General features: G+C 37.2%; 2 protein-coding genes across 2 annotated transcripts; one reads left to right on the top strand and one right to left on the bottom strand.

The window, feature by feature from the left end:
• The first annotated feature begins 54,394 nt into the window (after positions 1-54,394).
• Positions 54,395-143,093, top strand: Cd96 (CD96 molecule). Its single transcript, XM_021720654.3, has 14 exons — positions 54,395-54,557; positions 56,849-57,205; positions 74,966-75,090; positions 85,203-85,407; positions 88,877-88,932; positions 102,395-102,485; positions 104,713-104,901; positions 110,303-110,398; positions 125,972-126,040; positions 126,755-126,826; positions 136,560-136,625; positions 137,395-137,490; positions 138,781-138,904; positions 140,748-143,093. Exons 1-14 carry the CDS (start codon positions 54,497-54,499, stop codon positions 140,854-140,856), a joined length of 1,716 nt encoding a protein of 571 aa, XP_021576329.2. The 5' UTR covers positions 54,395-54,496; the 3' UTR covers positions 140,857-143,093.
• On the bottom strand, positions 94,739-96,072 carry Zbed2 (zinc finger BED-type containing 2). The gene is given in 5 exon segments (XM_005340987.3): positions 94,739-94,770; positions 94,773-94,809; positions 95,039-95,132; positions 95,478-95,925; positions 95,928-96,072. Coding segments are annotated over 5 exon segments (741 nt in total). The 5' UTR covers positions 96,058-96,072.
• Positions 143,094-144,179: the final 1,086 nt, after the last annotated feature.

The raw sequence follows: 144,179 nt of genomic DNA, 5'->3' as shown, positions 1-144,179 counted from the left end.
TGACAAAATACCTGGAATAATGAACTTAAAAAAGAGGAAAATTTTATTTTGTATCATTGTTTTGGAGGCTTCAGTCAATGGTCAGTTGGCCAAGTTACTTTGGGCCTATAGAGGTACCACATCATAATGGAGGCATATGGTGGAGGAAGCTCTCACCTCATAGCACCTGGGAAGCAAAAAGACAGGATAAAGCCAGGATTCTAATGTCCCCTTAAAGGAAAATACCCAATTACCTAACTTCCTCCCACAAAACCCCACCTCTTAACGTATCCACCATTACCCAACAGCATCATGAGTTAGGGACCTTTGTGGGACATTCCAGATCCAAACTAAAGATACTAAAACTCTTCAGAGACTCTAGGAGTTAATCATCTACTTAAAGGGTCACCCCATGCACCAAAATGAATGATGAATATGTTAGTTAATGTATATGTAATTAATTCAACTGAGCCATTCCATAATGTGTATATATTTCAAATATTATACAAATTAATATATACAAGTTCATCAATTAGAAAGTTAAATTTAAAGAGTCACTCAATGAAGGTTACCATTCATCAATTAACAGAAAAAAAAATGAGGGTGTTTCCAAGTTATAGTTAACAACAACAGAATTAGAATGTTGATATTCTACATCTTAAGGGTATTAAGGGGACCTGGATTGGTCACTTTATTATAATACATCAGACAAAATATGTTCCTCTATCTTCAGTGTTATTTAAAGATAAATTAATGACCATAAATATATTTCTAAATGTTAAGATTCTAAATGAATATATGAAGATATAGACAGAATTCAGCCCACCTACAAAGTAATGATATCTAATAACACAGCCAAAACAGGACTTAGAACTTAAATGTATTTCTTTAATTTTAATTCAATATACTTACTTATACCTTATGTTGTATCCTTTATCCTCCTCAACAAAAGACTAAAAACAGGCAGTGAAAAACAGCATGACAAATAAGTCTAGATGGTCTTTAGTCATACTGCAATATGTTAATGTTTATCTGAGTGATAGGAAAACCTTTAATTTTTTCAAAAAAATATTGTCTATGCACTTTTTCTAAACTTCTTAACAATGAACACATCCCAACTCTATGATATAAATTATCCACACGAAAAGGTTCAATGAGAGGAGCAAAAACTTAAAATGAAGTCAAAATGAAAATAATGTGTTATACATGTTTTGAACATATATACACTTTCCAAAAAGAAAAACACCTCAATTCAATAATTCAAAAGACGTATAAGTTTAAAAACTCTTCCTTAGAGGACACAGAGACTAATCCACAAAATTACAATTATCTTATATTAGACAAAGGCGCCAAAAACATGCATTGGAGAAAAGATAGCCTCTTCAAATGGTGCTGGGAAAATTGGAAATCCATATGCAACAAAATGAAATTAAACCCCTCTCTCTCACCATGCACAAAACTCAACTCAAAATGGATCAAGGACTTAGGAATACAACCATAAACCCTGCATCTAATAGTAGAAAAAGTAAGCCCTAATCTCTATCATGTAGGATTAGGTCCCAACTTCCTTAATAAGACTCTTATAGCATAAGAAGTAAAACCAAGAATCAATAAATAGGATGGTCTCAAACTAAAAAGTTTATTCTCAGCAAAAGAAACAATCTGGGAGGTGAATAGAGAGCCTACATCTTGGAAGCAAATTTTTATCCTCACACATCAGATAGAGCATTAGTCTCTAGAGAATATAAAGAACTCAAAAAGTTAAACACCAAAAAAAGCCAAATAACCCAATCTATAAGTGGGCCAAGAACATGAACAGACACTTCTCAGAAGAGGATATTCAATCAATCAACAAATATATGAAAAACATGTTCATCATGTCTAGCAATTAGAGAAATGCAAATCAAAATCACTCTTAAGATTTCATCCCACTCCTGTCAGAATGGCATCTATTATGAAGACAAACAATAATAAGTGTTGGCGAGCATGTGGGGGCAAGGCACACTCATACATTGCTGGTTGAACTGCAAATTGGTACAGCCAATATGGAAAGCAGTATGGAGATTCCTTGGAAAACTTGGAATGGAACCACCATTTGACCCAGCTATCCTACTCCTCGGTCTATATACAAAGGACTTAAAAACAGCATACTATAGAGATACAGCCACATCTATGTTTATAGTAGCACAATTCACAATAGCTAAACTGTGGAACCAACCTAGATGCCCTTTAGTAGATGAATGGATTAAAACAATGTGGCATATATACACAATGGGATATTACTCAGCAATAAAAGAGAATAAAATCATGTCATTTGCAGGTAAACGGATGGAGTTAGAGAAGATAATGCTAAGTTAGCCAATCACACAGAAACAAATGGTGAATGTTTTCTCTGATATAAGGTGATTGACTCATAGTTGGGTAGGGAGAGGGAGTATGGGAGGAATTGATGAAATCTAGACAGGGCAGAAGGGTGGGAGAAGAAGGGAGGGGGCAAGGGGTTAGCAATGATGAAAGAATGTGATGGACATCATTATCCAAAGTTCATGTATGAAGACATGAATTGGTGTGAACATACTTTATATATAAACAGAGATATGAAAAATTGTTCTATACATGTGATGTACTCCACTGTCATGTATTTAAAAAATAAAACCAATAAAAAGAAAAAAAACTCTTCTTTTTCTCAAGAGAGACACATTTAATCCAATTATTAATATTTGATAAATATTCCACACAATTGCATTGTGAAATCTGAAAAATAATAACTCTAGTAACATTCCTCTGGATAGCACAGTGATGAATTTCTGAGAGTGGGTTATGTATCTCTTAATTTACTCTAGTTGCATTTTGTTAAATAATGCACTATAATGCAATTGTCTAGGAGATTATTTCAGTGTTCATAATACATTTGATAAGTGTGATGACCTGGATCAATCCAGACCTAAATTTTAGAATGTCTGGAGGAATGTACAACCTGAGTGTCTTTCAAACAATTATCCATAAATATTGTTTCTTTCATCTAAATTTTTAATGAATCAGCAATAATGAATTTATTATTATTCTTCCTGGCAGAATGTAACAATCTGATGACTTTAGTTAATACATAGACATGTTTTCTTTAATCAATTAAGTAGTGAAATATTAAACATCCTTTTATAAACACTTAAAAATATTAACAAGAACAGATGCATGAATAAAATGCCATTCTACCTCTCAGAGGGCATCAGAAGGAACATCTATGGGAAAAACAAAAGCAATTCCCTCCTTACAAAGTGAGCTTAGATTTATTTTGACAGTCTCACATTGATGGTTGGCTTTATTTTGAATGGGCAGACTTAAAAACTGTGTTTAAATATAGTTTTTTTCTTAGTTCAAGTCAATACAATATCTTCATCTATCTTCCCCTAATATTAAAATTTTATATAACCTTGATATATGTCAAAACTAAGAAATTGCCCTTGTTACAATACTGTAATTAAACTACTTTATTTGCATCTCACCAGTTTTCCCATTATGTTCTTTTTCTATGAAAGAAAGTAATAAAAGATGCCACATTTCTTTCACTCACCATGTCATCTTTGTCTCCTTCACTCTGAGACAATATCTTGTTCTTTCCTTAACTTTTATGTATTGAAAGTTTGAAGAATACCAGTCAGATGTTTTGTAGAACGTTGCTCAATTGGGGCTGATCTGATGTTCTATGGTTAGACAAAGTTACAGGTTGTGGGGAAACCACAGGCAGGAGAAATGCCTTTTTCATTGTATCATATCATCTGGGGACATGTTATCAACATGATTTACTACTTGATGATGTTAAGTCTGATCACTTGATTAAGGTGGCGTCCCGTCTTGTCTCTTCACTGTTAAGTTACTATTTGACCTTTTCCTAAGTTATTCTCAGGGAGAGTCTGTTGAGCCCCAATGCACTCAAGGGAGTGGGGAATTAAACTTTACTTCCTATAAAATGGTGCATCTACATATAATACTTTGAATTCTTAGGTATAAATAATTTTCTCTTTCTCATATTCCTTATTCAGTCATTGATTTATATTAGTTTGGACTTGGGTTTGATTTTGGGTGTTTCTGGGTTTTTTTTTTTTTTTGGTTGTTTGATACATAGGATTTTAATCCTACTGTTGTTATTTACTTTGTTGGTCATTTTTTTTTCCATCTTTGACCACTGAAAGCTCTAACAGCTCTTGTATCCTTTTGATATCTTTTTAAAGGCTTTTTCTCTTGTTCTGGTATGTGCCAGGATCATCTTACATCTTCCCTACTCCAGCCCCCAAATCAGCCATATTTCCAAGGAGCTCTTTTAACTCGCTAATTTTAAATTCATGAACTCTGAATCTGAAGATGAGATTTATTTTCACTTAAGTGTTTGAAGGCTAGTGCAAATTTGCAGATGGTCCATTTTATATATAAAGATGTCTCTTACTCTTTTAAGTGTCAGAAATCATGTCTGACAAGCAACTGAAGAACTTTTCAGTTATTGGAAAGCTTATTGTTATCATCTTAACCAGATGGATTCCATCTATACAAGATCCGAAATGGTGAATATTCTTCCTACTTAATCAGAATTTTGGTGACCAAGAATTATTTAATTCAGCCCTGCCCTAAGAAATGGTGCAATGGCAATTTATGTCTTTGAGTCTAGTGGAGATTAGTAAAAATTTCTTAGCTTGTACTTTCTAAATATATTTCTTAGTTTATCTGCTCTGAAATATGTTGCCAACATTGTTGAGCTCTGGACAGCTGGCCAGAGCTAAATGCAAGCTATTTTTCCCTGAGCACCATATGCTCTGGGAATCACTCTGCTGATAGATTTATAACCCTTTGCTGTGATCAGGAGGAAAGTAGGTGTGTCTCTAAAATATACTACAGATAATCCAGGCATAACTAGAGAAAGCAATAATTTATTGCCACTTCTTTGGTCTTATGAATACCAAATGGACAGAAAGTAGTTTGTCAAGTTGGAAAAAGATAAACTAGAGTGGTGTTCTAAAAGACCACATTTTCCCTAAAATGTTCCTTTGTTGAATCCATTTCTTTCTTTAAAATATTATTACAACCTTTCTCAATGACTTATGTGAATTGGCTTCTCTAACACCCACACCAAAATATTACACAGTAAAACATTCTAATATTGAAAAATTAGGAAAAATATTTTTCTTAATAACCTTGTTGTCTCTGTGATGCAATGTGTATCTGATTTAGTGCTGCAATATGTTCTCTTTAATGATAAGTTACTTTGGAAATGCTCAAAAATCAGTAATTTCCTTGTCATGTTTCTTGATCTTAATGAACTGTATACTACTAGGAGACATAAACTGGACACATATAACAGTAAAAATGTGTTGGGGAAAGAGCTAATTCATGCTTATGTTTGAGCATGGAGAACCAGTCTGGCCTTAAAAATGTAATTCATCAAAACTTTTGTTTCAACATTTCTACTTTTGCATTATTTAAGGAAATTTCTGATAACCTCATTTCCTGTAACTACACAGACTACTGAATGGGCCACATGGGTCAAATTTCCATTATACCTCATCAATCACGATGTCATTAGCTCCATGGAAATGAACAAGATGGAAAAGGGATAAAGGAGAGTCTCAGGAATAATTGAGATAATATCACCGGTAGGTACACTATGGCTAAATGCCTTATTATGCTCCAGATACCATTTTTTTACAATTTTTAATTTGTTAATTTGTTCTTATTAGTTATACATGACAGTAAGAATTCATTTTGAAACATTCTATACAAATGGAGCACAACTTCTCCTTCCTCTGGCTAAACATGGTGCAGAGTCACTCTGGTAACATAATCACAGATGTATATAAGGTAATAATGTCTGTCCTAATTCCACTGTCCTTCCCATTCCCACATCTTCTCCCCTCCCCTGTGCACAATCCAAAATCCCTTCATTCTCCACACACACACACACACACGCACACACACACACACACACACACACACTCACATTATGGATCAACATCTGTGGGGACAAATGCATGGAGTACTACTTATATGGAATATGTTAAGGACATCTGAGTGGCAAACCACTCCCTCCTGCTAGGTGTGTAATAGACACATCGCTTACCTCATAGACTTAGTCCTGGGCATGAGGCCACTTGTTGCAGTCCCTGTGCTTGCTCCTTGGCCCACTCCTCGATGGGTCGTTGCAAGGACAGTGTCACTGTAGTATACTGATTTTAAGTCCTTTGGGTATAGACCAAAGAGTGGGATAGCTGGGTCAAATGGTAGTTCCATTCCAAGTTTTCTGAGAAATCTCCATACTGCTTTCCATTAGTGATTGCAACAATTTACAGTCCCATCAGCAATCTATGAGTGTACTGTTTTCCTCAATTCCTTGTCAACACTTATGGCACCTCTTTTCATACTCCTGTCAAATTCTTCCAGACACTGACTCAGGAAGAACTTGGTTGTCATTTAAAACACTTAAGTGCTTTCATTAACAACAGCACCAGAGTAGCAAGTAAGGGTGGATCTTCAGTCTTGCTTACACATCTTAGCCATCTGAGGTTTGAGGGAAGATAGCTTTCCCTTGATCTCCATAAAGTGCATTTAGTCAGAAGTACTGGAAAATTAAAGGTGCACAAATACAAAGAGGAAATTGATGGGATGGCAGCGACTGCCTTGAAGAACTGAGAATTAAGAGTGCCCTAAATATAAGGATAAAAAAAATCCTATAACTAGAATTATTTCCAGTTTTATTAATTAGCTGCAAATCCCAAGGAGATATAGTTTAGATAGAGTGGTCAAGATCACCTAAATTCCCACATTCCAACAACATCAATTTCAGTCATACTTAGTATGTCATTTTTAGAATGGGAGAAATATCAGTTTTCCAACTTAGTAGTTCAGAGATTTCTCCAACTTACAAATCATAAAACAAGTTTGGGCATTAATAACTTGACCCAGCTCATTCAGACAGCCTGCCCTTCCTTCTTTTAAAGACTCCACACTGACCCTTTTCTCTGTCACCCTTGCATAATTTCTCGTCATCATGATAGTTCACCTAATGTCCAGCTCAAATCACTCATACTGTAGTTTATGTCCGTCTCTTGAGAAATACTATACACACATGCACATACGCAGACACACACACATGCTGATAGATAAATAGATAGAGATTAAAATTAGGTATATTTCATATTCTTATTTGTATATCTTCCTATGTCAAGGGAACATTCTTGAACTCAACAAAATGTACTATGGGAAAATATGGTTTTGGAATTGAAAGAAAATATCTTATTCACATCTCATTAGCCCTTGTATTGTAAGGAGGTCTTTTTTCCAATCCTTCACTGAGGCTGAAGTATGGCTTCCTACAAATAAACTGTTCTACAACAATATCATTGATTTTAAGTGTTAAACATGAATCACTCTTTGTTCATGCAAATTTTTGATAATCATGTCTATACTGATGTTTCAAAAAAGACATTTAATTTTTTTTCACAGCTTCACCAATTATTGCTAAAATAATTGCCAACATTAATGTCAAAGAGCAATGAAAATTCAGATTCTATGAGGAAAGAATATTTTTAGAAGTTCTCCTTCAAACCACATCGCACTGAGAATGCTTGGCAAAAATTTATCTGTGGATAACAATGTAATAGAATTGCTATACAAAATTGGAGTTGTGTGAGTTAAATTTATCAGGAAAATATAAACTAATGAATCCAGATATTAGTTTGCAATTTGGCCATCTGTTATTTAGAATGGAAGTAAGATGTTTTTCATTCCAAATTCTGCAAAGTTGTAAAATATGTTTTGTAAAAATTAGATATTTGCTAAGCATGGCATAGAGTTCAGGGAGAACCTGCCTTGAGCACCTGCATGTAGTAGATACCCACTGAAATGTGTTCCTCTAGTTGACATGGAATTAGAGGAATCAAATAGCTCATAGTGACCAAATTATTAAATTATCCAAAGTAGCCAGATACTGTCTTTGATGCCTTTTTTTGTTGTTGTTATCCCAACTTATGGCTATTGAGACAACATTTTTTTTTTGGCTCAAAGAATGTCCTTGGAGCATTGTATTATTATCCTCTTTGTCATGTCCCTTCAGGTAAAAGTTTAGCATATGGAATTATGTAGCTGATGCTAATTTAGCACTCAAAATGACATATTGAGCTTTTGGGGGCAACTTTGATAATGAGCTACCTTCTGTAGGTGCTGCTATGGTTTCATTCTGCTGAAGTTGCAGAAGTCTTTGCATCTTATTCAGATTCATCAGCCCTTTTCTCATATAAAAAACTCAGTAGCGATGGACTGAGTTACTGACTCAAAACACCCAACTTGTTAATGGTGGAGTGTCAAACAAAATGCAGAACTTTTGACTCTTATTCTTGGGATGACTCTAAGAAGGAGGTGGGGGAACTACTAGTTCAAAGTCATAGTTGCATCATGTGAAACTCAATGTGCTGCACCCACAACACTGAAGGGGTGGAGTAGGACCTGAGTCCTGGAATGAACAAGTGGAAAAGCACCAGGACACAGCCTGGCAGATCCCACAGAGACGGGGCAGGAGAAAAATAGAACAAGCTCCAGTCTTGAAGAATTTGTGTACTTCTCCTTTTTTAAAAACAAATCTGGTTTCTTTATATTGGAAGTTAATAAATCCTCAAATAAGGTCATAAGTGTTTAAATTTCAGTACCTTGAACAACAGTAAAACCCTATGATTGAGTGTTTATATGTCAGAAACTACATTGAACTCTTTAATTGCCTTGTTGGATTGAACATCACAAAATTTCCATTTGGAATGTGTCATCTTGGCTGTTAGACCCAGGCTGTACCTCCAACCTTCATTCTGGAGTTGGCCTTCCCAGAGTCTCATATCTAGTTTTTGCCTCGTGGTTCAGCAGCTACACTGTGTTTGGCTCTTCACTCAGACTGCAAAATGGAAAACTGGAGTAGAGACAAATATCTCCAATTCTGTCTACCCCTCAAACTCTGGAAATGCTTCTCTAGTCTGGCTTCCAGACTAAACTGAAAGTTGGAGGTACATCCTGGAAATAGTAGCTGCTGGCCTTGGAATCAGAGGCTCTCCGGTGAATCTCCTCCTTCCTGGCAGCTAGAAAACACATTTCCTCCACTGGCCTCTTGTATAGGTGTGTTGCAATTTCAGTTCAGTTCTTAAACTACTAAATTCTCTGGCTATTCAAAATTAGTGATGGGATGTGATTTCACTGCAGATTTTATTAGCCTAGGAGCTGTCATTCTGAGGTTAGTTCCCTTGAATCAAAACAGCTATTTTACTAAAGTTCACATAATACTCCATGCTACTGTGACTTTGCATCTACTATTTTTTCTCTTTAGAATACTTTTCCCCACTTTATTTTTCTGGAAACATTCATTCTACTCATCCTGCATGCCTCACTTTGAACTTCTGCTTTGTTACAACTTCTTCAATCACTGTTTCTTTCTACTGCTGCAAAGTTTTATTTGTAAGGGAAGAAAATAATTGTGAAAATATAGAGTTCTAAAGTTTAGGAACAGTAGAGATCAATTACTCAAAAACAGATTAAGGGATTCAAGAAATACAGGAGCAGTAAGATGACCAATGAATAAAGACTTTTGGATGCAGAATAAAAATGAGGATCAATTTCCTTGGCTCAGATCTAATGCTGTCTTCATCAACCTGATTGTGGCTATATTAAGTTATGAGTTTAACAACCTATGCAGAAGAGATGCAACAACCACTTGTGATTACAGTGCATACAGAAATAACTGCTTTTGAAGACAAAGTTTAAATGAACATTTCATTCTGTGTTTCTGAACTGAGGCATATTACAGAGTAGATTGAATGCTGGATTAATAACATCAAAAAGGACCAGTGTAACTTGCTTGCCTAAGAAATGTGCAGCTTCAAGGAATGAGGGAAAAGAAGAAAGGGCCAATGAGGACCAAGATCATTGCATAAGGAAACAATGACACTATGATCTTTTGAATTAAGACAGAAAGGAAGGATCTTTAGCACACCAGTTCCTCTATCACTGGCAATTGAGAGTTACCTGTTGGTAGAAAACTATACAGTGAACAGTAAAGTGACCAGTAGTATTTGAGAAAATGAAAAGCTATTAAAAAGGAATAAGAGCATCAAACCAGCAGTAAGAAGTTCAGAGAACTCATCAACAAAAGGAAAGCAAGCAACTCCATGAAGAGAGCCCATTCTAAATGTAGCTCTTTGTATCCAGAGGGCAAAAATTGAAAAAAAAACTCCAACAATTGAATTTATGGTAATGGAATGTAAGCACACCAGCACACCAGGACAAAGCACTCAACAAATAGGAGAGCAGAAAAAAAAAGTAATGTGCCCTTCAGAAATACATTTTTTAACTTTAGGTAGCAGAAGTTGAGAGATTTCTTGATGAAAAATGCCTGAAGTCCTGCTATTGCATTAGCCTTTATGGTTGGGAATTGAAGGATTCACTAAAAGCACCCAGAGATCAAAGCAGAAGGTGAATGCCCTGAGTTTGATAGAATGTCAGACATATGAAGAGAAGCAAAGGCAAGTTTTCTGTGAATGCCAAGTGCATGTTCCTCTGTGTAAGGGAAGGACAGCTGTTGGGTCATTCCCTGATGGGGTTATCTTGATAAAGTTTTTTTTTTTTTTGCAGTTGTTTCATCTCATCTTTACTGCACTATAAGATAAAAATAGTAATATCTGTTAGGGCTTTACAGTGTTCTAAATGCTTCAGATTACATAGCTTTTAATAGCCTACACTCACCATCACCCTATATGAGTTAATGCATTTTTATCACCTGAGCTGATCTGCAGCAAGTCACAATCACTACCACTTTGTCCCCAGCCATCCTTTGCTTCCATGTGATCCTGACCCTGTACCCTCCCGACAGCTAAGGCCTGGCTTAGTATCTGACCCTTGCCTCTAACTTCCATTTTCTGATCTGCCTCTGCTCTTGGAACTTTTTAAAATGCTCGTGAGTATACAGACACTCCACTTCCTCCAAGGACTTCAAGTCAGCTATCTAGTTCTTTATACTTTTCACACTCTTATCCTGGAAAATTCTCTTTAACCCTTCTCTTGGCTTGGAAATAAACCTTACTATTTCCCTAATTTTCTATCTGGGCTCATATTTTAGATAAAGAAACTGAAGGTGAGAAAAGTTTCATTGGGCAAGATACATCATAAATGGTTGAATTGCAATACAAATTTAGGCTATTGCCAATCTTAAATGGGCTATCAATTAACCACTTTTTAAAACCCAACCATTACTTATCACTCAATAACAAATGCAATTTCAATGTGAACTGACTATCTATCATCTAAGGTTTCTAGAACTAGAAATGCCATATACTGGGTTATTCTGTAGGTTCAGGGAGATAGGGCCATGGGCTAGGTTATTTTAGTTTGGTATAAGCAATGCAAAAATCCAGATAAGATTACATAATAATACCATAAACATAGTGTAACTATACTCTGAGTTTGGACAAATTCTCCAAAATGATTCCAGAGAACCAACTACAAACCTGGCTCTTAATGTCTTCCACATACACTTAGGAGAACATACTGCAATGGAGATTTCATCAATGACAATTAAATGTAATGCTAAGAATAGATACAGTCAATATTGTTTAAATTAGGCATGACTGACCCTCTGAAAATCTTGAGTGTTGTTGAAAACCTGGGTCCATGCTGTAGTCTATAAGATACACTAAATTCATCTCTTTGAATTTTATCTTATTAATACACATTAACTATATGTTAATGGAGTCCAGTGTGATATTTCAATATGTGCATTCAGTGTGCACATATTCCATACTGTTCTTCATAAGAGCTGTACTATTTTACATTCCCATCAACAGTGCATAAGAGTTCCTTTTTCTCCACAACCTTTCCAGCATTTATTATTTTAAAATGTTTTATAGTAACCATTCTAACCGGAGTGAGATGGAACCTCTGTACAGTTTTGATTTGCAGTTTCATGATGGATAATAATACTAAGCATTTTTCATATATTTGTTGGTCATTTGCATTTTTTTGTAAAGTGTCTATTCAGATTATGTGTCCATTTTTAAATAGGATTACTTTTTTGTTAAGTTTTTTTTAGTTCCTATGTGTTACATATATTAATCCTTTGTCCAATGAAGACTCAGCAAGTATTTTCTCCCATTCTGTAGGTTGTTGCTTCACTATGTTGATTTTTCTGTTGGTGTTAAGAAGGTTTTTTTTACGTTGATCTAATTCCATTCATCTATTTCTATTTTTGCTTTTGTTTCCTGTGCTTTTATGCTCATATAAAAAAGTACCTATATCAATTTCTTGAAGTTTTATTCCTATATTTTCTTCTGGTAGTTTCATAGTTTCAAGTCTTACACTTGAGTCTTTTATCCATACTAGCATAAGAAGACATAAAGACCAAAGGAACAAAATAGATACCCTAGCCAACTGATTTTTTTTTTTTGTACTGGGGATTGAACCCAAGGACACTTAGCCACTGAGTCACTTCCCAAGCCCTTTTTATTTTTTATTTATTTTGAAACAGGGTCTTACTAAATTACTTAGGGTCTTGCTAAATTGCTGAGTACTGGCTTTGAACTCACAATCCTCCTGCCTCAGCCTTCTGAGCTTATGGGATTTCAGGCATGTACCACCATGACCAGTTACAACCAACTGATTCTTGACAGATATAACAAAAACATGCACTGAAAAAAGGACTGCCTTTTCAATAAATGATACTTGGAAAGCTGGAATCCATATGCAGAAGACTGAAACTTGACCCCACCTCTCAGCCTGCATAAAAATCAACTTAAAATGGATCACAGACTTAAATGGATTCAATTTTTATTTCACTTTCCTTTTTTATTAGGTACTTGTATAAGCTACTTTTTCTATTAAATACTTTTTTCAGTACTGACAAAATTCTAAATGTATTTGATTTTAGAATCAGTTCCCTGCTCTCATCTGCCTTTGTCCCAGTTCCCTAGGTGGTCATCTTCCTCATGCAGTCAAATCTGCAATGGGCCTTCTTGGTGACACTCATTTAACTTGGGCAGTATTCCAAATGCTGGATTTATCACTCCTCACCCAAAAATCAGAAAGAAATTTTCTATTGTCCTATTTTCTTTGGCTGTCTACTAGGTGACGTTAAACTGATTGATTCATTTAAGGGTCTTAAGTTCATCATAGATATATGTGATATCTTTTGTAGGGAATAAGCATTTCAAGAGAAATTTATAAAGTATGAGATCTTGAATAAAATAGCTTAATCTCTAGTGACTGGAATTTCAAACATTAAGGCAGATGGTTAGAGCAATGGGACTTTCTCTTGCCCCAGATGTGAACACTCTGCCTAATCATGAGACTAAACATGATTTTGATCAACACATCTGTTACTGGTGCTCCATGCAATGTGGGGATTTTCAGTGATGGTGTGTGTACTGATTTACATTTTATTCCTGTAAAAAAAAATTCTTTAGAAATTAGAGGCTTTTTATCTTCCATAGGAATAAGTGATATTCAATTATTTCTTCTACATTATGTATACATGTGTGTACTTATGTGTATATGATTGTGTATGTAAAACTGTACCTTTGTAGAATAGCAAATATGGAGAGAGAGAGAGAGAGAGAGAGAGAGAGAGAGAGAGAGAGAGAGAGAGAGAGAGAGAGATCATTGTCAATTTAATTGCAATCCTGGACTTATGTTCTTTAAATATAACGGAAATGGTCACCAAGGCATGTTACCACTCCACATTAATGGTAATCTGTCTACTGACTTTGTTAACCAAAATCAATCTAATCATTGGAATGCTGTCTGTATCAGTCCTTGAACTTTACCCTCAGTCCATTACCAGCTCTAAAGTTTTAAATGTTCACTTCTTAAATTTTAACCACTGACCATCTCTTCACACACGCCCCTCCAGGATACCCATGTTTGCTTCTCTTTGACTTCACAGAGTGATAAACTTCTGGGCCAGGGAAAAGATTGATGTTCTTCTTTATTAGAAAGTATTCTCTTTGGAAATTTAGAAACAACTGCAGAGCTATTGAAAGAAAGGCAATGATTTTCTTAACTTAAAGTTCCTTACCTATAATTGCTACAGGTTCTGATTTTACTATTTTTTTTTCTATTCTCACTCCATCTTATGGATCAGAGGATGTTTGAGGACTCGTTACTGACTTTACTTAGTCCCTCTTCATTAATGAATAAGTTGACTGATTCATTCATTTACAGATACTGAATGTTTCCCACAGCCCAGATACTGTGCTAGATTTCATGATACAGGAAGAAAATTGAATGGCTCTACCCCAATAAGGATTTCGACCTTGGTGGAGGATACAGATGAGTAAATCAATAACTATAAGCAGGATGATGAGTGTTATGATGGAGATAATAGAGTAGTAAGGTAGCACAGGGGGGGGCCACACTTTGCAAGTGGCACTGGAACAGATTGTGAATAAAGGGAAAAAGGCTATTTTGGACAGTAGAAATGGCCTGGCAAAGGTACAGAGCAAGGCAAAACAAAATATTCCTGAGGAACTGCAATTTGGTATGTGCTTGTGCAAACATGGGTATCTTGGAGGGGTGTGTGTGAAGGGATGGTCAGTGGTTAAAATTTAAGAAGTGAGCAGTTCTTCTGGTCATGATGGGTGTGTATAACATATTAAGGAATATAGATTTTATCTTAAAGACTAGAATGGGTGTCAGAGTGACCCAAGGGAGAGAGTTGTGGAATTGCAGTTAGCTTACATGATGGTTATGACTTCACCCTTCCACTTTCTCCCATACACTCTCAACACTCTCAACATGGACAAATAAAGGTCAACATCTTGAGGAGCTTATCAAACCAGAAGCCATGCCAAAAGGATCATCTTTCATTAAACAAATGAAAACCAGCATCTATGTTTTAATCTTCATGAAAATTTATAAATTTTATACAAGACCAAGATTAAATTAAATTATATGCCAAAAAATATTTCAAATCAGATATAAGCTCCAGGGTTATTGAACCATTTTCCATCTCATTTTAGAACATAATTGAAGAAAGTGCATTCTGTATGGTTCACCATTTGATTTCTATTAATAATTGTAGCCTTTCGTAGATGTCCTTGGCTGACTTAGCATTGTCTCCTGAAAGCAGAGAGATAAATAACAAGTAGATTGTTCATCAAGTGACATTGCTTTTGTCTGGAAACATATCCCATTGCTGTTGGAGGTTTTTAAAAGTTAAAAGTCTTGAATTGCCTGAGTTGCAGTTTTCTCAGATGAATATATAATAAATCATCCTCAAAGCCTGACTGTATAAACAAATAGTTTCTGCTCTAAAAAGGGCTTGCTCTGAGTCGCAGCAGAGAATCAAAACAACTTTCAGAGAATCTAAAAGAATATTATCAGGTTTTATAAATTATCTCTTGGATTGTACAAAAACAATACTTACACCCAAGCTGTGGCATTTACAGTGGTTTGTTCTTCTTATCTATAGGTGCTGTGGTGACACAGAAGGCAAAATAATCAGCATTCTGTGTAACCAAAGAGAGATGGGTAATTCCTAGGTGCTGTCCAAGTCCACAAACACAGGCAGCTGACCCTCGTACCTAAGGGCTGTGGAAACTGCCTTCATATATAATTGATCAGGAAGCCCCTCATAGATATTTCAAGAGCTGCATCTTGGTCTGGTATTGTGGCTTAGTGGTTGAGCATTTGCTTAGCATGTGTGAGGCACTGGTGTTCAATTCCCAGCACCATATATAAATAAATAAAATAAAGATCCATTGACAACTAAAAAATAAGATTTTTTTAAATGAGCTGCATCTTCATATGAAACCTGAATAATAGAGTTTGATGTGTATTTTAGAAACAAAGGTACCTTTGAATAAGTAATACACTGTGTTGGAGTGTTAAAGAATCCAGCACTGAAAATGCTAGGCTCTCATTTACTGCAACATCTCCATCACTGCATCGATGAATAGCACGATGAATACAGGTTCACACCCTGTGCTTCTCTCAGACAGGCTTCTAATATAATAACCCTTAACACCTATGTTTTCTGAACCAGGGTTCAGCATTTATTTATATTCGTGACTCAGGTGCATGAAGAAAGGACAGGAAAAGAAGGCCCTGTTGGTAGCTCTGGATTCTGTACTCAGCAAAACAGAGCTGGATTTAGTTTGTTTGACCTCCTTAGAACAGTTTAGCTACCACCTGTTGATATTTGAGCATGTCCTTTGATGGTCTGTCTCTCTACTCTACGTGGCTTATCAAAATACTGCTTCCAAACACAACAGACCCCTTTCCCATCTCTCCCTATAGAGAAAAAATAAACTTTCTATTTTCTATGTGACATTTTAGTGCTCTGGTCAACTGCCCAGTTGATCTAGCTTTTGTGATAGACGGATATTATCTATCTGAAGAACAGCTGTACACAGTTAATGAAGCTTACTGCTTTACACTATATTTATGTTTACCAAATTTACTCAAAAAGTCTATTCAGTTTACACCTTCTGAGCATAAGAGAAAAGGTAAGTGCATGTAAAGTCAAACAGCTCATAAAGGTTAGAGGTAAGAACTCAAGTTAAGGTCCTCTGAATCTAAAGTCCACATTATATCCATTAAAGCATGCTTCTAGGCTGAGATTTACAGTGATCCTTTGTGCCCAGTAGTCACTGTGAAAGGAGATAAGAAAAAAAAAAGATAGCTCTTACCTTAAGGTAGTTATGGAGGAGGATTTACAACTGGGATAGGCATGACATCTTCGATGAGGTTACAGAATGTCTCTGACAGTCTACTGTAGACCCTGAAATATTGTCACTTAACAATAGACAGATATGATACCGGTAAGTAAATTAAATATTAAGAGTAAAATAGCAAAGACTGATGAATAAAGTAAATAATTTCTGGAATACATTATATGAGTTGGGGGTTCTATTAACCCCTGCTCTTGGTAGTGTTGGGCACATTAAAATTAATTTGCTATGTAGTAATATGACCAAGATGAATATTTCACCATATGTTCTGAATAATAGGTTATATTGAACTAAAAGGATACAATCTATAGTGAACAGGATTACAACTTCCTTGAGTTTCAACTAGGGTAAGATTTGTATAAGTGAAAAAATATAAAATATAAAAGAAGTAACATGTACATGCTAATTTTATCACTTAATGTACTTATTGTATGAAAAACTAAGCTAATATAAGGTTCATAATTAGCAAATTAAGGTAAAAATTTTAAAAGTTTGACTTTTATTTTGTTTCATTGTGAATAACAAAAATGCTTATTAAAAACTTAGTAGACGCCCTGGAGCCAACATATGAGTCCTTACTCTTGAGGCTTAAGGTGTGACTTCACTGGGTGAATATGAAAGTTAATACGACAGCAGGCTTGACATGTTTATGGTAGTTCTCCCAACTTCTTATTAAAATATTCTTAAAAATTAAGAAAAGTCCTTTTTAAAAATCTGGCAATAAGACTGTAACCCAAGATAAGGGAGGACCATATGCCAAACCTGGGTGGAATTTCAACTAATTTCATTCATTAGCTGTAAGGACAAATTCAAGAAGTACATTCTTGAACTGCAAAAGACATGCTCTAATCTCTGAACCAGAACAAGATAGATGAACCCAGTAAAGTTGAAAAAGACTTTAAGTCACCTTATCCATAAGTGGTTAACTCTAAAACAGCAAAAATGAACTAGAAAAATAAGTGGCTATTATCCAACTCATGAAGAAATAATTTTATAGCCAAACAGATCCAAAGTCTTTTTCCCTCTAAGTTGTCCTTATTAAACTCCTTTTATTGCAATCATTTAAAAATGGTAATTCATAGAACATGGCACAGAGCAAAGTACATAAGCATCAGAACACCCTCATTCATATGTAGGATATCTTGTCCCCTAAACTTATGCAGAGATGAGAGTATTAGAAATGCAGATTGGTAACTGTAATTTTTCAAGTAATTCCATTTTTTAAAAATTCTAAAGTTGAATGATACTCCCTTGTTTAGTGGGAGAATCTGACAGAACAAGAAAAATCAAACAGGGCCTCCTTACAATAATCAATTATGATAAGGACTAAACATATATATTTACAAAAAATAATTTTCCAGATTTTGAGGGGTTGCTGGTGGAGAACTAGAACATTCCACCAGTCTTTTTTAAGGGGAAATTCTAAAATTCAATTAATCTCTCCCCTGTCAGCAGGCAGATAAAAAGAGCAACATCAGACCCATACAAATGTGGGAATAAAGAGTATTGTGAAAATTCACAAGGAAGAAGCTCTCGATATGATTTTCTATAATAAACTAATGAAAAAAATCAAGAAGCCTCTGCTTTCAATTTTCAAAATTCTCATTTCCATTTCTCAATAGTATGCAAAACCCAAATAAAATGAGTAACAAGAATACTATCTTCATTTTTCAAAAGAAAGAGCTACAGAATAAAGGTCTAACAGTTTTACAGAAGAAATGTAGAACATATGCTTGTGTCTATAAATGTCAGTCAGACAAACCTATCAGAGCCTAGATCTCCAAACTAAATGGTACCCCTAACTAATGATTTCTGGTTTGGATTAATGGGAATGAGAGTATTGTCTAGTAGCAGTTAGTTCTCTGGACTCATTTTGCCTCAATATCTTGAGCAACAAAAAATCAAGGATACATAAGAAATAGCACAGAGAAATCACACTTGCTGGAAGATGCTTTTCAATGATGCAAAGAATGGGTTGGGGGTTGTAACTCAGTGGTAGAGCCCTTGCCTAGCATGTGTGAGGCCCTGGGTTCAATCCTCAGCACCACATATAAATGGATAAAATAAAGGTATTGTGCCCACCTACAACTAAGAAAATATTTTTAAAAATAATAATAATGCAAAGAATGAGAGACTGCACATTGGGAACCACACTGCCAAGGTTCTCTGTTGTTAGGGAAAATAACAATTTTTTTGTTATTATTTTGTTAGGGCAAAAATAACACACACACACATACACACACACACACACACACACACATAATGCTTGGTCATAAGGAGAATTTTCATAAGCTTGAAACATAGTATTTGTTCTTAATCCATAGAAAACTTTAAATTAAATCAAAGTTCCAGGAAATCCTAACATTACTCAAATATGAATAGTAATAAATAAAAAGTATTAACCCAGGATGATTACAAAGGTGCTAAACATTATCAAAAGAAAGAAACATGAACAGAATTGACAGAGAAAATATACTCATTCTAAAAGTTTTTGAGTGAGCAAGTAGAACTTATAGGTAAATATTCTCCCCAAACCTTAATTGACATCAGATAATTGTTCTCCAAAATAGGAGAGAAGACATGATAAGGCAAAAAAGAGGATAGTATTTCAATTTTTACTCAGTAAATCAAAACTAATTAAAACAGTAAAGAATATATTAGAAATAGAATTTAAAATTTTAACAAAGGACATAAGTTATAGACTTGAGGGAAAGGAGCAAAATGAAATAAACACAAATAAAATATATTAGGAAAAATGTTATCTGTATGGAAAACAAAGAAAATTCAACATAAGTATAATTGATGTTCATCCTGTGTCACTTTCCTCTGACAAAAATATATATAAAATAACAGGACAGAAAATAAATATATGTGTGATTTTGCCAATTTTGAAACAATCTTCCAATCTATAGACTATAAAGGGACAATACTGCTATAGAAAAAACATTTACACACTTATCAACACTAAGGAAATATATTCTGGTAAAATTATCATCTTCAAAAATACAAGAAAACTTTGAACATTTAAAGTCCATTATCTTTTAGGAAAGAAAGTTATTCCATACTTTCTCTCAGCAACTATTAACTCCAACAGTTGTTGGATCCTTACAGGAAGAAAATTTGAGCCAAGGATCTTATTCCTAGCTAATCTGTCACTGAAATATAAGGGCAACAAATACTTTTGAACTTTCAAGGTCTGAGATCTCTTGAGCCTTTTTTTGAGAATTCTTGAAGACATAAAGAAACGTTTGGCTAACCAAGATGTAAATTCAGATTCTACAGCAGAAGATCTAGCAATGAGTATTTAATTCATTTGTTCTATAAATCTAAACCTAAAGGAAATGCAGGAGAAATAGTTACAAAACTGAATACAGAGCATAAACCTTGGCAGTGTAGAAATTAAGAATATAATCAACAAATTAGTAATAGTCATTGCTAAAATATTTTTAAAAAGCAAAAAACTAATCTCAAGTAAGGAACAAGAAGAGCATGAATTAGAAATAAGAAAGTGGTGAAATAAACTCAAGAGTTGATCCTCTGATAATAACAAAAATAGCAATAACATAATAAATAAATTAATTAAGAAAATTTGAAACTGGAGACATTTTTAAAATAATTATAATAACTGCAAGCATGATTTTAGGACCTAGATGAAATTAATTATTTTCTAGTAAATTTTAAATAGCCAACACTGATCTAAATAAGAGAAAATAAAGAGCCAATCTTTTTAAAAAAATGCACCAGTCCCCAGGTTATATCATAGAGAAATTCTACTAAAGCTCTAAGACTTCATTATTGTTTTAAATGTTCATGAAGAGAGAATAAAAAGGAAATATACTAAATGATTTTAAACAAAGTGAGTATGACATTGATATTTAAAGGTAAGGCAACAAAACTAAAACAAATATCAAATTATTTATAAAAGAAAATAACCAAACAAAATTTAAACTTCTTTGACACTGAACACCTTACAAATAGAAAATAGTAAATAATGTTGTGATCCAAAATTTTGAGTCAGAAAATGTTTTCATTTATTTGTGAAGGCAACAGAAAAAAATCTTTTAGATTTGAAAAGGTTTACAAAATATATGACCTATTCACTGTGCCTGAGAAATCTATTTAAAGATATCTTTAGTAAGCAAAATATAAAATAAAGAATTAAGGAATGAGAAAAATTACGGTATAAGGAGATTATCATTACCATCAAAACCAATATGTAAGTGGTAAATGTGTGTGTGTGTGTGTGTGTGTGTGTGATGCATAGCATACATAACATTTTGATCATCATGTCATGGTACAACCCATCTTATTCCTGTGTTTTGGTGATGCTGGTGTGAAGAAACTTACTGTATTGCCAGTTATATCACAGTATATGTGATTATGTGCAGCACATAATATTTGAAAATACTATTCTATACTTTCATTGTTATTTATACTCAAGAAAAAGTTTACAGTAAAACAGCTTCCTGTGTTATGCCAGCAGTTACCTCATATATGTTATCAAATTTACGGTGTCTCTTGATTGCATTAAGAAGCCACCATGAGTGATCAACCTACATATCATCTGGGATTATGTAAATATACAGTCGAAGAGGTTCACATGGTGATGAAATCGCTCACTGACACAATACTTAGAATACAGTTCTCCATCATTTATCGGACATGACTATTAGGAAATCTATTAATACCACTTACTAATATCTAAGGAGAAATGATATATTTCTATAGATCTAAAAAGGCTTGTGACAAAATTTAACACACATTCCTATTAAAAAATATACACTTAAAAAGATTTGTTAATAGTGAATATTTATAACTCAGACAAAAATAGTTGTAGAACCATAGGAAAACTAGAGATAGTCCAATTGAAGTTGTAAATAAATTAAAGATCCAGGTGTGGTGGCACATGCCTGTAATCCCAGCATCTTGGGAGGCTGAGGCAGGAGGATTGCAAGTAAAAAGCCAGCCCTAGCAACTTAGCAAGGCCCTAAGCAACTTAGTGAGACCCTGTCTCAAAATGAAGTATTAAAAAACGGTACCAAAAGAAAAAAAAGGAAAAAGATACCCATTATCCCTTTTCTTACATAACAACATGTTATAGATATTAGTACAATTAGGCAAGAAAAATTATGAGACATGAAAATTTAAAAAAGAAGCAAAACAACATATTTTCAGTTATTAAATAACTATATAGCTCAAAGGAACCAATGATAAAAATTAAAATAAATAAAATAATAAGGAAAATACAAAGTTAATGTGCAAATAAAGATCCTTCAGATATAGAAGTAATTATAAAACACAAATATAATGAGAGATAAACTTATTTCATATTAACAACTTAAACATGAAAATATTTATAATTTAATACTATAAATAAAAATTCCTTTCTCTTCTTCATTGCATGTTTTTTAAAATTTTTTATATATTTACTTTGTAATTTATTCTGTCTACATTTTTGTAATTGCTAAATAATTATTGGAAATTCTATTTCATTTCTTCTCATCCTTTTTTCTTTGTGCTTTTCCATTTGACATATTTTAAATTTCATATTTTTTCTCCACTTTGTTCATCCTCTAATGAGCAGATCAAGTCTTTTTGCTATTAGTGTTTTTATTTTTAGCATTTCCTTTTGCTTCTTTCTTATACTTTCCACATATCTATTTCCATTACCTGTGTGTTCTTGCATGTTTTTACTTTTTCCGTTAAGCTCTACAAATATCATAGGTATTTTAGTTTTCTAGTCTGATAATTCTAAAATCTCTGCCATATTTGAGCCTTATTCTGAAATTCGTTTTGTGTCTCTAGACTCTATTTTGTCTTTTAGCATTCCTTGTAAAACTTTTTTTAAAGCTGGATATGATGCATAGGAGAGAGTAACTGCTAGTAATAGTATGAAGATCTATGTTTGTTTCAGAAGTTAAGACTGTGTTTACTGTCTGTTGTAATCATAGGTGCCAGTAACTAAAATTTTTTCTGCTGTCTTCATTTTTTGTCTTTTCTTTTCTTGAACTTTTCTAGACTCTTTATCAGATAAGATGTGAGGTTTGCATCTCTTTGAGCTGTAATTTCATTATTATGTAGGAGCCCTTGTGATACAATGTATTATATGAGGAAGATGAAGCATTCTATAATCTCATAATTAGGTCTAAACTTTGGTAAGTTTTGCCCATGGTCTAGGCCTTCACAAGGGCTTCTCAGAACTCCACTTTCTCCCTGTAAGATGAGACCATAAAGTGATAGGAAACTTGTTATGCTTTACATCTAAAAATGACCTCTAGGAATTCATGTATAAAACAATGTAACAATGTTTAGAGGTGAAAATATATAATTATGAGAGCCCTAACCTCATCAATGGATTAATCCATATTATGGATTAATAATTTCAATGAACTACCGGATGGTAACTGTAAGCAGATGGAGCATGGCTGGAGAAAGTACATCTCTGTGGGTGTGGTCTTGGACTATATCTTGTCCCTGGCTCCTTTTTCTCTTACTTTGATTTCCAGCTGCAATACCTCTCAACCATGATGTCTTGCCTCACCTCAGGCCCAGAGCAATGGAGTCAGTTGATTATGGAGTAAGATCTTTTTTTTTTTATTGTTGGTTGTTCAAAATATTACATAGTTCTTGATATATCATATTTCACATTTTGATTCAAGTGGGTTATACATGGAGTAAGATCTTTAAAACCTGAGCCTAAAATAAGCTTTTCTTCCTCTAAGTTGTTCTTATCAGGTATTATTGTCACAGCAACTGAGAAGCTGACTAACACAAGGCAGGAATTGTGTATTTCTTGTCCCCAGGTCATTTGAGCTTTGTGGGAAACCCGATGACTTTAGGCTCTGATAAAATAGTTTTCCTTGAGGGCAGACCATTGTTCAAAAGAGATCACTGTAAGGAGTGAAAAGGAGGCTATCAAATAAGCATTGAAAAGATCATAACATGAAATTGATGAATATCCTTAAATATGAACTTCCCAAAGTTGGTACAATAAGAAAGCTTGAAAAGCCCTATATGTAATTTTAAAAATTAAATGTATTTAAAAAAACATTTACAGAATTGAAATTATTTGATAATGGTAACTTATCTTCTTCTTTTGCCAGTAGCATGAGGGAACTTTTCTCTAAACTTTATGTTGAGGACCTGATATTTTGTACCCTCTGAAATTTTTGTCTTTCATGCTACTTCCATGCAGTGTCCAGAAGTTAATCAAGTATCATTTAATTGATTCTAACAGGGTCAAGCAATGACCTCAGATTCCAGTAAATTGTGATTATCTATCTATTCTTCCATTTGGCCTTCCACTTTTTAGGGACATGGTTCATTTTGTGACTTTATATCTACAAGGAATCTATGAAAAATTATTGATTTTTAGTTTGTTTGTTTCTTCCTTATTCTGAGAATTAAGTAGTGGCTTCCAAATTTTAACATGTTAGATCAGAAACCAGAAGTTTCCCATATTTCCTTTTTTTAAATTAATCTATCAGTTTTTATCTGAGGTATATATTGATTCTTAACTGTTTATCATTTACATTTTAGCTTTATTTTGAGGCTTTAATAATAGTTTTATGTAATTAAATTCATAAACTTGAATCTTATTGTATCTCATATTTAGTTTTTCAATCATTGAGAAAATTTTAATCACACCCAAATTTAAAAGTAACTCATAAATCTACTATATTAAAAATTTAAATGGTTTATTTCAGAGATGTGAAACATTTGAGGCTTATCTTGGTGTGTGATTTGAGATATGGAGTCATTTTTTTATCTGTTTTCAAAAGAGCTGTTCAGTTGTTCTCACAGTTTATTAAATAGTTCATCTTTAAGTGAATTGAGATGCCACCTATTCCTATACTGTTTTCAGATGTGTTTGAATCTATTTCTGGATTCTGTATTCTGTTCCAATAGTCTGGTTGGCTAGCCATATGTGAGTGCCATCTGTTTTAATTACAGAGGATTTGGGGATATGCTTTAATTTCTGATAGGGCTAGTCATGCCTTATTGCTTTGTTTAGTGTTCTCTTACTATTTCTCATTTATTGTTACACATAAATTTAGAAGTTCTGCAAAACTTGTATGAGATTCATGTTGTTTCTTTCTTGAAGATTTTGAAAGACTCATTAATAAAACTGCTTGGGTCTGAAATTTTCAATCTGTAAATGTTTTTTAAATACATTTAATTTTTAAAATTACATATAGGGCTTTTCAAACTTTCTTATTGTACCAACTTTGGGAAGTTCATATTTAAGGATATTTATCAATTTCATGTTATGATCTTTTCAGTGCTGATTTGATAAGCTCCTTTTCACTCATTACAATGATTATTCATGTATTTTCTTTTTTTGTTTGTTTTTGTTCTTCATTGTTCTAGTTAGAAGTTTGTCAATTTTCTTGTCCTATTTCCAGGAATCAGCAAACTTTCTGCAGAAGGCCAAATGTTAAATGTTAAGCTCTGTAGATGATGTGTTCTTTATTACAACTACTCAAGTATTCCATTGTAGAATGAAAGCAACCACAGGCAAAACTTAAACAAATTAGTCTTGTTGTGTTCCAATAAAACTTTGTTTACAGATTCAAGTACTGGATCACAAAGAGGTAATACTTTACAAACAGAGCATGACTCTAATTAAAAAAAAGGCATAAATAAACAAATGTTGGCATTTATGTGGGATAATGGAAACCCTCATACATTGCTGATAATCTGAAGTGTTAAAGAATCTTTGGGAAATAATTGGTAGTTTCTTAAAAATTTAAACATAAACTTACCATATATCCCAGGAGTTTCACTGCTAAATATCAACCAAATGGAAATAGAAACACATCTACCTTGTGAATATTCATAATAGCCTCAAAGAAAGAAACACCCTACATGTCCACCAACTGATTAATGAATAAGCAAATGTGTATATGCATATGTTAGAATATTATTGGGCAGTTAAAATCAATGAAAAATATATACACTCTATAACATGGATGAACATTGAAAATATTATGCTAAATGAAAAAAGTCAGCCACAAGAGACCAAATATTATTTGATTCATTTATATAAATATCAAGAATAGACAAATATATAGAGACAAAAATTATACTAGTGATTTGCCTGAAAGTATGGATGTGAATGGGTTCAACTTCAAACGAGCATGGAAGGTCCTTATGAGGAGTTAAAAATGTTCTGAAACAATTGTGCTGGAGATTATACAACTCAATTAATTACTCAAATATAATTTAATTATACACTTAAAATGCATGAGTTTTATAGCATGCAAATTGTACCTCAATAAGACTGTTGTTGATGATGATGTTTTATGAAACAATTCATTGTCTACAGGAAAACAAAACAACAACAAAAAATAGGCATCAGGACAGATAATTCTCATGCAAAGTATGAAACTGTTTTCTTGATTTATTTCTCATAAAATTTGTTATTGGATTTCAGGAAAGGTATTAACTTTTATATCTTGATCTTGTATCTTGCAACTTTGCTAATTTTTTTTTAAGATTTATAAATTCCCAAGTGGGATATTTGGGCCTTTAAGTAAAGGATCAATTCATCAAAAAACATATAGTTGGCTTCTTTCCCTATTTGTATCCCTTTAATTCCTTTCTCTTGTCTAATGGTTTTGGCTAGAGTCTCAAGAACTATTATGAATAAGAGTAATAAGAGTGTTATGTTTTTTGAGTTCTTCCTATATACTGGAGATTAGTTCTCTATCTGATAATGTATGTAGCAAAAATTTGCTCCCAAAATGTAGGCTCTCTATTCACCTCATTGATCATTTTATTTACTGAGAAGAAGCTTTTTGAGTCCATCCCATTTATTAATTCTTTATTTTATTTCATCCTCTTTAGGAGTCCATTCTGCTGTCATATATATCTAATTAAAATAATAATAATAGTGTATGGCTCTAAAAACAAAAGAGTAATAAGAGTGGACATTCTGGTCTTCCTTCTGATGACTGAGGAAATGCTTTCAGTTTTTCTCCATTCAATATGATGTTGGCTTTGGGTTTGTCATCAATAGCCTTTACAATGTCAATGTAAATTTCTTTAATCTCTAGTTTCCAGCATTTTAATATGAAAAGGTGTTGTATTTTGTCAAAAGCATTTTTGTTCATCTATTTAAATGATCATATGTTTTATGTGCTGAATTCTATATGGTGAATTTATTGATTTGCATATGTTGAAACAATCTTGTGTCCCTGTGATGAAACACATTTAAACATGATACATGATCTTCCTAATGTTTTGAATGTGGCTTTCTACTATTTTATAAAATATGTTTTGTATCTGTGTTTATCAGGGATTTTGGTCTGTAATTTTCCTGATGTGTCTTTTTCAAAAGGTTTAGCATTAGACTGACACTGGTTTCTTTTTTTAAAAATTGCTTTTATTTTTTAAATACATGATAGTGGAATGCATAACAATTTTTACTACACATATAGAATACAGTTTTTCATATCTATATATGAAGTATGTTCACACCAATTTGTGTCTTCATACATGTACTTTGGATAATGATGACCATCACATTCCAACATCATTGCTAATGCCCTGCCACCTCCCTTCTTCTCCCACCCCTTTGCCCTATCTAGAGTTTGTCAATTCCTCCCATGCTTCCTCTCCCTACCCAGCTATGAGTCAGTCACCTTATATCAGAGAAAACATTCACCATTTGTTTTTGTGGGATTGGCTAAGTTCACTTAGCATTATCTTCTCCAACTGCATCTATTTACCTGCAAATGCTATGTTTTTATTCTCTTTTATTGCTGAGTAATATTCCATTGTGTATATATGCCACATTGTTTTAATCCATTCATCTACTGAAGGGCATCTAGGTTGGTTCCACAGTTTAGCTATTGTGAATTGTGCTGCTATAAACATTGATATGGCTGTGTCCCTGTAGTGTGCTGTTTTTAAGTCCTTTGGGTATAGACCAAGGAAAGGGATTGCTGGGTCAAATGGTGGTTCCATTCCAAGTTTTCCAAGAAATCTCCATACTGCTTTCCATACTGGCTGAAGCAATTTGCAGTCCCACCAGCAGTGTATAATTGTACCTTTATATCCACATCCTCGCCAACACTTATTATTGTTTGTCTTCATAATAGCTGCCATTCTGACTGGAGTTAGATGGCATCTTAGAGTAGTTTTTATTTGCATTTCTCTAATTGCTAGAGATGATGACTATTTTTTTCATATATTTGTTGATTGATTGTATATCCTCTTCTGAGAAGTTTCTGTTCATGTCCTTGGCCCATTTATTGATTGGGTTATTATTATTATTATTATTTGGTTTTAGCTTTTTGAGTTCTTTATATACCTTGGAGATTAGTGCTCTATCTGATGTGTGAGGGTTAAAAATTTGCTCCCAAGATGTAAGCTCTCTATTCACCTCACAGATTGTTTCTTTTGCTGATAAAAAACTTTTTAGTTTGACTCCATCCCATTTATTGATTCTTAGTTTTAATTCTTGTGCTATAGGAGTCATATTAAAAAAGTTGGGGCCTAATCTCACACGATGAAGATTAGGGCCTACTTTTTCTTCTCTTAGACAGAGAGTCTCTGGTTTAATTCCTAGGTCCTTGATCCACTTTAAGTTGAGTTTTGTGCATGGTGAGAGATAGGGGTTTAATTTCATTTCCAATTTTCCCAGCACCATTTGTTGAAGAGGCTATCTTTCTCCAGGGCTTGTTCTTGACACCTTTGTCTAATATAAGATAATTGTTATTTTCTGGGTTAGTCTCTGTGTCCTCTATTCTGTACCATTGGTCTACCAGTCTGTTTGGTGCCAATACCATGCTGTTTTTGTTACTATTGCTCTGTAGTATAGTTTAAGGTCTGGTATAGTGATGCTACCTGTTTCACTCTTCCTGCTAAGGATTGCTTTAGCTATTCTGGGTCTTTTATTTCTCCAGATGAATTTCATGATTGCTTTTTCTATTTCTATGAAGAATGCCATTGGGATTTTGATCAGAATTGCATTGACTCTATATACTGCTTTTGGTAGTATTGTCATTTTGATAATATTAATTTTGCCTAGCCAAGAGAAAGGTAGACCTTTCCATCTTCTAAGGTCTTCTTTGACTTCTTTCTTTAGGGTTCTATAGTTTTCATTGTATAGATCTTTCATCTCTTTTGTTGATTCCCAAGTTAAACAAATGCCATGCCTTCTATGACATCTACAACACTAATGGTCACAAAAAGAGAAGTTTCAGGGTCAGAAATTAACAACAGCAACATTAAACTGCTTCAAACTAGATCTGGCATCAAAGTCAAGAGCAGGTATCAATGATGCCATCCACAATACTAATATCCACCACTAATAACATGAATGGAGTAGGAAGAGATTTATAACTAAATAATACCAAAAGATAATATGCTTACAGTTCATTAAGGAAAAAGAAAACAGGGAAGGATGGTAAAAGAAAGTTAAAGATATTCAAAATGTAGACAGGCAGAAAGCAGCAAGTGAGGAGGAAAAAAATAACTGAAAAAGGCAAATGAAATAAAGAGAGAACAAGAGAATTTGGCTATTATAGAGGGGGAAAGGAGGAAAAAGAGAAACAGAATTAAAAGGAAAAACAGACAAAATATCCAACCCAAACAAATAACCCTAACTCTCTAAAGACAAAACAAGGCAAAATAACAAACAGGTGAAAATTAAAATGTGTCTTTCTCTCTACATAGATAGTTACAAAGAAAGTCATGAATGAACCAGCTCAACAAGAACACAACCACCAACAAACACCCATACACACACACACACACACAGGTACCATGAGTTCACTCCTTCACTGGCACCCCATGCTCCCCTGTGTATTCCCAAGATGAATTATCCGGGGCACTATCTTCTGCACCATTACCATCATGCCCCACCAGGGACTCTCTAGGGCCCAGGGCAAGTGTTTTCAGGCAGTCTGGCACTACTTTCAAGATACCCCAGTCTCCTGCAGCAGAAAGCTGCAATATGGCCCTTCAAAATGACTTCCTGCCTCAACTGTCTATTCACCAGCCAGGAAACATGCAGGATTCAAACACCAGCTCACAGCATAACCTCTGGCTCAGTTAGGATCAGACCACCTCTCTGTTCCACAGATTCTTCTGTGCCATATGTGTTTGCTGTGTTTCTCTTTCTGTCTGTGTCACCCACCTCTCTCTGGTAAAATGAAGCTGCTTATGCCACCAGCCTGGCTCCAAAGTCCTCTTTCTTGTCCAGTGTTCAAATACATCACTTTCTTTGCTCTACGATTGTCTTATTGTCTAATAATGAACTTCTGTGAATTTCCTCTGTTCCCCCCTGTGACTGGAAGGCTGTGCTCTTACCTCCCAAATCCTATGCCATAGGGTGGCTGGAAAAGGCCTCTCTTCTGCCATCTTTCCTCCTAATTCCCATATTACATAATTTGTTTTATTTCACATTGCAGGTTGAGATCTTATACAACTTTAGGTCAAGAGAAAAAAGACTGGTGAGCTGTTTGTATTCAAATTGCTATTTGTGTCTGCTATTATTATGACAAGAGAAACTCTGTTCTGCTACAATAGAATTTCATCTCCAATTCAGATGAGCTAGGAGTGAATGGGGGAGCATGAAGATAAGTATCTGAGCTAAAATAGGAAAATAAGAATTAGCTGATTTTTTTTTCTCCCTGTATTCCTGCTTATAAGTCCCTAACTAAAAATCTCGATTTGACTTTTAGTTTCCTGTTAAGAACAAGTTGATTTAGAAACTTCTCTATCTATACTCATGCTGTGATTTTAATGTCTTACTCATGTTTTCTCTCTAGCATTTAACAGTGCTTAGGAAAGAGGAAACTCATAAACTCTTAATAAATCAGAAGAATTGATTTGGGATGAACAAACAAAAATGTTATTCACAGAAATCTTTGAGTTTTTATTTTTCACTAAGGAGAAATTTTTATTTGAAATATAAATTAATACAGCCTGATCGTGTTGAAGGGAAGATAGGTTAAACTAAAGATAGTTAAGGAATAAATGGATGGTAACTCATTTGCAGGAAATGAAATCACCCTAGAGAAGTGGAGCTTTTTAAATGTTCTTTGTCTTTTGCTTTCAATGTCCCTTTCAACAAGTTTCCCTGAACAGCCCTTGATAAAACAGCCTTGAGCTGCGCTAAATAAAAGAATAATTATAAATTTCATGGTGAAGGTCTCTCTGACATACCTCTTGTGGGGAGGTATGTGGAGAGGAAGGTGGGAGAACTATCATGACTACTTTTTCTCATTGACTTCTCTTTCCTTGGGTCCATTGTGTCTTTTGCTACCATCCATCAGAGTTATGTCAAGAACAGGTCTTACCTAAAATAGCTGAAAAGTGATATTGCTTACCCCCGTCAGGGAGTCAATTGAAAACTCACTGTCTTCTACTAGGTCAAAAGGAATTGTTAATATTTTTAGAGGACATGACAGATTGCAGTTAGGATCCTAACAAAAGGATCCTAACAAAAGGTGACCAAAACAAGACATCATCATTTCAATGTCTGAACTGAATGGAAGAAGAGTGGGAAAAACATAGAAGACACTTCTCACTCAACCTTATTTTAAGCCAATTATTTTGAAAGGGACGGAAGAGGGCACAAGGGATAAACTCCAAGCCACCACTTAAAAATGTGGCCACAGGCACTTGTTATTGATGTGACATTGCATCACACGACATGATATGATTTAAAATGCAGTTTTGTTTCCCTGAGTCTGATTTAAGGTTGTGTGTCCAAAACTCCTCCAGGGATGCTCTGCCTGGAGTCCTCATCTTTTAAGGAGTATGAAGTTGACATAAATGTTTTACACAATTTGTTCCTGAAATCATAGAGAAAATAAAATTTTTTTTTGTGGATTTGGTCCTCTCCTCTCTCCTATCAGGTACTTCTCTGAAACTCTGATGTTCTTCTCAGTTGACTCCTACCCTAATCAGACTCACTGGCACCCCCATCTCAGGCTGCATTCAAGATTCGGCGTGGAAGATTCACGGGGCCAGAAATGTTCAGGAGAGTACGGAGAAATTGTAAAATCCAACTGACACCCAAATTTCATCAACAGAATTTCTGCCTTTGTTTGGTTTATATGTTAGAGTTAGTCCATAGGTTAGGAATTAATAGCACCACATCCTGGAGAAGTTGGAAACCCATTGCTCTACCCTGTTTAGAGCAACAGTACAAAAGCAGAAACACTAAAATTTAGAGCTAAAATAGATTTAAGGAACAAGGTAATCTAATTCTCTGGTTATATGGAGGAGAAAGTTGAGCTGGGGAGAAATGAAGAGACACATCTGAGGGCACATGGTGAATTGCAAATAAAGACTTAGTGATTTATGTTACAATATGCTTCCTTTTTGTTCTACGATGTCAGCAATACTCGAAGAATGAAGACTGAGAAACTATCTTTCCAAAGGCTAAGTCTAGGTTATCAGGTAACTTATAGATGTTATAGAGTATTAGAACATACAAGTATACATTCATTGCTCCATATGTTCATCCATCTTTAGCCAACGAACTATAGGCTAATGCTAGATGCCTATTTGTGATTATATAGTTTTTATTTAATTAATTTAATTTAATTTTTTACACAAATGGAGCACAACTTTTCATTTCTCTGATTGTACATGATATAGAATCACACTATTCATACAATCATACCCATACATAGGGGTAATAATGTCCACCTTCCTTCTCCCCCCACACTCTCTTCTCCCCTTCCTCCCCTCTGCTCAATCCAAAGTTCCTCCATTCTTACCTTGCCCCCCATCCCCCAATTATGGTTCAGCATCTACTTACCAGAGAAAACATTTGGCCATTGGTTTTTTGGATATTGGCTTACTCTGCTTTAGCATGATATTCTCCAACTCTGTCCATTTACCCTTAAATGCCATAATTTCATTCTTCTTTAAGACTAAATAATATTCCACTCTGTGTGTGTGTGTGTGTGTGTGTGTGTGTGTATCACAGTTTTCATTCTTCTATTGAAGGGCATCTAGGGTATTTCCACAACTTAGATATTGTGAATTGAACTACTATAAACATTGATGTGGCTGCATCACTTTAGCATGCTGATTTTAAGTCCTTTGGGTATAGACTGAGGAGTGGGATAGCTGGCTCAAATGGTGGTTCCATTTCAAGTTTTCTAAGGAATCTCCATACTTCTTTCTATATTGGCTGCACCAATTTGCAGTACCACCAGCAATGTATGAGTGTACCTTTTTCCCACATCCTCACCAACAATTGGTGCTTGTATTCTTGATAATTCCCATTCTGATTGGAGTGAGATGGAATCTTTGAGTAGTTTTGATTAGCGTTTCTCTAATTACTAGTGAAGTTGAACATTTTTTCATAGATTTGTTGATTGATTATATATCTTCTTCTGAGAAGTGTCTGTTTATCTCCTTAGCCCATTTATTGACTGGGTTACACACAGTGACTTTTAATAAAATGCTATATATGGGCTCTTCCTGCGGTTCGTTTTAGAGTATCACCAGCTCCCACACTGATCACCTAGCTCTTTAGGGAATCTCAATCTCATATACTTCAAGTAACTCTTTTATTGATCATAGAGATCAGGCCATTTTCTTATATTTCTGTTCCACATCCATTCCCGTATGTCTCTTTCCCAGGCCTCCAGCACGTGTGGACCATATGAAGGAGTCCTGCTTCAGCTGGCAGAGCCCACAGAGATTCTCTCTGTCATGTTTTCATGTATATCACCATGACCTCCACAAGGCACTAATGCTGCTCCTCAGCAGGACTTCTGCTTCTCCATGGCACTGCTTCCCTTAGAGACCGCCGTCAGGTGCCTCTGCAAAAATATACCACTCTCATCTCAATGTTCCCCTGCCACTTATGTTCACTATTGTCACTTGCATCGGAACTGTTTTAGTAAGGAAACCTTTTCCAAAGTTGTATGAGGCTCTGTGAAAACTGTAAATATCCCTTTTCTCGGTCTTGTGTTCTTCTCTTTACTGAGATATCTGAAAAGGATGTTTGGGTCCCATGCTGTATAGAGTTCTTATTGAAACGGCTGTGATAAAATTATTAACATATAGTGTTCATAGCTTTGTTCCTTTGTTCCTCCCCACCACTACCATTTAGCTTCTTTGTTACCCTCTCATCAAAAGAGCTAGTGGACAAAGTTCAAGTGGATGGATTCATTTGAGTAAAGCAATTAAGAAAAAAGACTCACTTTTCTGAATGAAGGAGAAGGAGGCATGGGGTCTTCCAAGGTAACGCAGACTATGCATGCATAATGTATGTTCTGTCTATTCTGAGTGGAGCAGAGGGGACCTGAAAGACCAGAATGGTGAAGACAAAGCTACATAGATGGTGTTATGGTTTGGATGTGATGTGTTCCCCAAAAGCTCATGTGTGAGAAAATGCAAGAAGGTTCAGAGAAGAAATGATTGGGTTGCGAGAGCCTTACCCCAATCAGTGAATTTATCACCTGATAGGGATTAACTGAGTGTTAACTGAAGACTTGGTGTGGCTGGAGGAAGTGGTTCATTGAGGGCATAGCTTTGGGGTATATATTTGCATCTGGCAAGTGGAGTATCTCTGTGTTGACTAATTGTCATGTAAGCCACTTCCCTCTGCCACTGTCTTCTGCCATGATGTCCCGCCTTTCCTTGAGCCCCGAGGAGTGGAGCTATCCTCTTATGGAGGGCTCTGAAACCTGAGCCCCTTAATAAACCTTTCCTTCTCTACATTTGTTCTGGTTGGGTCTTTCTGTCCCAGCAGTGAAAAATCAGACTGAAACAGATGGGATAATTCTGTTATTATGAAGGAATGAAGGACTTATGAGAATATGAGAATGTTAAAAATTTGGAGAGAACAGAAGGTTTTCATTAGAGTAGCTATGAACTACAAGTCTCTCACTTGCATAATGCTTGAGAGAGAAAAGAAGTCAAATCTTATATTTTGGTCTGGACTAGGTACAACTTCATATGCACTACTTACATTTTTCAGGAGTTATATTCTGAACAGCACCCTATCCCTACCATATTCAGCTCTCCCACTCCCACAGGCCAAGATGGGAGTTTGTAAGGACTGACCAGGAGAAAAATATGATGGAGAGACAACAAGATGTAGAGAATCTCCACGGCCTCCTACAGCTGAGGCTTCACTACAAATTCAAGCCTGATTTTCTCTCTCCTTCCCCAGGATGAATTTTCCCCAAGACTACTTCTTAGCCCCATAATATTCTAGTAGACCCACTCCTAGGTGTGCTAGAGTTGTGCAGTCTTGTTGAGCAACAACTAAGAGGGAACAGAATTTATCCTTGACTGGGACCCTCTCTTTCCTCATTTTCAACAAAAATTGGGATTGTCTCATGTATCATGATCTGTAACTCCTACTCATGCATTGAGTTCTTTGGGTGCCAGGATAAGTTGACACTTTCATTGCTCCCTCATTCCCACACCCCAGGGTTATAAGTCCCCAAATTAATTTAAAGCAGTTGAAGACGAATCTGCTTCAAGAGATTACATGCTTCCCAAAGTATCCCAATTGATTTAGGGGCTGATTTATTGAACACTTATGGGCTCACAGCTTTTACCCTCATTTTTGCTTCCCAGATTAGCATCTGTGTTTGTTTAACAGCCACTGCCTGAATCACTCTGAGATTCACCAAAGCCATTTAGAAGGCCCAGGGGCCACATGGCTCATCTCCTGAAGTGACACTGTGAGTGTTTATATTGCTCTTCAAGTTAGGATTTTTATCTCATGGAAACTGAGCTCAAAGATTGAGTCTAGCAGTTCTTTAAAAAACAAAACAAAACAAAATCTGAGTTCTCTGTGACATGAGCTTCTATCTCCCCAGGCACGTCAACATCCTCTTAACGCCAAAGCAGAGATGCTGCCAGTTTGACAATAAGGAACCTATGTTTGTGTTTCTAGTGTTCGTTGTATTCCTACTCCAGCAGGCACAGGACTAGGTACAAGAGTCACTGAACAATATGTGCAGTCTCCTGTCCTTGACTCAAGATGCCCACTCCTAGTAAAGAGGATAGACAGGTACCCATACCAGGCAGAATAAAAAACTAAAGAGAGATGTACACAAGGTATGTGCTTGGCTTCTGATGGAAGGGCAATTCAGTTTGACTGTGGAGGGAGGAATAGATTGTGGAAGAGAAAAACAGGTGAGGACACTTAACCACTCTCTTCCACATCCCAACATCCATGCCATATGGAGGGTTGACACCATTTGTACCAGTCCCTTCTATCCTCCCCTGACCCTTCCCTCCTTGAGTTAGTGTGTTGGTTGGGAATCAAAGCATTTGAGACATTTTGGAAATATAGAGATGTTTAAGCCTCATCACAGGCTGATTGAAAGAGGATCTCCAGAGCCCATCAGGGAGTCTCTAAAACACTCTCTTAAAACACAGAGAACTTCCTAGATGTACAGTAAGCCAACATAGCAAGATCTTTCAGACTGGCCTCTGGGAACCATTGCTCCACATGACCTCAAACAAAACCCCATCAATGGGTCTGGGCAAGTATTCCCTGAGTGCACCACATGACATTATCTATTTTAAAGATTTGGGCTGTGAGCCCAATCTGAAGAAGAAATGCCTGCAACAAAGGTGGCGTATGTGATACTTGGAAGTTCCCCAAGTCTATTTTGATCCCATCCATTATGTCTAGACTCTCATTTGCCACCATCCGGGAGAGCTATTTAGGACACAGTCAGACAGACCACTATGGGCCATGTGGGTAAGCATGTGAGGCCGGAACTGGGTTAGCTAAGCTTTCTGCTCCTCCATACATTCCTGGAAGCATTTATCTGTCAATCACATTGAGTGTTCTTTTCTTTGTAGTGATTTTGAGTACATGCGAGGTTCAGCCACTTTCTCAAACCAATGGGCTCACTGTAAACTCACAAAAGTCCCCAGACTTTCAGACTTTCCAGATGCCCTTAATAGGCACAGCAGCAATAGCACCTGCATGGTAAGGGAGGGGATCTATGGACTCAAGGCAAGAGAGCTAGTTTCAAGTCCTGACAGGGCCACAATGCATCTGTGTGACCTTGGGTGTTTCATTTAACCTCTGTAATTCAATTTCCTTATCTGCAAAATGAAGTAAGTGAGCAAGGAGATTTTCAAAGTCAGATCTCTTTTCACTGGAATACTGTATGACTGATCATACAATTGTTATAAAATGATTTACACAGATGTCTCTGCCTATGTCTGGAGTGTTAGAAATGTGACTTCCAGACAGCTTTTACAAGTCATTCTTCATGCATTAAAATGGGGAAGGAGAAAATAGTCAAATATTTATTTGGTGCCCACAGTACCAAGCATTGTGTTGAGTGTGTCTACTTTTGTGAGTCAATTTAATTCGTATAAAAGCCAGGCAACCTGGGCATGGTGGCACATGCCTGTAATCCCAGCAGTCTAGGAGGCTGAGGCAGGAGGGTTGCAAATTCAAAGCCAGCCTCAACAACTTAGTGAGGCCCAAAACAACTTATCAAGACCTTGTCTCCCAAAATAAAAAAAAATAAAATGACTGGGAATGTGTCTTAGTAGTTAAGTGTCCCTAGGTACCAAAAATAAAATTATATATTAAAAAAAAAAAGAAAGTTCTTGTTCCAGTTAAAAAGACCCTGGAAATTTGATAAGACAGAAGACTTGAAGAGTAAAATAACTTGCCTGAAGTTCGCAGAACTAGTAGAGTTAGGGCTTATGTTAGGTTTTGTGACTCTCAAACCAGTGTTCCTGCCAGCTCAAATTCAGTTATAGTTCTGTGGGGTGGGGACTTCTCTGAAAATTATCAGGTTGGTTGGTCCACTTCAGTGGAGAATGACTGTGGTAAACACAGAAGAACATTTTTTGTTCTTAATTTCATACTTTCCTTCGGGGACTGCAAGTCTTACATCAACAACTCAGTCTCTTGTGAGTTACCAAATGAATGTCCCTGTCCCCTTTCTGTTCTCACAAACTCCTATTTTTTAAATACAAAAAAGCAAAAATAAAGCACAGCTAAATAGTAAGGCAAAATGTATGCCATGTTTTTAATCATGTAAATGTCAGGAGAAATCCCAAGTTTAAAATCCCAAGGCAAACATAGCAGAACTCACTGTACCAGCAGAGAAGGAATTAATACTACACATGCTAATGAAAAAATTTAAATATTTTCTAGGACATTGGATTGTCATAGCACAGGGAGTCATGACTTTACGTTTTCTTCTTTTCAGTGTGATTAAAATACCAACTTTGACACTACACGAATTTCAACCATTTCACTCCTATTTTATAAAAAGTTCTTTAAAAAGGAAGCATGAATACAAAAACTTAAAATGTTAAAAAGAATTACACTACGTTTTTATTGGCTCAATTAACATTCATAAAAGATGTGAAAACACCTGAAAATGACAGTGGGGTCACACAGTAGGGACTTTAGTTTGTCAAGTTTTGTTTGTTGTAACTCATACTTGGCATCTGGCCAATACTTCAACAGCACATCTGTGAACCACTTAAGCCATCCTTTTGGGTAATAGAAATGCCTCATGAAATCTGTGGCAGAGGAGGCAGTCAGGCATGGTGCAAAGGTCAAGGCCAAGGCCAAGTCTTTTCTTGTGGTGTGCAGAGGCGCCAACAGTGTTTTCTAGCCTTGGGTCTGTCCTTGGCCAGTTCCTTAATTTTCAGTTCCCTTTCACCGTCCACCACCATCATTGTTTTTTTCATTTCTTCTAGTTTGGAATGTGTGGGTCTAATATTAATACCTAGATTTGTTCTCTAAATTTCTCTGGTTTGGTTTCAGTGTGGACTCAGGGCTGGTCAATAAAGCAGGTATCATATCACTGGCTTGTGAGAGTAATTGTTTTAATGAGGGGTCTGACAGGCTCTGTGGGTCCCCAGGAAGCATGACAAGAGAGATTGTGTTTATAATCAACTCTAATCCATTCTAATCTTCTACCTTAACCTCACCAAGAATTAAGTGATTGATTTTTGGTCTCTTGAAAGAAAATAAAGACCTCCTGAGATGAAACTTGGCAGCTGTCCAAAGACAAAGAGGCAATTGAGGGCTGGCACCATTTTTACTTGGGGGAGGAGGATTGTCTTACTCTAAGTAGTTGATTTCCCTCTCACAGGTTCTTAGTTCCTAATTGAACTCTGGCATGATCCTGGGTCAGGGGTGAGACAGAATTTCCTGATCATTTCTTTACCTGAAATGTCAGATAATTTTGTAAAACACAACATGGCAAAGAAATAGCTCAGACCAAGTTATTCTTTGGTGTTCTGCTCCCTTGTTCTCTGGACCCTGAATATAAGACCTGTGGTTCCTAGTTTACTGTTTTAGGCTTTCAGGACTGCTCTTTTTCCTCCTGTTCACTCCACTTAGGAAGACTATAGCATATATGGTTCCCCTTTTATAAGTTCATTTCTCATATATGTTGGGGTTAGTTAGGACAATGATGTCCTGTTGGGATGAGGAGTAGCTGAATTTTTAATTGAATGCTACTCACATATATTTAACCTACTAGTGAAGTTGAAGCTGAAATTTTTAATTAAGGGTTTGGAGAACAATATCCAAGCATCAAGGGAGAACTGCTACCCCACCCCCTTGCTTATCTCTCTTGCCTGCTCTGGTCCTCCTATTCTTCCCAGTCTTTAGCCAATTTTTCAGTTTTCCTTTTCCCTGTATACTCCACAGTCAGGAAATCTGTTTCCCTCCATCCCTCAGCCTACAGGTTCGCTTGCCACCGCCAGGAAGCATTCTCGTCTCCTGCATCCTGATACCAAAAATGGCTGATTCCTCTCTGGAGCCTTCCCACCACTGTGCCCACATTCTCACTGATGCTCGGGCCCCTTGTCTGTCTTTTATATATTTGGACCTCTTATCAGCATCCTGTCAGTTACTAACCCAAAGCTCCCTCTTAACACTTTCCTCAGGGCTCCTCACCCATGTTCCTAAATAATCCGTCTTCTTTTCTACTCACAGACCAGATTGGGGGCTCATGTCAGAACTCTTCTTTTTTTTTTTTTAAATTTCTCACTCTCCACATTCCAATTTTACTATAATTTGTCTTATAACCTCCCTGTCATCGAGGAAACACTTGTCTTGTGTCTAGTCTGATCATTCCATCTGTGCTGTGGCTCTCAACACTCTGAATCTTCCAGTTACTTTCCTGTGAACTTTGCTTTCTTTCTGGAATGATGTGCCTCTTCCTCTTCACTGAATGTTTAAGTGGCGGGTTGCCCTGTTACCTTTCCCCCACCCAATCTTCTAGTCCCGGGAACTTCGGTTTTAACAAATCTGCCTGATTTCAAGCTTTTGTTCTTTTTTTTTTTTTTTTTTTTTTTTTTGAGACTCTCTGAACTTCTCTCAGCACCTGTGTCAGATATTGCATTTTTTGTTTCAAGTAACAGAAAATATTCTGAGTCTTCACTCCATCAGCAAGCTTCAAGACCTCTCATTAAACTTACAGTTATAAGAAGAAAAGCCAGACTAAGTCTCAAGGATAATTCAAATGAGAGAAAGTTGCTTTATTGTTTCACACTGCAGACAGTGCAAGTTTATGTCAGAAAATATTAAAAGACCACTCTACAACATTTGGACTTGTGTGTGTGAGTGTGTGTAGTGGTGGTGGTGGTGGTGCGGGGGGAGGGGGGTGTTATATGTCAAATTTGATATGGGAAAGAGGAATATCCCACAATTGAAAATAAGGGAAACGTAAGAGGCAACTGTACGCAGTAACAATCTAAGAGGAAATGAGAGATGAAATCACTGCAAAATGAATCCTTGAGCTTTTCTCTCAGCCAAAAGGAAACAGTTCTTCACTCAGAAAGACAATACTGTCCCTGAGTAAATATCACCCATAAGAATATTCATCTTGGTGTTCCCACTTTCTTTTATGATATCATCATTCTAGGTAAGGACCATTCCTGTCTGGTCTCCCTGAAGCCCTCAAGCATCACTGCCACATAAACACTAACTTGCTTAGGGAAGTCCACGGGCAGCAAAGCCCAGGGAAATTGTGTCATCCATTTACGATGTCTCATGCCACAGACACAGTTATCCCAGGCCACTGCTGGCTCCCCTTGAAAGCAATAAGCAGACAATACAGGAAGCTGGCAGGAAATCCAATATCTAAACCCAATATGAGATTGTGGGCCCAATCTAATAAGAATAGATTCATTTTGGTTTATTCCCATTTTGTCACCTGCTTTGTGAAGAAAGTGAAACATGATCAATCAGAACATTATGGCAACCTCTGAGTACATATTGACTCATCACTCCATGAACATTTATGCCAAACATTCTAAATTAGAAAAACTCAGTTCTTAGAAATACCTGCTTTCTATCACAGTGGAAGCTTCAAAGACTTTCTTGAGTTTAGCCAAAATGATTTGATTGTTGAAGAAGGATCTGGGGATAATTTAGATTCACAAGTGAAGGAAGTGAAGTTGATGGAAACGTAGACATTATTTTGATCCACATTAGAATCCCAAACCAATCCTATTCCAGGTAGCCATTGGACAGGTATATTGGCTAACTTGCTTATAATTCCCAAGGAATCTACAGTTTTTCATAAGACACATTTGATTGAGCAAAATGGCTAAGAGGACAGAGAGAGAGAGAGAGAGAGAGAGAAAGAGAGAGAGAGAGAGAGAGAGAGAGAGAGAGAGAGAAAGAGAGAGAGAATCTGGCATCTCAAGTTTCTTTTAAGACAGGTTCTTTTAAAGCAGATAGATTTATTAATTCAATTTTAAATGTCTTTATAGTGTCCCCATGTCCAAACCAGTAGGCCTGTATATTGGGTGACTGTTTACTTTAGGTTTTTATGTAAGCACTAGCAAGATCTTTTCTTTAATCCAATCACTACAGCAGGCTATGATTAATGTACTGTAGCATTGATTTTTAAGGATCAGAGAAAAGGTCTTCATTCAGGAGGAAAAAACACAGTCAGGGATTACAGGCTGCATCTTCCAGAACTAAGATACTCACCCATATAATTTATTGTAATTTCCTATGATTTACATAGCCTATCATCTTCTGTATATTTCATGGAAATCTTGTATTTTAGATCTTCATGGCAGGCCAAGTTATTTAGTGATGACCATGAAACCTATCTTGAATCAATAAACTAGAAAGCTATTTTCATTTGTGTCATCTTTGGCAGTTTACTATTTTATTAATGAGGAAATGCAAGCCCAGAAAAGTTAAATGAGCTCTCTGTCTGACAGCACTGATCTGGGGAAGAGATATGTCAAGAAGCCCTCTTCCTTCTCTTTGCTCCTGCTCTTTGCTTCTTACTTTTATGAGCATCCTTGTGGTATCATTAGCTACACCACAGGCCAGGCTCTGCACTTATGCTCTCCACATGTGATCTCATTGAATATTGTCAACAACCTTGAAGGATAAACATCGTCCTGATCCTCCTACTATATGTAAGAAAATTAAAGCTCAAACAAGTTACTGGACCAAGGTCATTCAACTAATAGCTCGGTGAGGCCCAGATTTTGAACTACCTTGTTTCACTTCAAACTCTAGGCTCTACACCATGCCTTAGGCAAAACATTGCTTAGAAAGATGCCTTTGAAATGTTGTCTCTCACTTTTCCTATTTTCTCAATGTCTTTCTTAGGGCAGATGGTGATTTCCTAAATTGTTCATGCCCCAAACTCATGCCCTTTTCTGAAAATTAGTCTCTTGGACCACCATATATCACTGTCTGTGTTTAGGGATCCAAAACAGAGCTGAGAACATTAGTTAATAATGGATGGCACCAACCATCTCTTTCTCTCTCTCTTTTTTTATCTATACAGTTGACATAGGAGACAACAGTAGATGCTTATTTGCTTTCATTGGAGAAAGAATCAAGCAATAATTATGAACTAACATCTTCTGCAAAAATATACACACACACATTAGGAAAGCAAAAATGTCCCATGTATTTCATGTTGGTAGTAGTGGGTTTTGCAACTGACTTAGGTTAGTACCTGGTACTTTCTGTGTCTTCAATCTTCTCATGTGCCTCAATGTACAGAAGGAAGAGCACAGTGGCTCAGAGAAGTTAAGCATCTTGTTTAAGGTTAGATCATAAAACGGCAGAGCCAAGAACTGACTGAAGCAGCTCTGATTCAGCTCAGAGCCTATGTTCTACACCACATTGTTCTACTCTATATTAGCAGCCAAATAAATACAGTACAGGTCTTTTTCTTGATATCTGCACATAGGGGTAGGTGTAGTTTTCATAAATAGCTTAAGAGTTTAACATTTAAAATGATCTCTGGTTGAAAATCTTCTGTGCAATTCTGCCACATACTTCTCTTGAGAGCAGGACATAGCTTGGCTTCCCCTCCTTAGTGGTCAGCCCTGGGAAACCAGCCATTGTGAAAGGCTGACTGTGGACGGTGTCGACAGAGAAGAGCAGAACCCCACCCTGTCACAACACAGGACTGGGAAACTCGGTCCATCTCAAAGTCGTTATGAACTCATTACTTCTTTGCTTAGCCCTTTCTCCTTTTTCCTTATCCGCATTTGCTTTTGTTGCTGTTGCTGGCTTGGTTTTGTTTTTCTTATGTTCTGCCTTCAATATCCAGGGCCTTTTACTTTCATTTTCTATTTAAAAATATATTCCTGAAGTGGGTAGATAGAGGATGGTTAACAGGAACAGGGGTGAATTTGGTTTAAGGAAAATAACTGCTCGTGTTCTAAAGCACATTAGGACAACTATGGATGAGAGTAACTAATTGAATATTTCAAAAGAGCTTGCAGAGGAGATTTTGAATGTTCCCAACACAAAGAAATGATATATGCCTAAGGTGATAGCTATGCCAATTACCTAACCTGATCACTATACATTGTATACATATACGTAAATGTCACACTGAACACCATAAATACGTACGGGTGCTATATGTCAATTAAAACTATATTTAAAAACATATTTGTTAATATTTTATAAGATAAGATTTGGGTTTAAAACTCTAATAGTATCTTCTCATCATCTACTTAACTTCTGTCCAACTTTTGAAAAATATTAACTCTATTTTGAAAAGTTTTTCATCCTTCTCATATTTCTGGTTTTCATCTCATGTTCCTAATGACAAGGGCAATAATAGGGCAGAGGACCCCTACAATAAAGGTTAAGGACTTCTTTTACTTTTCTCCCAGTCCATTGAGAGAGAAGTTCTCCTAAAGTCTCCCCTTGAGTTACTCACAATATCTCCATTTGTCTCAGGCCAAGACAGGTCTTGAGGTCTCTGGTGAGACTAGAGGCTGTTCTTGGGAAGCCTTCTTTCAAGGGAGTGTGGGATGGCACAGAAGGAAAAATTTAATTGTCATGAGGTTGTAACAAAGACCTAGTCCTATCCGACAAACTTAGGAGCTAGGAAAGTCCTTCAAAATTATCCAAGTGAGGCAAAGAGTCAGGCCCTTGTTCTCCTGTCCTCATGCACCTACTACTTACAGGCTGCTTGCAGGGAGGAATCAAATTTTAGAAGGCAGTTCTCTTCAGATGAAGGAAATTTTTGTAGAATGACTCAGCTATGGGACATCAAAGGGCAACTCAGTGCTGCTGCAGCTGCAGAAGAGCCACAGAAATGAACACTTCCGGCCTGATGCAAGGAGCTGGGCCTGATGCAGGGAGCTGGGCAACACCCCACAGAATCCACTACAAGGCTTCAGTTTTCTCAGGCTGAAAGTATGCTTTGTTTATTAAAATGACCTTTCTTCATATTTTTAGTGGGTTGAATGGTGGTCCTTCAAAGATATACGCAAGTCCCAATACCTGGAAATTGAATCTAATTTGGAAAATGGATATTTGAAAGTATAAAAAAGTAAAGAATATTCAAATGGGATCACCCTAGAAAAACAAGGAGGGCCCAAAATCCAATAACTAATATCCTTATTAGAGACAGAAGAGAGGACATGGGGAGAGGAGGAGGCCATTGAAGGCTGAAGTAGAGATTGGAGTCATACTGATTGTACCCAGAAACCCATAGAGCCTGGGAACAGATTGTCTTCTGGAGTTTTGAGAGAGAGAGAGAGAGAGAGAGAGAGAGAGAGAGAGAGAGAGAGAGGAGTGCAAGACAGAATTGTCCTGCCAACACATTGATTTGGGACTTCTTATGTCCATAATTGTGGGAAAGTAAATCTCCATGTGTTAAGTCACCAAAATTGGTGGTAAGTTATGATGGAACCCTAGAAAGCTCATACAACCATTTAATCTTTACATAAGGAATTTTAAAACCTTAGTAAAAAGGAGAGTGACATCAAGATATTTATGACCCCGACTGTCTCTCTGAGGGGCTTTCAGGGCTTGGAAGTTACTTCTATACCTCCTATCAGGGGGCTTTCTCCTTGAAGTTATTGTCTCTGGTGGCCCTCTCCCAGGTCTCTAAGTCCTAGGGAGGAGACAGCTTCTCAGGGTGGTTACCCCTTAAGAACTACGCCATCCTTGGTTGTTTCTCCTAAACCCAACATCTTTATCAATAAGCCCCACATTAATTATCACTTTTGAGTATGCCTTCTTTTTCCTTCTACGACTCGATTGGCACCTCAATCCTGGGATAATTTGGCTTCCAAGAAGTGATAACTTCAGTAAATTCTAAGCCACTAATGATCACAAAATTCATATCGTGTTTAGTCTTATGTTAATATCATGTGCCTAGATGTAAGAGATCTAGATTTTACAATGTGCATTTTCTGATAGTATATCATTAGGCCCTAAACTCTGTTTTCTGAGAAAAGTATCTTGTTATTGGTAGAGATAGGTTTGTTGTCCTTATTTCTGTCTATTTTAATTGGTATTGAATTCCATGGCTCATGCAACAAGGATTCTTATTTTCTGTAGTTGTTTGAGTATTTGGAAAACCAGTTATAAAATACCTTAAAATTTATATTCACTGTGTACAGGTACATATTATCTGCTCTTCCATGAGCTGCTAATTCCCTTAGTCTTACATATCTACAGGAGAACTGAAGGTCATAATTAGTGGCAGATCCAATGAGGGTCCTTAATCTGCTCATACTTACCATGGGCAGTTTTCTTCTTGATAATGCTAAAATAATATCAGGAGAAGAGAGGTTCTTTATCTTTGTCTCTCCTCTATGCAATCCTAAAGACTGACATGTAGGAGGGTACCTGTATTCATTCATATGAGCAGTGGAATGAAGGACTTATGTTTAGGACTCTTTCTGTTTTATTTCAATTTTGCAAACCTTGTACAATCAGTATGATTCGATTAATAGGAAACAATGTTAGAGTTTCCCCATCAATTATTCAGATAATACCTATTACGTGCCTAATACCATTCTGGGAATTGGAGATAAAGCAGTAAGAAAACAGCCTTAACATGCATTCCCTGTAACAGCACAGCCAAGATCAGGGCTTTCCTATGGTTACTTTGAGATACAGTCCCTAGAAACAGGTGTAAGGGACTGAAAAGAGCAAAACAGGGAAGGAGGGGGAGCAAAGCAGCTTATGCTAGGGCATATCAAGCAGCTTACACTAAGGCCAACTGTGTCTTGATCCTCTGGGTACTTCCTTAAGGAGCCATGTAGAATGCACCCTAGAATCTCCATCTGGGTCACAGAAACAGAAAATCCTGCTCCCCATGGGTCAAAGATAGCACAACAGGGTGTTAGCTCTTGAGTGCATGTGTAGAACTGAAGGAGTGAAATGAAGCCAATGATTCAACCAATTGTGCATATTTAATAAAAGTGTCCATTAAAATCCCAAATGGCCGGGTTCATGGAAATTCTGGATTGCTAACCTCCAGGTTCCTAGAGGGTGACATTCCCAGAGAGGGTATGAAAGCTCTGAGCTCCTTCCCAGTTATGTTGCCCTATGCATCTCCTCCATCTGGCTCTTCATTTATATCCATGTTATTATCCTTTATAATAAATGAGTAAATACAAGTAAACTAATTACCTGAATTCTATGAGCCACTCTTGTATGAAGAGGGGTTCATGGGAACTCCAATTTAAAGCCAGTTGCTTAGAAACACAGGTCACAACCTGAGGCTCATGAATGGCTTCTGAAGGGGAGGTGCAGTATTGTGGGATCTGATGCTGTCTCCAGGTGAACAGTGTAGAACTGCATTAAATTACAAGACACCCAGTGATTGTCCACTGAGGAACTGAAGAATTGCTTGGTGTGTGGGGAAATGTGTGAAATGTTGAATGTGCAAGAGTAAAACGTGGGTTTTTTTTTTTTTCCTGTCTTTGTGGGTTGAGAGTAAGAATGGAAAGGCAAAAGAGGTGAATTTTACACAAAGCTTCTATTCTTTACAAGCTTACATCCTAAAGGAAAGTGACACTTAGCAATAAGAACACAAGAAACTTTCCTTCTTTTAATGATAAGCACCGGGAAAATGGAGTTGTTGGTGTCACCAATACTCATGACAGGGCTCCTTTAGACAGTCAGCAATCAGGAAATGATGACATTTGAAAGACCCCAGAACACGTAAGTCTGTAAATGAGCATTCCAAGTAGAGAAAGTGTAAAGGTCCTGGTATTGGATGAAAAGGGACACTGACAGAGAGCAAAGAGGGTGCAGGTCCACGGAGAGCAAGGAGAGGTGGCCAGGGTCCATAGGGCAGCCAGGTCCTCCTCAACTGGATATGCTTTAAATATGTGACAAAGAAGGCACATTTTGAAATTTTACAGAGTTGACATTTGAGGTTTGCACATCCAAATGTAACTTTCAGGGTCTTGATACATGTTCTTTGACATTTTATTTCACCAAGTTACACATTTGAATTGTGAATACTAGTGAATGGCTCCACTGGGGAGGGAGATTGGTTAATGGCCAAACATCTCAGGTTCTTTTTCTTTTTTCTTCTTCTTCTTCTTTTTTTTTTTTTTTGGTATAAATAACTCTGCCCTCAGGATCATTTCCCTTCACTGAGCAACAGATTTCTCATTGATAAAATAAGGGAATTGATTCTCCTAAAGTTCCCTGGTTCCATAATTTGGTTAAAGCATGAAACTGATACAGGTATTCCTAATGACATGTAGATTCTACTCTCTCAGAAGCAACAGGCATGATTTTGTTTTTTTTAAAAAAAGTAAAACACAAATTTGAGAATCTTCAGCTTGCTTAAGAGGCCTCTGTGCCCCGTATTTCCATCATTGCCTAGCTCCCCTAGAATCCCAATGAGGTGCCAGGTAAATAGAGCAACTTTCCATTAAGCCAGCAGTGGTGGTAAATGGTAATAGAGAAGAGTCAAGAAGAGAAGAGAACTGTTTGGAAGAATAAGTTGGGTTCCTACCTTGTCTTTTCTGAGCAAAACTGAAGGAAATAATACATAACAAATAACAGGGAAAATAAAATAAAATTGGTGCCAAGTTATATAACATGAGATAGAGCTAATTCAATACTTTTAATTAAAAAAAAAATAGCATGCCTGGTTCCACTAAAAGTTGGTCATAATTCCTCCAGGCAACTAAATTTAAAAGGAAGCTAGAGATCAGACAAATAGACAAACATAAATTTCCCAAAATATATAGCATTTTTATTGTATATATGTTTATACATATAATAAATATGTGTTATATATGTTAACATATATAAATGTATGTATAAGTTACTATTGTTTCCTCAGTGAAACAGAGGTTCAGACTAGTTGAGCCAAATGTCATAGAAATACAAAGCACATACGCTTTCTAGATTGTTTCTTATTTGTCAAGATACTGGAGATGGGGGGGGGCGGAGGGAGGTGATGGGGTTGTAGCTTAGTGGTGTAGTGCTTACTTAGCACATGTGAGACACTGGGTTTGATCCTCAGCACAACATAAAAATAAGTAAATAAAATAAAGGTGTATAAAAAGATACTAGAGGCCATTTGCATTTAATTTGGAGAATGGTTGGTTGTGATTGTTGAATGTTATGTAGCTCAATAAATTGCCTCATCCTGTAAGAGGAGACTGAGCAGTAGTACAGAATTCTTCATAAGGAACTCTGTCATCATGAGCAAGACACTCTTACCTTTCAGGGTCTTAGTTTCTTCATCTGTAAAATGACAGGCTCTGTCTATTCTCAATGATACACACAGTTTCTTCTCACTTCAGTATGCTGTAGGTCATGGCAGGAAATAGACAATCTCTTTGCAAACACGTTCATGCCTCTGTTTTTGACTCTTTCACAAAAGAGGCAAATCTCAAAAAGGTTACATTTCTTATATATATAGTATAGAATCATAGTCTATGTGGATTAAAGTTGTGAATATGTAATGTAGTTAAGAATATTGTTGTAGCAGCCTACAAAAGGACCACACTGGGTGATTTTGCTTCATACTATGTAACCCATAAAATAAACTGAAACATGTCTCAGTTTTCCAAAGTGTTCTTTCTCCATTGGATATGAAGAGACATTCTAAATAAATATCAGTGCTTAGAAACCAGGTAGAATTTACAATTTTTAATGTTTCTTTTAATTTTGGCTATATTATCTTAAATCTGGAAATATTAATGTTTTCTTAAGTATATTTATGAAAAATTCAACATTATTAAGTTAGTGTTAAGTAAGCATTAGATTACTAGGACTTTGACTAAATCAAAATCTCTTTCTCTCTTCCCCTTTGCTCTCTTGGGCACTCTCTAGCTCTATCTATAGCTTTTTTCCCTCAAGAAACATTCAGAGATTACTCACTATAATTGTTCGACTGGATTTTACAATTTTATTTCTCAAAGTAGAATAGGATGAAATTTTATATTTATCTTACTTATAAATAGTTTCTAGGGCTGGGGATGTGGCTCAAGCGGTAGCGCGCTCGCCTGGCATGCGTGCGGCCCGGGTTCGATCCTCAGCACCACATACCAACAAAGATGTTGTGTCCACCGAGAACTAAAAAATAAATATTAAAAAATTCTCTCTCTCTCTCTCTCCCCTCTCTCACTCTCTCTTAAAAAAAATAGTTTCTATACATTCATACAATAAAATATTATATGATTATTTTAAAGGAAGAAGTAAATCTTTGTTTTATAACATGTAAAGCATCTATAATATGTTATAAAGGAACAAAGTTCAGGTTAGTGTGCATGCAGTAAAAATCAGTTTTCTACATATATACATGATGACATAAAAGTCTAGAAAAATATACCTCGTATAAATTGTGATAGTCTTTAAGTAGTTCGAATCCTGTTTTTTATTTTCTTTGTTATCCCTTTAAAATGTTTTCTTGTAATGAGCAGATATTGAAGTAACTGAAAACATGCATTAAACTAAAATTAGTCTTTTGTGGATGAAATTAAGCCTGGCCAAAATAGTAGTAATAAAACAGATTACTCTGCTAAGTCTCACAAAATTATTATTTTTTCATTACATACAACTTATAAAAATTGAGTGAACATCAAAAGAAAAATCAAAACTCTAGGTTGATTATAATACATTATCTTTCACTTCCACCCAAAGTCAATTGACAATTGCTACCCAAGAAGGACAGTTCTTCCAGCAGAAGAACCAAGAAGTTCAACTTGTTGGTTTTTCTTCGTCTAATTCTGAGGTGTGAACTGGAAAGCAGATTTCCATTCCATATCAAGGTGTACACCATACTTGTTATGATTTACATATGAAGTGTCCCACAAAAGTTCATGTGGGAGACAATGCAAGAAAGTGTTCAAAAGGAATGACTGGGTTATGATAACCTTAGCCTAATCGTTGCATTGATCCCCTGATAAAGATTAGTTGGGTGGTAACTGTAGGCAGGCAGAGTGTGGCTGCAGCAGATGGGTTATTAGGGGGTGAACCTTTGGGATACATATTTTGTCTGCAATCTCTCTCTCTCTCTCTCTCTCTCTCTCTCTCTCTCTCTCTCTCTCTCTCTCTCTCCTGGTTCCTTGTTATGAGCTGCTTTCCTCCTCCACACCCTTCTGCCAGGAGGGTTCTGCTTCATCTTGGGCACAGAGCAAAGGAGCTACCTGTCTACAACCTGAAACTTTTAAGCACCAAATACACTTTTCCTCCTCTAAAATTGTTCTTGTTAGGTCTCTTGGTCACAGTGAAGAAGCTAACTAAAACAATGCCCTACATCCTTGTTCCCATCCTGCCATGACACTTTACCATAATGACTGCCAATAAGGGGCTTTCTTTCTCAACTGCCTAGGGAAACATAAAACTCCTAACCAATTTTCTGCCTTCCTCTATTCTTTTCTTTCATTCATCTTACACACATTTACCCAGTTCATACTTTTAAAATGTTTCTTTGTGCTAAAGCAATGTTACGTTAGTTACTCTGATGCTGAAAACTCTATAGTAACTCTCCAACATGAAACAAAAAACCTCCATAATCTAAGCTTGCCTCTTGGACTTTTTATATACAGCTTCCACTCCACCAGAGCAACCTACACACTGAATCAGCCTTGAACTTTAACCCTCCCGAGTGTTGGCTCTTCCAGTTTCCTCTGCCTGTAATGACTTAGCTTGTGGTTTCTACCAGGCTGACTTATATAATAAGGTTAAGTTCAGATTTGAAACTTCAGATGTTCTTGGCCCACTCTATCCTTATGATATCTCCTCTTCTAAAGTCCTGTGCTATCTATTCACTTGAGTGGTGCTTTTTGCTGCTTGACTTCAGCACATAGATACTCTCCCCCCAGCTCAATGACAAGTGCCTTAGGAGCAAGGGCCGGCCATCTTTTATCATTTGTATGTTCGAATCACCTAGAGCTCTGCCTTTTCAATAATCCCTTAAAAGTTGACACTCAAATATATTTTTAAAACATCTTAAAACTCAAGCATTGTGCTTTCTAAGCATTCTGGAAAACATGTATAGAAGTATAACATTCCATATTTTCATTTTTTTTTATGTAAGTAGTTAAAGAATAAAATCCAAGCCATGTCAGTAATACCTGAGTTAACCACTATGGAAACTGCAAAAATAAGTTTAACTATTATTCAACTTCTTATTTCTGAAAATGTCCTTTTCTCATTGACTGTGCTTAGATAGAGCATTTAAAAAGTTTGTCCAAAACACACAATCATGTCTTGCCTCTAGCAGAAATAATGTGTGTTCTTGCTTCCCTTTGTAAATAATTGAATTTGCCTCTGAAGTTCAAGAAGTTCAAGATTTCTTTTTGTGTATGAAACTGGCTGCTCTGTTTTCTTTTTATATGTAGCAGACTATAATATAAGGCAGAAGAAATGCTGCGCAATTGGGATTTGGTGAGTAGGGAGGATAATAGAAAAGATTGACATGACTTCTATAGAAGAGTTATTTTTAAGTATAGAGAATGCCTGTCCCATGCTGAAAGGGCCCTTAGGAGGTTTTGCCAGGATTAAAAAGCAGTGGGGGCGCTTCCCTTCACCTGGTGTAGCAGGGCTGGTCTGCAGGGCGTTGCTGCCACCTGCTGCATGTGAACCGCTATGGAGGGGCCGCCACATGGGTCTTGCAGCTGTAAAATGCCAGTCAATTAAGATTCTGTGGACATCTGAAATAGTTCTTCTTTCAGAGGCTAGGTGGATCCCAAAGGAAAATTAGCCAGATCTGATGTATTCAGGCTAGAAAAATTTCTAGACATAACAACCAGAATCAGGAGATTAAAAACAGTTAGGAAGGGGCTGGGAATGTGGCTCAAGCAGTAATGCGCTCGCCTGGCATGCGTGCGGCCCGGGTTTGATCCTCAGCACCACATACCAACAAAGATGTTGTGTCCGCCAAGAACTAAAAAATAAATATTAAAAAATTCTCTCTCTCTCTCTCTCTTCTCTCTCACTCTCTCTTTAAAAAAAAAAAAAAAAAAAAAAAACAGGAAGAGCAGATTTGCTCAGTAGTTTCTGAAAGATTACGTCCAGGAACCCTACATTAATGAGAGGCCAGGATTCTATTAAAAGTGAGTCTGTAGCTATGGAAAATAAATGACAATTTCCTTTTCATGAGTATTTAAAAAAAATTTTCTTTTGAAGAGGTGCTTCACTGTAATGCAACAAGAGATAGAAAACTTTTAAATACTGCAAAGGGTGTCCTGAGAGAATTCATTAAATTTAGATTTTTATTTGGTTTCTAGTTAGGTAAATTCCTGCTTACTATTGCAAATTGAGTGAGGTAACAGAATCCCTTCTCCAGGCTTTCACATGTTCTAATCTAATAGAAATACCAATTTAAAGATTAGGATCTTCTAGTGCACCTCCTGGCCTGTTTTTGCTGCTATGTTCACTTTGAGTTCCTGTTTTTTTTGTTTTGTTTTGTTTTGTTTTCAGAGGAAAAAAAGGAAGAGATAATGGCACCCAGAGGAGTTATGTTTTTTCCTTGTTCTTCATTCAAAGACTCTGAACTCTCTAACCCTCCTTGGAAAAAATCACTGTGACCACAGCCCAACCCAATATCCCCATTGATCAGAATCTTGTAGAAAGATGGGAGGTATTGAGAACACAGGTTAGAGTATCCCTAAAAATGATAGGAAATAAATAATTCTGTCTCCTGGTTTTTGTGAGTAACATTAGGTGAGTAGTAATGAGTAGGACATTTCTCGGGGCAAGTTTTGGCAGTGGCAGCATTGACAGCTGGGATATCCAAAAAAGATTATCGCCATTGATTTTTGACATGCAAATTCTCTTCTCCTGCCTAAAGTCTAACCTCTGATGATCAGGGCGATTCTTCATGTCAGCATCATCCATATTCCCCGAAAGCCTTTGTGAGAGATTGTATATACACGGTGGTGACAGCCTGGCCAAAACTATGTCCATTTGACCTCTATTTGAGGAACATAATAAGCCATCTAATCTGTTTTCAGTTTTGCTAGGTGGTGCCTATATTCCAGTAATGAGATTGGGGTCACCAAACATTGCACCAATCATATGGCTAGACAGAGATGCATAATTTGTTTATTATTTTTCTCTGTTCATTAAACTTACACTGTCCATGTCAGCCCACTCCATGGGCTTAATGTTGGAAAATGAAGACAGTCAATTTGATCGCAAGATATTAAACAAATTCAACCATATCTGGCAAGGACTAGCCTTCATTTTCTTTCATAAATAAGCAAAGAATTTTACCAAGGGGTCACTTCCCTGCAACCCCACTGGGATCCTTTGTAAATGGAAGTAATTGGGGGGATGGAACAGGCCTGGTAGCTGGTTGAAGCGATAGAGTCTCTGCCTGTGGATTCTGATTATAACAGTCTTGCTCTGTGTAGCTTCTAGTTTAGGCACAGATAAGCTCTTCTGCCATCAACAATAAAGGCTTCAAGTCATAGTGGTTAGCTTCCCTATGGCACCTGCAGCATATTCCAGAAAAGGGGTGGACAAGGAGGCCTCACTTCTCCCCTCCCAGGAAATGCAAATTTCCCTGCCAGAAGAGGAAAAGTAAAATTTTTATAGCTGACACAAAACCCTGTTACTTTTCAGATTTTATTAAAATTAAACATGTTAATTCTAGAAAGAAAATATACCTTAAGATGAAGCAGAAAACCTTCCATGAAAGACACCAAGCTCACATTTTTTTTTTTAAATGGCTTTGTGTTCTTGAAAAGAAATGTATAAAAAGAGCATTGGGAATTGCTCTGCATGGTTTCCTTTGTTTGGATTTTAGAAGCAGCTTGACTGACAGGGATCCTAAAGGAGACAATCTTTTGGATATGAAAAGTCTTCTGAAGAAAGTGATTTCAGGGAACAATTTCAGCATTGTTCTGTTGAAGGTTAAACCTGGCCCTGAACCGCACTACTTTCCTGTCTATGTTTCATTTCCTGGAGTTTTGCCAAGTGATAAACAGACTCAGGCCTGTGGTAGATTTGGGGTTTGTGAGCACGAACAGGGTGGCTGGAGTGTGCTTAGTTAAAGACATCAATTGATTCTGTGATCATTAAGGAAATGCTGGTGTAAGCTCTTCAGGAGACAATGGAGAAGAAATGGACATACTGTGCTGTCTACTCCATCATCCAGATACAGTTTGTCAGGGGTAAGACTTCTGCTTGTCCTTTCTTGTCAGATCGGCTGCTTTAGGGGCTTCTGTTCATTTAAAATGCCTTGTGACTGTTGCTGAAATTGATCATCAAAGGGCAAATTGTTACTGAAGTTTTCAGTTATGTATTTAAGTGACAGTTATCAGGGAGATTCAGAGTCTAGAAAGGACTCCTCATGAAAACTGAAAACATGAAGGGAAGGGGTGGTTTGTGGTGCCAGGGCTGTGGCGCAATTTCTCCCATTTCCCTCTTAAGAGGATTGCTGGAGTAATTGGGAAATTGTGCTTCTTGGAAACAAAATGCTCTCTAAATGATAGAACAATGCCAGAAAGCTAAAAAAGAAAAGAAGAAAAGAGACAAGTCACGAACTGATCCATGCTCAGAGACCTTTGCTCAATTACTTTTTAATCTCTCAAGTACTTCTTTTCTTTTAGGTCTAAGACTAAGGTCTTTGGAGTTGGACATGGACACATGTTGAATTTTACTGAGTCATAGATATGGCCCTAGGAGGCAAAGCAGAGTCCTTAGGACAGTGACAGCCAGAAACTAACAAGCCAATTCAAAAGTGGAGGAAAGGAAGATTGGTTTTGCATTCCACAGTGTGAGGGTATTATAGTTACTCTGAGTGTCTTACAAATTAACTGTGCTTTTTAGGTATAGCTATTAATATTTTAAGAGTTTCTAAATCAAAGGATGCTTTGGAATATAATGCTGCAGATTGGATGGAGGCATACTCCTATTAAATGCTATTCATAAGGAGTTACATTGAACAGTACTAATCTCTGTCTATCCAAATTTTTGTATCCATAAAAGTGTAGTAATTCCTGTTTGTCAATTATCTTTGAGAGTCTTATTTCTTCTCATCTGCTTGTCGTCATTTTATCATTTCCCTTTGTGAGCTTCAGTGGGACTTGTCATAATAATATATTATTTCTGTGACAATACACCAAGATAATTTTAAAACTGAGGCGAACGTTTCTGAATGTTTTTGATTTGAAGACAAGTCAAATCAAAGACCCAATATTAATACATTTTAAGTACCCTGTACCATTTGGTACAGGGAGATGGGAGAGAAAATCTTCTTTCATGACTAGCATTTCAGGGAATTGATTAGACATTATGCTGTGTGGAATCTGAGGCATCTTCTCCCCATCTCTCTTCAGGAGACCTAACTACATGAAGATGAAGGGTTTTTTTTTCCATCCTCATATATGGAAAGTCAAATTTCTTAGCCTACCCAGTCAGATTGAATTTTGGAGGAAGTTTGGGGGTTATGAAGGTTATAAGAAGACTAACCGAATTCATGTTCTTTTTCTAGTGTGTGTGGCTTTGAGAAAACCACTTAATCTCTCAGTGCTTCCATTTCCTCCTCAAAAAAGGGATTAATCATATCACCCTTATAATGTAAAAGCATTAAATGTCTGTTGTAGATGCATATTTTTAAATGCTCTACATATATTAGTTATTTTTGCAGTTTTGTAGAGCTTCGCTACTGTGTTAAATGTGGCTATAACCACAAAAGGTCAATTTTACTAAATGTAAGAATATGTGTACACTAAATTTGCTGATGCACTTTAGTTTTTAGATAGGCTTAATTTTATCAACAAGTCATCAGAGAACTTAAATTTGTTTTGGGACAAACTAACAAAGAAATAGTCATAAATCAATAGTTTCTTAAGTAAATGACTCTTAATTCGCATTGAGTTCTGTGCTTCTCTCTCTGTGGCTGTTTTCTGTCTCTGAGACAGTATTATGGTTTAGATATGAGATGTCCCCTAAAAAGCTGGCGATGCAGAAATGTTCAGAGGTGAAATGATTAGATTATGAGAGCTGTAAGATAATCAGTGGATTCACCCATTTGATGAATTAATAATTTGAATGTTATTACTGAGTGGTGACATGGCATGGCTTGAGGAGGTGGGTCTGTGGGGGTGTGCCCTTGGGAATTATATTTTGTCCCTAGCTTCTCTCTCCCTCTCTGCTTTCTGGCTGCCATGAGCTTTCCTTCACCATGTGCTTCTGCCACAACGTTTGGCTTCACCTAGAGCCCAGAGCAATGGAGTCAGCTGACCATAGATGGATGCTCTGAAACCATGAGCCAAAATAAACTTTAACTCTTCTAGGTTATTCTTGTCCAGAATTTTGATCACATTGATGAAAAACTAACACACACAGTTAGCCAGGGAGAAAATTCCTGAATTATTGCCCAACCTTACTGAAGTGGCTGGGGTTTTAAGAGTCACTCCATGTGAATCATGCAAACTGATGGCTCATGTCTTCTTTTCAGGAGTATGGGGAAAAGGACTTAATGCAGGAGAAGATGTTTATGCTGTTCCTGGCTCTGATGTCAACATGACTTGCCAAATACAGCTGAAAGGCTTGTTGGTACAGATGCAGTGGTCAAAGATCACCGATAAGATAAACCTCATTGCCCTTCGTCATTCCCAATATGGCGTCCACTGGGCCCACGGGCATTCCTGCAAGTCAGCAGTGGATTTCAGACAAATTCCGGAGAACATAACGATATGGACTCTGCTCTTAAGAAATGTGTCTTCCTCACTCAGTGGAAAGTATGAGTGTAGCTTTACTCTCTTTCCAGAAGGCATTTGGACTAAAACCTATAACCTTCTCATTCAGACACCTGGTAAGTGTAACTGGTAGAGGAAAGGAAGTTTATGCTTATATTCAGCTCATGTTCATTCAACAAACAGGCATTGGCTTGAGGGGGTGGGTTTCTGGGGGTGTGCCCTTGGGAATTATATTTTGTCCACATGCTAGGCATAGTGCTGAGTGTGCAAAAGTTGAGCAGAAAGAGGTACTGGCTGGCAAGGAAGACAGAAATGGATCAAATAATTCCATAAATGAAGGTAAAATTGCAACAGTGATGTGTTAATAATAAGAGCTGCAACAATTCTTTGGAAGAGTTTGTGATAGAGGCCAGGGAATTTGCCCCTGAGCTGAAGTCTGAAGAAGGAGTAGGCATTAACAGTTTAAGAAGGGCAAGAGTTATGAGTGATCCTGAGAAAGGAAACAGCTGTGTGAAGGGCTTTGTGTTGTTGGAGGACATGGAAAATGCCAGAGAGACTACAGTGCAGAGATTAATGGATGAGGCTGGAGATAATGTAAAGACCAGATCATGTTGGACTTTGTTAGCCATGTTCAAGGTTTTGTTCATGGAAGTACATTGAAGTATTAATGAAAGGGTGGAATGAATTTATGGCTTGATTGTATTTTTTTTCTTTTTTTATTGGTTGTTCAAAACATTACAAAGCTCTTGACATATCATATTTCATACATTAGAATCAAGTGGGTTATGAACTCCCATTTTTACCCCAAATACAGATTGCAGAATCGCATCGGTTACACATCCACATTTTTACATACTGCCATATTAGTAACTGTTGTATTCTGCTACCTTTCCTATCCTCTACTATCTCCCCTCCCCTCCCCTCCCATCTTCTCTCTCTACCCCATCTACTGTAATTCATTTCCCTACTTGTTTATTAGCTTGATTGTATTTGTATTATCAAAAGATGATGCTAGCTTCAGTATGAGAATGATATAAAAGGGGACAAAAGTGAAAAAATGGGAACAAGTTAGGAGACCGTCCTAGTCTCAGATAGTGGTGGTTTGGTAGATATAAATAAAATTACATATTTTATGTATTGGGCAAAGAACAGATATGACCAGGTCATAGAGTGGATAAAAGACAAAGGCAACATGAGTGGCATGCATACTCACACAGTGGGGCCAGTCACTGGGATGGAAGACAAAGGAAGTAGACTCAGTTTAGAAGAGAATTTGTAAAAATGACTTTCGATATATTTACTATCGGCCAGGCATAGGGCCTAAGGATGCTACTGGACCTAAAGCATTCATTCACATCGTACATGCTTCAGGGGTCTGCATTTGGAAATGGAAATCCTAGGTTTAAGTTCTACCTCCTTTCTGGCTAGTAATGAATTTGACTGAGGTCTGTCATGTAGATTCTCTGAGCCTATTTGGAAAATTATGATAACACCTGCCCTAAATTACCTAGTCCTAAAGAAAATGATTTCCATTTCTACTAATGGAAAAGAATGAAAATAAAAGCCAACAAATGGAAAATGTACTGGAAATGTAAGGCTTTAAACTCAGGAATAAAATAACCTGGTAATATAAGAAAAAAATCTATAAAATTAACTCATGAAGACCATGCTGAAGGAGGCATGGGGCTTTCCAGGACAAGTAACTGTGAAGGCTCTCTCATCTCCTCTCCATCCCTTGTCTCTTAGCTGCTCCAAGACCATGATACTGAAAGAGATCACCTGTAGGCCAGGCTTCCACCAACTACTGCTTTACAATGCCTTGTTCTCTTGCTGTTTTCTGAGAGAAAAAACAAAGCAAAACCTCAGTTTAATTAGTACCCAGGTAGGTGGGTAAGTAGGGTTGAAATAGAGAAAAACAGAAGACCTGTACAGAGCAACATTTATCTACACACACATTGAAGTCAGGAGACTATATTTGAGCATTGGCTGTGTCACTTACTATTCAGATCATCATTGCCAAGTTATTTCATGTCTCTCAGTTTTTTGTTTTCCTACATCACAAGTACAGGCAATCATAGTTCCTCATTCATGGGTACCACTGTTTTAAGATTAAGTAAAATAATCTATGAAAAGCTCTTATCACAGTTGCTGCCTAGAAGTGAGAGTTTATAAATGGTAGATTTTATTAAGAGAAATAATAATTCTGAGTGAAATTTCTTTCTTAATTCTAATTAGAATGGAGCCTTCTCCTTCTCTTTTTATACTGGTCTACTTGGATTCCAACAGGACATTCATCACACATTAGCAAGAATACACATTGACCTTGGCTTCGGACTTGGACTGTGCACATTTTGCCTATCCCAGTAGACTATACTACTTCATATCTGAGTTCCTGATCTGAACTCCTTTGAGAAATAGCAACAAGGATAGGTATATTCTATATAAAATAGGATATGGGATGACCTAAGTGAAGACAGCATTGGGGAAAAGGCAGTATCCAGAAAGGAGGGTGGTATTACCTTTAAGGAAAGCATAGTTTTAAAAATAAAGGGCAACCCAGGGAGTTAAACTTAGAGCTACCAAAGATTGCAAGTCATTGGAGAGTCAGAGCCTTATCTACACACTCTGTGATTGGAAAATTTCCAATCTTATTATAGATTTGCTGTTGATCCACTGGATTAAATGAAAAGCAGTGTTCTCAGTGTTACAGAAATGGTTCTGGTATGGTGTATTTGAGTACCAAAAGTTCAGAATAGAAACTATAAGGGAGGAAAAAAAAAAGCTTTCACCATAGAGCGACAAGCTTTATATGGAACTATCCTTAAAAAGGCACCTAACCCAGGAGGCAGCTACCACATGAGAGCCCCACTGAGTCACCACCCATTAGCCATCATCCTCCCCCTTTATTTTTTTATGTTCTCTTGCTTCTCCTCCTGTCACTTGTAGCATTTTCTTCCCATTCTCCTCTGAGATATGCATGTCTATAAGCTAGTTGGGAAAGCAGAGTGCTCATGAAGTGTGAACTCTTTTGAAGTGCATAAACAAATGCAAATTGAAGTGGTGTAGAAGAATCTAAATATGAAAATGTTGAGGTACCAGAGGTGATTGGATTAATTGCCTCTTCTTGTTTCCCTCCTCTCCTCATCTGAGTCATCCTTCCTTGTCTGCTCACAAAGCAGTGTGCACCTACATCCAGTTCTCATGTCCCCTGAGGGGTTAGCTGGGAAGGGATTCCCTTCTCTTTTCACAATATTTTTTTCCCTATGTGTGTCTCAGTTGGCTGAGACTGCAAATGGGTATGGAAATAAACAATGTGGCCTTTGGCTCTTTTTCATTTTCGTTTGACAGGGTTTCTTCCTAGGTTGGAAGTTTTGAGTTATTCCAAGAAACACAGTACTCCGAGTTAAGTCGTGGATTGTTGTAATCCCCATTTCCTGAATTTGAATGCTATTGGATCCTAGAGTACTACAGAATGTAAGATTTTGATGCTTTTGTGTTTTGGGTGTGAAATGTCCCACAGAATTTCATGTGTGGAAATCTTATTCCCAATGCAGCAAAATCCAGACATGGGGCTTTTAGGCAATGATGGATCACGAGACTCTGACCTCACCAGTGGATTAATCCAGTTTATGGATTAAGCAATTGATAGCTGGATGTACTACTAGGCAGTTGTATCTAGTTGGAGGAAATAGGTTACTGGGGGTGAACTCTTAAAGGATTTTTCTTCATCCAGCACCTTCCCTTTTCCCCTCCTTTCCTCCCTCCTCCTCTCTGCCATCATAGTCCTCTGATCATAGGCGTCTTCTTCATCTCCTCTTTCTCCCCTTCCTCTTCCTCCCTCTCCTCTTCCTTCTCCTCCTCCTCCTCCTCCTTCTTCTCCTCCTCCTTCTTCTCCTCCTCCTTCTTCTTTTCTCTCTCTCTCTTTCTCTCTCTCTCTCCCTCCCTCCCTCCCTCCCCCTTCTAGGATGCCATGAGCTGAGCCGCCTTCTTCTGCCATTATATTTCTGCTTCAGAACCAGCCGACCTTGGTTAAATCCTCTGAAACTATGAGCCCACATAAATCTTTCCCCCCAAAGTTGTTCCTGTCAGTATTTTGGTCACAGTTGCAAAAATATAACACAGAAATATTTGAAAATGTGTAGTAATCAGGTGAATTATAAGAATAAAAAGTGACTTTAACTTACATAATTATGATGAAATATTTTAGGGATTGTTAATCTTGTTATTGGAAGCAGTAGCATTAGCAAAAGAACTAGGATGACCCTGTCTTTAATAATCACAAAGTCCAATGGGAAAAGAAAGACATCAATCAATTAAGTGAACAAATATCAAATTGCAACAGTGAGGAGTATTCTCATAGTGAGGATGTAAGCAGTGTATAGTGTATGAGACAGTATATCAGGAGATTAGGAAGATTTCCTGGAGAAAAGGGCTAATCAGGTGAGAGTAGAGAACACAGAACTTTATGGTAGTAAACAGAATAGTCTGTGCAAAGACTGTGGTAGTAAGGAGTTATGTCAGCTGTGGGGGATTTTTAAAAATATTATAGCTGGAGCAAAGAGAATGATAGGGGAGGCAACTGAACATGAAGCTGGAGAGCCTGATTGGTCCAGGTGAGGATATTTGTCTTTATCCCAAGAAAAGTGGGAACTAATTGAAAGGCTGTTGTTTTATTTAATTTCTTTTTTTTTATCTTGTAATTTGACAATGTGTATTTGTAGTCAAATACACAAAAGAGTGTATTTATGACCAAATGAAAAGACAATAGCAGAAATCTCCAGGAGGAATGCTGCTAACATTGAGTACAGTGGCAATAGATAGATGAAGAGGAATGTCCTTATGTTTAGAAGATTCACCCTACAGGATTTGGTGGTGACTTGCATATATGGAATGGAAAATAAAAAGAAGAGGCAAGGATTCACAATGAGCGAATTGGTCATTGCATTAGAGAATGCTGATATATATATATATATATATATATATATATATATATATATATATATATATATATATATACTCAGATTGTGCCAAGATTAATTTTGAGTTTAAATTTGTACATGTTGAACTAGGTGTGAAGTTGAGGCATACAGGTGATGGCAGGTAAGCAGCTGGATGTACATCTTGTGATCTGGCAGAGAGGCTTAGGTTGAAGGCACAAGTGGTGAGTCATCTGAGTAAGAGTGTTAACTAATGTTCTGACAGAGAAAGAAATCATCTGGGAAGAGAAAAATCAAGTGAAAAAAGCAATGTGGGATTTCAACAGTCCATGGTAATAAGTGGAAAAAGGTGTCTTCAAATGCTGGAGAAGAATAACTAAGAAGAAGGAATAAAATCAGAGAATCAGGTCTCAGAAACCTAGGAAGGTGATTGCACAAAAGCTATAGCTATCGTCTCTGGTGTTTCTGAGAAGATAAATGGACATTAGGCTGTATTTAGGATCATGAAAGGTATTAATCACCTAATAGGAACAGTGATGGGTGGCTTTATGGAACAGAAAGAATTCAGACTGGAGGAAGAAGAGAAGTGAGTAAGAGACAAGAAAATATGGAAAGCAAATATTGACATGACTTTTAAGAAACTGGTCAGCAGTGATAGAAGGAGTATGCATGTGCAAATGATGGACCTTGTTGGTGCTGTGATGGTGATGGTTTGAATTAATGCAAGACACTTGATTTTATGTCAAAGCCAGTGGGCAGGATCCAATTAAAAAGAAGTTTACATCATACAGAAGATAAAGTAAAAAACCTGAGGTGTCTGAGAAGAGGGAGCAATGAGACCTACAGCATAGATAGTAAGACTATTCTGAAACAGAAAAAAAAACTAGTCTTTAAAAATTATAACAAGAGGAAAGGAAAATAAGAATTGTGCACATGATGAGAGAGGTGTTGTCTTATTTTCTCTAATATAGGAAACAAAAGAATCTTTAGTTAGAGAGAGGAAGGGGATTTCACAAAAAGAAATTGGAGAGAGTTTTAAATAGTTAATATGAATAGAGGGAAAATGAGTTCACTTGGTAACTATATTTGCATTTTTCAGTCAATATTGTGGATGTGAAGTGTTTCGCAAAAGCTCATGTGTGAGACAGTGCATGAAGGTTTGGAGGAGAAATGATTGTGTTAAAGCCTTAGCCTAATCAGTGAATTAATCCCTGGTGGGATTACTTGAGGGGTGACTGGACACACGTGGGGTACGGATGGAGGAAGTGGTTCATTGGGGGTGTGGCTATTGGGTATATATTTTGTATCTGGCCAGGGGTGTCCCCCACCTCTGCTTTCTGATTATTGTGTGAGCTGCTTCCCTCTGCCACACTCCTCTGCCATGATGTTCTGCCTCACCTCGAGCCCCAAGGAATGGACCCAGCCTTCTATGGAATAAGACCTCTGAAACTGTGAGCCTTCAAATAATCTTTTCCTCCTCTGCAATTGTACTGGTCGGATCTTTTAGTCACAGTAGTGAAAAAACAATTGGAGTATGGTATTGAAACTGTAGTGAAACAATTTGTACTGTGACTTTCTCCAGCAGTACCTGGCTTCTTGGAACTGGGTATTAAAAAGTACATAGTTGGCCAAGCATAGGGGCTCTGGTCTATAATCTCAACAACTTGGAAGGCTGAGGATCAAGAGTTCAAAGCCAGCCTCAGCAATTTAGTGAGACCCTGTCTTAAAATGAAATACAAAAAGGGCCAGGGATGTGGTTCAATGGTTCAGCATCCTGGGGCTTAATCCCTAGTAACAACAACAAAAACAACAACAAAAAGGTGCATAGGTGGGGGCTGGGGTGTAGCTAACTGGTACATTGACATAGCACTTACCCAGTATGTGTGAGATCCTGAGTTCAATCCCCAGCACACATAAACACACACAAAAAAATGCATATATTGGTCAGCCTTTTTAGATTACTGACAAAAAGGCATGAGATCTGGGATATTAACAAGAATATCACTGAAATGATGAACTATGAATCTTAGCTGGATAGTGAGGAGAGCAAAAAAAAAATATAGTTGATGATTGGGAGACAGTAGAGAGATCAACTTATTAAAAGATCCCAGGAGCTCAGAGAATAGTGGAGATAACTCTAGTTGCACAAACTGAAGGTGGTGAGGCAAGGGAATGTTTGTAGGTTCAAATGCATGATTTTGTAGGAAGAGAGAGCAGTTATGTGTGGTGACATAATCCAAGATGTGATTATAAGAATAGGTGGCTGAAATGGGATGGAGACCATTAATGGAGATTATGATGGAACAACTGAGAAGTCAGGTATGGGTAAGTCATCAAGATACAACTGAAATCATCCAGGATTGTATCAGGGTTTGAGCTTAAAAAAATACTGCAGTTGTGATGACAACATTTTCAAAGAATAATGAAGGATGATTGGGAGATTAGAGCTAGAGTCAATAATCTTTTTCTCTGAAAAACCCCATATTAAGTGTTTTAGGCTTTGGGTCCATACAGTCTCTTCCACAACTACTCAGGTCGACCATTGTTCTATGAAAGCATCTCTAGATCATATGGAAATGAGTGGGCTTGATGGTTACAATAAACCTTTATTTACAAAATCAGGCAAAAAGTCAGATTTAGCCCACAGGCCATAGTTTTAGAACTTTTGGATTAGAGGATAAATTGGGAGAGAGAGGAATTACTTAATTTTTTCAAAGCATATTACATATAACATGTAACAGTAAACTGCACTTACGTATTATAATATGTATAATAATCCAAATAGTAGAGTGCGACAAATAGAATTTCATGAAATTTAAGCAAATTAAGAAAAAAGAAATGTATTTGTGAATAGTCTTTTATATTTACTCACATATTTCCTACTTCCTATTCTCTCCATTTCACCTCATAAACTGGAGTCACTATTTGGTATCATTTCCTTTCAGCCTGAAGAACTTAGTTGAGTGTTTGTTGTCTTAGACTATGTTCTGTTGCTATAACTGGATACCTCAGACTGGATAATTTATTTTAAAAAAAGGGGGGGCGTTATTTGGCTCATGGTTCTAGAGGCTGAGAAGTTCAAGATCATTGCACCAGTCTCTGACTGGGATCTGGTGAAGGTCTTGTTGCATCATAACATGGCAGAGGGTAACACATGGTGAGACAGAGAAAACATGTCAGCTCAGGTTTCTCTTCCTCTTTTTACAAAGCCACCAAGACCTATCATTAGGATCACACTCTGATGATCTCATCTAATTTCAGTTGCCTTTAAAAGGCCACACATCCATGTACCATCAACATATGAATTGGGGAATTAAGTTTCAACATGAGTTTCAGAAGGGATATTCAAACCATGGTATTCATGTAGAGCAAATCTGCTTAAAATGGATTATCTCAGTTTTTTTTTAATTTGATGAATAATTTCACTGTGTGTAGAATTCTTGGTGGGCTGTGTTTTCTTTTAGTATTGGGGAGTGGGGTGTTTGTGGTGTTGGGGCTTTGTGCATGAGAGGCAAGCACTCTACCAACTGAACTATATCCCTAGCCCTTCTTTTAGTATTTTGAATGTCTTCTGATCTCTATTGTTTCTGATTAGGTGTAGGATGATAATTATATTATTGGTCTCCTACATGGGATGAGTTGCTATTTTCTGTTTATTTTTATTTCACTTTGTTTTACTTGCTTAATTGCACCTTTCATAATTTTTTTTGTTTTGTTTTTGGCTTTCCACAGTATGATTGTGATGTGTCTAGGTGGGTGTCTCTTTATGTATATCCTATTCAGGTTTGATGATATTTTGATTGTGAAGATTAATGGTGGGGAAGCTTTTGTGAAGTAATAAAATGTGTGAAACTTTCGGTTTTTGCTTCCTCAAGAATTTGTTCTTTTCCCTCACTCTTTCACCTCTTTTTTCTATGATTCCTGTTATATATATGTTAGTCTAGCTGGTAATGTCCTATATTACTTTGAAACTATTTGTTTTCCTTCAGTCATTTTTTCCTCCCTATTCTTCATATTAGATCATTTACATCAGTCAGTTTTCACATACAGTGATTCTTCTTCAGATTTGCTGTTGAGCACTTCTAGGGAATTTTTCATTTTTGTTATTGACTTTTCCAACTCTAGAATATTTGGTTCATTTTATAGCTTTCTATTTCTTCCCTAAGATGACCTATTTATTGAGTCATAGTCATTATGTTTTTCTTTAGTCCTTCTTTAATTCTTTGAACATACTTAGAATAAGTGTTTTGAAGTCTGTTAAATCCAATGCCTGGGAACACTGATTCAGTTGCAATTAGCTGCTTTTTTCCTGAGTATGGGTGACAATTTCCTATTTATTTCATGTCTAATAAATTTTTTGGTTGAAAACTGGAAATTGTGGGTATATATATAGATATACATACATATACACACAGAGCTATATAATAACACACATATATAAATAAAATTATATGTAATATATGATACATATAATATGTAATTATATATAATAACATATTTATATATACTGTAATACACCATACATACAATATATGAATCATATAATACATATGTTGAGTATGCATACAATATATTTATAATATTAGAGAGATACTAGTTTTTGTTTTTTCAATTTTAGTAACTTACATGAATTGAACTGTGTAATCTGTCTCCTTTTCAGTGTGTGGCCACTGACATCTCTGCTTAGCTTTTTATACTAACTCTAATTTTTTACTTTGGGCTCTGAGGAGTTCTCCCTTCATTGCCAAAGCACCTTTGTTATCCACTAATGATTTTGGCAAAATTTGTTCTCCAACATTTTAAGCCCATTAGGCTTCTATCCTCTGCACATAGATTAGGACGGTAGGTGGGGGGGAGTGTTGCAGGGTACTTTAAATTTGCACTCATTTATCCCTACTCCTCTGGCTTCTCCATTTTGCTAGGCTCTCGCAGGTCTTCCCTACTCAGGTATGTGTTTTTCCAGTCTTTCAGAATGTGTGAAGAACTTATTTCAGCCATCCTATCACTATCTAATTTACAGGATCTACCTGCTAAATACCTACCTGGTTTTCTACTGCATAGTTCATTTTGTGCAGGGACTGAGTGGTTTACAAAGAACAGAAATTGATCATTTCACAGTTCTGTAGGCTGTGAAGTCCAGAAAGAGTCACTGGCATCTGGCTAGGGCTCTTTGGTTGTGCCTCTGGAGAGGAGTCTGCCCCTTTTGGAAGAAGACCTGGATTTCCACACAGTCCCATGCTGGTCAAACTGTATTTCTCAATGACCAATCTGTGGAAGTAAATAAAGGAGCCATTGACTAGAAGACTGAAGGGTCCTAGTGTTTTTATCAAATCCCTATAATTTTTTCAAGAAGTGCCGCAGTCTTGGCTGGGCACAAGATCTTGAGCCACCACACACCTTGTAGATTCAAACAGCAATTCTTTATTCCCGAACTCACACCAGCCCTGTACAAACACGTTCTGGGGAAATTCAAGTTCTGCTGCATAATTCACATCCCAAATACTTTCTGAATTCCACGAGAACTCAAGGGGAACTCAAGCAGCAGGAACGCCCTATTCCCAGCAGCAATAAACTTAAATCTGGAACTTCCCTAAAACCAGATTGTCTTAAACCGGGAACGCCTTAAACTTGTCTTAAACCAGGAACACCCTAAACCCAAGGAGCGGGATACTTCCTCAAACCTGCAGGATACACCTTAAACCTGGATCCACCCTCGTCCTTGAGCAGGGTCACCTTTCTCAAACACACATGCAAGGTCACATCGGATTTCCAAGGCAAGTCCATTTAACATGGGGTATGCTGGCAAGGAAATTTTGATGTGTCATTCCTACTTGGCAATGGCCCTCAGCAAAGAAGAAATTCATCTGAATTTGATGTTGTCTTTGGTCAATTTCAGAACTGTGAAATGGTTGCTTCAACACCTTTGCCCAGTTTTGTACTTATTCTCACTAACCTCTTTATTCCCCTATTACCAAAAATTCCCTCTTAATTTTGATACTTACATCATATCTTTATTTTAAAACTTGTTAATTACTATTCCCCTCCATATAATATTTTTATTCTTTTTAGATGTTCTTGACAGTAGAATGTATCTTGGCATTTACACATACATAAAGTATAATTTATTCTAATTAAGATCCTGTTCTTGTGGTTGTACATGAAACAGAGTTACCCCAGTCATGTATCCAAATATAAGGATATGAAAGTTATGTCTGATTAATTCTTCTGTCCTTCCTATTGCCCTCCCCCTCCCTTCCCTTCATTCTCCTTTGTCCAATCCAGTGGATTTCTATTTCTTTCCTTCCCTACCCTTCCTTGTTATGGGTTAGTATCCACATATCAGAGAGAACATTTGGCCTTTGGTTTTTGGGGATTGGCTTTTTTCACTTATCATGATGTTCTCTACTTCCATTCATTTACCAGTAAATGCCATAATTTCATTCTTCTTTATGGCCAAGTAATATTATATTGTGTATATATGCCACATTTTCTTTATCCATTCGTCTGTTGAAGAAAAACTAAGTTGGTTCCATAGTTTGGCTATTGTGAATTGAACTGCTGTAAACATTGATGTGGCCATGTCACTGGAATATGCTGATTTTTAGTCCTTTGGGTATAGACCTAGGGGTGGGATAGCTGTGTAAAGTGATGGTTCCATTCCAAGTTTCTGAAGAATCTCCATATTACTTTCAACAGTGGTTGCACCAATTTGCAGTCCCACAAATAATGTCTGAGTGTATCTTTTTCCCCACATCCTCACCAACATTTATTGTTACTTGTATTCTTGATAATTGCCATTCTGACTGAAGTGAGATGGAATCGCAGGACAGTTTTAATTTGTGTTTGTCTAATTGCTAGAGAAATTGAACATTTTTTCACATATTTGTTAGCCATTCTTATGTCTTCTGTGAAGTGCCAGGTCAGTTCCTTTGCCCATTTATTGATTGGGTTATTTTCTTTTTTGGTGTTAAGTTTTTTTCAGTTCTTTGTATATTCTGGAGATTAATGCTTTATCTGAGGTGCAGGTAGTAAAGATTTTCTCTCATTCTGTATGCTCTGTTCATGTTCTTAATTGTTTCCTTTGCTGTGAAGAAGTATTTTAGTTTTATACCATCTCATTTACTGATTCTTGATTTTACTTCTTGCACTTTAGGAGTCTTATTGAGGAAGTCAGTTTTTACGTCAACATAATAGAGAGTTGGGCCTACATTTTCTTCTAGTAAACACAGGGTCTCTGTTCTAATACCTAGGTCCTTGATCCACTTTGAATTGAGTTTTGTGCAGGGTGAGATATAGGGGTTCAATTCATTCTGCTGCATATAGATTTCCAGTTTTCCTGGCACCACTATATAAATGACATATCATCTGAAAGAGAAATAAGGAAAACTATCCCATTTACAATAGCCTCAAAAAAATAAATAAAATAAAATACTTGGAAATCAACCTAACAAAATAGATGAAAGACCTCTACAATGAGAACCACAGAACACTAAAGAAAGAAATTGAAGAAGAAAATGGAAATATCACCCCCATGTTCTTGGATAGGCAGAATTAATATTGTCAAAATGGCCTTACTATAAAGGTGCTATACAGATTTAATGCAGTTCCTATTTAAAATTCCAATGATGTTCTTCATAGAAATAGAAAAAGCAGTCATTAAATTCATTTGGAAAAATAAGAGGCCTAGAATAGTCAAAGCAACCCTTCTTATAACATTTTTTCTTAGTGTTAAACATAAATGCATGATCAACACTTATCACCAGCCTTTATGTAAAGCCTCTTCAATGGAAAGTGTATTCTATTAAAGAATCCTTAGGAAGTACCCACCTAAGCAATATTTTCCTGAGTCTTGTATGATCCTCACATTTTTCTGTAGTCAATACATTAAGAGGTTAATTTTGCTAAATTTAAAATCTTTGACTCACATTTTCTTTCCTTGAGTGTATTAAATGTTACTCTATTATTTTCTGACATAGAATTGTTAGTCAAAAACTAACAACTATCCAGTTTTTTCCCCATAGTTGACTTCATTCAATTCTTTCAAAAGAATATGATTAATGTTTTTTATTCTGTTTCTTTCTTTTGAGATAAAAATCTTTTAATATGTATTTTTAGGCATTTCTTATTTAAAATTCTTTGAAATAATTTGTTGTTCTGTGCTTTAATTTTTTCCTTCAGTGCCTTCTATATACATATGATTTATCTTTGCATAAAATTTTCTTCAAATCTCTTTTTCATTTCTTTAAAAATTAGTCATCATTAATTAATTTAGACATTTCCCTTATTCTGTCTTTTCATTTATACTAATGCATTAACTTTTGTGTTTATGGTTTTTATTTTGGTCTACTTTTATCTTCCTTTCTGGAGTGATTTTTAAAAATTACTATTTCCAATAATTTTCTGAGTTGTTTCATCTCTTGTTGTGGTTTAGGTCTGGAATGTCTGACAAAGACACTTGTTTTGAAGGATTGGTTCCCCAGTGCAATGCTCCGAAATGGGACTTTAGGAAAGTGATGGGTAATGAGAGCTCAGATCTCATCAAAGGGTTAATCCGTTGATACTTTCATAACTCAATTGACTATTAGGAGGTGGTGGAATCTAGAGGAGGTGGGCCTAGCTGGAAGAAGTGGATCACTGGAGGTGTACCATGGAAGATATATCTAGTCCCTGGACTCTTCCTTGCTTGTTTTCTCTGGTCCTGGCTTCTATGAGATGAGCGACTTTTCTCCACTACACCTTCCCTGCCATGAAGTTCTGCCTCACCACAAGCCGACAAAGATGGGGTCAAGGGACTATGAACTGAAACAGGGATCCAAAATAACTCTTCCCTCCTCTATGTTTTTCTCAGTTATTTTGTCACAGCAATGGAAAGCTGACTAACACGGCTATCTGTTGCAAATATTCTTTTTGCAGTGGACTCACTGATTGACCTTTCCAAAGATTTTGCATAGCACATATCAGTTTTTAAATTTTAGTTCATTTTGAAAGGCAAGGCTATAACTTTATTTTATGTCTTGTCTGCTAATATGTTTCCGAATGTTATTTTGTTCTCTACCTTTTTTTTTTTTTTCTTATAGGAGATCTATTGATGGATTGATTGTGGTACTCTATCACTGAGCTACTTTACCTGCCCTTTTTATTTTGGGATAAGGTCTACCTAAATTACCAGGCCAGCTACAAATTTGCAATCCTCCTGGCTCAGCCTCCCAAGTAACTGGGATTACAGTTAGGATTATCACTGCTTCTGGCATCTTACAGTAGTTTTATAGATGATTCTACTTCATTTCTTTCTATTGTTCATGTTTAAGCTAAGTGCATTTTCACTATTATCATGGAAATGTAGGCCAAGCTAGCTTTTCTAGGATCTTCTGTGTGTCTAGAGCCTCCTTTTCTGATATTTTCAAGACAAATACTATGCCACTGGACTTTCTGACTGTACTTCCTTTGCTTATACCCCTCAAACTTTAATCTAAATGGCCCCTTTGATCTCTTCTATTGGATCTGATCCATTTAATTTTTGTTAAACTTTATTTTTTAGTTGTAGGTGAACACAATACCTTTATTGTACTTTTATGTGGTGTTGAGGATTGAACTCAGTGCCTCACACATGCTAGACAAGAGCTCTTCCTCTAAACCACAACCCCAGCCCTGATGGATTTAAGTTTGATTCAATTCCTAAGGATGTCTTGTCAGCACAAGTTGCATCCTGAGAAGCCTCATTTGCTCCAGCACTGGAAACCCTTTTACTGTTTCCCTTGAAGACACTGATGATGGGGAGCCTCCAAATTCCCTTCTCCTTTTCTACTATGATTTTCATATTAATCTGACTCTCTCTCCAGGGATTATCTATTACTTGGAGATTGGGGGCATGGTTATCTAGTTCCAAAGTCCTTCAGAAGCATAGTTGATTTTCCTGTTTCTTTCTGCAAAGTTGCTAGTACCATACTGGTCTAGTGCTTTGTCCCCACCCATTAAAGGGAGATATATTGTTATTTAGTTTCTTGTAGATATTTTCTGTGTGACTTAAGTTTACTTTTTCTGTTTTAAGGGGGGTTTTCAATTATATTTAAAAGGTTATGCTGTGCGTATTGTCCAATTTTTAGAATCCAAAGTTCAAAAATTTAATACTTAGTTAGTTGAAAAATTTAAATTAAAAATAATTAACATATTGAGTATGTCTCCTGGACTTCACAGATATTAGTGTCTAGATTGGTACCTGTTTAAAATAAGTTTAGGCAAAACAATTACAATAATTTCAAGGATAAAATTTAACAGTAATAATGGTGGTATGAAATATGTCAAAAATCGTAATGTCATATACAAATAATTTCATCTGGAAATACTAGTATAGATAAATTTTTTAAACAATAAGGGAGAGGGGTCTTTTTAAAAAATTATGGAATTAGAGTCCCTGGGTTTTGCATCTTTATATTCAACCAACCACTGGTCAAAAAGTATTCAGAAAAAAAATGCATCCATATTATGTATAGATCTCTTTCCTCTTGGTATAGGATATTTTTAGAGAATAATGACAACTATTTACACATTATTTATGTTGTATTAGGTACTGTAAGTAATCTAGAGATGATTTAAAGTGTATGGTAGGATGCACATAGGTTATTTTCCAAAAAAAAAAAACACATTTTATATAAGGGACTTAAGCATCCATGAGTTTTGGTGTCCCCTGGGAACTCTAAAACTGAATCCAATCCCCATTAGATGCCAAGGAATTATTACATTTAGAATTAGCTATGGAGAATAGAGCACTGATCCTATCTCTTGAACTTCAGGAATTAAAAAAAAAAACTATTTTAGAATACTGTAGGGAAGATGCATAATTATTACAAAGACCTAGTTTCAATTAACAAACAGAGGAAAGAAATATTGGTAAAGAGAATAGCTGGGTTGGCGAAAGATTGAAATATAGCAAAGATCTAAAGGCTAGATATAATATTCTTTTTTTAGGACATAGATTTTTTTATTTGTTCTAATTAGTTATACTAGATAGTAGAATTCCCTTTTGACACATCATACATAAACGGAGTAACTTCTCATTCTTCTGGTTGTACATGATGTAGTATCACGCTGGTCATATAATCATGTATGCTCATAGGGTATCAATGTCTGATTCATTCTACTATCCTTCCTACCCCCACACCCCCTCCCTTCTCTTCACTCCCCTCTGCCTAATACAAAATACCTCTATTTTCCCTAGCCCCCCACCTTGTTCTGAATTTGTATCAGACAGAACAATCAGCCTTTGGGTTTTGGGGATTGGCTTATTTTGCTTAGCATGATATTCTCCAGCACCATCCATTTACAAGCAGATGTCATGATTTCATTCTTCTTTAAGGATGAGTAATATTTCATTGTGTACATATACCACATTTTCTTTATCCGTTTCATCTGTTGAGGGACACTTAGGTTGGTTCCATAGCTTGGCTATTATGAATTGAGCTGCTATAAACATTGATGTGGCTGCTTCTCTATAGTATGCTGATTTTAAGTCCTTAGGGTATAAACCAAAGAGTGGGATATCTGAGTCAAATGCAGATTCCATTTCAAGTTTTCTGAGGACTCTCCATACTGCTTTTCATAATGGCTGCACCAATTTGCAGTTCTACCAGCAATGTATGAATATACATTTTTTCCCCACATCCTTGCCAACATTTGTTGTTACTTGTATTCTTGATAATTGCCATTCTGACTAGAATGAGATGAACTTCCAAGAATTATTCCATAATTCTTGGAAGTTCTATATGAAATAATATAATGTTATAATGTTCTTAAATTGAGAAATATTCACTTTTTAAATATACACTTGGTGACCCTGAGTATGCTCATACTCATTTCCTATCAATTATACTTCTGAAAATTTATATTAGACAGCTAAATCATCAAATAAGGCTTATATAGATATAAAAGTGTAAGACTTTTAGGTTATTAGGATAATAAGTTATTCTCATTTATAAATTATTCTTTGATGTTATTCTATCTTAATCATAAGGGTACATGCTTGTGTATAAAACTTTCCTGAAAGGAGAGACTATAGAATAAATATGTGTCTCATAATACCTTTTAAATGAAAATAATTCATGACAAACCCTCTCAGAATTTTCTTAGATACTTTTCTGTTTCATCCGATTGTTGAAGGAATATTTATAGACTCTAAAAAGATAGTTGGATATAAAGATAGTAAAAATATCAGTGGTTTCCAGGGATTAGGGAACAGAAAAGGATGAATAGGCAGAGCACAAAGGATTCTTAAGATAGTGAAACCACCCTGTATGATACTAAAATGGTAGATACATGTCATTATATATTTGTTAAAATCCATACAATGTACAACACCAAGAGTGAACCCTAATGTAAACTCTGGACCTCGAGTGATAACGATGTATCCTTGTATGTTCATTAATAACACATGTACCACTGTGGTACCCTGCTGATGAGGGGGAGGCTGCAGATGTGTAGCGGCAAGGTAAAGGTACTTGGGAACTCTCTGTACTTTCTGCTCAAGTTTGCTCTGAACCTGAAACTGCTCTAAAAATAATGTCTATTAACATTTTCAAAAAGAAATTACAATATGAATTTGAAGCTAGGTTATAAAGTTTTTATATTCTATCTAATTAAGGAAATGTAACCTGAAGACTAATGCACCAATTTGGGGCTAAGGCAGAAGAGCACATCAAATTAGGAGTTTCTCAGTGAAACTACCCTAACAAAATCCATGGTAATTTGGGGCAGATAAGCAACTCTGTGCTTCTCATTTCTCAGTCTTGCCACTTTATGCAGTGAAGACCATGGTGGCTGCCTCTTCACTGCACAGGCGTACCCAGAGGTAGATGAATCTCAATGCTAAGACTGTTTTGTCTCTTTAGTAAAAAGCACTTAATATGCCAAAGATCCACGTGTTTTCTACCTTGTGTTTTGTTGCAGTTACACAGGATGAATGGAGCAGCAATCACACAATAGAAATAGAGATAAATCAGACTCTGGAAATACCATGCTTTCAAAATAACTCCTCAGAAATTTCGCCTGAGTTCACCTTTACCTGGTTGGTGGTAAGTGTGTTGCCCTTTTCACTGAATAACTACAGTGATGTTTAAATATTAATGAAGTAAAATGAATAGCAAGTAATAATAGAGAAATACTGGATGAAAAACATTCATTATGCCAGCGGTTGGGGAGGGCTGGCAAAGGGAGGGAAGGATGCTAAGACTTCCTCTAACTAGGCGAGCATCCGGTCTATGAATTCAGCGGATTTAGAAATTTACTTCTAAAGGTTAATTTCTATTTCAAACCATATACCAGACCATGGCTACAGAGAGAACAGAGTGTTATGGTGCCCTGGAGAGGAGCCACAACCAGCAGGAGCTGCTACTCACAAATAACATATGTAGAGATATAGACTCCCTTTCTCCAGAACCTGTAGTACCATGTCCTGGAAAATATACAGCAATTGCTTCAGATCAGGGAACACACAATCTAATGCTTATAAAATGTAGGTAGAATGTGTACCTGAGAAAAACAGGCCACATGTCCAAAATTGTTAGTGGTCAGTTCTATAAATGTCACAGAGTCCTACAAGTCTTCTAATTACCAAGTCTTCTAATTTAAAACAAAAAATCTTTATTTTTATGAGTACTTTTCCAATTAAAAAAATAGTGTGTAGACTGGCAAAACTGGAAGATGAGTGAACAATTAACTCATTTTTACTCTTTCACCCCTTTTTTCTATGTATTTTTTGGAGGAAGAGATACTCAATGATCTAGTGACCTTGTACTCTGTCATTCGACTCCCTGAATAATTTAATAATATTTTATGTATCAAATAAAAATTATTTAATAAGTTGCTTCACACTAAAAAAAGTGTGTAGAGTGAAAATAAGTACCAGTATGTGATTTTGATGAAGCAATTTACTAGAATATCCTAAAACATAAACTGATATTTTAAAAAATTATTTTGAAATCATCAATTAAAAAATTTTACCGAGTTATCATATTGGTAGTCATGGTTAGTTATTTGTTAAAGTGCTTATTATATCCTGTGTGATGTCTAAATTCTCCCACTATTTTTTATATACTTGAAATATTATAAAATTCCTGTGTACAGATATTTATCCTTAAAAATCCATAATTCAATTGGCCCTGACCCTTCCCATGAATGTGCTGTATATACATTTTGTCTGCTTTTGTTATTTTATCACTAGTTTGCAACATTATTCTGCAACACCATGACATTTTGTTTTAAAACTTACAATGCAATTTTGAAACTAAAATTCTAGTTTCAAATGGAAATTACCATAGTTTTATCTCAAAATAAGTAAACAAAATCAGCATGACGATAGTAATAAATATGAAAGAATCAGTCATTCTAACTTTAAGCTAACCAAATTAATACAACCAATACTTGGTTAGTAGCCAGTTATTAACCAATATGCAACTGTTAATCAAATAACAAGGGAATAACACACTTATAAAGAAGACATAACCATGATATCAAGACTCATATAATGCTGGATGAGGTGGCACACACTTATCTATGATCCCTGAAGCTCAGAAGGCTGAGGCAACAGGAAGGTGAGTTAAAAGCCAGCCTCAGCAACTTAGTGAGGCTGTAAGCAATCTAGTGAGATCCTGTCTCAAAAAATAAAAAAGGGGTGGTTAAGCACCCTTGGATTCAATTGCCAAGGTCTCGGCTTGGCACCAGAATCACAAGCCACCACACAGCTTTGTAGGTTCAAACAGCAATTCTTTATTCCCGCTCTCACACCGCCTCCACACAGGTCCAGGGGCAATCACGTTCTGCCGTCTCCCGCACAATCCACCTACTCCACGAGGCTATCTCCAAATCCCATTTTAATCTCACGAGAACTCAACGGGAACAAGCAGCAGGAACACCCTAATCCCAGCAATAATCTTCAACTTCCAACTTCCCTAAAACCCATTATCTTAAACTGGCAACGCCTTAAACTCAAGGAGCCGGTTACTTCCTCAAACCTGATCAGCTCTAAACCGGATCCGCCTTGGTCCTTGAGCAAGGTCACCTTATTAAAGCATGCATGCAATGTCCCATCGAATGTCCTCTAAGCAGCATGGGGTACGCTTGGCAAGGAAATTTCGATGCGTCATTCCTACTTGGTAATGGCCCTCAGCATTCAATCTCTGATACCAAAACAAGAAAAAAAAAAGAATCATATAATGAGATATTCATTTAGATGATACAGAATGTTAAGCTTTATTAAAGTTTACTGACTTAACATTAATTTTTTATATCATCATCAAAATGAAAACAAAATTTAAAAATTCTATAAAACACATAGGTTTCCATGATGGTAGAAGCTGGCACAGTTTTTGAAAAATACTATGATTCACGTGATTGATTATTCACAGTACAAGTTACCTACATTTTTGTGAACTTCCTTGGAAACAAGACCCTCTGTATAAAAAGATTTCTCTAAAGACCTACTAAATCCAAATTAATGAACTTGTTCAGCACAAAGATCTCAAAGTACTAACTACCAATAGTTTGCCCTATCCAAATAGTTTGGATAGTCAGTAATCTGACAATAAAAATATATTCTAAAATAATTTTCCCATAAAATCCTAAAATTTATAATACCTTTGTCAACTGTCAAAAACCAAGTTTTCTACTTTACAGGATTTGATTTCCTAAAGATGAGGCTACCCAGACTTTATGCCTTATCATCAGTAGCAGTGAATTGTTCTTTATAAACGTGTCACCATGCAGTTGTTAGGAAAAGATTAAAGGTGGAAATGATCTCATGAGGATAGACACCTGCTACACCGAACATGATAGTAATTGAAATGCATTGTTTGTACCTTGATTACATTATTAATATTTTCCACCAGTACAGCAAAACATTCCTCACCTAATTATCACAAATTTGCTCTCAATGGGGTCTGTTTAAATTGTACCATAGAGATTTTTGCTGGCCGGTAAGTTGAACTGTAGGGTTCTGGACATATCTCATGGACGTGTAGCCTGTTTACCTAAAGCAAACGCAATGGCTTCTATCAGCCTGTCACTTTCCTGTGACTCAGTTTCTCCAGGGTGAAAGCTGCATGGCTCACTTCAAAAATCCTTGACATCTAGTGCCCAGAGCAAAGGTGCCTAACAGATATACAAGACATAACTATCAGTCCTCTTTCCCTACAGCTGTATTCATTGTCCTCATATTAAATGGATGGAATTCATGCTATTTGGCTCGTTAATCAGTGGCAAGTCATTCAGTATCAAAAACTAGATCATTGATAAGGCATTCTTTATCTGGTAGTTTCCTTCAAAGAAACTAAGAAGACTATATAGACATTATCTTTGAATCCTGTAAGGACATTCAGAATAAATGAGGGCCAGAGAAAGTGCACAGAAGGTCACATAGTGAGAAGGTGAATCCTAAACACGCTGTCACTTTAAAGACTGCATAGACAACTAGAAGAGGCTTTTTGAAAGAAACTTTTTTTTTTTCAAAGAAAACATTGGGCCAGCTAATGTGCTGATTAAATTCCTACTGTGCATTCCCTTTTTAAATGTCAGAATCTATTTGCTCCTCTGATTGACATCAGTGCCCCAACTGTGGATGACTGTGGGATTTAGCAAGTCTGATATGAAAACACCTAGTGTCCTTATATTAGGGAAAACCTGCAGCTCTTGTGTCATAACTGTTGTATGTCTTCAGAGAGCACTAATAGTCCCTTTAATCCATACTTTAGATCTCTTCCTAAACTAGAAATAATGATCATATTGATAAGCCAATGGTTCTTATAAACAAAAGAATATGGCTTTGAATTAAGGGTCAAAAGTAGAAATGATGAAGATGAGGTCAGGAAGGCAGAAATCTGCTGCTCTGAATGTGGTATTGCTCTGGGAAGCTGTCCGCACATGCTTGGTTAAATTCTGGAACAATTCTACAAATTCAAATTATGTAGGTCACTAGAAGAAAAGTGTTGTGTCTTCTTGCACATTGAATTTTATAAAATCTAATTAACTCAATTATGACCCTCATGGGACAAGTTATTATTCGAATTCTCAACATCATTAAGAAAACCTATTTGCTATATGTACCTGATCCCCTGCTAGGTCTGTGCTAAATGGAGCAACTTCTTTGCATTTTGGAAAGCTAAAATTTCAGGATGGTGACTACACTGAAATAAACAGGCATCATAGTGTATCTAACACTAAACTATCATGGGATGCTTTATTTACTTGATTAAACCCCAAAGGGTGAGGATTCAGTGGAAACTGGGGACCTATGTGAATGGTGGGGTGATCTATAAGAAAATAGATGGGTTGCAGTTGGTAGATATCTTTTCCACTTTTTGTACTGGGCACAAGGGAAATTCTTCAGGCTGAATCTCAGAGTTTCTTAATACACTATAATATTCCAATTTCCTTCCAAACTGTCATACTGATTTCCCACAGTATAAATTTTAATTTAATCCAGTAAACATATGTGAACCTATTTTGAATGTTAGATCCTGCAGGGATAACAAAATTATATTGGACATATTCTCTACCATGACACACACCTTTAATAAAATGTAAAACATATCTGTATCGGGGGAAGAGAGTTTGATTCTGCCTAGAAGAACCTGTGAAAGCTTGTTAGAAAAGGTCATGTTTGAGCTGGATAATTAAAGAACAGTTGAGTGGCAAAAGATAGGCATATACTGACCCAAAATCCTGGGACCTGTTGGTACAAGTTGGTGGTACACATGGGGAAGGTGTTGAGGGCAGATGTGTACCCAAAGTCAGTGTATTTCTTTGAAATCTTGAAATTTCTTTGAAATCATGAAAAGAGACAGGTTATTTGAAATTCAGTGAGTTCAATATTAGCAATAAAGGCACCTAACTAAATCCTAGATGCTTACATATATTTATAATTTTATCTGCAAATGCTTCTTTTCATCATGCTCCTCTTTAATATTTGTATTATTTTTAATTAAACAAAAAGCAAAATGAAATTATAGACAATGGTTTCTCATGCTATGAGAAGCCTCATTATTCAGAAACAAAACAGAACTCATTAGCTGATGGCAGCTGACCCTGTTTGTCTTTGCCACAATCAAAATACAGTGTGGCAGCCAAACTACAAAGTGTTAACAACCAATAAGATGATTAAAAAGTGCTCTGGAAAATGGACGTGGAGAATTTTGCAGGCAGCCTTTTATCAGCACTGACAGGATGGGCAATAAATGGAGGAAATGTGAAGACAGGAAAGAGATTGGAGATAAAGAAGCAGCAATCAATGGGGTCTTAACAGCAGTTATGGAGTGAGCTCTGAGCACCCAGCGCCTGCCATATGCTGTGGTCAACACAGCTGGCTCCAACAGGGAGCTGGCTCCAGGCAGCTCAGGCCAGCCCCCCGAGACCAGATAGCATCACCAAATCAAACAGTAACAACATCCACTTCTGGACTAAAAATTCTGATCTTAGAACAAAATTTGAAAAGCCTCAATGAACAATTTTAGGATTTGTCATATCTTTAAGAAACAGGTAACAGCAGCTTTCCATGACTCAATATGACTCTAACCTGTCCTCGTTGTGCTAATTATTTTTTCAAATTCCTGTACATAATTTAGTTATGTGTTGTTTTAGTCAGCTTTTTTGGTGCTGTGACTAAAATACTCTGACAAGAACAATTAGAGGAAATAAAGTTTATTTGGGGTCGCACGGTTTCAGAGGTCTCAATCCATAGATAGCCAGCTCCATTCTTTGGGGCTTTAGGTGAGGTTGATGTGGAGGAGAAAAGTAGCTGGGGATATGGTGCCAGGAAGCCAAGAGAGAGACTAAGCTCAGCTCATAAATATATACTCCCAAGTAATGCCCCTCAATGATCCATCTCCTCCAGCCACACCCTACCTGCCTACAGTCACCACCTGGTTAATCCCCATTAGGAGATTAATGAACAGATTGGGTTAAGGCTGTCATAACTTAATAATTTCACCTCTAAACCTATCTGTTGTCTCACACATGAGCTTTTGGGGGACCCTTAATGTCTAAACCATAACATGTATTCATTCCTCTTCTTTGGGTCATGATTTTTGTTGTCTATTTCTTGTGAATTTATTCATCTTCTCACTACAAGCAGAAAAGGCAAAGACTTCGCTCTACACTTTTGTGAGGCTTTATATATCAAAGTCATTAAAAGCATGACTTTTGGAGGAGAATAGTCGTCTTTAAGCCCTGGCTCACCACTTACTCGCTGTATAACCTAAGGTCTAGATTTAGGGTAAGATGAGTAAGGTGCTCAATTTTGATGCCAAAATTTAAGGGATCACTAAAAGTATATTTTTAAAATAAATAATTAAAATTTTAACCTAGTTAATCAAGATAAATATTTTAATATAATGTTTTTAAATGAAAATCAGGGAAAATTCATGCTGGATAAAATATCAAAAATTTTTAAAGTCACACTTATTTATTTTGAGATCTTGCTATATGTACATTGATCAAGGAATAGTATTTTCCCATCTACCTGTGGTATCTGGATCTTCGTGGCCATCATGTCCCCCAGTGACAGGTGTATAAGAGTTGACAGTGTAGGATAACAGATTGAGCAATGCAGGACTTTATGATTGTCTTTATTTTTTTCTTCAACTATAACAGAAAACCCGAGATAGGTTAATTTATAAAGAACCAGAATTTATCCTCTCAGAGTTCTGAAGACTAGGATGTCTAAAAGTGCCATTGGTTAGGAACTGGTCTCTGTTTCCAAGATGGCACCTTGAATGGCTGCATTCTCCTGGAAAGAGGAACATTGCATCCTCACATGGCAGAAGAGTAGAAGACAGAGAACTTGCTCTCTCAAGCCCTTTTCTTTTTCCTCCTCCCCATTCTGCAGTGTTGGTGGTCAAACCAAAACGCTTTTGCCTGATAGGTAAGCTTTCTACTACTGAACTACACCCGCAACCCACTGCAAGCCCTTGATGTAGCAACAATAACTCATTCGTGAGAACAGAGACCTCCTTACCTTTCATTAGGAGTCACCTCTTAACACTAGTGCATTGAGGATTAACTTTTGGCATGAGCATTCAAACCAAAGCACTGACTCTCCAAAATTCCTCCATATAGCCAGACCTGGGCTGCATGTTCATGAAATTATAATTGATCACAGGTGAAACTAGAGAGCAGTGAGCTTGTATTATTTATGATCTATTAAGTGGCAGGACTAGAATACGTGTATTCTGTGCATTAACAAGTGAAATCTGTATCGCCACCTAAACTGTAAAGATCTGCCAAGGGATAAACCCATAAATTTTTAGAAATATTTATTAATATTTTTTAAAGTGGACAAAATTTTCCTTGAAGAATGGAAAAAGAAAAGAAAAAACAGGTAGATGTAAAGACTCCCTACTAGGAGCCCTACCAGCCTTTTTTCTGCGGACCAGGTTACCTGAGAACGGTTGAGGGACGCTATGTGATGCCCAACACCAAAGGTGATTAAAGAAGGCCTCTTTCAATCAGCAAACCACCCCATTCCTATAATCTATAACTTATATAAAGGAGTCTGGTTTTCTGGAATTTTTTTTTAATTTCTCCTTCTAGATAGAGAAGGTTGTTTTTTTAAATTATTTTCATGATTTATATCTTACTAATACATGTTTCTTTGAAGCTTATTTGTCCCTGGTTCTAAGCATCTCTGCTTTGAAATGCTATGACTTAAGTAACCTATGTGTTATTTAATTAAGTTATATAACCTCAATTTATTCCAGGTTATTTAAAAAGTACAGATAAAATTAGGGAAAAGCTTTGCATGGTGCCTAGACACAGTAAGTACTAAATAAATTCAAGCTCAAACTAATGAGAATATAAAATTTTGGCAGTGGTCATAGCATGATAGTATTATTTCTTTGTTTCCCAGCTTTATGCATTTCACTATTTGCCTCAGTATTTTTTTCCACTCCTCCTCCTGTTTGCTATGTGAAGGTGGCCACTCACATGTGGGTTCTTGCCATGGTCCCTTTATATCTAAAAATTTTGGAATCTCTCAGGATTTCCTTATGTTGTAGGTTACAGAATGCTCTTTGCAACTGAACTCCATCTTTTCCAGTGAAGGAACAAATTCTTTCTCTGCAACAGTCAGCTTCCCAGGGGGGAAAAAAAAAACAATAGGAAACAAAACCTTTGGATATGTTGGGTTTTATTTACTTTTCATATCTTCTCTATAAATTAAATCACTGGAACATAATAAACACCCTGCTACATAATAAAGGCAAAAGTAGTTTCTCTCACCGGTCTCCAACCTCAGCCTGTCACAACCCTTCTTCCTCCAACAGAGTGACAGACAGAAATGTTTCAAATGATAAGTCATATATTAAATAACCAAGAACATTTTAAACTAAAATCCTTACAAAACTGGTCCTATGCATAGATAGGTTGTAAAAACGTGTCTCAAGCTGAAGGCCTGCAGAGGGAGCCGGCTTCCTTAACTATTGGCTCCAGATCAGTCATGCTGAAGGAAATACCTTTGTTCTCCTTTGTTGGCAGGGCTACACTCTTGCTCCTTTTGATCTTCTGGTGGCTTTCTTCATTAGAAAGACAGCAGCGGCACTGTCTTGTAGGATCTTCTTTATGTAGATCCAAAGGTATGCGCATTTGCTTTAGGGGTGAGCTTTAGCAGGGTGTGAGTCTTTGCAGGCAATGCAAGGTTGATAAAAACCCTAACCAAATTCAGCTAAAGAACTGTCTTATATAAGAGGTTCTACTAGATATATTCTGGACCCACATAAAAACTAAGATGTCTGCCCATTCTTTAATTTACTCATTCATTTGGCTTATATTATTTCTACTCTAAATCAATCTCTCTCTCTCTCTCTCTCTCTCTCTCTCTCTCTCTCTCTCTCTCTCTCTCTCTCTCTCTCTCTCCTTTTATAAAAATCTGAAACAGGGCCTCTTTTGCTCAGGTGACCCTCCTGCCTCAGACTTACAAGTAGCTGGAACTACAGGCACAGACCACCACACCCAGTTTCTATATCATTTTTAAACTAGAGGTTCCAAGTCAGAGATCTTTGCAGCATTTCCCCATCAAATGCATTCCTGTTGACCTTTCTCCATTTTTCCTCCTTCCATTTCCCCTGTTAACTAGGATTCATGAGTTGTTTAGAGTTAGGCCAGTGGTTCTCAGCCTGAACTCCCCTGAGCATACTAAAAATATGCCCCAGCCTGGGACCATGCAGATTGAATTAGAATCTCTAGAGGAGGAGCTTGTGCTTCAGAGATTTCAAAGCTGCTTGAGGAGGCTGAATTACACTAATGAGGTCTGAGCATTTAACCCTTCCTCTCTCCTTGTTCCCCTCAAGAGACAGGACAGTTAGTAGGCCCATTTACTGACATTGGCCAAACCTGTGATTCCCCTGGAAGTTTGTTCAAAGACATTCTGTGTAGGGAAACCATAATGGGAGTTTTTCTGCACAGATCCAAGACAGGATATGGAATAGAGGAATCAAGTACTCCAAAAAGACTCTGACCTCTCCTATCTATATAGCCACTCTTCCTGTATCCTCTTCAAAGCTAGCACAAGTAGAGAAATAAGGGCAACTGGACTAGGACCATGACTGGGATGAGGAAAATAAGTGAAGAGTGGCTAGAGAATGAATTTAAGAAGGTACCCTTCACTGGTCCTGGTCTCAGGGTCTTGCAAGTGAATGCCTCCTTAATTCTGTGCCTTGTTTTTTCTCTTTTCCTGGTTCTAGTCCTGGATCTACGTTAAATGATGCCTTTCCTAAAGGAACTTTGGAAAGAGAGGGTGATTGTAATCACCCAATTCATGTTTGACTTAATAAACAAAACTGATAGAGTCATCACAGCACATTTTTGCATTGATATTTCCAAGCTTCATAAATGAGAATTAGAATCTGTTATGAGCTCCCTCTTTTCACCTCTTCAAATCTTACTCCAGATGTGCAGTTTATGGAAGGTTGTGAAGGGGAAGTTCTCACTAGAAAAGCAGTCTCAATTCATGTTAGGAGAGGGCGACAGTAGTTTCAATTGAAAGTTAAGTGTAATAGTATTTCTCTTATAATCTACTAAATACCTGACATTTTTAATTCTTCATTTTTCCTATCTATTTTACAGCAAATAAATTAATTAATGCTTGTGAAACCCCTAATTCGGAGCCAACACAATAACTGGTAACCATTTTTCTCACCAGGAAGATAATGGAGCTCAGGAAACTCTCATCCAAGATCACCACAACAGCAGTTCCACATTTTTTAAAGACAGAGTGAAGCTCTGTGCTGACCACAGACTCTGCCTCTCCCCGGTCCAAATCCATGACGAAGGTCGGAAGTTCTCTTGCCAAGTTCGACTCAGGCCTGGCAAAATCTTGAGGAGTTCCACCACAGTCAAGGTTTTTGGTAAGGGTTTGTGCTGTCTGGACTACTCCCTGCCACCCTGCATCACTCTTCCCCTAAATAGGAAGTTCCCTCTTATGTTGGATTGCAGCCATTCCAGGGGTGACCTCTGAAGCTCTGTTTGCCTTGATCTTTACCATTCTTGCTGGGGGTGGGAACAAGGGTAGAAGGCTAAAAAATAAGTATTCAGTTAATAGAATAAAATACAGAAAACCATATATGGGTCAGTTTTCTGCTGATTTAACATCTTAATGTTTCCTAAGGATACTGGACATCTCTAATTGCTTAGTTATCTAATTATCCCAGTTGCTTGCTGCAGATAAGGCCACCATGAGAAAAAGAAGGTACTAAACAAAGCTCTGGACAAAATCAGCAGGAGCATTCCCCACCCCATCCTGCCAGGGTCAGTGCTTCCAGTAAATGATTTTCAGGCTTAGCCCTCTGACCCTGAGTTCTCAGGAGAAGACAGTTGAGCTATGAAATCTACTGTGGCCTCACTCAAAATGCAGAGACGCTGCAGGGTGCAGTTTTAACAGAAAAATGTGAACATTCTAATTTGTCCTGTGGTGAAAGGAAATATTAAAAAACAGAGGCACTTGGCTCTATATATTTTTTTCAGTTTTGTAATCAAGATCTGTGATTTTTTTAAAAAAAATATTTTTTAGTTATCAATGAACCTTTATTTATTTATCTATTTATTTATTTATTTATGGTGGTGCTGAGAATCAAACCCAGTGCCTCACATAGGCTAGGCAAGCACTCTACCACTGAGCCACAACCCCAGCACAAAACCTGTGTTTGTTTAAAAAGCCATTCTTAAAGAAAGGCAGCAAGAAAGGCAAGTGATGTGGATGGACAATTAGTTGTTTTCAAACATTAAGTAAACAAAGAGAAAATGAGTTTATAAAACCAAAGGACATTGACTGTTAGACTATTGCTCAGCTCTCTGCATACACTTGTTTTTATTTAGAATCGTACCGTATTATTATGGGATATCAAAAAGAAAAGAACATTTTTGAAGAAAGCACAAAACAGTCTGCAAAGACGGGAGTAGCAGCAGCCAAGACTTATTTAGTTTGATTAAATTCCTGGCTTAAAGAATTTCCCTCTCTTTCCTCCTGCGGCTCCCTTCCCTCTCTCTCCAGGTTTCCACCTGGGTGGGCTAGGCAGCTACCACCTCATGATCAGCCTCCTTAAGAAGCCTAAGCAGTGCCCAGGGAAGAGTTGGAAACAAACTGCTCATCTCTCTTATCTATCCTTCTCACTATTTGTTCACATACCAGGGTGTGACTACTTTAGCACAAACAAGAAACAGCCTCTTCTGGCCTGACTGTTGGCAAGACAATGAAGGCAGCCATCCAGGATGTGACAAGAACACCAATTTTTAAGTTAGGCAAGCTGTGTCCCCATTTAACAATTTTTTTTTTTTGGTACTGTAACATATTCTAATTACCTTGTCAACATTTAAACCCTGTACTCTTTGTTGTGTTAAAATACTTTCATGTTGGGCTTGAATAGTTTCATTCCTTAACATCTTACTCTATCACCCTATCTGGTTCCACTTTTTCTGTCTCTACTTTTCTGTTGCTTCTTCTTTGAACTGCTGTCAGGAGATGCTTAGAAATATGAGCATCTTTCCTGCTTAATGGATTTCCATTTAGTAAGTGGGCTGGCTAGGCTGTGTAAGGACAGTCTTATCCAGCCTTTGATCTATTTGTGGGTATCCCTTGCATATGTATTATAGTAATCCAAGCCCAGAGTTATATCATAAATCTTATTGAAAACCTACTCTCCATCCTTTGGTGATTCCCCATATTGAATAAGCTAAACACAAAACATGAAAACCTTGAAATAAATACTTAATGTATCGCCACCCGTTCATCATGCCCTAAATTACTCATTTCTTCTTCCCAAATGGTGCCTCATCTTCCAACTTTGCATTCTCAATAGACCAAAGGCCAGAAGCTGGCCAACTCCTTTCCTTCCCCCTTTGCTTGATGTCCCTTGGCCGGGAGTCACTTTCCATCATCACAAGTTGGCTCTTCCCCACTTCTTAGCTGAAAACTTCATTTCCTGCACCTCAGAGAGAATCCCCTGCATCTTTTAGTAATTGTTCTTTTTCAGGCCATTCATTCTACATGTTTTTTCTCTGCTGGCAAGAGGTCAGAAATATCTTCCCTTCCAAGAGAGTTTAAGGGTGTGTCTTGGTGTGGGTTCCCATGAAAGAAAACATGGAGACAGGATTTGAAATAAATTAATTTATTTGAGAGGTCATGTTGGGAAATAGGAGGCATAGGGAAGTGAGTCTAGGAAGGAAAGTAAAATAATAAAATGTGCATGATGCATGATTCAGCCAGTTACCATTGTGGATTTAGAGGCCAGTCTCACTGGGAACTCTGGGCAATAGCATGAACACAATGATTATCTCAAACGAGAGCAAGAAAATTGAGGTATTTATCCACCAACTTCCCATCTGCTATCACCATTAACTCCACTTCCTTCCAATTTTCCCTTTTGTTGTACTGAGTGTGCTCTCTCAATCCCAATGAATCCTTAGGCAGAGAGTCATAGGTGTGATCAGCAAGAGCCAAGTGTGTGCAGGTAAAAGCCAAGCCCATAGCATCTGGGGTAGCAGGTCTTAGGATCTTAGGTTCACAGAAAGCTCTGTCTGCTAGACTGAAGAACTTACTTGAAGTCACTTCAGTTAAACCTGGTGTTAAAAAAGTGTCTACTCTGTGCTGGGTGCAAAGTACTGGAGATGAAGAGACAGATAAAATGCTCTGGCTTTGAGGCACTTACAACCCAGCAGGACAGAAGAATCACTAACTATTGTCAGATATGTCCTAGTGCCAAGCAACAAAACAAGTATCAAGTGCTTTTCTGGCTCCCTTCTTGGTCCTGAAAATGATACTCTACCCTTTACCCCTTGGCCTTTGGACTTGTAGAATTCCTCTCTCTCCCCCACTGGCTGCGCTTCCACTCCTGCACATTCCCAGTCTCATGTAATCCAACACTGATCATCACTCAAGTACCAGTTACATGGTGCATCTTCCAAAAAACTCTTAACCACCAGGGCTGGGTTAGAAGCTTTTCTTAGGAGCTGGGATATAACTCAGTTGGTAGAATGCTTGCCTCACATTCACAAAGCCCTGGGTTCAATCCCCAGCACCAAAAAAAAAAAAAAAAGAAGCTTTTCTTAAAAGTTTTCTTCAAGTTCTACATGTTTTCAATCATTGCACTTATCTCAGTGTATTCTAATTTCTATATTTTTCATAAAAATGTAAATAATGTGTCTATTTCCTAGACACTAGTATCTTGCCAGGCACACAGTAGGTGTTTAATAATTGTTTCATGGATGACAAATCTTTCTCTCTCTCTCTCTCTCTCTCACACACACACACACACACACACACATTGGTGGCCAGGTAGGATTTCATTCAATGCTGCTAACTATGTTTTATTTGCTTTTAAGCTAAGCCAGAAATCCCCATGATTGTGGAAAACAGCACCATGAATGTCCTGGGAGAGGTGAGTCACATTAAAGCCTTTGAAAATCTATAGTATTACATGCCAAGGTGTTTGGGTTGCACAGCTGCCAGGATTGTTCCCTCAGAGGACCTTACTCCTGGGTCCTTAGCCAAGTTACTGCTGCTGGGCACAAAGAGAAGCTGAGCTGATTCTGCAAACTGAATGGAGATCCTTACTTTGAGTTGGGGCTCTCAGAAGGTGTGACCACTTTTCCTTAGTCCTTAAATTTCCTGGAAAATTGTCCCAATTGTTTAAACTTCTCCTTAATAAAAATTGAGGGAGGGATGGAGATATTGCTCAGTTGGTAGAGTACTTAACTTGCATGCACAAGCCCTGGTTCAATCCCCAGCACCAAAGAGAGGGGGTAGGGAGCAGTGTGAATCCTGGTTTAAGAGTGAGAATTTCACTCAGCTGACATTTAATGGGTTGCAATCCATTTTTCTGTACCAGCTTTCCCACTGCTTTCATTTCAGTCATAAGAAGAAATGTGCCTCCTGTACCTCCTCCAAATCATAGCTACTTCTTTAGAAATAAGAAGGGCAGGAGAAAAAGGAAAGACTGGGTAGCTCCCAGTCTCCAGTCACTGGGATCTGGACCCACTTCCCAGCTATTGGTTGTATCCTTGAGCAAATTAATTCACATCTTTTAGTCAGTTTTATCATTCATATGAAGTAACTCATAATGATATCTGCTCACTATTATTTTTTAAGAACATCATAAAATTAAAATATAAAATTAATGTGAAAAATTTGTAGTATAATTTGTGTCATATAATAAACGTTCAGTAAAAAATTGTTGTTTTTATTGTTATTAGTAATATCTGCTTTAAGTAGCTGTCTTGTGACCTTATGATTTCAACCATGCTTTTCAAATCCTCAGGTAAAATAAGTGCTCTTATTAATTCTCAAACATCTGCTGTTACATGGTGTGAGAGAAAATTCTACTGATATTCTAATTTCTTCTCACCCTGAGAACATTAAATAACATGATTTGTGGTCCTGCTGAATATCAGCCATTTAATTTGACAGCTACATACAAATCATAACTGACTTTGTAGGATGTTTTTGGATGACCATACATAATGTATTACCTAAGTATCTAAGTCTCTCGCCAATTTCATGTATTAACCTCTGAAATAACTTCTTCTGTAATCCTGAGTATATTGAAAAGGGTTTAATCATTTTCTGCTTTAATTAATTCCCAAATTTATTAGTGGACTTCATTTCGATAGTTTAAATACAGCAAATAATCTAATTAGATTACAGATTTTGGTAGGTATCTTTCTTACAAGGATCTGTTATAGATTCTTGGTGTCAATGTTTACAAGTAATATAAGCTCAAGACATAAAATCATAAATTGAATCCAAGAATCCATTATAAAAAAAATGACTATGGCTTACAGGCCACATGTTATAAAATTTCCTCTTCTATACCATTGCTTCACTTAAATCTAGGAAAACTAGAGAAATTTCTTTCCTGGGGAATTAGTGAATAATCTCTCTCCAACTCCGTATAACCAGCTGCAGGACATGGCTTGTCTGTGGCTCTTTTAAGGTCTTGCCAAACATTAGTAGTTCCTCACGCTAATATTCTTATAATCACTGCTGTGTCCTTAATAACTTATTAACTCTTCAAAGCCCTTTCACATACTTTTATCTCGTGATGCTTTCCATGTGCTCTGATATAGGTTGAGCATCTGTCATTTCACAGATGAGAAATTAGGGCCTGGAAAGCCTAACATCTAGCTAAGTCATTCATAAGGGGCAGAGCTAACCACATCTAGGGAGGCTGATAAGAGGAGATCATGTGGTCAAATAGCACTAAGGTCAAGTCCTAATTCAATCACCTACTAGATAACCTCCATGAGCCTCAGCTTATTAATCTCTAAATTGAAATAATAAGAAATACTTCATAGGGTTCTTAGTATAATTAAACTCATACACAGTTCTGGAGTACATGGCACATAGATGTCTCAGGAATATGTTTTTGCCTATTATCATTCACCCACACTTTCACCAATTCCTTCCTCTGCATTTGTAAATATTGATTCATAAATCCATTATGTGACTGAATGTAGGATATGGTGTGGGATGATAATAATAATAATGAAACAGAACATAGATTGTGGGATCTGGTAGAACTAAGCCTGAATTCTCTTTTATCACTTATTAACTTGGGTCTCTGGGACCTGGGTTCTTTAGCTTCCTCATCAGTGAATGGGGCAATGAGTCCAACCTCACAAGGGTGATAGAAGGATCAAACGAAAGAACGTATGCAAAGCATCTACATCTGGAGAGCACAAGTATTCAGTATCGGTAATCTCCTAACCCTTACATTCTCTGGAAATTAATCACATCCACACGTATGAAGATGTGTAGTCTGTCCTACATCTTCATTGCTCAAGCAACATTTGTGCACAGTGGAGACTTAAAAGTATGCTGTCATCCTGCTATCAGTCAAAAGGACAAGGGGTGAATCTAGGAAACTTCAGGGTCATTTTGGACCATGCTGACCAGTTTCAGACTAGGCTGGGGACTTGATCAGTTGTGAGCTGAGTTCCCATGGTTTTAGTTAAACTTATAAAGTTTATGAATAATTTAATTTTTCTTTTAAAATAGATAAGACACAAAATTAGCCTAACAAAGACACTTTCTCAGACAGGGACATGCCAGCAACATCCCAGGAAAGTGTCACACCTGAGGACAGGTTGTCCTGGTGCATTCCTGAGGCCACTCTCTCACCAGGACTCCCACACAACACACAGCTATGCTCCTGCAGCTGCAATGAGAAGGGAATCTCTTATCCAAACCTCAGCCCCTGCAAACCCCATGTAGCAGATTTTTGCATTAGAGCAAAAGATGCTGGGCCAAAGAGCCCCACAGCACACAGCTGCTGATGGAGCATAAGAAGACACAAGAGAGACACATAAAACCCCACTTTATTTAACAGTTCAGGCTTTCCAAAACCACAATGCATCTCTTGCTTTATATTCTAATCCAATCATCTCCCTAGGTCCTGTCCTTGTCACTCCCTACATTTATTTTGCTTGGCAAAATTTAGGGGAAAACATCTAAAGGAAAGCTATCTAGCATGAAACATAGGAAACAAAAACAGTCTGAAGTTATGTTGCCTAAAGAGGAAAAGAATCTACAATAATAAGAACCATGAAAAACAGACGCTGTTGCAGGGCTGAGCCTGTCAAAGCTGAGGCAGCCACAGGGATCCTTTCTCACTAGTTCTTGTGATCATGCCAGGAAGATTTCAGACATGTCATTCAGAGTAACAGACATGAGTTTATCAGAAGGGATAAGAAAAGGGAAAAGAGGACTCTCTCAAAGAAGAGAGTGGCTCTTCTCAGAGAGAAGAAAGACACACTCCTCTTGCCTTCCAGTCTTTTTGGGTCCTGGGGAAGTTTCCTAGATTCACCCCTTGTCCTTTTGACTGATAGCAGGATGACAGCACACTTTTAAGTCTACACTGTGCACAATTAAGGTCCAAGGCAACTCAAGGTCACTTTGGACCATGCTGACCAGTTCTAATTATCATATCTCCCTGAGTTTTGGGATCTGTTCTGTGTAAGGGTCATAAAAGCGCCACCCGTCCCGCATACACACACATCCAGGGTAACTTATGTTCTTCTTATCAGCATTTTAAGGGTTGCATTCCTCCTGAAGATGACAGGTTGTTTGCTGAGGAATATAACAGAGCCCATTGACCTAAGCTGGGTAGGGCTTCAGGTAAATTGCTTTTGTAGGGGTCAACACAATGCACCCAGTACATAGTATCCCCTTAACCTCATGCCACTTGCCTATCAACACCACAAATTTAAAAACTGTGCTGTGGTTAGAAGAAGACATTAACACGACTGGCTAGCATTTTGTGTGTGTTTAGTTTTGCAAAGCTTGAACCCCTGTAGATTCCTTGATTTTCTTAAATCTCATTCCAAATGTATGATTTTGGATTTTGTTTTTAAGAGGTTAAGTATGACAGCCTCTTTTTGTTGGGCATATTTTGTGGCACTAAAAATGCTCTGACTTCAAATGTCAGGGTCATGACTCCCAGAAGCCATCACCATTTGCCTTGGTGAGCACCTAAACTTTGAGCACAGAAGAGGAAGGCCTTAAAGGGGGCACTGTGCCCTCGTGGGGAAAGCACAGGGGAAGTGAAATCCTTTAATCACAGCAGTTTTCTAGAAAGAGAATTATAGGACTGCAGTATAGCCTGGGTTTTTCTCAAGGCTGGTGTTTGGACTTCTGTTTGTTCCACAAAGAGCTCACAGGGGAGACAGGTCTCACTGCTAGACTTCCAACAAGTCTAGAAAGCAGGAGGAGTGAGCCTGGTAGGTGAGGACTGCAGGAGGAACAGCCCATTTTTATACCAGCATCTCATTAACTTTCAAGGAGTTTGGTGCCCATTGGATACTTGGTGTATCAGTGAGATAGTGGGACCCTGTCTTCATCTCGTCTTGTCTTGTCTGGTTCTCTCAGTCTCCACTCCCACACATTTAAAAGAAAAAGTGCTAGAGGAATTTTCCAAAACAAAAGTCAACTCCAGTGCAAAGCCCAGAGTGGTCTCCAGTTTGATTTTATTCAGTTAACATTTAATATCCTTAAGAATGAAGGAGATTTTTCTTTCCCTATGGACTGTCAGGCTCCCTTTTTAAAAAGTATCTCTGAACATTCAAAGAGGGATAGTCATTTTTAAAATCAGAGAACAATAGATTGCCCTGTAGTTGGTATTTCAGAGATACAAATAAAATCTAAAACCTACTTATTGAATGAATGACTGATCTGTGGGCACAGAACAAAAGCAACTTACTGAAGTTGACCTTGGGATTTAAGAAAATATTCTCTGTCCTTCACTGGACGAGACAATTGTGATTTCTTTTCTCTTTATATGGTAAGGTCTGTCTTTCCCATCTTCACATTTCTTCTGGGTCCCTTTTCTTTTCTTATGACTGTTCTTTATGTCTCCTTTCTTACTCCATCTTCTTTCTGAGGTTCTTTTGTCTCTTCTTCAGTAACCCCTCCTCCATTAATAGGTCTTAATATGACTTTAGATTATTTTTAAAAAATATTTGGGAGTAAACTTTTATATTCTTTATTTTGCTTCAACCAATTGAATTGAAAAGTGTTTGCTTTTCTCTGTGCTAATTACAGATTAATTAGTTGAAGTGTCAAATTGTTGGGAAAAAACTCACAGGAAGCTGACAGGTAATACTAATGAAGCAGCTTTATTCTAAGCAGATGGCAAAACACATAACCACTGGAGAAAAAGATGCACTGCAAGTGTCAAGAGGGCTTTGGCTTGAGCCTTTGCCTTTCCACTGGGGATCACACAGAATCAGCTTTAAAGTCACCAACAGGATGTGTGCAAACAGCCCCCTTCCAGGGAGTCTGGCTTTGCTCTCCTACAGTCTCTGAGGTGAGCTGCTCAGATGGACTTTCCAGTTCCCTGCCCAGCCTCAACTGCCCCAACTTTGCTCCACTGAAAACAAGTACAGGGAATAAATCCAGTTATTTTTACTAAACAATGTCTACTACATCCTGCCCTGAAACAACTCACAAGTACATGGTCCCAAAACTACTTTTATCTTTAGTTAATACATTTTGAGGGTTTTGCCAAGGGTCAGCAAACACTAGGAACCCTGTAGATAGGCATTTGGTCCACTCAGACCTGTTGAGATGAATCACACTATGTACTGTTTTTCTTAAAAACAGAAATGCCACTAAACCATGCTTCATGTTTGAGCTGGAACTAAAATGGAGAAGTCAGTACTTTCAGAAGAGATTCCCCTAAGCTCGATTTAAACAAAATGGAAAGGATGTGCAGCCATCGCAGGTCCTTCTCTCCACGCTGGCATGCCTTCTTCTCAGCCTACACCTTGCACTTTGTTATAGGGAGCCGCTCAGAAACCACTCAAAGTCTGAATTCAAGCAAAAGGGAGCTTTATTACCTAGCCAGGGACTGATTCCCCTAAGAGACTCAACCTCTGTGGGAGAAAAGCACCCGACTGGCCTGTGGCTTGAATATTTAAGGGGGAAGATTATATATCATGGAATTTTCCTGGTAGCAAGCAAGCAGACTACAGAGCTGGGTAAAAAACAGTTAGCAGAGCAGAGTCGGACAACCACATCTTGGGTTTGAGCAGGGGGCAAGAATCTACTTCAAAGCCATAAAGGTCACTAAGACCACCATACCTTTCAGGGAGCACATTTTGTGGGGTACAAAGTACAGAAAAATAACTTTTTCAAGAAGACAACTTTTGTTTCGACTTCTCAGAAACAGTCCTTGTAATGGTTTTTGACTTTTTTTTTTAAAAGAAGCAGTAAAATAGAGTCACTTTGGTTATGCTTTACTTACACAATCCTATAACAATTCTTAACCTTATAATTGTCTTATGCAGCTATCTTTGTCCTGTAACTTAACCTATATTAATGCTTCTTTATGACTATAGTTAACCTATAGGTTTTTACACATACTTATTATCATGCTACAAACATCTTTAAATTGTTTGTCTATGTTTTATATTGATTAGGTCACACCACAACAACTTCATCTCCAGGATGGCCCTTCCTACCTCCTCCAAGGCGTGCTCGCATCTCTCCATAGCCCTCTCCCGCCACTATGCTGCCCTCTCCCTCCTAAGCACCTCTTTTTCCCTCTGGCTGGCCCACAAAGCTAGGGTGCTGGCCTGCTCTGGGAACCTGCCCCAGTCTCCCTCGATGGGCACCGGGAGCTGGGGCCCTGGGAGCCGTGGGTCCTGGCGCTGCCCCGCCTGGCAGTGGCCACTCTTCTCCAGCTCCTCCCTGTGCATGCTTTTCAGATGCTCCCAAAGAGCGGTGGTGCCCACATTAACCCCAGGACCACAGCTCACCTGCCTGCCACACAGGCGGCAGGTGGTGTACTAGTTGGGATGGTGACTAGCACGAGCAGGGGCCAGGTGGAAATACTTCCATGCCTCAGAAATCTGGATCCCCTTGTTGTAGGGTATGGGGTGGGCACAGTACTCACAAACGGACCAAGCTCTCCAGCCTCACAGATCTCCTCCTCCTCCTTCATCTCCAAGTCTCCTTTTGCCTGAATCCTGATTGCCTCCTCTTCCACCTCTTCTCGACTCATCATGTCTCCTTCCACTGTCTTCTGATGTCCCTAGACGTGTACAAAACGTCTTTAGTCAAGCTATAAGCTGAATGTGTACTGGGGAAGGGACTAGGGTAACTCTTGGGGACTCACAATAATGGTCAAAGGCTAGGCACACCTGGGGATGTGATGTTTCCTCCTTTCTGCTTCACTGGAAAAACTGAGTCAGATTCAGGCAAAAGAGTCTATGAGTACATTTCTTCCACACCCAAAATACTTGCTGATCCCTCCTTGAATAGGCCAGGAAGACAAAACACATTATTTCCTGTAGCAAAGACATTCACTGCCCAACCATTATAAGGCTTTTAAGTGAACTCAGTGTTCACCACATCACCCATCAAAACAGGCATTTTTGCATATTGAAAATTTTAGGTTTTTCTCTTTATTCTTCTCCGTGCTGTTTTTGTGGTCCTTGTTAGTTACGGAATGTGTTTTGGAGGGAGGAGGAATAGCCTCAGGATTCAGGCTGTTCAGGACTTCCAGGGCTGGGGCCTCACTGGCTCTTCCTTGGTAGGGAAAAGCAAACACAGATGATCATGAAAGAGAGAGACTCCCTTTCTAAGCTGTTTCAGTAAGTAGTCCAGATGCTGCAAGGCCTGCCAGGATCTGCATAATCAAGTTCCCAGTGTGAGGTCAGTTGTCCCTAGAGAGGTTCCTCTGAGGCTGAGATTCTAAGAAATCTTACCAGCAGGCCTCCCTGCTTTTAGCAAGAGGGGCTGGCACTCACAGAGAAAGGGTGGAGCACATCCTCACAAACCTGGTGTTGCCTGGTTTTCCTCAGTAGGCAGCTCACCATACTCCCCTTTCCCTACCATGATCACCTTCCAAGTCAACAGCTAATAAAACCTTTGAAGCACCTTCCTCCAGATGCTTGGTTTATCTACCACATTTTAGAGATAAATAAATACATGGAAATTACCTTGCATTTTAAAAACAGTTATATTGCATTTTTTAAAAAAGTTTGATTTCTCTCTTCTTTCATGTGTTATTTCTTAAATTAATGAGAGCGTTTGTTTTGTTTTTTGTTTTGTTTTTTTCATCAAGCTTTACAACCCTGAAGAGTTAGGAAATCCCCCCCCCCACACACACCCCAAGACACAGTGGGTACTTACAAGCCAGGAAGCTCTGAACTTGCCCCTGATCTCTCTGGTGCCCAGTGAATGTGCTCCTGAACACCTGGGTGGTTGTTAGCTGGCTCTTAACCCCAGGAGGAAGACACCTCCAATTCTGGTTTCCTCCCACTTCCAGGAGAGTTTTGTTTTCAAGTGGGTGTGTCTCTGTTCATAAGGTTTCTCTGCAGCAATTAGACACAAAGGCAAACCTTTCTCCTCCCCTCCACCACCACAAAAGCTGTATCCAGCAAATGCGATGCAGCAAAACAGATTGTCAAGCACCTACAACTTTTAGTTCAATTTCCCCATGAGGAGATTATGTGACCTCTCAAGCAAAGAAAGAGATTTAAGGCAAAAGAGTGGGGGTGAAATTTGGGCCAAAACCCACATACCTCAAGAACCTGTGATTCCAAATATTTTGTCCAATTTTCAGATCATGAGTTTTGACTTTGGGTTTGACATCTATGGCTGTTATAAATGCAGTCAGTAGAAAAGTTAAAGAACTTGCTGAACAGGGAAGATTAAGTGAAAAAAACCTAAAATTCAAAGAAGTATGGCAAGTTGGGAAATAGAGTTTGGAATATTTTTTATTGTATTATGTAACTAGACTTGGAAAAACTAAAATGCTTCTGGCTTCTACTCTCAGAAATAAAGGAATAGTCACCACTTAAGCAAAAATACACATTTAAGTGTGTGTGTGTGTGTGTGTGTGTATATATGTGTGTGTGTCACACACACACACACACACACACACACACACATTTATTTTAAATTTGGGAAGGAAGATCTACCAAGAGGAGATAGGAATATGTTTAGGATGTCCATAAAAAATAAAATAAAATTTGCATTGTAGAAGAAAAGATAGAAAAAGCATAGCCCAAAACATGTAAGGACTACAAATTAAATTTCCAGTGGGGAAAAAAGGGTGGAGGAAAGATTCCAAATTGAAGTGAAGAATTGGTAAACAAATAGGAAAACTTGAAGAGACAAAAATAATCTCTTTTTATATTAAAAAGCTAAATGTTTTCAAAGTGATCTGATGAAAAGATCTTTGGGAAAGGTGCTGTCCAAATATTGGTAAGGTAAATGGGGTTAATTTAAATAGTCACAGTATTTAATCTGTGGAAATGAGGAAATGTTACAAATCCAAGTCCTTTTACTCACTGCTTGAAAGGTGCTTAGTGAATCAAGAACCAGTTGTTGTGTTGCACGGAGACACTCAGAAAACACTCCAAGTCCAAATTTAAAACAAATTAGAGAGCTCTATTATCTGACCAGGGATGCTTCTGCCATGCCCAAATGGCCTTCTGACAGAAGCGTGCCAAGCTATCTGTGTTCCAATATTTAAGGAAGAAAACCACATCTTATAGAATTTTCCAGGTAGCAAGCAAGCAGACTCCAGAAGCTGAAAAATCAGTTAGCAAAACAACTCAGACAACCACATCCTGGGTTCAAGCAGGTGTTTAGCAGGGGTGAGAGTCTACTTCAAAGCCATGCAGACCACCAAGACCACCATATCCTGGGTTGAGCACATTTTGTGAGGTACACAGTTCAGAAAAATAACTTGCAGCAGAAGAAAGCTTTCATTTTCGTTTCTCAGAAACAGTTCATATGATAGTTTCATATGGGAACCATAAAGATGGAGTCAATATGGCTATACTTGCTATTTTATTGATCTATATTTTTAATCTATAATATATAACATTAATTATTGATTAACTGATATCAGCATTTTTAAATCAGACCATAACAGTTGGAGCAAGGAAGAAGGTTGATTCCATAAACCAGCCAATCCATGAAGATGGTGAACTGGTGTCCTAACTCAGCTTGCATTTCAGGCTCCTTTCATCTTCAGAAGGGTAATTTAAAATAGAAAGTGATTGATGGCTGCAGATGCCTAGGCCTTTTCTGGTAGCCTTGAAGGGGAAGTTGTAAAATCTGGTGGTTGGCAGTCTGTTGATTTTACAAGTAGTCACAAGTTCATGATGACCTTACAAATCATGAAGATATCTTTGTTATTCCTTTCTTGGCCTGGTCAGTCTTGAGGAAGGATGGTAGAGAATTTAGGGAAGTTTCAGTTAAATAAACTTTATATTATTAGTTTTAAACAAACATTCCTTACATAATTAATGAGGGCTGCACACTCAAGGAAGTGGAGGTGTTTTCTAGTGAAAAACCACAAAGCTGGGGTTAAATACAACATGGAGGAGGTGGAGCTAATTTTCCTTTGAACTACAAGCATGGCTTTAGAAATAATCAATCTTATAGTCAGATGTGGACTTGCTTTTTTTTTTTTTTTTTTTTGGCATCTCAATCTCATGGTCCTCTAATCATATACCAGCTCCTCCCAGCTTCTGGGGCAACACCCCTGACTCACATATGGTCCTTAAGATGTTCTACTAGGGAGCTCACTCTACCTGTCTATGTGGGGGAATTCCCCACTACTTTCCAACAAAGACCACCAATAGAATCCAGGCCCATACTTTCCCTGTCCACATAATGTGACTTTGTTTTCTAAGTAATTCTCAGATTTTACTCTTTTCTGTATTCCTGTATAACTGTCCAAATACTTGGTGGGAATTTGTTACATAATTCTCTGTACTAGTGCTTACTTATTCCTTATATAGTTAGAATAATGCATTGAAAAAAAATTATATGACTCATCTCTCAATGCAATAGGTACACAATAAGTTAGTGAAGGGATTTTTACTTCTCAGCCACAGAATACATGTTTTTTCATACATATTTGTGTGCATGTACATTCTTATGCATATTTCCTTCATATATTTTCAGATTTAGCATGTTCTTACTCGTTGAAGCCAAATGGAAGTTCCCTATTAAAGACAGTTCTGCTTGCTCTACAAACACATATATTTGAAATTTCCTAGGGCATTTGGCCTCTGGTTGAACCATTTTGGTCTCTGAATTTTCAGTTTTAAAGATCAGGAAGAGTTTTAGAACAAGAACCTAAACTAAATCTTGGAACACAGAGTCTGGAGGTCATATAGAATATCTGAAATCTCAGTAGTTTCAGAAACATGAATCAAAACAAAAAAAAAATAGTTGTAGATGGACACAATATCTTTATTTCATTTATTTATTTTTATGTGGTGCTGAGGATCAAATCCAGTGCCTCACATGTGAAAGGCAAGTGCTCTACCACTGAGCCACAACCCAAGCCCCTGTAAGAGTCAGATCTTTTCAACTGTTTTTGGAAGTTGATAAGATATCTGTTCAGTGAGCCCACTGCCTTTGTAAAATAATGAAACCCCCAATTGTTTCTGATATTACTGTATCATCATCTTTTTGTGGGTTAACTGAAGGTGGAAGAAATAAATCATGAGAATGGTTAACACATTGAACCTGATATTAAACCTTTACAACATTTTCTTTTTAGAATTTCATTTCCTATGTCTCTCTACTCCTTTATGGACTAACTGAAAATAAAAATCCATTTTTGGCATTTTATTGGATGAAATGAACTGAATTTTCTTTACTTGATAATAAGTGTATTTTCAGAGATCCGGTTTTACTTTTTATTTTTTAGAAGATAAAATTTCATATTTTCTACATAATTGCCACATACATGACTGTCCCCATTGCCTTGAAAAAACACGTGTTGAATGAGTGAAAATATTGGAAGTCACAGCAGTTGCCAACCACTGTCGTCTAGGTGATATGTAACCCTCTTTGAAAGTTTGCTTGTTTCCTGGGGATTCGATAGTGATAAACTGAGGAATGGTAAGCTGCACCTCAAAGGACTCCCACCAGGAAAATGTTCCCTAGCACCCTTCAGTACAGTTTCTCAGCTCTGTAGTTTCCAATTCTTTGGGAGTCACCAGTTTATAGAGTGGCACAGCAAACATCACCCACAGTTAATTGTTCTTTACTGGTTAACTATTATATTTTTCAATTGTGAATATTTGGGCACTAAGAACCTGGGCCAGGCATATACAAAATATACACATCTCTTGTTTAGAAAACAGGTTTGAAAGCAAAAATAACCGAAATGGGGACAGACCTTTATGGATCAGCAAATCTTTCTTTATTAAGCAGCAGAATGGCACATTTTCAGGGGAGAAAATGGCAACTGGTTATAGTAGAGGTCTGATTTTTATAGAGTTTAGTGAGAGTTAATCATAGCAGAATGTTCAGTGTGACTTAATGATTAGAGACTTAATCATAGTAGAATGTGTCAGTTGGGCAGTCAGGAAAATAGTTGTAGAGCAGGAAATTGTAAAAGTTCAGAGTCCACTATTTTTCTTCTCTCCCTCCTTTTCTCCCTAGGGGTTGTTGTTTTCCATATCCTTCAAAGTTAATTATAAATGGAATTATGATTTTTAGGGAATCAGATAAAACAACAGGGATTCAATAAACATCACTGAATATTTTCACCAGGCTATAGAAAAAGTATTATCCATAAAGAATAGTGTTAAAAATAAAACTAACCTATCATCTAAGTTCCATGCTTTTGTAACATAACCATCTGTTCTTCCCCTTTTATTTTTCTTATTTGGATATGACATGTTTTACCAGGAAACACCTTGGACTGATATGGAGGTGACATAGTTCCTCAATAGTGCCCATTAACTGTTTTCCACTTCCTTTAGCCTCTTGATGACTTGATTTTTCCCATCTGTCAAATGGCAATAATAAGGCAAAGAATCAAGACAAAAAGTAAAAAATAACAATAATTAGAAAAATTCTTTGCAAGTCAAAAGTGGTATAATTATATTAATGATTGCTATAGTCGTTGCTGCAAATAATCTTTTACATTGCTTGGAAACCAGAACATCTGCATCTCTCCCCACTTGTAATCTAACAATATTCTTTTCTGGCCTTTGCCTGATATACCTTTATTCCTTCTATTCTATAGTTTTTATTTAGTACTGGATTACTCTGCCCATACAAAGTTATGATTTCCCTTTTCTAAAACCCTTAAACCAGACAGGTAACATTAGTATAGTCCTAGATACTTAAATTGAACCTAGGGTCCTAGCCCTAAATGTATAACATCTCTGTAGACAATGAAGTACAGCAATATGTATAGTAAACATTTTAATACAATCTATCTCAGAAGTAGGTTGCCCAGTTAAAAAGAGAGAAAATCGTGTTTTGCCAATTTGTCTTGTGTGAACATTGGTGAATGTGTAAGGAATACCAATTACTTCTGAATTTGCAAATAATCTTCTTTATGTCTGTCCTAGAGAACATTTACCTGCTCACTAAAGAATGTGTTTCCCAAAGCAAGCCTGACATGGTTTATAGATGGAAGGTTTCTTCAAGGTGAAGAAAAAGGTAAAGAAGGAAATCAATGGAAATGGGTTTAAAAAGAAAAAAATAAAACATTAGAAATTTTCATTGCCCAAGTTATCTTGGCATTTAAAATTAATTTTCACTGAGGAAAAACATTGTCTTAGCCATCAGATGCCATTTTCTGATGCTTCATCTGACTCTCCCATGGGGTGGAAGGTAACATTTCCCAGAATGAAGGTGGCTCCATCAAACCACATAAAAGCACTGTTTTATTTAAGTGTTAGAGAAAGCAAATGTCTTACATGAGGGCAAAACACATCAACATATAGTTATTACTAATAAGTTCTCAGCTTTTGTAACATTGCTACCTTTTCTTCCATTTCTTATTTCAGTAAAGGTGTTCAGTTTACTTAGCACTACTGCTTTAAATCAATCAAATAATTTTTACTTATTTTGTGAGGATCTGGGGCAGAATTTGGGGCTGTGGGCTCTGGAGGAAGTATATATAAAGGAACTGGATCCTTAACAAAAAACATGTTCACCAGGAGGATTAAAAGTTCCTGGGGCAGAAACACACACTGAGACAAGCTCAGCACAAAACTGTATTTTTCATAAGTGGTAACCATGACAGCCACTGTCAAAACAATCTCAGACAACCCCTGCCTGGACAACAGGCCTTCCTCTGGGTCGTTTTTCCTTTAAGCTTAACATATTTTTAACAATAAATCAATCACAAAACTCTTGCTGCATGATTATTTTTAACTTTTAAAATTAAAAGCTTATGTGGATGATTAGATTGATCCCTTAAAGCATAATTTATTGGTTGTGTTAATTAGTTTGCTTTAGGCAATTCATCCACAACAATAATATGATGCAATCTTAAAAATATCTGTTAAAGATTATTGTAAATATGTTCTATCAAATAAACCCTGCATAGGTAAAGCACCTAGATTTGATGTGCCCATTACTCTTAACCAGGAGGCTCAATGGTGTGGTCAGAATTCTATCAGTACACAATGACATTTAACTATTGCTTTGTTAAGAAATAACTGCAAAACTAGCATTAAGAAGTTTTAATGTAAAGAAGCTGTGAAAATTGGATGCTGTGGTGCAGGCCTGTAATCCCAGCAGCTCTGGAGGCCGAGGGAGGAGGATGGTGAGTTCAAAGCCAACCTCAACAAAATCCAGGCACTAAGCAACTCAGTGAGACCCTGTCTCTAAATAAAATACAAAAAAGGGCTGGGAATGTGGCTCAATGGTTGAGTGCCCCTGAGTTCAATCCCTGGTATCCCCTAAAATAAAAAAAATTTCAAAAATACTGTGAGAGTCCAGAAAGATCTGACCTATGGTGATGGATAATTTTACATTATTTTCCTGTGGCCATATGTGCTGTTTGGAAGTTGTACTGATAGAGGCAAACAGCATCCAATTTTTAAAGACTTTGCAAGATGCAAAATGCAAATACTTATAAATCTACAGCTTATTTCAGGGAAAGGGTACACATAGAAACTCAATTAGAATATGTGTTATCTGCTACAGTTACAAAGAGTCCCTGGAACTCAGATGTGACCTACTCTGTACTTTCTCTGAAAGGGTCACAGCCGGAAGCACTTTCTCAGAGCAGGAACCACCAAAGAATGGTGTAGAACAGCACTGAAGTAAGAAGCTCAAAGTAGAGTTGTGGATGAGGTTATTTTTTTATTTTACACATCATGTAGGTGTATTCTTGCTACATAACCAGACTCTACAACAGAACCCTCCCAGAGTCTAACCCAGTCCAGGTGAAAATCATCAATCTCATCATTATAGTAAACAGTGCTGCGGAGCTAGGAAAATCTGCCCCTAAACCCTGGACCCATAGTCACAAACAAAGCAACACTACTAATCAATGCATTTCATACCTTGACCGCAGATCAGATCAACACTTTGTAGAAGCACAAGCAAACACTTCAGGTTAATTCCAGGGCTGCTGAAATTGAGCATCACTTCATAGAAGCTACAGTTTGACTACATTACGCCCCTGCATCACCATAAATTAGCTGGGTGTGGTGGCACAAGCATATAATCCTAGCTACTTGAGAGGCCTAACTGGGAGAACTGCTTAAGCCAAGGAGTTAGATGTCAGCATGGGCAACATAGTGAGATGCCATCTCAAAAAATAAAGCAAACAAAAAAACAACTTCAAATGATATGGCCATGTCTTGGTATCATTATATGGCTGATGCAAAAAAAAATGTTAGTGATAACCATGTTTGAATCTATTTTGTAGGAATAAACATTACCAATGAAGAGAGAAAAGGCAAAAATGGATTTCTGGAGCTCAAGTCTACTTTAACAAGGATGCATGGTAGTGAACCAACCCAATCAAATAACCTGACCATTTGGTGTATGGCTCTGTCTCCAGTCCCTGGAAATAAAATGTGGAATACTTCATCAGAAAAGATCACTTTTTCCTTAGGTGAGTTGTTTATTTAATAAAGTCAGTAAGGGCTGGACAATACTGCAAAAAATTCAAAACATATCTAATCAGAACAAAAAAAGTACTCACCATTTCCATAATACTTTGATCTCAGAAAACCCTCTCCCTAATGCTTTACTTTCAAATTATCAAGCATTTTCACAAATAATATTACAAGAATTTCTTCAAATGAAAAGGAAAGTAGATGATTCCTGTTTCCATAAAGAATTTCTGTTGAATACAGTAATTTTTGTTCAAATTCTATCAATCATAACTCTTAATTAGCATTTTTGTTAATTTGCCACATAACAAAGATTAATGTAAATACTGAGGATTAATAGAGATTAAAATGATCCTAAAATTTCTTCTAACTCATAAAAAATATCCAATTGTTTACAGCATATATAATTTTAATACTTAGAAATGGGTAAACCATATTTGCAATATAAATACCATCAGGAAAAGGACTATAGCCTAATGATTTTAGTGCCCTAGTTTGAAGCACAGTATCTGGGATGTAGAAGACTTTTATGACCTGAATATTGATATATACCATCATTCTAGTTATTACAAAATTTAACTAACCAGAATATTTACTACTCTGAGCCAGATCAAATAATGAATATTTTACTACATAAAAAATGAGAACAAATGTCTCCACAAATGCAGTGACAATAGATATGCCTATAAAACATCTCTAATGGCATCTGAAAGATGTGTATTTAATAATAATCTTATAAAACTAAACAGATTTGCAAATCATTATTACCACTCTGTAGGACAATGAACCTTTTAAATCATTATCCTATTTTCAGAAATAATGTAGTCTCTGACATAATCATAAAAACACAGTATAACTTATGAGGGAAAGGGTTTTTCTTTGTCCCAAGGACACGTTTTGTATCTCGGGTCCTGCTAAGTTCCTTTGCGAATATAATGGTTGGTTATTACTGGGATCTAGGGATGAAGAATAATGTACATCTCCACCAAATCCATCCTCACTACCCAGAAGCAGGCATCCTCTGATGCTGGAAAGGTGACATTGTCCACAGAGCCCTCCCTGTGTGTATAGGTATAAGTATGAACAAAGTGGTCAATGATCTTTTCGTCAATCATTCAGAAGTTTTGATGGATTTACATGAACATAGCCTTTCTTGGCTCTTCCTAACTCCCTTGGCAATATGGATGCCACTTTTCCAGAAGGCTGGACATGGCTTCAGCTTTGGAACAGTATGAAGTTAGTTGTTTGTCACTTACATTTGTCAGTAGCTTTGGCTACTGTAAAACCTCAAATTCCTAAAGAGAAACCTATTCCTGTGCTTGAAAAACAAAATCAATATTTTGTAATGTGAAAACTGTGCTTGATTTCAAGATCAAAAATTATGATCACTTTTAAGGTAATAAGGAGGAACACTAATTCTGATAACCCAAAACACGCCATAATTCTAATTTTATAAGGGAACCATCAATCTAGTATAATTCTAGACTCTAAACAGGGGGTTAATTTTAAATTGTCAAATGGATCTTCAGCCTCCATGATCAAATATTAAAGACAATAAATCTTGGAGAATTTAGTTTCCAAAAATTCTAGCTCCCATTCTGGTCCCATGGTAACACAATCATTTTGAAAGTGTTAGAAGGTGCACTTGAGGCTCTGCAGAGCAGTGCCGTCACTTACTTCCAAACATACTCTCTTGGAAGCTTTATGAACTCTGCAATCGACTTCTGCGAGAATCATTGCTTTACCAAGCTATTTTTGTTGACAAGATACCGAGATGAAAACACAGAAGAAAAATCTATCATCTCAGTGCTGGAAAGAAATTCTGAGACTATTAGAGGAAGAAAGGGATTTAGGGAGAGAAGGGAAGAAATTTTTCTCCCTTTTGATTTCAGAGAGGGTCATAATGTTGGAAGCAAAGGTGCTCCCTTCCCCACACACCCAGGCTCCCAGGAAGTTCAAGTGCTCAATGGTGCTTACTCTAGAGAAGTCATAAAGGAGAAGGGGTCCAGGTGAAGCAATCAGTGGCTCTTCAGGTAACTATTTGTGTACAAGACCTGCAGAATTCCCATGATTTAACAGTAACTTTTCCAAAGATATCCTGCCGTGACACCTATCAGAATATCTAAAATTGTAGCACTGTAGTCTATTTTTTTTTCATATTAATACAATTGGTCCAGGTACAGTGGCACACACCTATAATTCCAGGTACTTAGGATGCTGAAACAAGAGAATCACAAGTTTGAGGCCAGCTTCAGCAATTAGTGAGACACTGTCTCAAAATAAAATTATAAAAGGCTGGGATTATGGCTTAATGGTAGAGCGTTTGCCTAGCATGCAGAAGATACTGGTTTTAATACCTAGTACCACACACACATACAAAAAAAATAGTTTTTTTGGTGGGGTAGCAAAGTGAAGGGCAGAGATTTTGTTTTGTTTTAATGTTTTAATTCAAAAGTGAAGCACAAATTCCCCCTGGGGTTGTTAATATCCTGGCTGTCATCAACTTTGATAGAGATTTGTCTATTAAATGATTTCCAATTGAAATCAAGACCTTTGAAATAGAGAGTTGAGGGTGGACAACTGTGTGTGTATGTGTGTGTGTATGTGTGTGTGTGTATAACTGTGTGTGTGTATTTTGGAGTGTGTAATATTGATGTATTTGGAGTGAAAAGGAATAGCTCCATAGTGGGATGAGAGAAACACTGAATATCAAGATGGAAGTTGCCAGATATTCTTGTTTTCTGACTCCCCAGTTTGCAGCCATTCTTATACCCAACACTGAACCTGGGGTCCTGAGAGTATCAATAGAGAATTTCAGTATGTGTATAAATCACCAGGGATCTTGTTAAAATTCGGGTTCTGAATCAGTAGGTCTGGGTAGCAGATGAAATTCTACTTTTCCAACAAGAGCCTAAGAGAAGCCCATTCAATATTTTGAGCAAAAGGATCTAGCAAGCCCTGGAGTTTGATTTATTTCTAGTTGGACAAGATAAGCCACCTAGTATTGCCCCAGAATCAGCCCATCTGCCCTTGTGGGACATCCACAAAATGATTCTGAGAGCTATGCCTGACCTTTTCCAGGGTAGACCACTCAGAAATAAAGATCAGGTTGCTTTAGGCCAGCAGCTCAGTACCAGTACTGTGATAAATGGGATGATCTGAAAGCTGGATGAGGTATTTCTGCTAAATTCTGCACTTGAGTTTTAGAAAGTCACTTACCCTGGTAGGTTGTAATTATTCCTTTTTCACCCTCTGAATTATTGTTTTGACCATAGCAGAGATTCTACTTCACAGTCCAATCTGAAACCAGAGAGAAGTTTTTTGGCCTCGGGTTTCATCTTGAAAGCTATGCACCATCTTTGTCCCAGGGCAAAGAGTTCTTCTCAAAATGCAAATCTTGTACTAATGCCTTCCTAATGTAGAGAGAGCCTGAACCCCTCATCTTTCAAAGACTTAGTAATCAAATACAGTAGAATAGTGTCCTAAAACAGAAATCTTCCAGCAATGAAACATAAATGCTTCCCATTGTGGAAGTCTGGGATTGGGCATAACGTATCAACACTTTCCATTTGGGGAGCCAACATTCTGTCAGATAGTAAATACATTAGGTTTGTGGTCTCCATCATGACTACTGAACTCTGTCACTATAGCACAGAAGCAGATGTAGACAACATGTAAACCAAAGGACACCACTGTGTTCCCATAAAACTTTGTTTACAAACAAACTCAGTGGCGGAATTGACTGTGGGCATCGTTTACCAACCTCTGCTCAAACCAATCTACAATGAAAAACATTGAGGTATTTATTTTCCAGACCCATGCTCCATCTTATTAAGATATTATTTTTGGAAGATGGTGTTTATGGTCTATCAGCGGTCAGATACAACTTAAAACTGGTCTTTTGTCTTCTAGTGTTAAGAATGTATTTATATGTATTATCACTTGCATTTGCCAGGATCCATAAACACAGTGAGGAACAAAACAATTATTTCTCTTGAGGGGCATACCAATGAAACAGAGTGATGAGGGCTTCCTGGAATTTGAGGAGGTACATTCAGGGAAGTTTGGAAGTAAAAGAAAAATATCAGGAAACAGCATGAACAAAAACAAGAAAGAGGATCTTATGTTGGAGAAACTAGGTTGAAATATTTACCTGTTGGAAACCATGTGTGATTTAAGAGAGAATAGGTAAAAGTTGATATCAGGAAATAATGTTGGGAGTGTAAAGAGGAACCAAATTATGATAAAGGTTTGAAACCAGCCTCAGCAATTTACCCAAGATGGCATGCTCAAAGTTCCAACTTATTTTGGATAGCATAGAGAAAGAGTATGCTCATTTTGTTAACCTAATATACTCGACATGTAACCCTGCCTCCTCAGATTAATAGCATAAACTTACTAGTAACTGTCAGAGCCAACTGTGAGCCCTGCCCATAGCCTACAGTAATAAAAACACTAAGAATCATAAGAACAAAAGATAGATGCATGTAAATAAATAAATAAATACACACACACACACACACACACACACACACACACACACACACACACACTGACCCTTAGAGCAAATTGCAGGATAGAACCAATTGTATACTATGTAACTAAATATCCAGAAAATTGGCATAACTCATCAGGTGTGACCATATATCCAATGATATTGTTCCTAGAAAAATAATGAAAATTCTCCAGCCTCAAAACTTATCTAGCTGCTTTTAATCTATATGTTCCTGAAGTCAACAGATCCTCCTAGCATTTGCAAATTATTTCATACCTCAAGTAAGGACAATGGAAGGTGAAAGAATTTAAATGAAGGTAAAATATAAGTGAAACAACATATACTAGCCTGTATTTATACACACACACATACACACAGAGATAGAGAAAAAAGTTGTAGTCAAAATGTTATGACACAAGCTATAATTTTAGAAAGAGCAAAATAATACCATACATCTTAAATTCACTGATGCTACATCCAATTAAGTATCATTATTTGTACTACTGGTTAAAAAAAAATTGTGAGTCTATGGATTTTATAAACTCTGGGTTTACAAAATATTAAAAGATTTCAAAATATTAATTGTTTTCTCATGTCTTAGTTGAACGTCCCTTTCTCTAAGAAGCTTTCCCAGACCTCTCTTTCTTGATCAGTGTCTTGCACTGCTTTCCCTTGGCACGTTGTCCCGGCACTGTCACAGCACTCAACACAGAGTTGGCCACCTCTTCTCTAGGCTGTACTCTCTTTAAGGACAGTCCTGTGGCTTTCTTATTCCCTGTCACATCTATCTGCCTTGCCCATAACCTGCTCTTCAGATTGACTTGTTAGGTGATGAACAAATAAAGGTAAATATTATTAGCAACTGTTATAATATTTTGTTCATTTTGAATGTCTGATCCTTACAGGTTCTGTGAATGCCCCAACCACGGAGCCTCTACCCAGTGTCACAGACTCTCCCCTGAGCACCCCGCCATCTCCAGCCAACAGTGTATCTCCTACCAGTAAGAATGTGTTCATGCTGCTTTACTTTCCATGAGCTATTAAACAGTTAATCAAGAAGATAGTTAAAGAAAAAAGAATTCAGTAAAAATGCATGATTCATGCCCTTTTCTGCTATGACGTTTTAGATAAACACATTAAGTACCATTCTCAAGGCTTTGAAGAGTTAACAGTTTGCAAAATCCTTCACTTGGAGTCTTTGAAAAACCAGGACCAATAAATATTCAGTGAAGAATTTAAATTCAGTGTTTATTGCTAAACAGGTTAATAAATTGACAGTCCTTCTCCACAACTGTGTTCTCACTGGGGAGTTAAAAAAAATGGTCATAAATAGTGGCCCCATTTTAAATTTAAATTTGTTTGGGTTCAAATTAATTTCCCAAGCTGACTGATGAAGACCATGGATTCAACTGTCCCATCTGTGGTATCATTAATGATATAGGCCACTGGGTCTGTGTTGCTATGGCAAAGGAATGACAGTGACTCCCAAAGGTTGGCATTGATGCAAACAAATCATAAATTCCCATGTCCAAGGCCCTTGTGCTTAACAAAGAACCATGGTGACTTTCTCCAACACAAAAAAAGAAGAAGTTGTATTCTATAGAGAGAGGATATATGGCTTTCATTTCTTATTTAATTAAAACTATCAATTTTAGCTGAAAATGAGAACTGAAAATGGGACAAAATAAAAGCAGACTGTAGGAATGAACAATTCCTTTAGCCAGTAGCCTTTTGCATCTAGCCTGCAGTCACTGTAGAGGAAGAAACCGCTCAGAAAATGAAGTAGATAGCAGGCGAGGGATGCCTGATTTAGGTCTAGAGGATTATTTCTTGTTCTTACTGTTTTATAATTTTAATTTTTTTCTTCCCCCTTCTCCTCCTTCCTTTTAATTTTTGAATCTTCTCTATTCCAGCTCATCATTTAGTGATAAATTGTAAGAGATTATGCCATTCTTCATTCGGCACATATTAGCATATTTAATGATACCTTAAATCTCTACAGTATTCTGAATAGCTATCCGTTGCTACGTGAAACTTACTAAATTATAAAACATGTCTCACATGGTTTTTGGAGTTCAAGAACCCAGAAGTAGCTGGGTGCTGTGACACTCGCCTGTAATCCCCGCAGCTTGGGAGGCTAAGGCAGGAGGATTGTGTGTTTGAAACCAGCCTCGGCAACTTACCCAAGCAAGTCCTCATCAAGTCCCTGTCTCTAAATAAAATATTAAAAAAATGGGCTGAGGGTGTGGCTCAGTGGTTAAGAACCTCTGCATTCAATCCCCAGTACCAAAAGAACCCAGGAGTAGCTTAGCTGGATAAAACTAAATCAGGATCCTTTCTGAGGTATCATCAAGCTATTTGCTGGGACATCAGTCATCTTAGGAAATTGATGGAGCCAAAGCTTGGCTTTAGCATGTTGTCTTCACCACAGGGGCCTCTCTCTAGAACTATATCCTGTAAGGCAGCTGATTTCCCCAAGATCAAGTAATTCAAGAAACCGAGTGACTAAGACAAAGACTAAGTTATGGTGCCTTTCTTTGACTTAGTCTCCCATCACTTTTGTCTTATTTTGTTCATTATAAGAAAGTCACCAAGTCCAGCCTCTAATCAGGAGAGGAGATTTGGGTTTCCTGTCTTGAAGGAGTATTAAAGGGTTTGAGGACAAATTAAATGGTGATTTGGTGTCACTTGAAATGTTTGCACATTAAATGCAATGTTGTTTGATTTTTCACTCTTATGAACAATGGAAAGAGCGATCATTCTTTCCCAAATTTCAGATATGAACATTAAGACTTTGGGAACATATATGTTCAATACCTATTCAACAGAGTCAAGATTCACCAAAGTCTTCTGATAAGGTAGTCCTTATCACATTATATACCACTTTTTTTTCCTCTGCCATCATAAAGACAGGGACTCTGTTTATTTTGCATATTTGTTTGTAGTACAGTGAAAGGTGGCATACCTTATAAAATTAAAACATCCATGGAGAGGTGCAGATCAGAAAGTGTCAGATTTTACATTAGGAAAGGTCCTTATGGGTTTGTGTCAGAAAATGTTCTCTAAAAGAACTGAAGTAAATTGACCTTTGCAGTGTGTATTGTATTTACTTGACTTGATGAAGAGCTTGAAAGAACATTTAAACAGTGAAAATGAAGTTAGCTCTTGTGCATTGACAAAAACAGTCATGGTCATTTGAGTAAATAGCAGTAGATGAGCTTGGGTCAAAGAGGTGGGACTGTGTATCAAGGAAGCAAGGATGAAGATTGGAAAATGCAGAATAAAGAGAACTTTGAACCCCAGCCAAGGATTCTAAATATTATCCTTTAGGAAATGGGATGGAAACTCATTAAACATTATTTTTAGAAAGCAATATGTTTTTTCATTACTGTGACCAAGAATACTTGACATAAACAACTGAAAGAAGGAAAAGTTTATCTTGGCTCCAGTTTCAGAGGTTCCAGTCCATGATTATCTACCTTCATTGCTTTGGATGTGAGGTGAAGCAAAGCATCATGGCTGAAGGGCATAGCAAAGGAAGCAGCTCAGATCATGATAGCCAGCCTGAGAAACACACTCACCTGCCCAAAGCCAAAGAATGGGCTCAGAAACACAAGTTATAATAAAAAGACTTTTGAATGACAATCTTGCAAGATTGAGTGTCTGGGTGAGCAGGCACAATCCAGAGCAGTTATAATCAGCATTTCATTCCCTAGAACACAGGTCCTTTCCCTGGTTCTTCATTGGCTGAGTATGGGATGCACAATCTTCCCAAATGTCATCTAGGTTTTGCTATCTCTTATTGGATTACTTAAAGAAATAGACTTTAGTTGTCCATGCCAAACCTTCAACACAAGAGCCTTTGGGGGACACTCCAGATCCGTAACATGATCTAATTCATTTACCAAATACTCATTGAGCACCTCCTATATTCAGGTAGTTTTCTAGGTGCTGGGGATATAGCAGTGAATAAAATATGCAGACACACAAAAAATATGCCCTAATGGTATTTACATTCTGCTAGTTGAATGCAGGGATGAATTTCTTCCAGTTGAATTTTCTATGGGATTTGTCAGTACATGTTAAGTACTTACAGCAGACAAAACACCATGCTTACTTCTGTGAAGACATTCAAAGCAAGATAAAGCACAGCTGTGCTTAAGGAGCTCACAAGTTAATACAGGTCCAGTATTAGAAAGGGAATAAAGCACAAAGTATAAATACAGTGGTTAAAAGAAAAAAACAGGATAAAATGCTACCCAATCTACTGTAACCCTAATATGATGCAACTGGAAAGTTTCTGGAGAATTAAACCTTTTGAAAGCAAGTTACTACCCCTATGGACCTGACAATGTTTAGGATCAGGAGTTTTCAACCAGGGCAATTTTGCCCCTCCTCAGAAGAATTTTTGGCAGTGTCAAGAGACATTTTTGGTTCCCATGATGAGCATGGAAGGTATTACTAGCATCTAGTGGGTAGAGGCCAAGGATTTGTTAAACATCGTACAGGATAGGACAGCCCTCATAACAAAGTTATCGAGGCCAAAATGTCAGTAATGCCAAGGTTGAGAAACCCTTACATCCAGGCTCAAGTGTAATTAGGTCAGCTATCTTTCAGTTTACAAAATCAAATCTAAACCTCTGTTAAGGCGGTGGCAACAAATTATGTTTGGAATGATTCTGCCTGATTTTTATATGTCAAAGAAAAAAAAACAAGTTACATTAGTAGCTGATTATATCTAGATAAAACTTATCTTCTTGGAATAATCACTGAATTACTTTTGAAAAAATCTGTATTTAATCTTGGCAACCTGGTAACGTGAAATCACACGACAGCTTGATGACTTGCTGCCTGCGAAGCTGTTAGGAGTCATCTTTGCATGTTCTTTTAGGAAAGGAAGCAAGATGGAGCATGTCGTGGAAAATCAACTTCAAGAGGCGACAGATTCACTCTAAATTCTAAGATGCGATGAACTATAATATAATTCAGTCATAATTACCAAGCTTATGAATCTGGCTGCAAACATAGAATTCTTATTCTTTTTTACTCAGTGAATGGATGTTTTTTTGAACAAATATAGAAGGTCATGGAAGCAATATTTTTTAACTACAGGAGGAGAACTTTCTAACTCATTACAAACTGTAAGAATCACCCAGGGAAACTTAGCTCAATTCAACCAGAGCTAATTAGTGTTTGTTGAGTCCCAGACGCATTCTCAGTTCTGTTCTAGGAAAAGATGAGAGGCTGACAAGCTCAGTGGTGAGTGAGACAAGCCCACATGGAGCAATCTGAGATACCAGGTAAATTCAGGGTGGGACAAAATCGCTTTCCTTGGCCTGAGGAGATATCCTTGTCCCTTTCAATATACTGGCTATGAATTGTCTACTAGTCATCTTACCTAAGACCATAGGACACACAAATGCCAACCCTGATGTGGTAATCATTCAAGATCTTTATTCATCCAATGAATAAATATGGAGTGCCTACAACCAGGGATTCTTAAGGTGCTGGGTTACAGCGGTAAACAAGACAGGCAGATCCCTTACTGCAAAGAGTTTACAATCCCAGAGGACTCTCAACTTGCTTTCCATTTCTCTGCCCACCAAGTCACAGATCCTTTCGCTCTGTATTTTATTTTTATATCTTTACATGATCCTCAGACCTGATGAGACAGATTTGGACACTGAAGCTTTTATTCATTAACTTATCTGGTCCTCACAGTCCCCTGTATCCCCAGCATGAGTGTTGGGGTTGTGGGGGCAGCAGAGTGCTGGGCAGGGAAGTGCAGTCAGGGAAGTCTGCACTGGGGGGTCTAGAAGGAGATATGGACTCCGATGGAATACAGATAGCAAGCGTCTCTTCAAATTCTCATTTTAAGCAAAAATTAAATGAATGTAGGACATGAGAAGACAAGCAGGAGGAGTGCTGATGGTGCTTGGGGAGAGGGCTGTAAGGTGGACTAGGTGAGGTAGAGCCAGGTGTAGGTGAGCTTAATGGACTGTGGATTTGGGCTGTGAACAGAACATCACAGGACGTTTTTTTAGTATGAGGGGAAAAAGGAAAACAGAAGGTGTGTATATGAGAAGTAAGAGTGTAAGAGCAAGGAGCAAGAAGATCAAATGATCTTGATCAAAATCAACTTAAATTAATGATAGTTTCAGATAGAACGGGCATGTATAGAAATAGAGAATACTTCCACAGAAGACTCACCAGGATTGTCTGCCTAAATATGGCAACAAATAAAAAGGGTTTTAGAATACTATCACAAAAGTGCCTTCCATTTTTTTCCTAGAAATTATCTTAAAAATTTACCCACAGCCATGACTATGTTAGAGTGCTAAGCAATAATATGAATATTTGCTGAAGTCCTCCAATGTGCCTGGAATTATTCTAAACTAATAAATATATTATCTCTTTTAACCCTCTCAACAATACAACCAATATCCCTACCTTACAAATGAGGTCAAATAAATTACCCAAAGTCATATAAATAGTGGACAAGTCAGCATGGAACCTAGACACTCAGTTTCAGGTCTCTGCCTCTGGGAATACACAGAGGGCACTCAATAAATGTCTTTAGACAGTGAGGGTAGCCCCTCTTGTTTGAAGCTGTCCTAGCTTCTGTAAATTGGTCAAACTTGACAGCTATGCCTATATTGATCTTGGCCTTCTCTAGAACAATGTTTCCCAAGAAATGCAGCCTCTGAGGGTAGAGCTAACATTTCTTCAGCTGGAAATAAATCAGAGGAAAGAAATTCCCCTCCCCTCACTCACCCTTCCCCTATCAATGCTCATGTGATTTTTAATGTAAATGCAGATCTACAGAATTTGTACACAACTCCAGCTCTCTCTTCAATCCTAGAAGATTTTGCTCTTTATGCCTCTCACCACGCTTAACCTGAGTGCACATCACTATTTGTTACAAAGCTTCTCATTTTTTTTTTTATACCAGTCACTCTTAAATCAAGGGGAAACTTCTTGATGACTGGTTTACTTAGACTGTTTTCCCCATTGGGAGTTAGGTACCTCTAGGAGAAGCTATCAGGTGATCCCTTTTTCAGTTTATTCAATAATTACTGAGTATCTGCAAGTGCACCACTTCCTGCTTACTGTCTTGAAACCCCTCATAGACCAGTAATCCGCCAATATGTGTTCCTCTTATCTATTTGGTCAGTATGTGTCCACCTAATAAGCTTCCCACATATAAACGGTCTTGTGCTGAGATTAGAACTTCATATCATGGGTCTCCTTCACCCTGGGCTGTGGTCAGCACCCACCTCATCCTGACCACCACGATTAATGGGGCTGATTTACATTTGCTTCAGTGTAGTTACTGGCCTGCATCTGTAAGTGCAATTCCTTAGTTAATGCCACCACCGCATGTAAAGGCCCTTTGTGCAACAGGGGAACCACTGGAGAGTAATTCATGTGTATCATGGAAACTAGGTAGGAGGTCTCAGGCTATCTGATGCTGATCAATGCTGCAGTGATAAAGTAGAAGGCCAAGCAAAGAAGCTATTTGAAAATAATTAGATTCCCAGTTTCAGTTTTACATAGGAATCTGACAGAGCCATAGATAATTGAGACTAATTTATCAGGTCACTCAAACTGAACTTATAAATCACTTTTATCTTTGTACTTGGTTGATTACATAAGCTGGACTAGAGAGCAAAACTAATTTTATTTTTCTCCATCACTCCCTGTCCAAATGAGCTCTCTTGAATAATTTCTTTTTGGCCTCTGAAGGAAATTTCAGACACATTACTTGGCTTTTTGGGTGATTTTTATATAATAAATGTCGTCTGGCCCATTTCAGCTACAAGAACAGACTTATGTCAATAATTAAAAAGTCTCGTCAAATGCAGTGTCAAAACTTGCAAAAGTTAATTCAGACCAGAACTTCCCTCCTCTCCCCACTCCCAAGTGTGGGTGTGCCTCAGCTTCAGAAGGCTGGCATGTGCCAGGTTGTGTGTTTTCTGTCTAGGCAAGGTGGGGACATCTTAATGATGCCCTGGCCTGCCTCCAACCTCCCCTGCACTCTTGGTTATTGGCTTGGGCCACTTTGAGGGGTGAGGACCAGATGGGACAGGGAGAAGAGCAGTGAGGTAAGTGAGAAAAGACCTCCCTTGACAGGCTGGCTATAATCGGATGTAGGTGACTCTGAAGGAAAGCGATCATCTCCACAGTAACAAACACTTTGGCAGATTTCTCAGAAATTCTTGACTGTCACTGTGGTGATGGCTGTTGTCTTTTTGGTACAGGCCACTCATCTCTTCTAGTCTTCTGCTTCTTTCCTGCAGCCTCAGAACTCTCTACTGCCCCCTGCAGTTCCTCTTGGGAACTTCTTTGTTCCTATAGATGTTTTTCCTAAAGGAGAGTCTTTTCATGGCCTTCTATATTGTCTGCAAAAATACTCCCTCCTGTTTGGGAGAAGTGCTCTTCCCTAGGATGGCCCTGTCTCTTCTCTTTGTCCATCAGAGCTGCTAGCCATGTACTCCTAACATAACCTCTGCCATCTGAGTCAGAGACCAATGTCCTCTGTCAAAAAAAAACCCAGGACACACAAGCCAAGAGCTCTGAGTGTTTCTTTTGAAATTACATTCTACTTGGTCTCAAGTAAGGGAACAGATTCCTCTTCCCTCTCTGATGGTGGAAGCCAGATGCACAGGATTCTGATAACATCCTCACCCAACCTGCTTCCACCCCTTATACAGCTTTGAGGTTGATGGTGGACCAGAGAGAATGCACTGCAACCTGTCTCACAATGGCCTTGGTGGTGGCTAGAGCTCTCCTTTCAACGTGGAGCTGAACTTGCCCTGTTCTGTGGTTCTTAACCTTTGAGACCACATCTGAAATAAAGATGCAGGGAATTCCATTTGAAAATTCTGTTCAGTATTATGCATTAAAATGCAGAATAAAAAGAAATTTAAGTGAAAATGAAACAAACATGATATAGTGGAAGTTTCCCCTGGACTCACTTCGCTGCAGCCAAATCAGTCTCCTTGCTACTATTCTTCCAACATGCCAAGTTGCTCCCACCTTAGGGTCTTTTCATTTGCTCCCTAAACCTAGAAAATTCTTCCCTCAAATTTTTGTTCAAATGTCACCTTCTGAGTGAGGCCTTCCATGGCCACTCTATTTAAAATTGCATCCATTCCCTACTCTCACTTTCCCTATCCCTGTCTGTGTTTTTCTTCAAAGCACCTTTTAACATTCTTTATAATTTACTTGTTGAATAACTTTATAATTACTTGTTTTGTCCCTCACATGAGAAGGTAAATCCAGTGAGAGCAAGATTTTTTTTTTTTCTGATTTGTCTATGAATGTACCTCAGTGACCTGGAACAGTACTGTCTGGGACTTGCCCTTTCTAGGACTGGACCTCTACAAGCTCCCAGGAGTGGTGTTTTCTTTGTATTGAGCTTAACTGGGTGTTAACTATAGGGTGATACCTGTCATTCTGCCCATCTGCAACATCTGCAGCAACAGGAGAGCAGGGGTCACCCTCTACTGATAACACTTGGTTATCCATAAGTATTGATAACTCAATAAATGTGTTTTGAATGAAGGATCTCGTTAAGTAAGAAGGAGGAAGATATTCACAAAAGAAGGATATGGCAAGAGTGGAGGAAGGCCGCCTAAGAAAACTGCATGTGGTCCAGGCTTGAAGGCTGGTGTTCTTATGAAAGAAGCCAGTGATGATGAGGAGGAAAAGGCAGGAACCAAGGCATCAGAAACCCTCGGTTCTGAGTGTTGTACCCAGGAACCATGAGTGAGCCTTCTCTGGCTAAGCTGGGGTTCTGACAATACCTGCTGAGGCGAGGCCGACTCTGCTTTCCAAGGCTACCACAGTGGAATGAATGTAGTATTTAGCATCAGTACTGTCTCTGCCTCCTACAACCTCTGTTACCTGGGGCCATTACCCCCTCTAATATGGCTTCTTAATTTTAGAGAATGGAAGCAATATTATCTAGTCCACATAGTTGTTGTGTTAAATGTGAAAATGCAGAGTGAGCAACCATGAGGCTCAGACCCACTGGGTCTAGTCTGAGAAGGAATGTTTGTATGTCTTAATAACTTGGAGGGGACAATAACCAAAGCAAATGTTTTTTTTTTTCAAAAATTCATCCCTATCCTCCACTTATCCCTTTTAATAACTGCTCACCTTTCACTTATTCAGCACAAAATAGTGTCTTATTAAATTATCCTTAAAATCCAAGTTGCTTGGAGAACACTTTAGAATTTCTAAAGAGTTAGTCAACCGTGAGATTTTCAGCATTTCCTTACTTCTCCCTAGTCCAGTATTAGGTGGCTGGTTACTGGGAAGATGTGCATGTGGGAAGGATATGGATCAGGAAGCTTGACTCTGCTTGAGATATAGCAGGGCACCACCCAGAATTAGCTCTTGAAGAACATGCTCCTGTCTTCTCCATTTAACTCAGACTGAGTGGAGCTGTCTTCTGACTTAATTGAATTTCTGATGACATATGGAGAAATGGTTGTTAATTTTAGTGAGAAATGTTTTAAAGGGTTAAGATAGAGACAGACTAGGAAGGTCTCAAACCACACATAACCTCATGGCAGTTTCTGAACTCGTATAAACAAGACATTTTATGTGAAGTAGTGTGGAGAGAGAGAAGATGGGATTCCATGTATTTTTAAACCTTGTCTTGTCCCAAAAGGGATAGGGGGTGTCTTTAAAATACAATATCAATACAAAATTTTAAAAAGATGTAACTAAAGAAATTGCTGCAGAGAGGAACAAAATTGAAACCATCTCGATGAGAGAAATGAAATTCAAAGTCACTCCATATTTCTTAAATTTATAGCAAATCAGCCTTCTTCCATAAGCATAGCTGCTTTTAAGTCTGAGACTACCTAGATCTTCCTCTAGAGGGCGGGGCTGAGCACAGCCCCAGCAACATTCTCACAGCAGGTGAGCAATGCCCACCCCTTGCTGCATCTGGCCCATTGACTGTTATTCTGTGTGGGTGATGAAAAAATACCATTGCCTATGCTGTAAAAGCAATTCTGTAGTGAACAGGAAGGTGTTTCCAATGCTCAGTTTAAGGCAGAGAGGGTTTAATCTGCAAATACATCACATAGCTTTTCGGCAGGTAGTCTTGTTCACATATTCTATCAATCAAGCCTTTGGTGAGAGGTGGAAGGATGTGACCTAAAGTTGCAATTACTGAACAAGAATCTGGTACTGGTGGCTCAGTGAGGTGAAAGAGAAGAACTGTAAGTGACTCTGTCAGTGAGAGGCTACTACCCCATCATAAAGCTAATGCCTCAGCAAAGTGTCATTCTTTTCACTCCTGACTATTAGCTCTTTTCTGGCACAGACTTTTGAAATGAGGCTTGTCACAGCCTAAGCAAGGAGGCATTCAGTATCTTAAACTAACCTCCTTGCAGAAACACTGGGGAAATGGAACAATTGAGGGACAGGCTCAAGAGATTTCAACTGTTAAGATACACTGCTATCCTAATGCTGGTTCCACACCTGAACTAAACTGAAGATGATCTGCTTCCAAGATGCACCTTTTCTCATTTGTCTCATTCCAGGTGCTCTTCGAAGTACTTTTAAAGCATGACTCTTTTAATCATCACCATCACCCTACTAAAAAGTGCTACTATTTCATAAGGGAGGCTCTTGAGGAAGAGAAAAAGGTTAATAACTTTACCAGAATCATATTTCTAACTAAAATTCAGCCCACCAGGCCAGGATTCAAACCAGGGAGCCTGGTTAGACTCCACGCTTTGAATGGCAAAGCTACATTGCTTCGCAAACCTTCAAGTGGTTTGCATATCTGTCTCTTAGACTCTGTGCAGATTGATGGGTCTAATGCAATGATTCCTAGCAGCCAAGAACTGTCTGAAAAATCTCTTCGTGGCAGGAGAAAATCTCTCTTTGACTCCACAGACCCAATTTCCAGCATCAGAGTTCACTGACAAATATTTGTTAAATTAGACTGGCTTATCCTGCATCCGGAAACCCCCAGTCACTTTGGCTTCTATAACATTATGTATTTCTAGCTTTCTTCCTGCATCTCTGGCTTCTCTTGAACACTCCTTTCCTCTTCCAGTCACTTATATGGAATGTCTTTCTAGAACCCCCTCCACAGTGTTCAGCTACGTCAGTGATCACCTACATGCTGATGTTTCACAAATGTGGATTTGCATATTTCACTCCTAAGATTCCAACTCACAAGGTCAAACTTCTGCTAGAATTGAATGTTTCATATGCACTCAAAATCAATCATTCCAAAATTGAATTCATCTCTGTGCCCTCTGGCCACTTCCAAAACTGTCTCTCTGATGCAGAGGACAGATGAGGCAAGATACCAAATAGGAACCGGAAGCAGATTTTTATTTGGCTATTGCCAGGCTCAGAGGACAAAGCTTTTGCTGTAATCCATCAATTCCCCTGAACCATGAGTTCAGGTAGTTTCAGAACTTTATACTCAGCGCATAATGGGAGGTGCTGAGAAGTACACAGTGTGCAGAAGTTCATCCAAAAGCAGCTTTTTCTTTCACTGTTCAGGGTAAGTTAACCCTTCAAGGACAGCACCTGAGAAGGGGAAAGCTTCTTCTTCCCTTTCTTTCCTCCCCCTGCCAGCTGTTAGCATGGAGCCCAGTTGGTAACTTTTCTTATCTTACACTTATGTAGACATCTCTGTGAAGCCCCAGCTCAAGGCCAGAGGCCTGGTTAAAGGATTTGTCTTTTTTTTTTTTTAAATCACATTTTACATTTGCAAACACATTCTACAAGCTACTGTACTGGATAAATATTTGTGAAAAACTAGTAAAGGGGCATTTAGCATCTAGAGTGCTGATTTCTTCCAGGCTAGTGACCATGTAAAATAAAGCAACAGGAAAATAGGGAGTTTACTTACATTGAACTCTTTTGTAGAGACTGTTTTGCTGATAGTCTTAAAATCAATTATGGTGAAGATTTCTGGAGAAGCTTAGGAAGATTCTCTGCAGAGGAAGGGGTACTACTTCATTGCCTCTGCTTATTTTCCCAGCTAGTGATACCATGATCTGAAATGCTATCCAAGCTAGGGTACTGAGATTCATTTTCACATATCTCACCCTTATTTCCTTTGCCCAATCATTCACAAAGTCCCATTGAGTCTACATTTTTATTTATTTATTTATATTTTTGGTATCAGGGATTGAACCTAGGGGTGCTTAACCACTGAACCACATCTGAGACCTTTTTTTAATTTTTTATCTTGCTAGGTTGTTTAGGCCTCGCTAAGTTGCTGACAATAACTTTGAACTTGTGATCTTCCTGCCTCAGTCTCCAGAGCCACTGAGATTACAGGCATGTGCCACCACACTAGAGAGTCTACATTTTAAATGCCCCTTAAACCTATCCACTTTCTTCATCCCTCTGGCCTTCAATGAGGCCACCTTTGACTCACCCTTGAGTTAGAGCATCTGGTGAGGACCAGCTGAATATAATTTCCTCTATCAGAGTGGGGAATAGAGCTGCTTCTTCCCTCTCATCCTCACTTATCCTTTTACTTCATACAGAGTACCTCCAACATTTTTTACAACTTCAATATTCTGTTACCTCTCTTGTTCCCACTGTTTCTTGCTTCTTGCATTCTGTCCTTCTCTCTTTCCCATCCCAGCTTATCTAATTCTTATCATCCATCAGGCCTGGGTGTTACATCACCAGAAAGCTCCACATTATGGTTGTTCCACTTCTCTGTATTCCCACAATGCACTGAATTTCTCTATCATAGAACTTATCACCTTGTACTGCAATTGTTTTTACTATTAGTAAGAAAAGGGAAACAGACTGAAGTGCCATTTCACTTTGTTCATTTATTCTTAATATGAGTTCATTTATCCTTGAGGCAATAGCCAATGAGGGGTCAAGCCAGCAGCTTGGTCATGCTCAGTTCCACAGTCATTCAGAAACCCAGGCTGCTGATGGCTCTGTCACCCTTAACTTGTAACTTCTCAGCCACCCTTATAATACCTGCATAATACACAAGGAAAGATCAAGAAGGATCGTTTGCAGATTTCATAGGCCAGGTCTTGAAATGACAGCCATCACTCCATCCCATTCCATTGATTAGGACTTGGCACATGGCAACCTGTAACTGCATGGTAGGGTAGGAGATAGTTTGTGTCAACAGGAGGAGAAATAGGCTTGATGTTCAGACAGTGGTCTACTGCATTCACCTTTATTCTCACTAAAATATAAACTCCATGAAGTCAGGTGAAGTTTCTCTTGCTCTTCACTTTTTCCCCAGTGCTGCTGGTACAAAATAGGCATTTAGTAAGTATTTGATGGATAAATGACATTATGCATATCACTATGCATATCTTGCCTAATTTTTTTTGTCCCATCCTTATGTTGACTGGCCCATTTCAATTGCCCATGTGGCATCTTCTGAGGCAATTCCTAACACATCTCCCCATGTTTGACTGTCTTCCTGAAGCCATGGTGCAGGACGTCTCTCTTTGAAGTCCATTGGCAGGCTGCATTGCAGAAGTGATTATTGTGATCATCTCTGGCTATGAATTACTTTTAGATACAAAGACTGCAATGTAAGTTTATTTTATCACATATTGTTTCCAGAGGTTTCATTGCCTATGTTCTTATAAAACATATACTTACCCAAAATTGAGGAACTTGAGAAGCTAGAATGCTAATGGGACTGTAAAGGTATTATTACAGATATTATACATGTTATGCAGTGTTTTTATAAGTACACAGGGGAAATTATTAATTATAATAGAAAAATAATTATTTTTCCTGAACAATTTACTTACTCTATTATGTCCATCAATTATATAACATATACTTTTATTTCTTAGCATTTTCTACTAGAAAATTCAGACCAAATATGAGAGTACATCAACCAAAAGTAAAGACATCAAGAATTGCAATGTGGACATTATTACCCTAGGTACATGTATGACTGCATATATGGTATGATGCTACATTGTGTACAATCAGAGAAACGAAAAGTTGTGCTGAAATTGTATGAATCAAAATGCATTCTTCTGTCATATATATCTAATTAAAATAAATAAATGTATTTTTTAAAAAAAGATTTGCTAAAGGAAGTTAGCCAATCCCCAAAAAAACAAATGCCGAATGTTTTCTCTGATATAAGGTGACTGACAAATAATGGGGTAGGGAAGGGGAGCATGGGAGGAATAGATGAACTCTAGATAGGGCAGAGAGGTGTGAGGGGAAGGGAGGGGACAGGGGATTAGCAATGATGATGGAATGTGATAGACATCATTATCCAAAGTAGATGTATGAAGACATGAATTGGTGTGAACATACTTCATATACAAACAGAGATATGAAAAATTGTTCTATATATGTAATAAGAATTGTAATGCATTTTGCTGTCATGTATTTAAAAAATAAAATCAATTAAATATTTTTTTAAAAGAATTGCAATTTGGCTGGGTATGGTGGTGCACACCTTTATTCCCAGCAACTTGGGAGGCTGAAGTGAGAGGATTGAAAGTTTGAGGCCCATCTCTGAAACTTAGACCCTCAGCAAATTAGCAAAATCCTGTCTCAAAATTAAAAAAAAAAAAAATGAACAAGGCTGGAATGTAGCTTAGTGGTGGAGTGCCCTTGGATTCAATCCCCAGTAATCCCCACCTGCTCGCTCCAAAGAAAGGAATCACATTTTATGTACTTTCCACAGTCAGGTTTCAACAGGGATCAACATATTTTTCTAGCGATATTTCTGTTGTCTTTCCTTTTTATTTACTGTTTTATCTATTTATAATGCATATTTATGTAAACCATCTTAATGTTTTGGAACAAAAGAGAAATACATATAAAACATATTTAAAAACTTGTCTTCTAAGCAGATATAAACATGAGTTCAACAGCATGTGGTGTGGTGGGGTGCTTTTCTTTCTCTTTAATCTACCTTGCTTCTTCACTTCCAGAGATATTTTAAAGTAAATATGAACCATTCTCATTTCTCAGGGGAAATAAGAAGGAATAGAATGAAAATGATAAATTTTAAAGATGGGAGGTGAATTTTCAAACCAAAAATTGAAATAAATATTTTCACATACTAAATATGGTTTCATATTTATTATGAAAATTCACTATAAGGAAGTTTCATGAGGACAGGAACCTTAGCTTCATTTTTTTAATATTTATTTTTTAGTTATAGGTGGACACAATGTCTTTATTTTACTTTATGTGGTGCTGAGGATTGAACTAGGCAACTTGCATGCTAGGCAAGCACTCTCCTCTGATCCACACCTCCAGCCCCTTAGCTTCATTTTTTATTGCCGGATCCCCAGGCTGAAGCAATATATTTTTGAAGTCTGAACATAATACATTTGTGCTTAGGATAACTGGGTCAATAGCAAAGAAATGATATATATAACCACTAGCACCCACTCTTTGGGATTCTGTTTTATCATTTATAAAATGAGGCAATTAGACTGTATCTAATAAGATTCTTTCCGATTTCAATACTTCATACTCCTGTTAAATCTACTGGCATAGTTAAACATGTGGATGCAAATACCTGTAACAATTTGGGGATTTTGTTTTCAAAATAGGTTATCCAGCTACATTTTCAGTGATCCTCGTGGATGGGAGTACATTGACATCACGTGCCACCCCTCAAAGTGAGTATAGCAAGGCTGTCTTCTACGCCTCCCAGACTATACACAGGATTCATTAAAGCTTCTATAGTGCTGAGTTTGTATACTTTATATATACATATATTTGGTACCAGGAATTGAACCCAGGGATGTTCAACCACTGAGCCACATCCCCAGTCCTATTTTGTATTTTATTTAGAGACAGGGTCCCACTGAGTTGCTTAGCACCTTGCCATTGCTGAAGCTGGCTTTGTACTCACAATTTTCCTGCCTCAGCCTCCCAAACTGCTGGGATTACAGGTGTGTACCACTGCACCTGGCAAAAGGCTTTTTCATTTGATGTTGATATTTTGGCTGATTTTGAGTTACTCAACAGTGACTGTCAATTGATACAACAATACCTGTAATGTTAAAAAAATAAGAGTTAACAATTTGTTATTGTGTTGTGCTTTTATTCCATGAGGATTTTAAGGCAATATTAAAGTACTCTTCACAACACTCCCAGTGATCGGAGTTGGTGACAGGAACAGAAAAAGAAAGCAAATCAGTAACAAGTTGGCATTAAACATAAACTACAGTGCTTCTACTTAATAACAGCTAGTATTTCTGCATAGAGAGGCACATTCTCAATTTTATATTTCCCCAAAGTCCCATAGATTAAAAATTCAGCACATCAAAGAAAAGTTAGATTACAGCTTTATTAAAAAGTTGATTTCTGAAAATAAATTTGTCTTTCAGCCAGAAATTCCAGTGTGACTACCCAAGGCTTCAACTCCTCCTCAACCTCCAGCGGGATAGACACCGAAAAATGTTGAGTATAACCATGAGTCCCTTGGAATCCTCTAGACCTCTTCCATTCACCCGACACATATATTAAACAACTACTATAGGCTTTGTTCGTAATCACATTCGTAAATATTTACAAAGCATCTACCATATTTAAAGCATTGTTTTAGCTGCTGGGAATATACCAGTGAACAAAACAGAGCTAAGCGCCACGTTCTGTTGGAGAGAGGCAAACAGTAATAAATGATATGGAGAAGACCAAGCTGTGCAGTGATACTGGGTGAGGGGAGGCGTCCCTTATGAAAGGGGAGATCTTACAGAGGAAGTTGATATCTGAGCAAAGACATGACCAGTGAAGACAACAGAGCAAGCTCTGTGTGTTCGTGAAGAAAGAGCAAACTGTTCAAAATGTGCACATCACCAATTAAAATGAAAGGAGGGAGCCCAGTCCTTGGTACCATTAACCAAGCCAATGAGCAGGAGGTCTGCAGGAGCTACTTGAGCGGGTATTGATGCAAAGGAAATAGACTGCCTCTTGGTGGTGTAACACAAAGTTCATATAGTGGGGAAGTGGAAAGAATGGTGACTGGAGCAGAGGAGATAGGTCACCAGATGCCTCCGGTGCAGAATTTACATGGAGCGTAGGTGTGTGTGTCCTCTTGGAGAGCACTTAAGCTGTACATCTGAAACCTTCAGAAGTCTTTCAGACTCACTGGCTCAGTCATTTCACTGTTGGGAATTTGCTCTTAGGAAATAAGAAGAGCAAAGGAACATGTATAATACTGCTCTTTGTAGCTTTGTTTATCTCTTCGATGGACCCTGGGCTCATAGATTTGGGTTAATCACAATCTTTAATTCATGAAACACTTAGTCAGTGCAGGACCCTTTATAATTTAATATATTTCTTTTTTAAAATATATTAATAAGATAACAGATATCTATGAACTAAGTGCCCAGCTACAAGAAACGAGAAGGCAGCATTCAGAAGGGAGAGCACAGAAAGAGATTCACAAATAAACAGAATTTAGATGTTGTGTCAAAGATGGCACAGCAAATTAACTGTGCAAAAGAAGGCATTGTCCAGCCAAAGGATGCTAAAAGGCATTAAAATGCACACTATACAAAAATTAACTGCGTGGAGTTAAAGATATTTATGTCTAAAGAAAAACATTAAAATAAGTAATAAAATAAAGACCAACTTCTTCTGTACAGAAGGGCTTAATGAAGAGACACAAAGGACTAACCACATAAAAGCCTGAAAAGTTAGAATAGCATTAAGAAACCCAGGTTTATCAAAATGTATCTTTTTTTTAGCACTAAGGATTGAAACCAGCGCCTTGCTGGTGTAGCAAGTGCTTTGTCACTGAGCTCCATACACAGACCATTTTTTAAAAATTTTGTTTTGAGACAGAATCTCATTAGTTGCCCAGGCTGACCTCAAACTGGCCTCTGATTTGGCAATCTTCATGCCCCTGTCTCCCAACTAGCTAGGATTGTAAATGTGCACCACTATGCCCAGCTTTATCAAAAGTTATCTTAAACTTTAAAAAGCAAAATTAAGCTCTAGCTGGATAGTGCATGCCTATAATCCCAGCAGCTCAAAAGGCTGAGGCAGGACATCCTGATCATGAGTTCAAAGCCAACCTCAACAACTTAGCAAGGCCCTAAGCAACTTAGCAAGACCCTCTCTAAATAAAATATTAAAAAGGGCTGGGAATGTAGCTCAGTGGTTCAATCTCTAGTACAAAAAGAAAAAAAGCAAGCTCTAATCTGAGAGAAAATATTCGCCACAAATCTTTATGTCAATGTTTAGAAATCAATAACTCAAAAAGACAAAAGTTAATATAAAATGAACAAAAAGTTTTATCCCAAACATGAAACACAAGTGGCTAGAAACATTTACCTAAATGCTCAACCTCTCTAGAAATTAAGAAACAAATAAAAACTGGAACAACAACCAAAAACATTTTACACATAATCCATTGACAAAAAATGGAGTCTGGATTGCCAACTGCTGTTTTATAAATATGATTTTTTCATCCATTGCTGGTGGGAATAAAAATCTGTGCCATTACTTTCCACCACTTTGGCACTATGTTTTCAAACTAAGTATGTGCATGCCCTACAATCCAGCAATTCTGTTTCTAAATATACACCTCACTCCCTGATTAGTATATGCAAATGGGAAATATGAACACAAATGTTGGGGAAAAACACTGTTAATATAGCAAAAGCTGTAAATAATCTAAATGCCATACTAGAACAAATGAATCAATTATAACACACTCACATAATAAAATATTATAGAGCAATAAAAAATGAGTGAATGACAGCCATATATAACAACATGAGTGAATCTTTTTTCTTTTTTTCCCCTTTCCACATTTTTATACTGATGTGTTATAGTTGTTCAGAATGTGGGATTCATTGTTACATATTCATACATGCACACAATATAACAATATAATTTGGCCAGTATCACTCCCCAGCACTTCCCACCACTTCCCTCCTCTTAGCCCTTGGGCCCCTACTGAGCTCTTTTTGATTTTCATGAGATCCCTGGCCCTTCCCATTTCTTTTTCTTTTTCTAGCATGAATGATAATAGTGTGTTGAGGCAAAAAAAAAGTAAAAACCAGGTAACAATATATGGTTTGGTTTTTAAAAAATAAAATGTAAAATGTAAGTATAACCAGGGACCATATGGCTTAGGCATAATATATGATAAAAATTTTTAAACTGTATAAATGAATAATAAGCACAACGTTCAGGACAGCATTTTGTTTTGATATAAGGAATGAGACAGGGAGAAGACATTGATGATGTTATTTATAATAGATCCAAATCTGTGTGTGTGAATAGCAGTGAGGGAATGGTAAGGGAAAATATGACCAATAATAGGAAAATATCAATAGAATGAAATCTTAGCTTGATGAAATATTATAAAGCCAGACAAAAACAATAGCCATAATGTGTTTAGCTAGACAATGTATCTTGTCATGTAGACAAAGGTATGAACTAAAAAGTCTTTACCAATCAGATATAAATTGACAATGAAGACATCAGGGACACTTGACAGATTTGCATTTGTGCTACATGGTGCTAATATTAACTTGAGTTGTGTGTAATGAACTATATTGAAAATCCTAACTTTACCGACACCAGTTGTTTGTCATTCTTTATTTTTGAGGTTATAGTATAATAAATACCCATATCTTTTTTTGTTTACCTACAAACTCGGTTTCTAAAGTAAAGCCTGGCACACTAAATATAGATGATCAATAAATAAATGAATGAAAATGTGTTGAGTAGATGGTAAAAATTATGGAGAGAGGGGGGAAAAAATTTTATCAGACAATGTTATAGGCAAAAGATGAAGTCCAGGTTAAATTCATGCTATGATCATACATAAATTATCCCATATTTCAATTATCAATATATGTTATTTATCAATGTCTAATGTTTTTCTTTATTTTATTCATTTGATTTTTATTGCAATTATGCTAGAATGTAGTGTACACAAGAACAGAGACCTAAACCTTTTTATCTCCTATTCACTGCAATATCCTAATATTTGTCACAATGACAGGCATTCCATCAGTGCTCAATAGACATTTGTTGAATGATTGAAAGGATGAATATAGATGGGCAAAGAGAAAGAAAGCATAGGCATATTCACAGTGAAAATAAATGATCTGTTTAATTGGAAGTTTTGAACATTTTGTTTTCTTTCAATTGTTATTATAATATGTGTGCTAGAAAAAAGAATGAGGGAACTTTGCTATTCTCTACATCAGTATGAAGCATAAGGTCATCCAAGGTACTTTCTGTCCCAGAAACTAGGAAACTGAAAAAAAAAAATGTTGCTTCAAAGTCTTATTTTATAATTTTTACAGTATATTCTTAGTCTTTTTAATAGGTTTCATAATGAAATGAATTACCATGCTCCTTCACATTTTCTGTCCTTTCCCATTTGGAAACTTCATTTATCCTCAGACATCTCTTTATCATTCTTATCATTAAAATGACCCTGGCAATGGTGAAATTCAGGAAGGAACTCTAAAGTCCATCAAAGGATTTGTCTCCAGAGGTGTGGACTCGCATTGTCACTTCAGCAAGAAGATGAGCTTCTTAACTAGTAACCATTTTTTTTATCCATAAACTTAGAGAAAAAATAATCCCCCTATAGTAACTTGCTCTATTTATAATAATTCAAAAAACACATTAGGATCCAACAAGTTAAAATTGATTGCTCACTCCCAAACTTGTTTTTGAAACATGTTTCTACTCGTTAGATTGTACTGTAATGTGACATCCAATATTGGATGATGCATTTGGCAAGATTCATGACAGGCATTAGTAATGGGATTTTTCCCCTCCTGGTATGTTTATTTCAATAGATTTGTAAAATGTTTAGAGGCAAAAAGGAATGATAATGGATAGATTTATGGCAAAATAAACCCACTATTAGTGCTTCTAGGCACTTTGCTGTTTGTGAACATGCTTTCTGAGATATTTGGATCCTGCATGGATTTTGTGGTGTTCATACATATTTGAATGTCACTACACTGTTCTGAGCACATTGCATTTATCTACATTTATAAGAATATATTATAATCTATTTTTTGCTGCCATTCTGTTTATCAACCTGAAGAGGGCTACATTGGGATTCAAGAATCCTGGAATCTAATCTTTGTTCAACTTCCAAGTTTCCTACAAGCTGAAACAAACAAACAAAAAATGCATATTTTACTTTAACCACCAATAAAATGGGAATACTCAATCTGACCATCTTAATACCTGAAATGTACAAGGTTAAAGATACTTTAGAACACATACTCATCTTAAGACACATTCAGGTGATCAAGTAATGGAATAGAAATTTGAATCCTAATTACTTTTTTCTTTTGGATTTCCCTTGCCACTCACCTGGTCCAATGGGGCTCAAAGTTACTTTGAAATCAGTCTGAATATCTAAGTTAGACAAACAAAGAAATGATGTGAGCCTCCACGGCCCCTTAAGCCTCCAAACCTCCAACTCATCTCATTACCAAAACCAACAAGCTCAAGCTCACCATCAAAACACACACACACACACACACACACACACACACACCTGGACCCTTGAGATCGCCTCTTACTGGTCTCAAAATGGGATTTTTATTCTGTTCTTCCCTTATGAATTCCTTATGCCTCAAAATTTATATTCCCTTCATTTCAAATCTTACAAATGTATTTCTTAATCTGTCTCTGGTCCATCTGGTTCTTTTTCAACTCTTGGTAGTTGAGCCTCATGATTTCATAGCACATCTTGTATTTTTCTTAGGCAGAAGGATGTTGAAAGGCCAAAGTTGAGAGACTGATATCAGTGGCAGGAGCAGACCAGTAAGAGGAGCATATAGCAAAGTTGGGCCTGGCTTCTGTTTTTAGGCTGCATGATAATTCTTACAGTTCTTATGTTCCCTGTGATATTAATTCTTTACACTCATCACTTTTGTTCTCAAATTCTAAAATTTCATGTGCCTTGACTCACATTCTATTTTGCTCACTTCCAAGACACTATTCTCCAATTCTTTCATCTAATTCCTCTTATGTCAGTCTCAAAGATTTATTTTTCTGATTTAAAATTCTATCCTCTGCTAAAATCCCATGGGGGTTCATAGATTTCTCCATTTCTGAGGCATAGCTCCACACTTTGAAGCCTGTGTCATCTTCAGTTTGTGGTTGGGAAGAGTGTGAGAGCCTTGTCTGTGGACTGGGTGGTCATAACAAGCATGGACACAGTGGCTAGCATCAGCATGTGTATCCTGGTGGCAGGGGTACTGCTGTCTGTGTGCATATGCCCCTTGAAGAGGAAGGTGGAACAAAATTCCAGCATCCACCAAATCCCTATACCCAGGTCCTCCATCTCTGGATGTTGTTTGCTCCCTCTTCCATTGTTCTAGAACAAAGTTAATGACTTAAGATAAAGAATGCCTTAAGCAAGATTGGACAGCCAAGAAATGTCTCATCAGTAGTCCACTGCATGTGTAAAAAGGATGCCAGAATTCCACAAATGTTCAGTTCACATCAAGAACCCTATGAGGGTAGCAGAAATTATCTGTTAAAGAACTGCCAAGAAATGGATGGCACTAGAGCAGATTATGCTTAGTGAAGCTAGTCAATCCCTAAAAAACAAATACCAAATGTCTTCTTTGATATAATGAGAGCAACTATGAACAGAGCAGAGAGGAAGAGCAGGAAGAAAAGACTAACATTAAACAGAGACATGAGATGGGAGGGAAAGGGAGAGAAAAGGGAAATTGCATGGAAATGAAGGGAGACCCTCATTGCTATACAAAATTACATATAAGAGGTTGTGAGGGGAATGGGAAAATAAACAAGGAGAGTAATGAATTACAGTAGATGGGGTAGAGAGAGAAGATGGGAGGGGAGGGGAGGGGGGATAGTAGGGGATGGAAAGGTAGCAGAATACAACAATTACTAATTGGGCATTATGTAAAATTGTGGATGTGTAACCGACGTGATTCTGCAATCTGCATTTGGGGTAAAATTGGGAGTTCATAACCCACTTCAATCTAATGTATGAAATATGATATGTCAAGACCTTTGTAATGTTGTGAACAACCAATTTAAAAAAATTAAAAAAATAAAAAAAAAAAGAACTGCCAAGCTTCGGCCAGGATTGGGCTTTGATAGGACTCCAAGTAGATTCTCCTACAAAGGGGAAGGATTACTAATGAGTCATAATGTTATTAACAACTGTGAACTGGTCATAAGTGGAAGTCAAGAGTTATGCAATTAAAGGAAAAATACTATACTATTGAAGTTTATATGACTCTTACCATAGATAAGAAGCACCATCCTTGTTGAACAAACTTTACTGAGTGCTGAATATAAAGAAATTGAAGATTATAACATTACAATCTAGGAAGGCTATATTAATTACTTGAGAAACTAACAACATAGTAATCCTGGGTTCACATTTTGGGGTCATATTGATGATATACAAAACAAGGTTATTGATGAAGCTGGTGTTTACTATACAAATGTCAAAGTGATATTCAGTCATTGACTTGGAGGAAAATGAATGCTCAAAAGACTTAAAGGGTAATTAACTCATGTAGTTAACAAATATGATGGTGCCTTCGGGAACATGGGATATTTCAATCAACTAAAAGACAATCACTAACTAAAAGATGTATGAATGGCAGATAGAGTAACCAATGTTTAATACATTGTGAGTGGTATCTAAATGATGATTGTGAATGAATTTTCAGAAAAGTATTGTTTTAGTGAGAGATGAATCATTGAAGGTAGCCAACTCTATCTTACAGAGGATTCTATAAACAACATTCTTTAGAAAGACCTATCTCCTGTGGGAACAATCGATACAAGAACTACTCACTTCATCTTGCTGGAAGACTGTTATTTATAATATATTTTTAGTCTTGAAGTTTCTCTTTTACATTACTTAAATACTTTCAGACATGTTGAATCCATCAAATGGAATCTCTTTTTTCTTCACTTCCCTCACCCCATCCCCAGTCTCCACTAAATATTTTTTAATCAGATATAAAATAACAGCTCTTAAAACCAAAATTTTAAAAATAACTCTTTACTTTTCCAAAGGGATTTTGTAGTCCAATGTTATTGTATATCATATTGAGGAGTCTTTTATGCTGGGAAAGTTTGCAGAAGTCTAAAAAGAAGTTTTATGAAATGGTTAAATACTTTGCACAGTTTTAAGTATGGCTATTTTTATAATTGGGTTGCTTCATGCTGATGATATCAGCATCTCCTGAAATTGCACTACATTAGATTATTTTGTTCAGGGAAAACAAAGGTTGACTGGGAAAGACTGATCAGAAAAAAATGGACTTTGTATTTGTTGAAAAACCTATGTGGTATCTACATGTTAGTAATTGTCTCAAAATGTTCTATATTGATCCAAAGATAATAAACATGAAGGGGAAGATCTTTTTTGTTTTAAATGGCTATGTCCCTCAAAGAGATAGCACTTATTTTGCTCTTTTTACTTTAGCATAAATTAATCACATCCTTTCTTTCAAACATACTTTGAAGAGGTACTAAATAAAGATCTCAAGCTTTGAACGTTAGTTAAAGAGACACCAAGTTGAGTCAAAGGTTATCTGTAAGGGTATCCAGAATGAACTGCCTTCTTCATTATTTTGCCTAAATCCAGGCCTGGGCACAATTGTATTTGAATTAGCTCTTGTTCTTTGTCAGTCAATTTCCTGGCTAATTGCTTCATTGTTTAAAATGAACATTATAAAATTCTCATTTCACCATCATCTATAGATCTTGAAGCTCTAGCTAGAACCACAAAATAGTCAAGGGCACTTGGAGCAAGTTCAGAGAATTATATTGAAGAAAGGAGCATGTCCTTGACCTACTCAGACTCAATATAATCGTGTATGACAAATGTCCTGTGAGCAATCCCTGAAAACATTGACATACTTTGGTCATTAGCTGCAGCTATTGTTTGACATAAAGAGAGAAACCAAGAAGTAGTAGGATAAGGTTTTTCAAATGTTTTATTTTTGTTTTGTTTATTTATTTTGGTCTTGACATAGAAGAACACACTTAACTGGGAACAGAATATATGTTAGTGTTTTAAATAAATGAGTATGTTACTACTGATTGCAACTGTATACTACTGTAGTAATTTTATTTTACATTATATTGGAGGCCTGTTATCAAATCCAGGTGTGTACCAAGAAGTAATCTTTCTTTCCCAGGATAGAGTAATAAACAAAATGAGTTGATAGATCCACTTCAAAAGCCCTGTGTGCTGAGTTTGCTGCTATCTACTCCAGGGAAAGGTTTGCCTATGAGGGCCTCAAAGGTACTAACCCACAGCTAAGAATCAAGGCCTGTAACAACAGGGGTCTGATCATTCACTGCTGACACAATTCAGTTTGCAGAGTTGAGCAAACATGTTAGCCAGCCCATAAGTCCAAGCTACTTCCTTCTCTCATGCATGTTCTACCATGGCCTGAAAAGTCCTATTGGCATCTTATTTAGTTATTTATTTTTGATAAATGCCACCATAACATTCCTGGGCTTTTATTATCTCCTATTCTTTTGTTTCATCTATGGGGTAAGCATGAGAATATGAGACTATATCCTCTGCAGCTGGAGAAACTTCTGCTAGTATTGCTTGCATTCTTCCTGTTTTAAGTGACTACTTTGGTCTATTTGTGTGGCTATAACAGAGTACCACAGGCTAATTTGTAAAGAAGAGCAATGTATTTTCTCATAGTTCTGGAGACCAGGAAGTACAAGATCAAGGCATCAGCATCTGGTGAGGATGTTCTTGTTGTATCCTCATATGGCAGAAGGTAGAATGGCAAGGCTGAATGCTGCATGAAACTTCTTTTATAAGGGCCTTAATCCCATGTGTGAAGGGAGGAACCTTCCTGGCTTAATCACCTCTTAAAAGTCCCCTCCTCTTAATGCTGTCATATTGGCAACATCTGGATCTTGGAGACATCAAAGCATAGCAGTGGCCATGATCAAAACCTTCCCAGTTAGAGACATCTGAACCACAATCAATCCCTCAACTCACTTTATTTTGGCTCAATCGAACATATGCTGCAGAACTGTCCAATGATATTGCTTTAAGTAGTTTCAGTATACTTCTTCATAATTATTTTTTTTTCAATTAATGGTTAAGAAAAGAGAATTGATTGATTACTCATATAGATTGACTCTTCCAAAATCTTCTTCCTTTAGCGGTTTCATGGATACCCAGTGAAACATACAGTTCATCCCCCTCAGGGGCAGGCTCAACTCTTCATGGTGAGTACATGGGAAAGATTAGGAGCATGGAAAGTAGCTGGATTTATCTGAGCACAGGAGGAGAAATAAAAACTGGTAAGAAGCCAATTTCAGGTATTTAAAAGTGCATGTTGGTAATGACAATGACGATGAATAGAACCAAAATTTTTCCCACTCAAAGAAGACAAAAGAGACCTAGTCTTAGATTTTTATCTGTTTTGTTTCCAAATGAAATCTATGCAATACCATTTTTGGCCACTTACATTCATAAAAATTTTTTTTAATTTTTTAATATTTCTTGGACAATGGAATGATTAGATAACATAGATTTGTCTAATATAATGTTGCAAACGAATCTTTATTGACCTTATTAAACACATTGGGGTGGGAAGAATCAGTATTTTGATCGGCTGAATCTGTAACACTGGGAAAATTGGGATAGGACTTCATCTTTCCATGATGCCACTTAATGCTCTTTTGCCATACCTCTTAAATTTTTTTTTGAGAATCTTTAGCAGTTAGTGTTTTGTTATTTGAAGTGTGAAATTTTTTTCTTTTTTTTAAACCAGTAGGAATTTTACTCATTTGATATCTGTTAGATAAACCCTAGGATCTCAGCCTTGCTGTAAATTGTTTCTTTAAAAACTTTATTGTAATATTTTAGGGACATTCAGGCCACCCAAATTGAGATATTTCCCAATAATACATGAACCCAATCATGATTTTATACCACTTGATCAAGTTGAGGTGACTCTGAGGATCAATTCAGATATTCTCTTTACATCCCTAGATGATGTCTTCACCAGCACCAGCACAACCGGAGAATTTTCAGAAGCCCCCACATCAGCCAATGGATCTACTAACAATAGTCACATCAATATCACCAGTGAGTTATTTGCCATTTATATTTTTTAACTTTATATTTTGTGCTCTAAGCAAATATGTATTGAGTAACTTGCCAGGCACTATGCCAGGTGTTGGGTATACAGTGATGACATTGTCCTCCTAAAGCTTATAATCTATTAGAGATTATACATAGTAAATAGACACATAAGTAAACCTATTTGTGACAAGTCATGCTCCTGGAGCAGTTTGCATCCTGATGTCTCTAGCCACCTGTGACATGTGCCATTAAGCATTATAGGATTACACGAGCTTCTCAGTGCCTCCTTTGACAGAGCTTCGGTAGACAGAGTAAGCATCAGGAGGACCTTGAATCCTTGCATGTATGTTATATGGAGGGGAAAAAACCTTCAACACTGATAACATGTGCTAACATGATAGCGTCCTATGACTGCAATTCAAACTGTATAAACAGAGGAAAGACTTGGTAACTGACTTCATAAATCCAGGTCTTTGTACTATTTTTTTGAGACTTTTCTAAATGAAAAGCAGTTATAAAAGTTAGGAAATAAAAGAAATTTTAAATCTGTCTCCACCTGCAAGAAGTTTACCATCTAGTTTAAACAGTAAGAAAAACTAATTCAGATAAACTTTTTGGCCAAATGATCTATGTAATTCAAGTATCTAAAGATCTATCTATAACATATAAGAAATTTCATTCCTTATATGTTATTGTTGTTAGAAATATAAAAGCATGAAAAAATTTGACCATCTAACATTAAGAGACTTAAATAAAATAATTAATAAATTAATAATGTATACATTTATGAGTAAATTCATATTATATTCATTGATTTTATTAAATTTTACTATATTTATGAATAATAAATTGATTAAATGTATAAATAGTGAGTAAATAATAAAATTAAATTGAATAAAGCTATTGGGGAATTAACCTATCATATAATAGAATCAGGTAAATCTCTCTGCACTGCTCTACAAAGGATTCCAAGAATTTGTTTTAAGAAACAGATCAGGGAGAGAATAGTGTGTAAGTATGCCCCCATCTGTAATAAGAAGGATATGTGTTCATGATACATATATATGCTTAGGTAGTCATAGAAAATTGCTGGCAGGATTCATAGTTAACTATTCACTCATCATCTTTGTGTGACATGGCACAGGCATGCCACCAGAGCATAATCACAGTTAGTGAATACCCCCGTGGTCCTTAGAGGAAAACGTTTTCCAGATAGAAGAACTAGTGTAGTCCTTTTTTCCCTGAATGCTGAAGTTTGGCATTACAGTTGATCTCTCTTGACACTTTTTTCAGGCATAGTAGTTACTAAGCCCACTGGTGGAATGTCCTGGCCGGTGATTATAGCAGCTCTGCTCTTTTTCTGCATGGCATTGTTTGGTCTTGGAGTGAGAAAATGGTGTCAATACCAAAAAGAAATGTGAGTATAATGCTAAAATACATAGGAATTGGAAATTTTTTATCACAAAATATTTACACATACAAGATGTTTGTACTATGTGGCATTCCGCTCATATCATAATCAGCTAATGGGCTCACAGAAGCTCAGAGAGGCCAGGTAGCTTTGCCAGCACTGCACAGTAGGGACTAAGCACACACTCCTGACTGGGTACCCTTCTCTGTGTTGGCTGGTCAGACTGTCACACTCATCAGATGAAGCAAGTTAGTGGGCATGAAATGAAAACTGAGCCTCACCTCACCTCAAAACTAAAACTGATTTTTCTATTAATCTTCATTATTTTTTCATTTTCATGCATCTTTGAATTGCCTGGGCCCAGCTGGGCCCAGATGCTCAAGTGTGAAATTGAGTGAGAAAGGTAATTTAAAGAGATTTCCAGCTGCTTTTCATCAGAGTGGGCTTTTACTGCTCTTTTTCTTTTTCCCTAAGGAGAAAAGAAAGATGTTTGGGTTTCCCCCTCTTCATCTTATTGAAACATTTTCCAAAATTCTTCTCCACATCACACTCAGAAGTGGCATGAAAGGTTAAGTCCACTTTTCTGACTTTGCTATTTTGGATAAGTCTGGGTTAGTCCACGTCACAGGAGAGCCCCTGACATACAGCTGCTCTTCCACATGCTTGTATGTGTATCTGATAGAACATTCACAGTTGTGCAATACACTTTTCTGCTTTTCTCAGAGCAACCTTGAAGTCTATAACCAATGTAGGGAGTGTTTCACAGCAAATAAAACATGATACTAGTGGTTAGAAATTCTGGGTTCTTATCCAAGGACTACATCTTGGCGACTCCATGACCTTCAGGAATCCATCATTCCTCTGAACAAAAGCAAAAGGACAAGTTTCTTAGAATTGCATCCACTTTTTAATATATTTTAAGTCTCTGTTAAAGCATCCAAAAGGATTAGAAGATCTTTATATTAAAATGATCAAATGAGAATTTGAAAATCTAAATGATAAGCATCTCATTCTCTTTCTGTCTCTGTGTGTGTGTGTGTCTTTCCCCAAATTTAGATACTATAGATTTCCAGGGTTGGGAAGTTGTTTGAGTCATGAACATAAAATGCTCGCACATGTATTTCCTTTTCCTGTCATCCTGTCATTGGGGCATTTGTACATTAACCTGGATGCTTGATGCATTTCAGACAGAGATGAATTGAAGGACAAAATAGTGATTTGTACAAAGACAATGTTAAGAATGTTCACTGATTCAAGCAAAAGGGACTTGAGCGTTATCCAGCCAGTACAACAACTCAAGGAGTCAGAAGAGTTTTACTTTCCACCTCTAAAGGATCTGCACAGTTCATACCAGTGTGTATACAGGATGGGGGTGGGGTCAGCAAAATGGCTATTTGACAACTTCAGTCTCAAGTCCCTGAATTTTAAAATTTTGTTTCTGGAGGAATGTTTAACCCATGTAAGAGAAAATTTTCCCCTATTAAGAGGTAGTTTTGTGAGGAAAATGGGTTTTAGTTTTAAGACCTAAGTTGAGCAAATTTCTAAAAACTGTTAAGCCTCAGTTTTATCAGTAGAGTGTTGGGAAAAAAAAGCTTAATTCCTAATGCAAAATAAATGATGTTAAGATAAAAAACATGCCTTGAAAACTATAAAATGCCATATAAATATTAATTAATGGTATGAATATGGTTTTCAAGTGCCTGATAGAATTCACAAGCATAGGGTTAAACCAACAAAAATTCTGAGAAAACTAAGATAATATCTCTTTTTAAATCAGTTGGTCTTCTGATTAAAAAAAAAAAACACACCTCACATTCTTAGCACTGAAAGAATAATGTTTTGTTCCTAGCATGGAAAGACCCCCACCTTTCAAGCCACCACCACCTCCCATCAAGTACACATGCATTCAAGAGCCCATTGGAAGTGACCTGCCTTGTCATGAGATGGAGACACTCTAATCCTTTGTGACTTTGCCATACAGCAGAACTCTGCTGGGATCCTATTGAAAAAGTAGAAACTGTTCTCCATTAATATAATCGCCCTCCAGCCAAAACTCTGCTGCAGCTGAAATGGATGTTAGAAGCAAATATTCTGTTTTCCCAGCAACTTGCCCTGGGCGTATGCCTGAAATTTAGACAAGAGTGAAAGGATAAGGCCACATTCACACCCAGTGCAAGTTGTAGGGATTTTCTTGCTTATGTAAGAGATATGCATCAGGCTACTGTCATTAAAAAGTAAGTACAGTATTTTCATTTTTTATTTTAACTCTGAGAGGCCAACAGTGATCTCAAGCATATACTCATAGCAGATTCCCTTCTTCTGGAAATCTTCCAACATCCCAAACTGTCTGCCAAAAGCATGTTGATCTCTGACTTTTGTTGCATTCCCTAAGAAAATTTCAAGAATAAAATATGAAAGTTCCTGCACTCCAAAGGATGAAGAGGTGCAGTTAGTCTTCAGACTGAAATTCCATTGTTAATTTTCACTGAAGGAAAACAAAATAGCCTGCTCAAGAATCTGTCTCACCCTTCTTCTCATCATGTTTTGCCCAGGCTCCTGCCACATGGATCAGGATAGGGCAGAGGGGTTGGAGAGAAAGGGAAGGGGCATGGGATTATAAATGATAGTGATGGTCATTATTATCCAAAGTACATATATGAAGACACAAGTTGGTGTGAATATACTTTACATACAAACAGAGATTTGAAAAATTGTGCTCTATATGTGTAATAATAATTGTAATGCATTCCGCTGTCATATATAAATTAAAAAATTAAAAAACAAAAGTGAAAACAGCTAGGGATGTAGTTCAGTAGTAAAGTGTTCCTGGGTTCAATCCCCATACCAAAAAAGGAAAAAGAAAAAAAAATCATTAATAAATTGAGAGAAAGCCTAAAAAAAAAAAAATGGTTTCCATTGTCAGTTTGCCTGTGTGTGTGTGTGTGTGTGTGTGTGTGTGTATCAAACTGCCACCAAACTGTTGCACAAGTAAACAGGCAATCAAGCCCTAATCTAACTCATCTAATTCCCATTATTCTCTTTTTCATCTGGGGACTTTCCTGTTCATCCAACCTGCCTATTTTGATCTGTCTTGAAATAGATAACAGACTCAAGTCAGACCAGCACTTATCAATTAAGCCCACTTCTACCAATCTTTTACAAAATAATTCAAGCAGAAGGTAGAGGTGGTGGAAACGAAATCTAATTAGCCAGATGTGCTCTGTGTTCAGCAACAGTTTGCAAGTGAATAAATTACTGATCCCTCTTGTCCCTCTAAAACCTCCCCCACTTCTTGCCCCAGGAGGGAAGAACAGATGTTGTTGACAGTTACAGTGATAGGCAAATTCTAGGTGGACTTTCCAAAAGGAACCTTTCTTGTTCATTTGCAGTATTCTTATCCCTGACTGCACAGGAAGATAATTTAAGATTTGGCTTTTTTCTTTTCTTTTTTTTTTTTAAATTTGTATTTTTTTTTACTACCATGGGTATCCCACTCCTAATCAATTAATTAGTGTCTCTGGAGAGCAGGGTACAGGCATCAAGCACTCTTAGATGATAAACATGTTCAGCCAAAATTGAGGACTGCTGAGCCCAGGGACATCCCTGCTCATTGATTAGAATCTTAGATACTTGGCCAACCTCCAAGATGACCTCCAGAGATTATTGCTCTTTGCTATCCATACCCTGTACAATCCCCTGATCACTGATTACAACTGACTTGTGTAAAATAGGACCAGGATTCATATAAAGCAAGTGGAGCATCAAGGGTACACAATTGAAAGAGATATTCACACTGAAGGTCATGCACTTGTACAATCACTTGTACAGCGATTGCCCAGCCTGGCTCTGATATAACAAATAAAGTACTGCAGGAAAGGCCAGAGCGTGACTTCCAAGGTTAGGTCATAAAGTGTACAGAAGTTCCCACCTTGATCTCACTTTTGGCCACTGGATCTGGAGGAAGCCCTTTCCATGCTATAATGTCATGCAAGCAGCCCTATTGAGGTCCATCTGTGGAGGAAGTGGGACCTCTTACCAACAACAAGCGTGGACATGCCAGCCATGGAAATGAGTCATCTTGGAAGCTGATCCTCCTCTCACATTTTCAGATAACTGCAATTTCACATGATCTCTCATCTGTGAACTCATGAGAGGAAGAACCATTCATCCAAGTTTTCTTTTTTCCCCTTAAATTTCTGACTCATACAAACTATGAGAGAATAAATGCTTGTTCAACATGACCAAGTCTGGATGTAATTTGTTACTTAGCAATGGATAACTAACACCTCTCAATTAATGGAAAAAATAAACTGATGTTTGCTTGCATTCGCTATCCTCAATTCCCCATTTGTTCTCAAGTAACAAACATTTGCTTCATAAGTATAGCCATTGCTTCATGTGTATAGTTATTTTTATTTAGTACAACTTAGTCATCAATAATTTGAGTAAATGTTCATGTGATTTTACTTTATTGTTCCATTAGGGAACAAGTAGAATGAATGTAAGTAGAAGTATCAGGATAAAAAGTGGCAGAGTTGGGGGTATATGAATTGTTTCACTAAAGAGAGAGATAGTTTTATGTTACAATATAGGTCCCTGTAATTTTTTCAATCATATGACAAGTGTCTCAGAGTGGTTTTTTGTTTGTGTGCTTGTTTTGAGGGGGTACCAGGGATTGAACTCAGACACACTCAACCACTGAGCCACATCCACAGCCCTATTTTGTATTTTGTTTAGAGACAGGATCTCAATAAGTTGCTTAATGCCTCTCTTTTGTTGAGGCTGGATTTGAACTCATGATCCTCCTGTCTCAGCCTCCCAATCTGTTGGGATTAGTCTTCAGACTGAAATTCCATTGTTTATTTTCAATGATGGAAAACGCCACCGCACCTGGCTTCACAGTGTTTTTATATTAGTTTTTTTTTTTTTTTTTTGCACTGGGGATTGAATCCAGGGGCATTCTACCATGTAGCTACATCTCCAGTCCTTTCATTTGATTTTTTTTTTTTAATTTTGCGATAGGGTCTCACTAAGTTCCATAACCAGAAACTTGTGTGATCCTTCTGAGTCACTACAGAAATGTGTCCCTACTCCTGGCCTAGATCTTCTTCAAAGTACCATATTTGGTCTCATTTATTCTCATAAATAAGTTCTGATCAGCACTTATAAATTCATCTGCCATTCATATAAAGTAAGAAATTGCTTTTCCATGGAGGGATGCTCAGTCCACAGTTCAGAGGAACTTCCATAAACCTGCAAAACAGAGGGGCTTCTGATGCTG

The sequence above is a fragment of the Ictidomys tridecemlineatus genome, chromosome 3 (assembly GCF_052094955.1).
Source record: "Ictidomys tridecemlineatus isolate mIctTri1 chromosome 3, mIctTri1.hap1, whole genome shotgun sequence".
Taxonomy (NCBI): Eukaryota; Metazoa; Chordata; class Mammalia; order Rodentia; family Sciuridae; genus Ictidomys; species Ictidomys tridecemlineatus.
Note: the sequence above shows the minus strand (reverse complement) of the source record. Positions and strands in the feature narration are given on the sequence as shown.

Excerpts from the sequence above, each read along its gene's own strand:
- Cd96 (XM_021720654.3), top strand. The coding sequence starts at position 54,497 with ATGGAGAAGAAATGGACATACTGTGCTGTCTACTCCATCATCCAGATA. Across the intron at positions 126,827-136,559 it reads CGGGATAGACACCGAAAAAT|CGGTTTCATGGATACCCAGT; the intron begins GTTGAGTATAAC and ends TTCTTCCTTTAG. Across the intron at positions 138,905-140,747 it reads TGTCAATACCAAAAAGAAAT|CATGGAAAGACCCCCACCTT; the intron begins GTGAGTATAATG and ends TTTTGTTCCTAG.